This window comes from Dermochelys coriacea, chromosome 7, assembly GCF_009764565.3.
Source record: "Dermochelys coriacea isolate rDerCor1 chromosome 7, rDerCor1.pri.v4, whole genome shotgun sequence".
NCBI classification, from domain to species: Eukaryota; Metazoa; Chordata; order Testudines; family Dermochelyidae; genus Dermochelys; species Dermochelys coriacea.
This window is the reverse complement of record NC_050074.1, coordinates 24,882,604-25,004,499: the sequence shown is the minus strand read 5'-3', so window position 1 is coordinate 25,004,499 and position 121,896 is coordinate 24,882,604. Positions and strand designations below refer to the sequence as shown.

At 41.9% G+C, this 121,896-nt stretch overlaps 1 protein-coding gene across 6 annotated transcripts; it reads left to right on the top strand.

The window, feature by feature from the left end:
* The first annotated feature begins 1,546 nt into the window (after positions 1-1,546).
* On the top strand, positions 1,547-110,804 carry FLNB (filamin B). 6 transcript variants are annotated; one of them, XM_043519962.1, is made up of 48 exons: positions 1,853-1,869; positions 1,953-2,498; positions 43,938-44,186; positions 45,015-45,112; positions 46,643-46,790; positions 50,081-50,199; positions 51,531-51,608; positions 53,860-54,022; positions 56,096-56,293; positions 58,174-58,311; positions 59,720-59,846; positions 60,386-60,522; positions 60,864-61,057; positions 61,521-61,634; positions 62,174-62,317; positions 62,684-62,807; positions 63,120-63,280; positions 64,042-64,132; positions 64,433-64,602; positions 68,345-68,462; positions 70,357-70,619; positions 71,318-71,915; positions 72,156-72,329; positions 72,705-72,867; positions 73,304-73,464; positions 76,432-76,599; positions 77,280-77,342; positions 78,215-78,338; positions 78,884-79,040; positions 81,229-81,418; positions 83,413-83,660; positions 85,503-85,577; positions 86,310-86,412; positions 87,413-87,553; positions 88,135-88,263; positions 88,903-89,076; positions 89,899-90,057; positions 90,511-90,714; positions 91,753-91,905; positions 92,892-93,014; positions 95,047-95,313; positions 96,327-96,464; positions 96,560-96,675; positions 98,692-98,824; positions 100,288-100,464; positions 104,625-104,843; positions 106,317-106,520; positions 109,032-110,804. In XM_043519962.1, the coding sequence occupies exons 2-48, from the start codon at positions 2,063-2,065 to the stop codon at positions 109,217-109,219; spliced, it is 8,019 nt and encodes a 2,672-aa protein (XP_043375897.1). In that variant the 5' UTR covers positions 1,853-1,869; positions 1,953-2,062; the 3' UTR covers positions 109,220-110,804. The 6 variants fall into 6 exon arrangements, with proteins under 6 accessions (XP_043375900.1, XP_043375897.1, XP_038264516.1 ...); XM_038408588.2 differs by having other exon boundaries at positions 77,280-77,372; XM_043519965.1 differs by lacking the exons at positions 1,853-1,869; positions 77,280-77,342 and adding an exon at positions 1,547-1,686.
* The last annotated feature ends 11,092 nt before the right edge of the window (positions 110,805-121,896 follow it).

The following is a 121,896-nucleotide window of genomic DNA, read 5'->3' as shown; positions in this document are numbered from 1 at the left end:
CAGGAACTGAAAGTTAGTCTTTTGAGTCCCACCCTTGTGTATTATCACAAAACCATCTGCCCAGTCTGCCAGGCTTTTAATATGCCATTTAAAAATGTATGGTATTTACACATTTTTTTCTTTATGTGGATTAGATTTGGTTTTATCCAGTTTGAATATTTATATTAAGGTTCACAGTTTGTTTATTAGGGTTTGAAATTTGCCTATTGGGGAAGGAATTCATGATCTGATTCAGGATTAGTAATAAGGATTTCACAAATTAAGGTTTCAAGCATTATTTCTGAATGTACTGAGTATTACTGACACTGGAGATGTATTAATGATTCTTTTATTACAGTAGCTCTGGGAGGCGACAGCTGAGATCGGGACCCCACTGTGCTACATGGTGTAAAAACATAATAAAGGAGCCGGTCCCTGTCCCAAGTTAGAACTCTTGTTCTTTAAATAGCACCATTGGGGTACATAGCATTTTACAGACATATAAGAAAACAAATCCCAGCTCCAAAGAGTTTAAAGTCGGAGGCCTTGTCTGCATTGGGGATTTGCCTGTATGACAACCGCTGGCAGCCAATCCCAGTATGGCTGCAATGCTACAAAACACTATTGTGGACAGCTAAAGCCTCTATTTTGACCTGTGGAGCTTACCCAGGCTTGAAACTGGAGTAAACCGCATTATTGCAAATGATGGTTTGCAGCACTTAAACCTGTCTACACTAGGGGTTTTGCAAAGGCACAGCTATATGAGGGACAGCCACCAAAGGCTGAAATTGTGGCAAATCCTCAGTGTGCTTGATTTGGAATCCTCATCCTGCATCTTGTTCTGTGCAGCTCCACATGCATGGAGCTCATTGCAGGATCAGTTCTATAAGCTATTGTCGCTGATATGAGCACTGACACTCCCTTAAAAATAATGAAACAGCAATTGGGATGTACACAAAGGTATTGTATTCCTTACATTACATCTACTGGATTTTAATGGCAAGGTTCTTTTACCACGTTTTATAACAAAGAATGTCACTGTTTTTAAGAATATAAGACAAGTAATCAAAACTTGCACCTATACGCTACTTTGTTTTTATTTACTGCTTCTCATGCAAAGATCACCAAGCACTTTACAAACATCAAAGGCTCATCTACACACTGTGCTTGTACCAATTTAACAGTCTTTATTTGGTTTACACCAGTATAAGTGCATCCACACGATCAGACAGTTACACTGAAAAATGAAAAAATCTGGTACAATAACCACATGTAGACCAGTCCTAACAAATGAAGGCCAACAACACTCCTGTGATGTACGGCACTGTTATCCTCATTTAATGCATGGGGAAACTGAGGAATAGAATGAGTAAGTCCCCATGGGTTTTAACCACATGGGCCTCCACACCGATTTTGGCCCTGTATAACCGTAATCAAAGTGTTTGCAAGCTATCCCCGCTAGTTTAGCTACACACCCAACCTTTTCCCACGCCTCTTTAGATCACAAAATCCTGCACCACCCATGGAGGGGCTGAGTTTATAGAACAACGCAGGAAAGTAATAATGCAAAGCGAGGGCGTTTTCCTCCTCCCTAGTTAGGAGACTTGGCACTAGCAGGTCTCTCATCTCAGTGCTAGACGGTAACGAAGCAGCAGACGTTCTTCATGCAGCTGAAGGGGACCAAGATCCTGCTCCAGCTAGGGCGAGGTAGGAGGCGTTTCCCACCCCCGATTGCTACTGATATGCTAAGGGGCGGCAATCACAGCCTGGGTTCTCTGACCTCGGCACAGCTGTGCTCACCTCTGGCCGCCTGCTGCTCCTCCCTCCGGGGCCCAGTATTTAAAGCCCGGGGAGCAGGCAGGTGCCTAATCCAGCTCGGAGTACGTACAGGTGGGGCTCGGTACGGGGGGGGGGGGGTAAGGCTGGACTCTTCCTGGCGGAGATCGCTAACGCCGCTGCCCCTTTGCCCGCAGGTTTGTTGGCGTCCGCTCGGCACTGAGCTCGCAGCTGCTTGGAAGGAGGGAGCGCGCCCGGGCGGAGCCTGCTCGCTCATCCCCCGGGGAGGCGGGGCGGCCGCCCCAGCATGAGCAGCGCGCAGGCGCGGGGCCAAGGGGCTCGCAGCAGAGGCTGGAGCGGCGGCAGCCCGCGGAGCCAGAGCCTGCAGTTTCGGCGGCTCGAGCAGCAGCAGCAGCCCGCGGGCCGCAGCGAGGCGGAGCAGCAGGCAGACATGCCGGTGACCGAGAAGGACCTGGCGGAGGACGCGCCCTGGAAGCGCATCCAGCAGAACACGTTCACCCGCTGGTGCAACGAGCACCTCCGCTGCGTGAACAAGCGCATCGGCAACCTGCAGAGCGACCTGAGCGACGGGCTGCGGCTCATCGCGCTGCTGGAGGTGCTGAGCCAGAAGCGCATGTACCGCAAGTACCACCAGCGCCCCACTTTCCGCCAGATGCAGCTGGAGAACGTCTCGGTGGCGCTCGAGTTCCTGGAGCGGGAGAGCATCAAGCTGGTCTCCATCGGTGAGTCCGGCCGGGGCCGGGAGCCCTGCCCCGGGACGGGCGCGCCCCGGCGTGGCGGGGGAACAAGCCGGGCTACCGCGGGCGGGTCGGTCCAGGGGCTCGCCCGCCCCGGGCGGGGGGGTGGCGCTCGCCCTAGCCGGGCGGCCCGCGCCTCTGCGGCGGCTCTTGGGCCGCTCGCCAGCTCCTGCTGCGGGCTAGGGCCGTGGCGCTCAGGGCCAGCAGGGGCCAGGGCTGTGTCCGCCCCCCGGCCACGGACCCTAGACCTGGCTCCCGCTGCCCGCGGGCGCCTGCCCTGCTCCCCGGCGGGTGCTGGACGCGCCCTCCTTCCTGGGCTGCCCGGCGTTGGAGGTGACCCGGGGCAGGGGAAGGGCCCCCTCTGGGTCGGGAGCCTGTCCCCGAGGAGGAGCCCAGCTGACACTCCCAAGGCAGGTGTGCGTGGCTCGGCTGGTGGCTGCCAAACCAGCTCCTCTCTAACAAATCTGTGCTGTGGCTCTTGGTGTGGGGGAGTTCTGGCTAAATCCCAGGGTGCTCTGGCACAGTTGTGCTGCCTTATGACTCCATGAGACTTAAACCCCAGCTTTGCCCACCCTCAGGGCTCCGGCCTGGCCAGAGGTTGGCTAGGCCTATTCCTACCTGTAGGGAAAGTGAAGACTCTGCCTTCTTCAGGAAGACAGGATTTGCTGTGCTGCCTCTCTCCCAGCAGGTAGAGCCACTCTCTCAGCTGCTGTGCTTTGCAGGGGTTATGCTGTTAATGAAGGTCCTACTGCTGATTCCACTGAAAACGAGCTAAGGCCCTCACTGATCTTTCATTTGCTTGCTCTAGACAGTATTAACTGGAGAAACTACAGAGCAGACCGTTGGCCCTTTTGAAGTGAAGGCAAATGTGAGCAAAGGAACAGCGAGCTGTTCTTGGGTTGGGACGATAGCTTGGCTGGTATGCTCAGCTCTATACCAAAGGGTGCCTGGATAGGCAGTTTTGCTCAAGACTTGGGGTTGTGTGGCCTTAACACTAAGATGTTGTATTGAACAGCCTCAGAAATACTCCCCCCTCCTCTCAAGGGCTTGATGGATGCTCCAGATGCCAAAGTTCATTAGGCCTTAGCCTGTGGTCATTCTCCAGATGACATGGTTGTGGGCATGGAGTGCCTAATGGTTTCCTTGCACCTCAACACAAGAGTGGCCATATGGGGTCAGACCAGTGGTCCATCTAGCCCAGTGTGCTGTCTTCCAACAGTGGCCAGTATAGGGTGCTTCAGAGGGAATGGAGGGGGAAGCAATCAAGTGATCCGTCCCCTGTCATCCACTATCTGCTTCTGGCAATCTGAGGCTAGGGACTTCCAGAGCATGGGGTTGCATCCCTGACTGTATTGGCTAATAGCCACTGATGGACCTGTCCTTCATGGAATTATCTAATTTGTTTTGAACTGTTATAGTTTTGGCCTTCACAACATCCCCTGGCAATGAGTTCCAAAAGTTGACTATGTGGAGAGATACTTCCTTGGGTTTCTGCCTATTTATTTAATTGGGTGACTCCTGGTTCTTATGTGAAGGTGTAAATAACACTACCTTATTCATGTTCTCCACACCATTCATGGTTTTATAGACCTCTTTTTCCAAACTGAAGTCCAATTTTTTTAAATTTTTCCTGATATGGAATCTGTTCCATACCCTAAATCATTTTTATTGCCCTTCTCTGTACCTCTTCAAATTCCCATCTTTTTTTTGAGATGGGGTGACCATGTAGCATTCAAGATGTGAACATAAATGGGTTTATGGTGGCACTATTTTTTTTCTGTCCCTTTCCTAACATTGCTAGCTTTTTTTTTGACTGCACATGGAGCAAACATTTTCAGAGACCTATCTCTGGTCTCTGACTCAAGATCTTTTCTGGGTGGCAACAGGTAACTTGGATCCAAATCATTTTGTATGTTAGTTGGTATTTTTCAATATGCATTACTTTGCATTTATCAACATTGAATTTTATCTGCCCTCTTATTGTCCAGACACCCAGTTTTGAGATCCATTGTAACTTTGCAGTCTGCTTTGGACTTGCAAAATTACTCAGCTCATTGTTTATCCCTTTTTCCAAATCTCTTGTATATTCAACAGCACTGGTCCCAGTACAGATATCTGGGGAACCTTACTATTTACGTCTTCCCAGTCTGAAAAATGACCATTTATTCCTATCGTTGGTTTTGTGACTTTCAACCAGTTACTGATCCATGAGAGGACCTTCCCTCTTATCCTATGTCTGCTTACCTGGCTTAAGAGCCTTTGATGAAGGACCTTGATCGTAGACTTTCTGGAAGGCCTTTGACACTAGATCTACTGGACATGCTTGTCTGTATTGACTCTCGAAGAATTCTGATAGGCAAGGAATGATTTCGCTTTACAAAAGCTGTGATGCTTCCCTGATAATGGTGCTCAGCTGTGTCTGATTCTGTTCTTTATAGTTTCAGTTTGCCTGGTTCTGAAATTAATCTTACTTGCCTGTAACTGCCAGGATGACCTCTGGAGACTAGAGGGGTGGGAGTTCAAGCTTAATTCTGTGGCTAGTAGAATTGACTGACCAATGATCATAAGGTTAAGTTTTATGAACTGATCAGCTCTTGAAAGATAGAGGTCTGTTACCCTTGTGAACTATGGGTAGAGGTGGTTCTGTCTGGTGGTGGTGCTCTGCCTGAATGGGGGCAGGGAAGAGTTTGAAAAGGAGGGAAGGGTGGGGTGAGGGAAGAAACCTTATTTGTCTCTTTGAGCCTATCCTAAAGAGAAGCAATCTCCTCTCAGTGAAGCTTATTATGAAGGAAGAATAGGGGAAAGTTGCTGTGGTTGACCACTCCCCTCATTATAGATCTTAATCTTCTGTAATACTCAGGTTTCAGAGTAGCAGCTGTTAGTCTGTATTTGCAAAAAGAAAAGGAGTACTTGTGGCACCTTAGACTAACAAATTTATTTGAGCATAAGCTTTTGTGAGCTATAGCTCACTTAATCATACTCAGTAGTACTTTCTGGGGGCATAGCTGGAATCTTTCAAATGTGGCATAAAGCAAATTTTTCTTAAACCTCTTATGAGCTATACTTGGTGTTTCTCTGCTGTAGAGTTAGCCAGCAATGCTTGGGCAGGGTGATTCTTCACTAGGAACAAAGGTGACTTAAATGCAAGTTCTAATGAATTAAGATCCTAAAGAAAACAACTATTTGCTTTCAGATGAGTTAGTGGTTGAGTTAATGGCTTTGTCACATGAAAGCAACTGCCTTGTCTTTTCTCTAGGATTTTAACTGCACTTTTTTCCCTAGTGAAGACAAGGACTTGAGTCTGACAGGTCTCAAGCTCACTAAACTGACAATGTTGCCTCAAAAGTAATCAAACCAGATAATCTAAAATATCAGGCTGACACTTTATGATCAACGTAAATTCCTCAACTGAACAAACTTTGAAGTCTTAATTCACTATTGTCTGGTAGTGATCTTCATTTGCCACTTAAGATAGTGACTATTGGAAAATTTCACATTGCTAGCTATAGCATGGTAGATTAGACTTAACTTTTGGAACAATGTGCTATGTCGTTTAAAAAGCTTCATAGTTGTGCATGACTTCTATAGGAAACTTTCTTGTCAATAACTCCATGAGTGTAATGAACTCCATAACAAGGAACACAATGATAAGACAAAGGAAAGAACAAGATTAATTTCATGGGAGCTAGCATACACATTTGGTGACTGTGTGGTAAAAAAAAAAAATAAAAAAATTATACAGCTTGCTTTAATTAGCATCATACTTGAGTGACTACAGTATAAAGTGCCAGTTCAGTCTAATATGTAGATTATACTGATATCTGCATAGGATCTTGTTGTTGGCAGGCAACTAAAACATAACTCTTCAAGCAAGAGTGTAATACTCTTATGAAATGGGTAACTTCCAAATGGATAACAGTTCAGGCTTAGTCACAATACACTCACATCTGGAAACCAGTAGTTCATATGCCTATAATGATACTGCTGAAGATGAATTAATCTAAATATCCCCACCATGTTCTAGCTTCAGTGAAATAAAATGAATAAGGCATCTTGCACAAGATAAATAATGCTTCTATACCTTCTAACTTCAATATAGAAGAGACTTGACTTCTAAATATCACTCTCCTTGCACTTATGTAGTGTTTGGACTCAGTGCTGTTACTCACTGTTCTAACAGGAAAGTCCATAGAACTAAAATTGAGTGTTAAAACTGGGTTGTATAGTGCCCTTATAAACTACTAGATATTATAGAAAAATACTCAAGTCTAATGCCTGGTTGCGTTTTTAATTGGAAACGTAAGTATTTTTATTTGGCACCATAGCTTACTAGGTAGGGAAAATAATTAAAGAAGCCATTAATTATTCATTCATGACTTTCTGGTAACTGTGCAAACATAGCTGATACTTGAACTTCACTTGTTGACAGATCATCTTTCCATCCTACTTTCCAGTGGCTGAGGGTTAAACTTTACTGCAAACTGAGTTTATTTTGGCTATCAGCCTCTAAAATTAAGCAAGCTACTTCCCTTCTGTTTTGTAAATGTAGTCCCTGCCCTATCAATATTATACCTATATTGTTTTTGCCTATAGGAGCTCCCTTGAGAAATATGCTAGCTTGGAGCAGCAATGTTCCAGTGAATTGACTAGTTTGCTCAGGCTCAGTTTTCATGTCTCCTTACTGATGGAGCCCTGTGTTTCAGCAACACAATCCATACTGCAAAGTTCTACCATGTAGAGCATTGTATGCAGGATACATAAAGACCTTAAGTCCCCAGAGCTGTCAAACTGTTCTACAGCTTAATGTTGTTAATAGATGAGACAAGGCAGCATATGCCTAAAGTTCAGAAAATGAACCTGGGCTAGGGACCCTCAGTCCCTTTACCTGAACTTCATGGTCCATCCCCTTAAAGTAGTCTTCAAGCCAGACCTTGCTTGTATAGAAGTGCTGCTGAACATTCTACCCTAGCTGAAGTGAACAACTTTCTCGATATCTTCTCCTAAAGAGAAGAAAAGGAGTACTTGTGGCACCTTGGAGACTAACCAATTTATTTGAGCATAAGCTTTTATGAGCTACAGATCACTTCATCAGATGCATGCTGTAGCTCACGAAAGCTTATGCTCAAATAAATTGGTTAGTCTCTAAGGTGCCACAAGTACTCCTTTTATTTTGCCGATGCAGACTAACACACAGCTGCTACTCAATCCTAAAGAGAAGGACACTCCAAGCAAACATGGAGGTCTAAAGCAACTGAGCTGACAGAAGCATAATGTAGCTTTCAGAGTAGCAGCCGTGTTAGTCTGTATTCGCAAAAAGAAAAGGAGTACTTGTGGCACCTTAGAGGCTAACAAATTTATTTGAGCATAAGCTTTCGTGAGCTGCAGCTCACTTCATCGGATGAAGTGAGCTGTAGCTCACGAAAGCTTATACTCAAATTTTTAGTCTCTAAGAAGCATAATGTCTCAACAATTGGTAGCCAACAAACTAATAGCTACTAACTGAAGTCACTTTACCTCTAAGTGTCAAACCTCAGACACCCTACTAGTGGCACTGAAGTGAAAACTGCACTTGGGCAAATATTGACCTTAAATTGCAAGCACAGATCTACATAAATAGATTTCCTAAAGAACTCTAATGCTAGGATCTAAAGCACTGAGCTTGTAGAAATCAGATCAAGCTACTCAGGAAAACTACTGTGATATCTGCTACAAGCTGATCTCTGCCTGAAGATACTTTACTAAAGCTTTCTGACTAAACATTATCAGGAGGGTATCTGACATTTGTCTTCCAGACAACTCCAAGAACATGTCAGCAATTGTGTTGCTCAATATTCATTGGTTTCAGAGTAGCAGCCATGTTAATCTGTATTCACAAAAAGAAAAGTACTTGTGGCACCTGTAGCTCACAGAAGCTTATGCTCAAATTTTAGTCTCTAAGGTGCCACAAGCACTCCTTTTCAATATTCATTGTACCTCAGCAACACTAAGGCTGTTGCCCTCTCAAATGCATGAGGTCACTTGTTTTGCTTGGAGTGCAATTTTGAAGTTTGGGGTGCATTCTGGTACGTATTGGAGGTAGAAATGAAAGCCTGTTGGAGTAGCAGTTAAGGGTGTATTGACTGGTATGGATAATATGATTTGATTCTAAGGTTGCAGGAGGGTACAATCTGCCCAAAATATTAACTGCCACTAAATGTAGCGATTGTGTACTACGCAGATGTAAGCAATTGTGCTGGGTGCCAATTACAAAATGGTGCACAGCAGGGACAAGGAGTGAGGGATTTCATTCAAGGCTTGGTGAGAGGCCAATTAGATTTCATCTGTGGGACCCAGAACTGCATTCAAACAAAAGCTTGAGTGAAAGTGTCTTGTGGTCCAGTCTCCTGCAGCTGGGTTTGTCAGTAATGACTGTAAGAAGCCTTCACAGCACAGCAATAGATGCTGACAGATCAACTTTAGGAGAAGACTCCATAAGTGAATTCCACTAATCAAATTTAATTCCACTTAACAGGTTACACTAAAATTGACCAACTTGGTGTCAAGTTGCCAGGATTAGTGATGGTAACTGCACTCAACTGTCCGACAGACTGGAGTTTATATACCGCTGAAACTGAGGCTTTGCTTAATCCTTAACTCACTGCTTAAAAAGGAGCCTCTATCACAGATAAGGAACATGTATTCCCCAACCCAGTTCATAATCTTACTGGAGACTTAGCTGAGAGGCATAGCTGTCTCCTAGTGTAAACTACAAGGAGGTGGCCTCCAAGATTTTACAGTGACTCCTTTACTTAAGAGGGTTTTTTACAGTGAAAACACAGGCTTGGTGAAACAAAGCCAATACAACTTGGTTTTTAACACTGAAGTACTCTACAGCTACTGACATGCATTTTGTAGCTAAAGCTTCCCATATTGCCTTGTCACCAGACTTCAACCCTAACCTGAAGGGTCCTCAAGTTTAAGGTGGCTTACTCTAGGGATTATCCCCTTTTTAGGGCTCAGGAGCCATTCCCCCCAACATAGAATATACACACAAGAATCACCCTGTGTGCCATAGTGGTGGTTCCTGTCCCACAGGACTGGCTGGGATTAGCTCCCTGCTTCCCATGTTAAGCTGCATGGAGTCACAGTACCACTCACTCCAACTGGGCTTGGCTGGCTCCCCATCATGACAAAGGGCAGCTGGACCAAACACAAGCAGCACTGTGACCCTGTGCAGCACCTGGAGCAGGCAGCTGAGCCCAACCAGCCCCATGGGACCAGAACTGCAGGAGCTACTACTGCAGGATTAGTGAAGGGCAGGACCGTCAAACACTTCAGTGACCCAATTTTGAGTCACACCCCATGGGCTGAGAAACCCTGGCTTAGTCTGTCCATGTAATCCTCTCCCTTGGGCAACAACTTTCCTTCTGAAAGACAGGCTACTGTGCAATCCTTTTCCTTATAGAAAACTTTCCTCACTGTTAACTGACAGTTAATGGCAACCTCCATTTGCTCAGTCTTGTATGTCCACCTGGTCTGGATGCTCCTCCTCAGTTGTTCATTTCCAACTTGTATGTTTTAGGCTCTATTGCTTGTCTCTGAAAATCATTTTTCCCATCCAAAATGGACTTCACAAAGGTATACCATAGCTGGTTCCACACCCTATGGAAACTACTCTGAAGTGCACTGCTAGCCTGGGATCAAAGGAACTCCAACAGTGGTAGGGAGAATCTCTGCTACTTGGCCCACAAATAAACTAAGCAGACGCAGTGAACACTCACATTTGATTATTAGCTTGTGTATTTGTAGCATTATGGAGTCTTGTTTGTTACCCATAACTAAGTGGCCATGCACTTGTGTTGGAGGACATGTTTGTCCCATGCATGGAATGCTTCCCACTGTATGGTTACCCATGACTTCTCAGTTTGTGAGACGGTGGGTTTACAGAAATGCCTTCTATGCACTGACAACAGGGCCCTCAAATCTGAGTTGCTTTTAAGGTACTTGAACAATCAGTGGACTTGTATAATTGAACTCCAGACAGAAGAGACCAGATAACATGCATATGGATCAGTAGCTAGAGTTCAGTGCCAGTAGACAGAATAAATGTCAGTGACTATTGCATCTACAGGCTGAAACTTGCTGTACCCATGACTCCTGGTAGGATAACCAGAAAATGAAACAGATTTAAAGACCCCTCTTGGGCACAAGGAGAAGAGGAAGACTTTTCAGCTTGTCTCCTGAGTGGTGTCAATCCCATTTCCTAGGGATGGGCTACAACAAGGGCAGGAGGGAGGCAGAACTGGGACTGCAGACAAAACTGCTATGTTCCTTTTATGGTTTCAAGCATACCCATAGCTAGCCATGCAGTAGGTAAAAGTGGGGATGGGTCCCTGCTACTTACCCTCTTTCTATAAACACAACTGGTTAGACTTCTTCAGGACAGAATATCTGATGGTGCAAAGCCAAGTGTGGGGGATCTTGCATTATGCTACAAGACATTTCAAATCTTTTATGAGAGGGGAAAGCTGTCTAGCTGAGCTTCACTTACTGGATTGGAGGACTACAGTCTTCCAGTATAGAAGAAGCTGAGCTGCTTTCCCTCTGCTTGTGACCATGGGGTTCTGGAGTGCTTTCCTGGGAGCAATGTCCTCAGGCTGAAAGCTGTGACAAGACCACCTCTTCAAGGAGAGTTCACATTTAGGGCTCATTACTTTAAGCCTGCAAATCGGAAGTGAATCAAGACACTGAAAGTTTTCATGTACATAAAGTTTAAAGGAAACATCTTGCACCAATAGAAAATCTAGTAGCATTGAGTAGCTAGTTAAACACATGTTGTCACTAAGTGAACAAGGCTGTCAATTAAAAACACTGGCTATTTAGTCATAGAAATCGTGGTCTGGAAGGGACCTTGATAGATTTAGTCCAGTTCACTGCAGTGAAGCAGGACTGAATATTACCTAGATATCCTCTGACAGGCTTGTCTAACCTGTTCTTAAACATCCAATGACATTGCCCAACTTCCCTAAGTAATGTGTTTTCCTTAACTACTGAAGACGGGATACATAGTAATGGAGCAAGGGAGACTTAAGTTAGATGTTAGGAAACCCTTGCTAGCTGTAAGGGTAACGAAGCATAGGAACAACTTGTCACCCTTCTCATAACCTTTAATGTACTTGAAGACTTATGTCCCACCTTAGTCTCCTCTTCAGACTAAACAAATCCCATTCTTTTAATCTTCTCATAGGTCACGTTTTCTAGACCTTGATTTTTTGTTGCTTTCCAATATGTCCATCTTTACCAAAGTGTGGTGCCCAGAGCTGGACACAGTACTCCAGTTTTGGGGCTTGATAAATACAGTGGAAGAATTACCTGCATCTTGCTTACAATACTCCTGCTAATACATCCCAGAATGTTTGCTTTTTTGCAATGCCATTACATTCACACATTTAGTGTGATCAGCTCTATTCTCCAGAGCCTTTTCTGCTGTACCTTTTCTTTCTAGTTAGGCAGTCATTTCCCACTTTGAATTTGTGCAATTGATTGTTCCAAAATATAGTGCTTTGCATGTGGTCTTAGTGAATTTTCACTACAACCATCTTGTAACACAGTGCTTAGAGTAGATCAGCAGGCAAGTCTTGCTTCAGCTCAGTCTCAAGTGAAATCTAATGGCTGCCATCAACTAAGAACTTGTCTCATTTAAAACTGCAACTTTAGGATTAGTATTATGAATCAAGACTGACAGCTATGCTAGAATAAGTCTCCCAAGTCTTGCTTGTATTGCTAGGATTTCATGTGGGGACTTTTATAATGTCTAAACTTGGTGGTTTCACAAGCAAAAAATAGAGGACACTTCTCCATTCTTCCTGGCTTCTTACAAGCAAGAGCAGTTCCTCAAATCTATATACAAACCTCTTGGCATTAACCCTATGGCTTAGGATACTTGAATGGGATTTTTGCATCTGCCACATTGTCTGGAAGGATTTCTAGTGGCTGGCTGAGCAATGCTGTCATAGCCTAATGGCACTATAAATTTTGACACCAAGGTCAACTATTTAGATCTGGAGTTTCTCAACATCTCTCCTACCAAACATGTAGAAATCTCCTCTCTGTAGAAGAATTCTTGCACTGTAAGAGAATTGGTCTCTTCTGACCACTATTTCTGATTTGACCTCTGTTAGAGTAAGTGTACATGTACAGTATGTAATGAAGCCTAACATGCTAGTTACTTAAATGCATGAATTGTTCATCTTGGCAACTTGCACATTCCAGTATCGACTTCCAGTAGTCTCACATGCACAAGCACTTTTTCTAAATCTCCTAACTTGCTTTGGGAATGCAGATGTCTGCTTACCAGCAGACAAATTTTACTTGTTAAAATGTGTAGTACTAAACATTGAGCCTTGACCCCTTTTGAACAGCCCAGCAGGTGTAGACTAGTACAAAGCTGATGCAGAGACTTTCTTACCATAACACTACCTTTGGGGATCAAATGCTAACAATCCTATTGCAGAGCTCTCAGGTTTCCAGGTAAATGTAGCAGTTGAGGAAAGATTAAGATACAGTGCAGTCCCACTTCAGTGTTGTATCAAATCCACTTTTGAAGACACTGGGGGATTCAAGAATATTTAAATGGCAACCCTCTAGCCAATTCCCTATTCCTCCTCAGTCTTCTAGGGCTGGTAAAGGAAGCAAGATTTTCCTATACATGCAGGATCTGAATTTGCTATGGGCAGGCCTCCACTACAAACTTGCAGCTGCACTGCTGTTGTGCATCTGGTGAAGGCTCTTTAAGCTGATAGTTGTTCCATTGGCTTCTCTCCACTTTCACTACAGATTAGCTATGTCACTAGGAGAAGCTCTCCCACTGATATAATGCTGCCTACACAGGGGGTTAAGGTTGGTATAACTGCCACTCAGGGGTATGAAAAATCACATCAAGTGACCTAGTGTGGCCTAGACCAGGATGGCCAACCTCAGCCCAAGAAGGAGCCAGAATTTACCCATGTACACTGCCAAAGAGCCACAGTAATGTCCTCAGCCCCCCTCCCCAATCCCAGAACCTCCCACCCACCATCAGCCCTGCTGATCAGCACCTCCTAATTGGCTGTTTTGTGGTGTGCAGGAGGCTCAGGAGTGGGGGGGAGGGAGGAGCAAGTGCATGGCAGGCTTAGGGAAAGGGGTGGAGTGGGGGCAGGGCCTGGGGCAGGGTTTGAGCAGTGAGCACCCATAACATTGAAAAGTTAGCACCTATAGCTCTAGCTGTGGAGTTGGTGCCTATTCAAGGAGCTGCATATTAACTTAAGAGCCACATGTGGCTCTGGAGCCACAGGTTGGCGGCCACTGGTCTAGACCAGTGGCTCTCAAACTTTTTTACTGGTGAGCCCTTTCACATGCAAGCCACTGAGCACAGTCCTGCCCCCATAAATTAAAAACACCTTTTTATATATTGACATTATAAATGCTGGAGGCAAAGCAGGGTTTGGGGTGTAGGCTGACAGCTCACAACACCCCATGTTATAACCTTCCAACCTGCTAAGGGGTCCTGACCCCCAGTTTAAGAACCCCTGGTTTAGACCAAGCATAAGTATCCAACAGCTCCTAATGGTAAGGAATTTATCTCCGTATAGAGCACTAGATTAAAATTCAAACAGGGCTAGTGATCAGTAAATTCATGACTTGAAGTAATTGAACCATTTCTTACCTACCCAAGGAACTGCAAAGCTAAAACAACTTTTGCTGCATAACTTTATGGCTCAGTGGAGGTTGCAACAGGTTGGAGTGATTAAAGCAGGCAACTGACTTATACTCAGCCTCTTTAAGAAGATTTAACTTGGTTCTACTTCTTGTTAACTGGGGGTATACACCTGAGTTTGAAGTTCACCTTGCTACATTGCTCCAGAGGATATAATCTACATCCCTGAGAGCTAGTGAAGCTGGCCTAATGCCTGGTATACACATGGGTAGGTTGATGGAAGAATTCTTCTAAACTTACACTTACAGCTGCTATTAAGATGCCTGGGTTGGTGACTGTCATTGTTGCATTGCACAAACAGGGCTTAGTTATTTTAGCTTAAATATGCTGGCTTCTAAACTTGTGTAATGTCTTGCATTTAATGCTTTAAGTCTAAACTACCTAGTGATCAGAACTGTTTCTGGTCAGTGTCTTTCAAGACTTGAGAACCAGTAGTTCTTCTGACATCTAGTTTCTAATCCTAGATTGGCAGTGGAAAATTGGCTTCTCCATTCAAAGTAGAGAAGCCATTAAACTTGGATAATCAGAAATGACAAATCTATGCTAGGGCTGTCAAAGGCTGGCTTCATACTAAGACTTCAGACTGGTTCCACATGCTTAGCCAGTGAATTACACCAGCTCAGTAGTTGGACTTTGCTGCTGGGATTTTGTATATCCTGCTTGAGTGTTTGTTTAAATTAAAACAATTTTAATAGATTATAGTTCAGGGCTTAATACAGGTTGTCAATTCCAAACTTGCATTGTTACGGTATTTAAAATTATTTGTAAAATGTTTAACCACCCAGAATGGCAGTCCTTAAGGAACTCTTGACGACTGATATCCTGATGCACATAAGGGCTACCAAGGTCTCACTATAGTTATGGCACTCTCAGTGAACCATGGAGCTTCTGAGGGAAGCAGTGTAAATCGAGTTCTGTATTGAGAGCCTGTGTGACTGAAGGTAGGGGGCAAGCTGGCTATCCCAGGTAATTAGCTCTCCCTGTTTTGTCACTTTCCTTTAGAAGTAGAACTAGGAAGCAAAAGCAGCTGGCTCTTGGCCCTAGGCTTCTGGGGACTGTGGCTTGTTCGCTTGTAGCAGTCAGTTCTGATGTCTAACAGTGGTGGTTTTTGTTGCTCCAAGGATGTTCCCAACTACCTTTCAGCTGTACACTGATTAGACAAGTGCCATTTAGACTGTCTGTAGGAGCTAACCACTCTAGCGGTTTCTAGACCTCTGCTGCCTTCTCTTGTCTCCTGGAAAAAGACAAGTAGAGATCCTGTTGCCATGGGTGGATTACTTCTAAAAACCACTTCCTGTCATGCCCTTTTTTCACTGAATAAACTGACTCACTTGTGCCAAGAATGCACTGATAAACTGCATTCTCTCATACACCTCCTGTGAACAAATTCATCTAGGGCTGTAACTTTTGAGCTATATTGGGTAGCTGCTTCTAACTTGTAATAGTCACACCAGCTCAGTGGCATACTATCGTGGACTGCATGTGTATGGGGTGGGGTGTTTGTTTACCACAGACTATCAGAACAGCTTCCAGCTCTTGCATTGCAGTTTAAAAAAACACAAACCTCAAGCTGTTCTGTTGAACTTGGGTGGAGTGGGAACACTTGCTATTTAACTTTCGGGCTTTTTATATGCTAGTTCTATAGCTGACAATGAAGCCATCCTCTTTGCTAATTTGTGACATGTTTACACCCATTTTTTATATACATTGATTTAGGTAGATAAGGATTAAATTAATTACCCCAGTCTAATCAATGATTGATTGAGGTTCAAATATCAATCCATCTTTAGACCTTTTGTGCCATCTATGCATGGCACAAGCACTGACATTAGCAACTTCAATATGAAATATTTATCTTGACCAACTGGAAGCCTCAAAGTTAAGCTAAGGTAGAAGATGACATACTGCCAGTGAAGCTGGGACAGGATACACTGAGGGGTATGTCTACACTGCAGATAGACCCCTGCAGCTGGCCTCTGCCAATTCAGGCTAAGGGGCTATTTAATTGAGATGTAGACACCTGGGCTCAGGATAGACTGTATTATGGGACCCTCCCACCTCACAGGGCCCAGAGATCAGGCCAAACATTTATTATGCAAAAAGAAAAGGAGTACTTGTGGCACCTTAGTCTAAGGTGCTACAAGTACTCCTTTTCTTTTTGCAAATACAGACTAACACGGCTGCTACTCTGAAACCATTTATTATGCAGTTCAGGACTAGTGTTAGATTTTTCTCTATGAACTTGGAGAGCAGGAGTTGCTCTTCAGAAACATTATGGGGGTTCAGTGTTTCAGATATGCTCAGTTAATAGAGCAGAAAAAATTGTCTGTCAGCTCTGCAAACTGAATGTCTACTCAGAGTTGCAAGTCACATTCTCTTCTTGCATGTCTCAGATTCTTGGAGGATAGGATAAAGTATCCCCTTGGTGATACCTGGCAACCCTATTACCTTAGAGGCTGAACGGGGTAATTAGCCCTGGAAAGATAAGAATTTGGGATATAAGAGGCAATAAGAACCAGCTTGCTTTTGTCATTATAGGTCCCACAGTGAGTTTAAACTTGAAATTGGCAGACATGAATCAAGCAGCAGAACTGAGTTGGAAGCAGTGGTTTTTATTGTAATCTTGGCATTGCTTTCTGTCATCATTGATGGAGTAGCAGCCATGTTAGTCTCTATTCGCAAAAAGAAAAGGAGTACTTATGGCACCTTAGACTAACATTTATTTGAGCATGCTCACGAAAGCTTATGCTCAAATAAATTTTAGTCTCTAAGGTGCCACAAGTACTCCTTTTCTTTTAGTCTTCATTGAGATGCTCATACATGCACCTGTATGCTATTTATATCTGTCTCTCACTAAATAGTGTGGCATGAAATGTTAATTAGGCAAAGATTGTAATGGCTTTGTGTAACCTTGCGCTACCATAGTACTGGCAAGCTGGAGCTCAGCATCTTGAAATAAAGAATGCTTTCTGAGTTGTGGTGTATAAAGTTATAACTGATCCTGAATTAAACTATGAAAACATGTGTTAAATGTGTGTGGGGTGTAGGGAAACTAATTTAAACTTCCACAGTATTGGCTGAAAATACATTGCCTGGAGAGGAAGCTTAAATTTAATTTTAATTAAGCAGTTTATTACACAAATATAGGCTTTAACAAGCTATGGTACTTTTCATACTGGAGCTGTAGAGAAATCCTAAGCTTCTGAAACTTACAATTGGACAAAGAAAGTATTCAGACTGAAACATACACTTAAGGCTAAAACAGACCACCCTGCTCATCAGCTAGAGGATATTTGCACCATATGTAGCTAGTGTCTCCACCTAGCTAAATCTGCCTGGCATGTGCAGGCAACAATGGTGTTTTGTCTGAATGCTTTCAAAAGTGTAGTCTCAAATAAATTCTTTGTCAAAGTGGAGTAATCTCCACTTAACTGAGGTGAACTTTTAGTCTTTTCCAGCATGAGATGTACAGTCAAAGCTGGAACTTGCGTACTCCAAGGAAGTAGATTTGCCTGTGCAGACCATTAGCCTTGTTCATTCTTATGGGATTATGTAAAATTGCTTCTCCTGGGAGAAGCATTCAAACCCTTAAACCAAATCTGCATTGATGCTGTGGTTAAGTAACATGGATCCTTAGACAAATGCAAATTCCAGAGACTAGGTTTGAGTAAAACACAGCTGAATTAAATGCATTATAAATGCACATGACCATTCTTGAAATTCAGACTTAGTCTAGGAACACTCCTATGTGTGTACACTCAATCTTTGAAGTTCTGAACCACCTTCCTTCCCTTTCATGATGTAACTTGCTGATGCAGAGCTGGATCACAGGTCATGTTAGGACCTTGACTTTCCTGTAAGATAACATCTTAAAACTTGCAATAGTACGTCTATGCAACAAAGCATTGTACCAACTTGGCTAGCTTCCAAACTAAACAATGGCTCCTTGAGTTACTGTACTGTTGGTGATGAGTTCTCATCCTCCTTTGAATACAACAGCAAATGAAATCTACGAAACTGGCATACAGGCCAGTGGCTTTCAACCAGGGGTCCTGGGCCCCTGGGGGGCCTCCAAGCATGGTCAACATTCAACTTGCTGGGGCACAGGGCAGAAAGCTGAAGCCTCACCACCTGGGGCCCTGAGCCCAGTCACCCAGGGCTGAAGCTAAAGCCTGAGCAATGTAATTTCATGGGGCCCCCAGGCAATTTCCCTGCTTGTTACTCCCCTAACACTGGCCCTGGCTTTTATATGCCAAAAACCAGTTATTGTGGCACATGAAGGCTATGGAGCTTTTATAGCATGTTGGGGGGAGGGACCCTCAAAGGTTGAGAACCCCAGTATAGGCTACCTGCTCCTTATTTTAAGATGCCAAAATGAGCAGAGGAATAAATAATTATAAAATACATGCTTTGTGTAAAAGTAAACAGTGCTTGTCTGCAGCTGAGATCTAGTCTGACTGCAATGTCTAGTGAATTATTGGCTGTAATGAATTGCATTCTAATTTTAATAAATGCAGTAATACTAGCTCTTAGAGATTGGAGAAGGCAACTTGCTCAAATTCTAAGTACAGCACAAATGCAATAGTGCAGCCTCTAGTGCTGGAAGAATAGAGGGTGAAGGTGGCATTGCCTCTGGATTAATTCTAAATGTTTAGCTGTTGAATCTTGTTCCGCACTGGAGCAGGGCAACTCCCTGACCTCAAGAGGCTCTTCTGCCTTTTTACCACAAATTAAGTAATCAGCTGAATACAAACTGGCTGGCAGAGGAATGGCTTCTGATCACTATTCAAAATGCTCTGAAGGAAGAGTGAGTTTGGCTAGACTAATAAATGTAGAAAAACTTCTAATCAAAATAAGATGGGCTACCTACTTCATGACCAAAAATAAACCTAATGTAGCTGTCTAAAAACATTAACAAATGGAGTTGCTCACTGGCAGCTAGAGCTGGATGAAATGAATTTTATCAAGTTTCTGCAAAAGTAACCTTTGAACCAGTTCTCCCACCCAGTTTTTCAGAACTACTTTAAATTTCATCCTGTGCTTGAGAGATTTTTCTCTAGCAATAAAATTCTATATGTAATAGAAACTTGTGTCTAAACTAAAATATATTGTGGCCATTTACCCTGCACATAAGCATACACAGCAGTGGCTCATGTGCCCAGAGTTATAATAATCCCATATGGCCCTTAAGGTGCTAGAAGACCACCCATGCAGAATGTATTCTGTACAGATTCATCACAGCTATCCTTGTTTTTGGAAGCTTCTCAAAAGGGGATTCTGACAGTGGCCACCATGATCAGACAAGTTAACTGGGCTTTAGGCCAACATTCTTATTCCTTATGTTAGCAACTTCTAGTTGAAATTACATAAACATAAGTGTCATATGCAGTATGCTAAATATACAGATCTTAAATCTCAACTGTGCAATGGAGAATACCTGTCTTTAACTTGGTGGGCTGATGGAAGTACTGCTGCTTCCTCTGGTGGTCTGCTTGCCCTGGTTATAGTGTACAGAACTATGGTTAAAATGACTTCAAGTCTAGTGGTGGAGGGGGAATCTCTTTATACCTAAAGAGCTGGAGAATACTTGTGTTCTGCCTTGTAAAGGCTCAACCTTAAAGGATGTGATACTAGAAGCTATTTTCTCAGTGACAGTTGGGATTATCAGTGTTCTGGGGAAACGCTCTAAACTGAATACTAGTTGGCTCAAATGCAGGAAGTACCAAAAAGTCATAGTAGAAATACAAAACAGCTTTCCAAGGTTTGCACACTGTTTAAAGTGAGAAATAGAAAGGAAGACAAGACAAAGACTTGACTCACCAGCCATAGTCAGTAGTATGATGACTTGGATGCAGGCAAAATGCACACCTTTTATGTCTAAGATCAAACTTGCTTAGATGCTGTTGCAATTGCTTTGCAGCTGGTTTGAATCTTACTTGGAGGAGGGAATGTTTATGCAAATTGGGCATATCTCCATGACTGGAGTAGATTCAGCTGTGGTGTAACTGACTAGCTTCTACTTAAACTCTACTGCAGTACTATCTTCTAGACTATGCATTGCCTACCCAGATCAGAAACCCAGCATTATAGTAGATTACACTGCAATAGGGAGTTCAACTGCTATTACATGATCAACTAAACCAACACCACTATTAGCACTTGTTGGCTTTGCCTGACAAGAGCAACTCTAGTGGCAGTATGCATGCCCAAAGTTGACTTAGATGCTGCCATATCTAAAGGTTAGGGAGAATTCTCTACTCTGTTGCTCAAATGAGTAGCACTACAGAAATAAACTTCACAAAGCAACTACAATGTTTACCTGCAGTATAAAACGTACTGTCTGCTTGCCTCCTATCCCTCTGCCCAAGAAATCAGGATAGCTGAATTTCCATTCCATTTTTTAAAAAACTGTAGGATATTGATGTGACAACTTCACATTACATGAAACTTAAATGTGTGTATAGGATGTCTGTCAATTAAATCTTGCCACCTGGCATCATACTAACATACTGGACAACAATGCCACAAAACTATACAAATTGCAGTATAAATCTATGGAGACCACAGTAGAAATTTGCTTAAGAATCCATGCATATATCAAGATAAAATCTCAAGATCTTGGGTCTTTTCAGAATTCCTCAGATCGTTCACATGCACTTGAAGTCTTTAAAATAGCTAACTGGTAACATGAAGATTTGATCATGCCAGATTGAGATAAAAACTTCTGGTGTTCATAAACTCATCTTGCTTCAAAACCTACTTCAGTACATAGACCTTGGTTGAACTGTGCACTGCTGCATGAATGGAGATTTCTGCCTGCCTGTCCTGTTAGTACAGTGACTCCAAATTGAAAAACTGAATCAAAGTGAACATTGTAGCCAAGGATTTCCCCCAACAGTGATCACTGATTATTTCCAATGTGTTGGTTTTGGCTTCAAAAATTCCATCCACTCTGGCTTTAGTATTTGGCATCTGCTGCAGAGAAGACATCAGACTGAACCATATCTGAATAGGCTCATTTATCTCAGCAGTTGTCTACTCACTGCCTCAGAACTATCTTGACTTAAACATAGTGTGAGTAAACACTCCTTATTAACGAATGTAGAGATCACTCTGGCATCTGGGAACCTTTTTAGCTTATTTGTTGCCATTTGGCACTCCTAATTCTTAACTGAGGCATCATGCTGCAAGAGTGAAGTTCTCAGGGAAATGGGTCACTAAGTTGCCCTTGAACTTTAAAGTGGGAAAGCTGTAAAACAGGGATGTAACTTACTGTGTTCAGACTTTTCCAAGGAAGCCATGAAACAGTTATTTCCTGTGCTGGTCTATTGTAGCTCTGTAGGGAAGAGGCTACCCTGAAGTGCTGGGGACTGATTCAGTTATTAGCCCACTCAACTGAGGCCTCTTGTGTTCCCTGGGGGTACTTTAAAGCATCTTTGGCCCAAGGTATCTAGCTACCCCTCATGGGAGGGGGAAGAACACTTTCAGTCACTCCCCTTTAGTTAAGGGATACTAACTTTATTATTTCTACTTCAATTTTAGGGGGTCCTGTCTTTTGAAACTTAAGGCAAAGTTGCAATAAAACTAACATGCATCACACAACTTATTACTTATTCAACATCAGGTTCTACTTTTAGAAATTGGATTACCATTGCCTACCTAGTTGGAGGGCTCCCCAGTCATAAGCCAGAATCTTTAATCCTTTTACACTTTTACAGCACCAAAAAGGGGGTGGGAGGACAAGTAGCAACTTGCAATTCCACTCTGAGCTAATGTGGGAATAAAAAGAAAAGGAGTACTTGTGGCACCTTAGAGGCTAACAATTTATTAGAGCATAAGCTTTCGTGAGCTACAGCTCATTTCATCAGATGCATTTGGAGCTGTAGCTCATGAAAACTTATGCTCAAATAAATTTGTTAGTCTCTAACATGCCACAAGTCCTCCTTTTCTTTTTGCAAATACAGACTAACATGGCTGCTACTCTGAAATGAGGGAATAGACTCCTCTCCCTACTTGGACCCTTCAGTTAAAGGTGATCCCTTATCTAAAACTAGGGGAAGAAACAGTTTCTTAACACAGAGCTCCTAACATTCCACTGGAAATGGTGCCCTGCAATAAGAATCCTAATACCTGACAACTAGCACTAATCCTATGGGTGCCAACCCTTCAAGATTTACCTGGAGTTGCCAGGAATTAAAGCATATCTTTTTTTTAATTTAAAATTATGCCCTGTGATGATGCCTCCAGAAATACATCAAGCCAAAATTGACAACCCTAACTAATCTTGAAGTCTCTCTCCAGTTTTCTGGATCTTTACTATCTTCCTGTAAAGAGATTCTTAAACTCTTGTTGGCACATTAAGCATGCTCCATCCACTGTAAATTTGCATCTGTTACCTTTAAACCCCACACAAAGCAAAACCTGAGCATTGCTGAATATCTTGCTAATGAGGCTATCAGTAACTACCTCTAAATCAACAAAACATAAATTGTAAAGCAGCATACTCTTTAATTAAACTAGAATCACTTTTGCCTCAATTTCATCTGAGTTTCAGGCTTCTAGGACCACCAGTATCTCACTAAACTTTGTCCAATATACAGCTGTCCTTAAGCTAACCTTTTATTGTCTATTACTAAAAGGTTGCTGCAGGTAGGTGAACTATAGCAAAAAGTTGCTGACTCAGAATATTCCCAGCCCAATCTGCCAGCATCAAAATCTATACGATTTTTCCGCTAAGTCTGCCCTGCTACAGCAGGTCAGGGAGAGAGTATGCATTACCTCATGCACATATGCCAGAATTAGTGTTAGGGGACCCAGAGGAGTGGCACTCTGCCATAAATGCTTTCTGGGAGGCTTTCTTGCCACCCACTTTCTAGACATTTCACCACTGTTGCTCTGAGTTTGACTCTAAGAGCCTGGGCAGGAGGCTTTTAGTGGAAGCATAGGGTGGGGGGAGGGTGTCAATGACTGGTGGATGCTCCAGTTTTGCTTTAGCTGAACTTCCTTTTGGAGTCATTGCATAGCATCTCTATTGGAGAAATACTCCAGTGTAAACTTGAGTTACAAGGGTGAACTGATGTTTCAGCCAATAGGCAACTCAAGCAGATACAACATTTAGAGGGACAAGTTGGGTGCAGTAATAGCTTTTTATTGGACCAAGTTCTGTTGAGACAGCTTTCAAGATGTCCAGACATTGTGGTTCTTAAGGGACCTTTTTAAAGTCACTTTATACTAAAAAAAAAACCAAAAAAAAACAAAAACCCTCTGGTTTTGCATCCTCTTGATAAAAGCTTGTACTGACTTAAAAAGTGGAGCTCTACTGGAATTCCAATGTGAAAGCCTGCACCTTTAACAAGAAGTCTGTATCAAATGATCACTGGTCAACAAGGCCTTGTCACAAATCTAAGTTTTAGTCACCATCCTTTCTCCCATAATCCAGTTTACAGCTTTTCACATCATGCTTACCTCAATTTCACTAGTGTTCCAGGTTAGATAGGACCTCAATTTTAAATCTAGAAAAGCTTTTTTGGCAAAAGCTTTGCCTAGTAAACACAAAGGGCACAAGCCCAGTCCTGCCTCTGCAGATCACCTTATATTCAGACTCCAAGTAGGACTTAATGTCACAAGCAAGAAGCATTTTTTACCAAGTAGTACAGAAATTAGTCCATGTGAAAAATTGCTCTTCAAGCATCATGAGGAAATTGGATACAGAATGAATGGATGTTATGAAAGCTACCTTGTGTATTAGTGCATAGTGGTAAAGTTACCAAGCAAACCTTGCAGGAATAAGGCTTGCAGTGTCAATGTAGGAAGTGTATCTGAAGCACTGTTTCAGTCAGGGCCTGTCCCATGCAGGAAAAAATTGTGATCTCATCATCCACTTCTGGGGGCTCTTAACACAGGAGCAAAGGTGACTTCACTAACCAGGAATGTACTTTAAGTATGAGGGGCCTGTGCTCATGGGGCCTATTGTCAGAATAAGCAGTTTGTCAATGATGTCATTTACCAAAGCATGCTGCAGCAGGCCTCGGACACAAGGGGTCTGAAAGCTAGTTTCTTGATTAGTAATAAAGAAATGTAGAGTTTCACAGGTGGGGCGTGGAGGAATTTATTAGAACAGGAAGCATTACTGTGTGCCTCCTGTTTCAGGCACAACTGCCAGACTAGCTTACAGTTTAACAACTTGAAGTTTTTAGTTCAAAATGTAGTGGTGGCTAACTTATTCATATTGGCAGACTGCCCTGCAAAACTGGCAAGGGACAAAGTATCACTAACAAAGCAGCACTTATGAAAGCTTACTGGTGTATAAAGATTGAACATTCAAACTTCCTTTAAAGAAGGATCGTGGATATACATGTGACTAACCTAATTGGTGGCTGGGTATCTGCCTCCTAGCAGTACAGCTGCAAGAAGACTTGTTCACTGCCAGATGGATGATTCTTAAATGGTTAACTTGTATGGAGGCCATCAATTCAGGCTGTGCAACATTGCTGTTTTCTGTGACTGGTGAAACTGGATAAGCAGTATTAAACTGTCTGACCTTCTGAAAGATTCTTGATGTCCTCCTTGTACTTCTAGCACACTTAAATACCAAGGGTCATCTACATGGCTCTTTTAATCTAATCTTCAAGTGCTCTACCAAACTGATGGTGGGATATTATGCCATCATTTAAAGGTAGTGTTTTTTTTATTCTAGTACTTTTCCCTATGAGGTTGTATAGCCTTGTCTGTCAACTACCTAATTTTGCAATTATCTGGACCCCTGCTCTTGTTCACCCAGTCACCCTTATGGAAGCAATTTGTGGTTCACTGAGTTAGTTTTAACCCACTTCTGTAGTAAACCTTAGTTGAATTACCAGAAAGTGTGGTACTCAAACTTCCTCCCCTCAACATGTGGGGAGATGCTACTTCCTGCTGCCTGTCTTGCTCAGGTGAGTGTAGGGATTCCTGTCTTTGAGGTCCATGCCCTGTACCACAAGAACTTGGTGTATGGGTATGGTGGTGTCATTAAGCACTACTGAAATCTGAATCCATTCAGACTGACCTTTCAGTGTTTTTGTTTTTTGCTGAAAATACTCAGGGGCTCAAATCCTTTTTAGGACCCAGGGCAAAAATCAAACAGAGGGCCCATCCAGCCACCCCCAAAAAATTACCACGGAGGGGGACCTGGGAGCAGTGTTGGAGAGCAAACCTGTCCTCCACTCATCCTGTAGTAGTGGCTTCTGTCACATGGGGACTGGGCCCTGCTCCAGGTGTCACAACATGGCACACCAAGCTGCAGCCCTACTCAGGTTTGACCTTCATGATGGGGCTGCCAGGCCAAATCTGACTGGGCTGCAACCTAGTGTGCCAGATTTCAACTTCACTTGATTGGGGGGCCAGGGTGACAGTCCCTCTTGCTCCCCCTGGGTGGCCCCAAATCAAACCAGCAGGTTCTTACCAGACAGAGAATTATCACGAAAGCTGCAAAATGAGTTTGACTTCTCACACAGAAATCTCATCCTAAAGGTACCTTTCCTAGTGTGCACTGTATGAACAGCTAGGTGAAATCTTTTTTGGCCAAAACTTCTTGCCAAAAAAAGCAGATTGAGGATGACTGAACCATTTAGTGAATTCAGGTTGAATTTGCTGACTTGATTTTTTTGGGGGGGAATTTGAAACCATTTCATTTTAATATTTTTGAGACCACTTCAATTTTTGACTCAACATGCTGTTTTTTGTTGCAGACTTAAAGGTTAAACATAGAAAAGTCACTTGACCTGGATGTTTTGTTCAGCCAGTGAACAAAAAAGTAATGGGCACAGATAATGCCAAATGCACATCAGTACTCCAATAGAACAGCTTCTGTAGATTGGCAGGCCAAAAAAGCACAACTCCCTCATTCCTGGCAATACTCACTTGAATGCTCTCCCAGGTTTCTAGTCTGACAGCTTAGCCAGCCTCTCTTCAAATTGGCCACTCTTGCAAAAATCCACACCTTTGCAGTGAACAGCATGCATCAGAATACCTCAATTACCTCTCCTCAAAATATAGGTGAACCCCCTGCATTCATTTGTTTAAGCTACTAGCTATCTGTATAATGGTCACTCTCTTTTGTGTAACACTTTTTGACCCATAAAGAAATTTAAGCTAAATTAGACATTGGGGACCCATTGGTCACAAGACTGTTTCTGAACAAGCTAAATAGCACTGAAGCTGGGACAGACTAGTCTATCACAAACCTGTGGAGCTTGTTGGCATCCTATGCCTAGGAATACAAGATCAACTTTTGGGATCACTGTAGAAGTAGACAACAAGCGGTTTCTTCCAGGCCCAGAAAAGTTGCTTGGTAGGTCGAGACTGAAGAGCTATTGAAGGAAATAGTGGAAGTATGTTCTCAAGGCACACAGGAACCTGTCTAATTGATTTAGACACATTATCCCCATAGAGGATGTTGCTAATGGCTTTACCAGGCACAATAAGCTTATGGAATGAATGTATACAGTACACTTCAGCAAAGAATTTCCTTTCCCAATTCACTCAACTTAGTGAGTCTCATCTGCATGCTCACATGTGCAAAATTCTCATTTTATAAGACGTAAATCTGAGATTGACCAGCTGGGGACAGTTGGGGAAGTCTTGCTACCTTTCCTCATAGTATTGTACTTCAGTGGGCAAAAAATCCATATCCAGTGTTACAGCTATGGATGCAAAGAGAACCTTTTTTCTGAACACATGAGCCCTTCGGACACCACTCGTATCTAAATTCTTGGGATGTTACAGTGGGGTTGGCAAATGCATTTGTAGTTGGACTGACAAGTATAATAAACGGTTTCAGAGTAGCAGCCGTGTTAGTCTGTATTCGCAAAAAAGAAAAGGAGTACTTGTGGCACCTTAGAGACCAACACATTTATTTGAGCATAAGCTTTCGTGAGCTGATGCATCTGATGAAGTGAGCTATAGCTCATGAAACCTTATGCTCAAATAAATTTGTTAGTCTCTAAGGTGCCACAAGTACTCACTTTATTATACTTAAAAGAACAGCTATCTGGGCCCTGCCAGCATAGGGTTAAATACACAACATCCTGTATTGGTGAATAATGGGCAATACAAGTATGGCTGGGAGACAAGCATGAATATAGGTTTTGGAGTGGTAGCCATGTTAGTCTGTATCCTCAAAAATGAGTCCTTGTGGCACCTTAGACTAATTGATTTGGGCATAAGCTTTTGTGGGTTAGAACCCACGTAATCAGATGCATGGAGTGAAAATACAGGAGTAGGTATAAATGAAAGGATGGGGGTTGCTTTACCAAGTGTGAGGTCAGTCTAACAAGATAAATCAACTAACAGCAGGATACCAAGGGAGGGAATAAATCTCTTTTGAAGTGTAAGGGTGGCCCATTACACACTGACAAGGTGTGACTAACTGTAGGGAGAAATTAGTATTGGGGATATTAAGTTTGTTTTGTAATGACCCAACCATGAATGTAGCTGCTTTCTTCCTTCCTTCAGATTATGGTTTAGTGGCTGTCCTGACCAGAGGTGGATATACTTCAGTAGAGCTTTATAACACCTTCATACAGTGCTTTGGGAGGGAAAGTGTTTGATTACCTTTAATACAGCAGAGCAAAATACTTAGCTAAGTTAATAGCAACCAAGCTGCATGTCAATCCAACCTGTACATTAACATAGTTATTTGATGGCCTAGTCCAGTTTTCAACAAATGGAGGCCTTAGCATGAAGCTTATTTCTTACAGTTGGAATTAACAGGCAAATGGCTTGCCAATCTGTAGCACAAGATCTCTATGGTAGTAAGAGGCTCAGCTGATATCAGGAAATACATTAAGCTTCATCTTTGATTATTCTATGGATTAAGTTGAAACTTGCGCTCATCACACTTAAATGGATAACTAAAAGCTAATGTAGTATACAAAATGCCTGAGTGTTAAACTAGTTGTACTGAATCCTAAACATGAAAGATACCATTAATGACTTGAACTGCCAGGCACAAAGTCAACATCCCTGTAAATATTCAGGAAATACAAAGCAACATGGGGCAGTGTTGAGGGAATGGGGTGAATGGAGGAAAGAGGACTCCTCTGCTTGGTGTGGTCACAATGCAAAGCAGTGCTCTTTTTGCTATGATTACTTGATTTTCTTGATTACTTATGACAAGGAATCAAACTGCGAAGAACTTGCAGTACATAATTTGAGGTTTTTTTGCAAATTTAGGGTGACTGACACTAGTTTAAGATATGTTCATCCTTCAAGATCCACTTTCCTATAAGTGGAAGAACTGAAAATCCAACCATTGGCCTTAAAGTGTTGCATGCCCAAAGTAAATCTTGTCTAGTTTACAGCACTACCTCCCCCTTTGGAGTGGGGGTGCTAAACAAAGGGTAACTCTTAATGATCTCTGTAGAGGGCAGATTAAATCTTCATGGCAAGTTTCAGTTAGTTGACAGACTGAAAAGAGCAGATACTTCAATGTTTCTTTTTTTCCAAAAATGAATAATTAGCATTATTGGCCTCTCCAACTCAAAGGTGTAGACCACAACTGGTCTTTACAGGTTAGCTGGCCATAATGAAATGGAGTTAGTCAAAGCAGTATTACATCAAGAACTCTGTGGGTGAAGTGAAGCAATGCAAGCCACTGATTGCTATAAATGAACAATACAGTTTGTACTGGGAAGCAAACTTTTTGTAAAAACAGCTGAACACTGCAGTACAAGAGGAACTTGTGGGCTTCTTAATTGGAAGGAATGCTAGGCTCTTGTACATTGAGTTAGTGTAAAGAAAAAGAGTACTTGTGGCACCTTAGAGACTAACAAATTTATTAGAGCATAAGCTTTCGTGAGCTACAGCTCACTTCATCGGATGCATTTGGTGGAAAAAACAGAGGAGAGATTTATATACACACACACACAGAGAACATGAAACAATGGGTTTATCATACACACTGTAAGGAGAGTGATCACTTAAGATAAGCCATCTGATCACTCTCCTTACAGTGTGTATGATAAACCCATTGTTTCATGTTCTCTGTGTGTGTGTGTATATAAATCTCTCCTCTGTTTTTTCCACCAAATGCATCCGATGAAGTGAGCTGTAGCTCACGAAAGCTTATGCTCTAATAAATTTGTTAGTCTCTAAGGTGCCACAAGTACTCCTTTTCTTTTTGTGAATACAGACTAACACAGCTGCTACTCTGAAACCTGAGTTAGTGTAGTAACACTATTTAACTATCTAGTAGGACAGAATTGAAGGAGGGGGCTGAAGTAGAGTCTAAATCTGACCTTGGTTGTCTGAGGTGCTCCTAAGAACCTCGGTTGGAAACTCAGTTTGCACAAACCTTCTGGAGCCTCTAATGTGCATATGCTTCAAAAATCTTTTGTACTCATGATCTTGTCCCCCAGTCCTTCAATTGTTTCACAGGACCAAACAGTAAAATGTAAAGTTGTTGTGTTTAGCAATGAAGCTGACTCAAGGTCTGCTGCAATGTCTCATCCTGCTTCCACAAATTATCCAACAAAGACTTGCAGCTCTACTGCAGAGCAAAATTCAAGAGGTATTTGATGCAGTTTGTCTAACATTAGTTCTTTCTCTGTTTCTTCTCTATCTGAATAATTTTAAACTATCATGAACAAAATATGCTTGTAACTTAGTTTCTGTGAATGACATCCTTGGGTTTCTGTGGGATTCCTGTTCCACACCCTGCTAATCTTAAAACTTTTTGCTCTCTAGTCTTTTTTTAAAAAAGCTGCAGCCACAACTGCTATGCATGGAAACCAAAAGCCCAAGTGAACACAAGTTTAGCTGTTGCTATCTGGGTAGTACTTAATTCCTGTAAAATAATCCATTAGGAATGCCTTAAAACTCCAGCTTGTGGAGTCCTGTGACTATGAATGGGCTTTAATTGAAGGCTAGAAACTTTTGTGGCAGCAGGAAAGCCTGAAAACATGGCCAAACTCAGGGATTCTCAAACTCAGGGATTCTCAAACTCAGGGTTGTGACCCCTGAGGGGGCTGCAAGGTTACTTCTGGCAGGAGGTTGCAAGCCATCTGCCTCCACTGCCCCAGCCCCACTTTCCCCAACATTGAAATGTTTTCTAAATTTATAAGGGGGCTTGCACTCGGAGGCTTGCTGTGTGAAAGGGGTCACAGTGCAAAAGTTTGAGAACCCAAAGCTCAAAGGCAGAATTTGATGTGACTCTTATTTGAGTCTCTCATGATCCTTTGACCATGAGATAGCTAGCAAAGAGGGGCCAGACTGGCAATTGCACAAACCACTCCTCTAATATGACCTAAACTTATGGAGAGGTTAAGGCTCCAGGTTCAAAATCCATGGCCAGCTTTCAAAATTCTGGCATGTATCCCTTACCTTGACAGGCACAAATCTGAAACATTGAGCCCCGCATGACGATGTGAATGTAACTCGCCACCTACCTTGTTGCAGTATGGTGACAGACCTATTACAGCATGCAATAAATACTTGTTTTCCCCATCTTACTCTAAGGGCTTGTCTTCACTTACTGTATGATCGATGCATTGGCAGATTTAGGTCTAGTGAAGACTTGCTAAATCAATGCCAATCCATCTCCCATTGATTCCTGTACTTCACCTGATCAAGAGTAAGGGGAGTCAACAGGAGAGCATCTCCCATTGATATCATGTAGTGTGGACCCCACAGTAAGTAGATTTAAGCTAAGTCTATTTGAGTTATGCTATTAACTTTTCCCTTTAGATTGACTTTTCCCTTTAGAATACACTAGGCCTAAATCAAGCTAAAGACTCCAATGGGAGGCAAAACACTACTGTAATGTTACTGTAGACAAACATGGTTCCTGTTTGAGACTTTAAAATGGTGGTATATATTGCATGCTTTGACACCCCATAATCCATTCTTTTGGCAAGCTGCCACTTAAATAGGATAATAAGTACAAGAATTTCAGTCTAGGTTCTTAGAAGTATGGTGGAGGAAACTTGGACTGAGTTTAATGTTCCTCTTTATTGCTACCTCATAATCACTTAACGACTTAATATTTTAGTTCTGAAATGGAGTACTTGTACATCAGTAACAAATCAGCAGTGTCTCAAATCCAGGTCCCAACCCAAAAGCAGGTTGCGAGCCTAGTGTAGGGGATTCATTAGATTGCCACCCTTATTTCTGCACTGCCTTCAGAGCTCAGTGGACAGAGCATTGGTTCCTGGCTAGGTGCCCAGCTGTGAAGGCAGCGCTGCCACCAGCAGCAGCCCAAAGTAAGGGTGGCACAATGGGGGATGAAAGCATCACAGCCAGACATATTTTCAAAGGAAATCCTAGCCAAAAGTTAGAGAACCCCTGGTCTAATCACTGATTGGACTTTTGAATAGCCATTAATGCTATACCAACATGACTCTTGCTTGTAGAGACTACTCAATGGGTCTGCTCTCACTAGCTTATGTATAGGGCCTTGCCAAATGTATGGCCCTGAAAAATGCATCATGGACTGAAATCTGGTCTCCACTATGAAATCTGGTCTTGTGTGCTTTTACCCTATACTATATAGATTTCATGGGGAAGGCCAATATTCCTCAAATTGGGGGTCCTGACCCAAAAAGGTTCAGGGGTGAAGAGGGGTCAAGCTATTGTAGAGGGGTTGAGTATTGCCACCCTTACTTCTGTGCTGCTGCTGGCAGTGGCACTGGCTTCAGAGCTGGGTGCCTGGCCAGCAGCTGCCACTCTCCAGGCCCCCTACTCTGAAGGCAGCACAGAATTAAGAGTGGCAATAATACACCATGCCATCCTTCTGCACTACTGCTGGTGGCAGTGCTGCCTTAAGAGCTGGGCACCTGGCCAGAAGCCAACATCTGTCCACCCAGTTCTGAAGGCAGCAAAGAAGTAAGGGTGGCGATCATGAATTCCCTACAATTCTGCAAACCCCCTGAAGCTCCCTTTGGGTCAGGACCCCCACAGTTAAAATACAATGCAACTTCAGATTTAAAGATCTGAAATCATGACACTTACAATTTTTCAAATCCTAGGACTGAAATTGACCAAAAATGGACTGAATTTGGTAGGGCACCACTTACATAGGGTGGTACCACTAGGTTACCTACCACTACTTATATTGAAGCTGACTTGCATGTCAGTCTATATGTAACTGAGGTACAGACTAAACCATTATAGTTCAGGAGCAGATTGCTAATAGAAATCCTAAACTTCATGACTTATGCTTGCTTAAATTCCACTCCTTGCTGGTGTTGGATGTTCTCTCTAGCTGTGACTCCTACCACATTGGGCTATTGGTCAGTTGGTGTATTAGACCAGAGGGTCTCAACTGGGATACATGTACCCCTGGGGGCTCACAGAGGTCTTCTGGGGGTACATCAACTCATAAAACTAAACTATCTATAGAACAGGTTAAATAAAAAGTACTACTGGAAGTCCATGCAGTCTAAAACTTCATACAGGCAAAATGAGAATCAGTTTTTCAGTAATTGTGTTGTGGCACTTCTGTATTCTGATTTTTTTGTAAGCAAGTAGTTTGTCAAGTGAAACTTGGGGTACACAAGACAAATCAGACTCCTGAAAGGGGTTCAGTAGCCTGGAAAGATGGAGAACCATTGTATTAGACTGAGGTCCCCAAGGGGCCATAGGTACCTGACTAGTTGCATACAAATCCCACTGAAGTCCATTGGATATGCAACTGACAGGATGAGTAGGACCAGAAAAATTCTTAGTTAGAACCTAGCCTGCTGCTAGGGGCTTGTTTACATGGTCCTGCAGTTCAGGCTACAGGAATGTGATTCTGCAAGCACAGACTAAAAGGTACCTAATCTGGATTTACGTAGTCCACTAGGTAATTTCTAGTTCATGCTCATAAAGTCTAAATATAGCAGTTGCAGTGCAGCATGTAGATAGCAGTTCTTGGCTCCTTGTTGGGACATCCTGCATTCAGCTCTGGCAGCTTACCTCAATAACTGGCTAAGAGAAGGGCTGGTGGTAGAGCACTGATGCTCTGAGTGCCACATAGCACATTGACCAAGAGCTCTTGGGTCACTAATCTACTCCAATAAAATGCCCCTCCTGGAAGAATCAGTTGTGGCAATTTCCTAGTCATCTGCTTACCTACAAAGCTGACTCTTCCTGAGTAAGTGTTCACAATGGGTACAATTCTTGAGGTGATGGTATAGTGACATATTGCATTTTTCTACAATATCAACAAGAAACCTCATTGAATTAAGTTGAAGTATCTTGAGTCTGTATTTAAAAATGCAAATGTTAATACTGTGGGATTTTATCTAGTCAGATCCCCCCAGTGTTAATCTAAATCCAGGGAAGTGTCATGGATTTAAAAGGACTATTTGAACCAATATGCTAGACAAGAAGGAACTTCTGGGACAAACTAAATTGTGGGTTTCTCAAACTCTAGGGGAGGTGTATGCAAATGTCTTGCTTAACTGGAGAGGTATTTTGTAGCTATACGCTGAGGAGAGGGGACCTTCTGTCCATCAGTTACCTGGAGACAGATCAGAGGCCAAAACGGTATAAAGTAGCAACTTGTTGATGCATGTGCCTGTTTTGAGCTAATGGCTATTGTGGGGTGGGGGGTGGGGAACAGGAAAAAAACATTTGGGAAAGGACTCATCTGCCAGAGCCCTTGTTTCAGTTTGAGGTGATTCCTGGTAAACTGACTAGCATCAAGAAAAGGAGTACTTGTGGCACCTTGGAGACTAAAATTTATCTGAGCATAAGCTTTCGTGAGCTACAGCTCACTTCATCGGATGCATCAGATGAAGTGAGCTGTAGCTCACGAAAGCTTATGCTCAGATAAATTTTAGTCTCCAAGGTGCCACAAGTACTCATTTTCTTTTTGCAAATACAGACTAACATGGCTGCTACTCTGTTAGCTGTAGTAGTTTGAATTTAATGGGCTTGCAGAGAGTGCACTGTGGTGACTAATTGTGGGCAATTGCAATGCTTTCTCTCCAGAGGACTATAAATTAAGTAGGCTGGCTAGGGAATGGAACTTGTGGGGAACTCAAGATAGACAGGGAACTCTGCAGCCTGGAAATAATACCTTGATCAGGAGCAGGGGAAAGATGCTGGTTTCTCCCTAGCAGAAATGGCTGCTTTGGAGCTGGGAGCAGACACATAGTGCCCTTCCTGGACTACTGGAGAGCAGATAAACATGCAGTTGTCTTGAACTGTGAAGAGTAGATTTGAGCTGTGACTTGATAAATGAGCATCTCTTGGCACACCAGTGACACTTGGAGCTGCTAACTTTGTGCAGTGATTTAAATGTATGAGGGCACATGCTGACTTTAAAAATGAACAATACACAACTCCTGAGTTTCAATTATATGGAAAGTCACATTCAAGCTGCCTGGGCTAATAGGGCCAAAACAACAGTCAGTCACTTATCTCCTGACAAATCTTCTCTCAGCTTGCAAACATAAAGACAAATGTGTTAGACCTTGACCTGGGACTATGGAGCTTGCAAGCTGTCATGCAAGAGATGAATATACAGGGGTGGGGAAACGGCTAAGGGGATACAAACATATCTTCCAAGCTAGGGTGGACAGACATCAGGCTTGCTGCTAGAGTGCTGCTCCTCTGGGGGCTTCTCTCTATCTGTGGCCTGGGTTTGTAGAATGAACACTGCTCATTCCCTTCTGGCTTCTGTATTTTTTTTTATTCAAAGCTATCTTGTTTTAGCCTTTCCTGTGGCTTCCCTGCAACATTCCCTTCAGGCTCTTGCTGTATCTATGTTGCACCTATTGCAAGAGCCAAAAGTAAAGCTGACTATTCCTCTTGCATGCTGCCTATGGTAACATACTCATTTCCCACTGACAGTTATTTGAATAAGGATGCTGAAAGCTTGAAAGTACTTTTAACTAGGCGTCCATGTGTTGTATTTGGCCCGCTGGTTGAGTATGGTGAACTCTTTCAATTTGTCAGTTGCTAACAATGGATTAGACAGTCTGGGTCTCCAGCATTGAAACATAAAGGCAACATATAAAGCCTCATTGGGCATATTCATAATTACAAAGAAGCAGTTAATCCTTTCCAAAACTTGTCTTCTGTGCTGCTTCAACTTTTTGTGCAGAACTAAGTGAGCCACTTGTGTTGGCATATCCCAGAATAAGCAGTCAAGTTGAACTCAGTGTCATGTTGATTGCTAATAGAAATGCATGTTAAGCATTACAGTACAATTGCATGCCCAACTTGAAATAACATCTAAAGCAGGGTTGGGAAAACTTTTTTGCCAGAGGGCCACATTTGGAATATAAATTGTATGGCAGGCCATGAATGCATCCAAAATTGGGGTTGGGGTGCAGGAGGGGGTGAGGTCTCTGGTTGGGGATGTGGGCTCCAGGGTGGGGCCCAAAATGCAGAGTTGAGCATGCAGGAGGAGACTCCAGGCAGGAGAGTGGGTGCAGGAGGGTGAGGGCTCCAGCTGGGGTGCAGGCTCTAGGGTAGGGATGGGGATGAGTTTGGGGTGTAGGAAGGTGCTCCAAGCTGAGACTGAGGGGTTCAGAGGGAAAGAGGGGCTTTGGAGGGGAAGAGGGGGATCAGGGCTGGAGCAAGGGGTTAGGGTGTGGGGAGGCAATGGGATGTAGGCTCTGGGCAGAATTTACTTCAACCAGCTCTAAGAAGCAGCATGTCCCTTCTCTCCTCATATGCAGAGGCACAGCCAGGTGGTTCTGCATGCTGCCCTGTCTGCAGGCACCACCCCAGCAGCTCCCATTGGCTGCAGTTCCTGGCTAGTGGGAGCTGTGGGGGCAGCATTTGGGGCAGGTGCAGTGTGCAGAGCAGACCCCCTGGCTGCCCCTACATGTAGGAACCAGAGGGGGACCATGCAGCTACTTCCAGTAGCTGTGTGGAGCACACACCCCCAATCCTGCTCCCTGGCTGGAGTGCCAGACTGAGGTAAGCCCCAGACCCTGCTCCCTAGCAGGAGCTCAAGGGTTGGATTAAAATGGTTGGCAGGCCAGATGCAGCCTGTAGGCTGTAGTTTGCCCACCCCGATCTCAACCAACAACTGTATACAAATCTAAACTGACTCTAAGATCTAGAAAGACTTAGTTTGGAAGGTTTCATCAACACAATTCTGCTTATCCCTAAATATCAGACCACATGTCCTGGATAGTAGGTAAGGCAAAAGGAACGTGCCTATTCTTCCTAGATGGGAACTCTAATTGTGGCAAGCTCTGGTGCTTGCTTGGCTCTAGCTGTGGTAACACACTTTTCAGCATTTCCTCCCAAGCAAGAGGTGTTATAGCTAACAAGCATTTTGTCATCTCAGTTTAAGTCTGACTTGGGTTTTTGGGACATCTTAGCCTGGGAATAGCCTTAGGGGGCCTGGACATTCAAGTTTTGCTATTTGGATTATCATGGAGTGATACATAATCAGTGTCTGGTCATTATGCAAGTTTCAGAGTAGCAGCCGTGTTAGTCCTGTATTCGCAAAAAGAAAAGGAGTACTTGTGGCACCTTAGAGACTAACAAATTGATTAGAGCATAAGCTTTCGGAATGCATCCGATGAAGTGAGCTGTAGCTCACGAAAGCTTATGCTCTAATAAATTTTAGTCTCTAAGGTGCCACAAGTACTCCTTTTTCTTTTTGTGGTCATTATGCAGTGATTACAAGAGGATACTAGCTCATCTTGCTGGTATTTGTATTACAAGCAATTGAGACTGGAGAACTGGTCAAGGCAGCAAAATGCTAAACTGCTTCGTTAAAAGAACAGTAGTATAGTAAGTTTCAAAACTTGTGCTGGACACTTTCACTAGAGCTGGATGGAGAGTTTAAAAACTAATTTGCATGTCTTCTGGAACTTTCCTTTTGATCAGTTCTATTAAACTTTTTTCCTCATTCACCAACCAAAGACTGAGCTAATCAGTGTAGCAGTATGGTTTAATGTAAGCTGGATAAGTCTGTATATTTAAAGACTAATCAACTATGTTGAAACCAAAATGGAGATGATTGGAGATATTGGTCAATGTTCTTAAAGGGATAGAAACTAGTACAAAGGAGGAGGTTTATGGAACAAAACCTCTCACTGATGCCCTGTCAAGCTTTAACAGCCTTGTTTTTCTATTTTATTTCTCACCACTTCCTGTAAAAGACCCACAAATGGGGCCAACTTTCAAATGCACAAGTAAAATTGGAAATTGCAATCTCCAAAGTCACCTTGGTGCAACAGCTAAGGCTACAGTTCTTTCATGGAGGTTGCAGGAGTCACAGAATCCATGACTTCAGCACACTGTAGCAGGCCCCTTGTCACACCCAAGCTGCATAGCTGCTGGGGGCAGTGTGGGGACCCTGTAGCTGAACTCCCTATTTTGTCCCAAATATTTTTTGGAAAAGTAAGACAGGTCATGGGTTTGAGGTTTTTTCTTGCCAGTGACCAGTCTGACTTTTCCTAAAAATATTCATGACACAAATCTTGGTTTTAACCATACTTTAAAAGTAGATGTGACTGTCAAATTGACAGTTTCTAGTATTTGTGCCAAATATACCCGCACCTGCTAACTTGATGGAGTTTTAATGCTAGGTTTCAGAGTAGCAGCTGTGCTTGTCTGTATTCGCAAGAAGAAAAGGAGCTCTTGTGGCACCTTAGACCAACATGCATCTGATGAAGTGAGCTGTAGCTCATGAAAGCTCATGCTCAAATTTGTTAGTCTAAGGTGCCACAAGTACTCTAGTTTTAATGCTGTTCATAGTATCTGAATGTCCTGTGGTTTTGCTTGGGTTAGGGGACTCTATAGTAGACAGCTTTCAGCTATGACCAAATAAGTTACCACTGCCCAGTAGTGGTCAGTGAGCAAATTGAGCTGATAGAGGATCTCTTTAATCTGGTCCAAATTGCAAAGAGGGAGATTGGTCCTGTTCATATCAGACTTCCTTCCAGATCAGCATCTATCAAAGTCTCCTCAGTTGTCTTGTCTGTTATCTAGAAATGTCAGTTTGCCCCAAAACAAGACTTCAGAAACTGCATTCTTCTAAATTGCCGTTTTGTTTTTGTCAGGGACTGTTGCTGAGCCCCACCCAAGGAAATGGTGGGGATCAAGCACTACAGGAAGCTGATTCAGGCCACTAAACTGTGTTGCTGCTCGCTACAGTCAATTATCAGTCTTAAACTCTCTAGATTTGCAGTTGTCATAACTGCAAAATGTTTTTCATGATGTGCTTCAACTTGGTGAAGCCAGATTGTCATAACTGAGCAGTATTTCATACATACAGCAACTTGATTAGTGTGAATTGATCTGACTGGTTCACCTGCCTGGTAATGCTGGATGGGTATTTCTGACTCACTTAAATCATTGCTATTTTAAAAAAATATTAAAAACTAGTCCTAACTAGAACATAAGTCATTGCTTTGCCTGTTCACTGAATCAAGGGTAACACTAAAATACCAATGGCCAGTACAAATTCTGAAACCAAAGCACTGAGAAACTTCTGGTTTAGGGCATTGCTACACTGGAAACTTCAAAGCGCTGTTACAGGAGCACTCCCACAGCAGTGCTTTGAAGTGAGTGTAGTCACACACAAGTGCTGGGGGAGAGCTCTCCCTGTGCTCCTGGTAATCCACCTCCATGAGGGGATTAGCTCAGAGTGCTAGGAGCTGTGCTCCCAGCACTCAGCCTATTTACACTAGTGCTTTAAAGCATGCTGACTTGCTGTGCTCAGGGGGGTGATTTTTCACACCCCTGAGCCAGCTAGTTAGAGGGCTATAAAATAAAAGTGTAGCCAAGCCCTGAGTGATGTGTTATAGCTGGGTTCCCAATTATTACAACTTATTTCATACCATGAAATGGTAGGATCTTGGTCTGATGCATGAATGCACGTGCACACACTCTCTATGTAATAAAGCAGCAGTGCAAAATTCAAAATGAGGAAGCATGATAGAATAATTTACAAAATGAGGAAGCAGATAGTTATATTGCAAAGATACTCTGCCCATTTCCTAAACTCGTACATTCTCACTTCCAGTCTTCAATATAAGCTTCCTAGCCAGTGTTTCCTTGAAGCCATAAGTAAAACTCTTGATCATACAAATCTTACTTCAGGGCTGGGGTCCTCTGATAGGCTACAAGTTCTCCCTCATGAGTATTTCATACTTAAGTGAGACTAGGGTGAAGAACCTGGTTGAATACATGATCAGTATAAAGGACTGGCTGTTTAATTGTGTGCTAGAATACAAAACAACTCGCGTTGTGTGAACTTTCTCTTGGCAGTTCTTCTGTGGGAGCTTCAATAGCCTGCAGTCTGGTTTTATTAACAGTACTTCATGCCAAAGCAGACATATCTTCTGCATGTATTTAAACGGTCTCAACTCAGCTAGGAATTGCTGAACCTGGCTTCCAAAAACAGTCTGACCAAACTAGCCTCCCAGAATGAGTGATACACAAATTGGGATATTATTCAGTTCTGTACAGAACATACCATTGTCAAAATGTGTATTTACATACCTCTGCTGTACACTAACTTGCAGCTAACATTCTTGTATTGTAATTGCATATAGTGAGCTATAATCTTAAACTTGGCTGTCATTTTTAACTCTATTTTGATAATAGGCTAAAAGGAGCCACAATGAAAGCTCTTGACAGTGGTGTCGGGTTACTACTGCAGTGCAGAAATGTGTGTAAGGGGACTTGCCCCTTTACTAACCTTCATTGGGTGCATTTTGGTTGGCTAGCTCCCAGTACTAAGTGGGGAAGGGTCTATGGGAAACCCAGACCCTGAGACTGATAGTCCCCAGGAACAATAGGGAGAGGCCAATGCTCCAGGTCAGTCTGAATGACAGGGCAGGCAGGCTAATCAGGGAGTCAGGAGGCCAAGGAGGTCCCATCTTCTGAGAGATGGATTTGCATGGGTCAAAGTGGGGCTGAGCTAAGGAGAAAGCAGGGGCCCAAGCTGAGCTGGGGAGCAGAGCTGTGCCAGATCCAGAGGGACCAGAAAAGCAGCCTAGAGAGCAGACTTGCCCTGGGAGCAGATCTACAGCAACCAGAGCCAGAGGGGCCAGAGAAGCAGCCCATGAAGCAGGGCAGTGCTGGGAGCAGTCACAAGCAGCCTGCAGAGCAGATGTCCTGGGAGGAGAGCTGCAGCAACCAGAGCCAGAGGGGCCAAAGAAGCAGCCCAGGGAGCTGGAGGCAGAGCAGCAGCGCAGAGACAGAGTGGTGGGGCTGGAGCAGTCTGGAGCTGGGTGCAGTGAGCAGCTGGGGAGACCAAGGGGGATCCTGGGCAGCAGGCCCAGCATAGGGAGTTGCCTCAGCCAAGAAGCTCTGCAGGCCAGGCTTGGATCATAACCCCGACAGGGCAGGGGCAACACTGGGAAGAAGAGTTCTACCACTTAGAGCCTGAGTGTGGCCACCACCAGAGCAAGGGTCCAACCCACAGCATCCCAGCAGCAAAGCCAGGGCCTGAAGAAGGCCTGGGACTTGCAAGGAACAGACGGTGAACTGCCCTGACATTCCAGAGATGCTGTTTGTGGTGATCCCTGCCAGAGTGGGGTGGTGGTTCCTTTAACCTTTCCCATTTTTCCTTATTTTTTTTTAAATTAATTGTTGATTAAATAACTTGCATTTGCTTTACATTGTATGTAATGGTCAGTGGGTTAGAGTGCAGAGAGTACCCCAGAGTAGGGACACCCTAGCCCCTGTCCTAGGTGACCATAGCAGGGTTGGGGGTCAAGCCCCCAGGAATCCTGGGCCAGCCTTGTTGGGGTTACAAGGACTCTGCCAGAATGGAAGGGGAGCCCTCAAGGGCAGGGAGGCCATTGGGTAAAGTAAGTGGGAGCGAGGACTCAAATCCTTTCACTAGCCCACTTCACCAGGGTAGTGCAGAAGCCAGGAAAGTTCCCCAAAAAAGTGGGACTCTTCCCCAGCTTACATGTGCCTAGCAGTAACTGGGCATCATGAAGTGGGACTTTGAGGACTTTCAGTCCTCAATGTCCTGGTCTCTGAGCCAGCACTCACTTTAGAGGGCAGAACCACATGGGTCAACCTGCCAGCTAAAAGGTAGTTTCTCTAAGACCATTGTGTACAAAGGTGCCAGTAATAACAAAATTACTGGTTTCAGAGTAGCAGCCGTGTTAGTCTGTATTCGCAAAAAGAAAAGGAGTACTTGTGGCACCTTGGAGGCTAACAAATTTATTAGAGCATAAGCTTTCGTGAGCTACAGCTCACTTCATCGGATGCATTCCGATGTAGCTCATGAAAGCTTATGCTCTAATAAATTTGTTAGTCTCTAAGGTGCCACAAGTACTCCTTTTCTTTTTGCGAATACAGGACTAACATGGCTGCTACTCTGAAACTTGTTTATAGTGCAATCTGTACTATACACTGAAATGGAAGTACAATATTTATATTCTAATCAATTTGTTATAATTGTAAAAATGAGAAAGTAAGCAATTTCTCATAGCATGCTTTGACACTGTGTTAAGGCTGATTTCTGTAAGCAAGTTTTAAGTGAGGTGCAACTTGGGAATGCAAGACAAATTCAGACTCTTGGAAGGAGTACAGTAGCCTAGAAAGGTTGAGAACCATTGGACTAATTAACAAAACAGCAGTGGCCTCCATCTTTCTTTGCCCTCCTTTAACCCAGTGGATAGGTAACTAACCTAAGGTGTGGGTTCAGGTTCAGTTCCCTTTCAGCAGGTTGTGGAGAAGAGATTTGAATTCAGGTCTCATACATTGCAGAAGAGTGCCCTAGCTGCTGGCCTATGGAACATCCTGGTATGGTATTTCTCCTGTTAAAGCTGTTCCACTTAAGATCAATATTGAACAGTTATTGGAGCAGGGGATTGAACTGACAGTCTGCTAACCCCCATTGCTTGTTCTGGCTCATAACAGAGCCATTGGGCCAGGGAAAGAGTGAGGGTCCTGATTTGCCAAAAAGTTTGGTTCAACCAGTCTCCCTTTCCCTCCCCAGGATTCCCAATAAACAAAAATCCATTATTAGACTAGCTGTAGTCTTGCTCTCTGGCCTACCACATGAGGCCGACTCATTTGGCAAAGTCATTCACAGTACCACATGTCAGGATTTTAACATGCTGGCCTAAGACCTAGAGGAAAGGTAAGGGGGAGGATGAACTCTTTTTTTTTTTTTTTTTTTTAAAAGAACTTTAAAACATCTTATCAAGAAGTGGCCTCTGTTACCCAGGAGTCCATTTTCTCTACCAGTTCTTGTTAAGGCTAGTGTTGAGCATTTAACACCTGCAGAACTGGGTTCAAATTCTTAATTCAGTTGATGTTGGTGACAAAGTGTGACTTAGGTTCAAGACCACTAGACTGGGGTTTGGAAAACCTGCCTCCTATTTCTGGCTCTGACAGTCTTCCTGTATGACCTTGCAGTCACTTAAACTGTTACTGGTGAGAACTTTGTGCTGTGGGGATCAACCCCATGTTGGGAATGCTTGCTCACTACAGCTGTGGAAGTCCCTAACCTGTATAGAATTGGTCCTTGCAGGGAGTAGCTGCCCCTTCCCTATTTCCAATAAAGACAGAGCTCCAAGCCTTGTGTTCAGCAACCTGGTAGATTTGCAGGACTGACCTGATTACTCCAAGGAGCTGTTGGCCATTTGGCATCAGATGCCAGCTCTGCCATAGGCTCCTGTAGAAGTATTTCATGGCTGGGCCATGCAGAGTACAGAGGATCCACTGAGACTCTTTGGCAGTTTCCTGGATTTAAAATTGGTCATAGATGTAATTAGTAAATCACTTCCCATACTCTTCAGTTTCACTATTCTACTTGGTCAAGTGGCATATCCAGCCATCAGGCATGCAGTGTCTGAGCTTGCAGGGGGGGGCAGGGAGAAAGGCAGGCATGGTTTCATACTTCATATCAAACTTTTGCTTCAGTGTGCACTGGAATGTCCTACATTTGTTTCTCCTATACTTGCCTTCTGAAACCCAGTTTTGGGTGTGCATTGTCTCAAAAGACGCGTGTCTCTAAACATGGCTTCCATGCCAGTTCTTCTCTGAACTGAACCTAAATGAATCTTTAAACTGAGTTGCAGAGCTTGGGCTCTCGCATGAGCCCAGGTATCTATGTTGATACTTTATAGCCTCATGGCCTGAACCCCATGAGCCTAAGTAGGGCAACACAGCCCCACCAAGGGTGTCTTACTACAACAGTACAGACCCACCCTAAGGCTTTCAAATGCTTTCCTAGAGACAGGGAGTGTCTCCCCTATTGGAACTCTAGTCAACAGACTTGTCCTGCAAAGTAAGAAATTCCCTGCAGAACAAGTGGCATTCTAAAATGGCAGGGCCCTCAAATCAGCAGCTCCTTAAACAGCTGTAAAAAGGGACCTTAAACAACTTAGACAGCACACCTTAAATTAAGGAAAAGGAATACTCTGAAGCAATAAATATCATGTGGGACTTGCTGCCCAAAGAGAACTGAGGTAAAGAGCTTAGCCTGAGTCAAAAGGTTGTCCACTCTCGGGAATCATGAGAACATCTGTTCTTTTTAGATAATGTGCTCCAGGTCATAAACCCTTTTACTTATGGGGCTTCAGGAGTGCTGCTTGCTTCTCTGAAAAGAAATTCTTTGAAGTGCACTATGTACATTCTGAACCAATAGGTACTGGGCAGAGGATCAGATAGGGACACTGGACCACCGGAATCAGTCTGGTAATTCCTGTGCTTGATTAAAAGTGTGTGGTGAGCTTTCATTTACCAATTTAAGGCTTAACCAGATTTCTCTTGTCTTTCAGATAGCAAAGCAATTGTTGATGGGAACTTAAAACTGATCCTTGGCCTGGTATGGACCCTTATCCTCCATTATTCCATCTCAATGCCAGTATGGGAGGATGAAGGAGATGACGATGCCAAGAAACAGACCCCTAAGCAGAGACTGCTGGGATGGATTCAGAACAAAATTCCTTACTTGCCAATCACAAACTTCAATCAAAACTGGCAGGATGGCAAAGCACTGGGTGCCCTGGTTGATAGCTGTGCTCCAGGTAAGCATTCTCTTTGTAGATCAGTGTCTTTCCTCCCTCTTTTGTTCCTTGTGGCAGTGTTGAGGTAATAGTCTAATTTAGCAATAAGATTAGACATCTAATGCCCCTCTAGATGAGACAGCCTACAAAACAGTTGTGGAAGCGAGCTTTAAATGACTTGGCTAAAGGTCCAGGGCCTCTCTGGAAATATCAGCATAAAGATGAAAATATAGCTTGGTTTACTACAGCCCCCACTACAGTTGTCTGTTCTAACCTACTGGATCAACACAAGGTATGAAGGAGCAAACATTGGCTCCTGAGCTGAAGAGGTTCATGTTTGGCCCAAACATCTTCCTTTTTAAGATCATAGCAGGAGGTTCTGCATGAAGGCTTTTAAAACACTTATACTGGGAGCAGAATACTGGAGTTACAGGAAACTGCATCTCCAGAACTCTGAATCTTCACCTTTTATTTGTATATTTCTCTACTAGAGCAAGAATAACATGAAGGGGAAAGCAGCACAAGTACCATTTCTTGCTGTGAAATGGTGTTGTAAACATAATTACTTGAGCTAATCTAGTGCAATTCTGGCTGTGCACCATTAGGAGAAAGTATCTTCACAGTATAGATTGTCAGCTCTGCACAAGATTCCACAGAGCATCAGGACTCGGTGTCATTTTTAAATCTCTTTTGGACTTAAAGCAGTTGTATGCACAGATTTTGGAAAGTCATTACCCAGAATAAGCACTGTTGCATGTGACAAGTTTAAAAAAAAAAAACCCCAAAAAACCACACCTCTAGCAAACAGTCAATGTGAAAGTTCTGAATGCATAACTTGCTTATTCTTAGGTCTCTGCCCTGACTGGGAGACCTGGGATCCTAAGAAACCAGTTGACAATGCTCGTGAAGCCATGCAGCAAGCTGATGACTGGCTGGGTGTGCCTCAGGTAAGGCAGACAAAGCAAAAATGCCTGGAGCAGAGAGGACACTGAGTCAGTGCTGTTATCACTAACTTAATTCTGACAGCCAAGTCCTGTTAAATTTATGTGAGCTTCTCTTCAATAGTAGCCCTTCATAAGTCTTTAGGGTATGGAGCTAGAAATCTGCAGTCTGTCTTCAGTAACTTGAATCCCTGTTTTGACTATAAGGGCCTGTCTACACTTAAAGCAGTTGTAGTGCTTAGTGCAGAAGCTACCTATGCTGACCAGATTGCTTCTCTCATTGGCATATGTACTCCACTTTCCAGAAGCCCTCCTGTCAACATCATGCAGTGTACAATGGGGGTTCAGTTGATATAACTGCAGCAGGTGTGGGGGGTGTGTGTTTAAATGGGCATGAGGCTGTAGTGTGGACCAGGGGCTTGCATGCTAGTTCTATGGAGAGCACAGCTTTTATGGAGGAGATGAAACTAGTGTGCACCAACTAATGTTCAAGGGGAAATGCTTAAAGGCCAGGAAGACTTTCCTGTTCTAACCTTGACTTATTTTTACTTGTGGTTATTTGTCCACTTGCAGCTTCTTTCTGTTGGATGAGAGAACAGTTGAAGTGACTTTGGCCCTTAAAATTGCTCAAAGCAATCAATTGCTCTGACTTAATCAGAGGCAGTTTGATAAAGTCTTGAAGTAGATTTGACTTCAACAGCAGTGCACACCCAGAACTCTTCTATACAATCTTCTCCTTTCAAAATAAAACTAACATTTCTTCTAAAGATATGGCTGAGTATCGAAACACATCATTCTTTTGAATGGGGGGGAAGAGAACTTTCTTCATTACTAAGTGTACTTGCTTGAACAGGGTCCTTGGGGTTAACCTGTTCATTCAATTTGCCACCTCAAGTCTTAAGCACTTTTGTAAGAAAGTAGCTTCCTTTTGCTTTGATCTCACTTGAACAGGAGCCCATGGATCTTCAAACCAGATTTTCATGCTCATAGTATAAGTTGCAAAATATGTTAATCTGTAAAGCTCTCTGAGCAGTAACTATGCTCATGGCATTAGAACAAACTGAGATGGATGTGACAGCAACGCAGCTGTCAGTGTGCATTTCAATTTAGCTTTTGCTGCTGTTCATCTACCATCCTTCACTGAAGGAATATTCCCTGAGTTGCTTTCCCAGGAGGGTAACTCAAATGGTCTCTGGTTTGAAAGTAATGCACTTCTGTTGAATTCTTTAGTTATTGAACCTAACAGGTAGTGGTGGTCTCCATCTTTGTTTCCCTAAAACTACACAAGTAGACTATAGCTTTACAAACTTCCTAATGCAGACTTCTTTACTAACTCAACCAATGGTACAGCATTAAATACTTTCAAACTGAATTGCATATTGTAAATCCTTCCGTTAACTCTAGGAAACTATGTAAGGGGAGCTATTGGAATGTATAGAATTCCCATGTACCTGAATTGTACTGCTCTTGGAAGTTTAATGTTGATAGATGGTAGACTAAATACATGTGTCAAACACTAACCTGCATATGTTCCAGGTGATTACTCCGGAAGAAATTATTCACCCTAGTGTGGATGAACACTCGGTAATGACTTACCTATCACAGTTTCCCAAAGCCAAGCTTAAACCAGGAGCTCCTCTAAAACCCAAACTGAATCCAAAGAAGGCAAGAGCCTATGGCAGAGGTAAGGAAGAACACTTGCCAGTGCAGGGTATTTACTTGACTTAGGTTGACTTTTCAGAAAAACAAGTTGCTGCTTGATTGTTTTGTCCACAGTAGGCCTGGAGTCCAAGCTGGATTTGTGTACTCTTGTGTGGTGCTTTGGCTCAGAAATATGTGGAGACAGTCCAAAAACACTCCTATTTCTAAAATGCACCCCCTGAGCATGTTTGGCAAGCCTGCTGCCTTGCACATGTGTAACAACCCACCACTGGGGAGAAAGTGGGATGGCAGACAAGGAAACATTTTAACAAAATGTACAGGATCAATGTCAAACAATACTCAGACATAGTGTGCACCAACCTATTTGCATATTACCATATAGCATGCACTCTTCTAAAAAATCCCAGAAACCAAAGTGCAGCCAACAAGTAAGTAAAAGATTAATGCATGTATGCAGATATTCCTGCCCTAGAAGGCTAGCTGCCTCTGCAGGGGAGGGGGGAGCAGGTCCATACATGACACTAGAACAGTCCTAGTGAAACTTACTGAGATTCCAAGTTATTAATCTACAATAACATAGGCGCACAGTTGCTGCCCAGAATAGCCAAACTATTGATCAGGAATCAACAATGCAAGGTTTCCATTGCAGCCCATGCACTGTCTTGTTAGTTTACTTCAGTGCAAACATGGACAGTGCTTAGTAGTGAGAAGCCATGTGGGTTTACTGGCAGAGGAGACCCTCTATTGGATGAGTATAACTGGCTGGTAACAATCTTGGTCCAAATCTTAAACTTCATTTTGGGAGGTGGGGCTTCAAAAGAAGTCCAACAGGAGGTTGACCAGCAACCTAAAGTTGAATACTAGGAATCTTTTGCTACCAAGGCCCTTCATGGCATGTGTGTAAGTAAAACGATTTATCTTACTGTATTCCAAGCTAACAACCTTTCTTTACTGCAAGGACAACTGTTCTCAATTGAGAGGATGCAGTTACAGTTTGTGTATAGAACTGCACTAATCATTCCCTGAAGAGTGTTTGCAGTAATCTTTATCATAGGCAAAATAAGGCCCTTTAGGGGCAGCATGATCTGGAGGGCTAACAGGATTGAGAAATGGTAAGCTCTGACTTCAGCTCTGCCTTCAAGAAAGTAGCTTTCTCATTGTCTTGCTTTCCCTGCCCAAGGGAAGGGGAAACCACCTTCTGAGGTGCTGCCTCAATGCTGGTACAGTGCCTGAACATTGACAGTTTGTGCAAAACATGCATTTCACTCTAGATGACTTTGATGCATTTAACACCTAATGTGTGACTAGGAATGTCCTCATGTTACTGTTGCGTTTCTCTAGAGAAATCTGTTCAGAAATTCTGCTGTTCACAGCCACATTTTGGATAAGCAATCACACCACATTTTCTACTAACTGTACAAATAGCTGTGGAGAAACAGATTTAATAAAACTAGAGGCACTGGCTCATGAAGCAATTTTTTGGACATACGCTATATATGCTTGGACTAGCATAGAGCAAGCAACTTTGGGAAACTCCTCCACCCACTCAGTCAACAGCATGACAGGTGTAATAGCTCAAGGCTAAGTGTAAAAAAAATCAAGTAACTAAGTTGCAGTAAATGCATGGTGTGACAAGTCTTATGCTAAGGTAAGTACAGAGCCTTTTCATGGGGGGGGGGAGAGACTTAGTTAGGCTAAAAGTCCACTGAGTCTTGCAGGGCATAGACCTTCACTTAAGCCATGGCTGGTGTATATTAGCTGTGTAAGCTTAGTTTTTGGCAAGATCTTTTGAATGACTTGCATGGGAAAAATTAGGAAGCAATGTGGATGTTCACCAGCAGATAAACCACAACAGCGTCAGTTACCTGTAGTGAAAGTAGAATGCCTATGAAAACTACAAACTAAACTTTTGGCCACAATAACCAATACTGACTGACTGGTTAACTTACCTAATTGCTATTCAGAACTTCTCTACCACTTTAACATTGTGGCTTCTCTGTAATACTTTGAACATTCCCAGTTCTATGAACTTAGTAAGTAACACCAACATCATTCTTGTAACTAGAATGAAACAATCCTTGCTACCCTATGGAAGCTAGGTCATGGGACACTGCTTTTAACTTTTTTGGTGGCTCTTAACAGTCTTAACTCAGTCTTGGAGAATATGGCAGCCTATCATGAGACTTAAAGCCAAGTGGCATTCAGAATTCCTGACTTCATTCTGGAATCAGCCTGCTGTGACCTTGTGTTAACCATTAAAACGCCTAAATGTGCCTGTATTGTAGGAAGTGCAGGTTGTGACACTAATATCCTGAACAAAACTTTATTGAATTAAAGTTACCTTAATTCCAAAAGTTCAACATTAGTAACTCACAAACACTACCACAACTGCCTTTATAATACAATGTACCCAATAGGGATTGAATGTGCCTTTTCTAGTAGGGAGGGGGATGCTAATGGACTTCTGTCATCAACGTTTGAAGCCATCCTCAGGGCAGAAACTCGTAGACTAGTTCAAACTGGATTTTTCCAGAGACCAAGAGAAGATTTCTGGATAAAAGCCTGAGTTTTTTAAACTGACTCGAGGCCTTCTTCTGATCCAGCAAATGGACATGACCCTTGGTACATGTAGGTCCCAAATCCTTATAGCAGGATCAGAGGGATTTGGTCTACGGAGGTCCCATAAGATGGAGTGCTTGTTCTGAGCTGAAATTGTGGTAATCGGGTAACAACAGGAATCCCCCTTGGGTGGGGGGCCTTCAATGACTTATCCTGCTAGAATCCTTGTTAAGATTGGGTTTCCTGATGAGCTTATTGGCATGACATGTAGATTTTCATTACGTGTTTCTCTAATGCTTTGTACCTTTAAGAAGAATAGTCTTGCCTAGACCTGTGGTAACTACCTGACAATCACTATTAGCAGTCTCTGAAGAGACCCCAAGCAGGTCCTTTGGGCACCCTGTCTGTGCTGGCATAAAGGCTGGGAACTGTGCAGTCTGGGAATACCCCAGTTAGAAGGAGGAGAGATGCAGGTCTTCATCCCAGAGGCAACAGCTGAAGAGCTGGAAGCCTCAGTGGGTGCCTGTGCTGGAGCAATAAGGGGAAAGACAGGTGTAGCTACCCTGAGTTGTGATGCCAGTTGTCTAACACCACTGGTATTCTGGTAAACAAGCAGGCCTGAGAAACTGTTGGAACTTAATGTCTCGCTACTGGGGCCATATCAGAACTTGTATTCGGTGGCTTGTGTCATAAACCTCTTAGTCTTGAAACAACCACCTAAATGTGCCATTTTGTGTCCTATCCCCTTAACAGGAGTTGAGCCTCATGGAAACATGGTGAAGCAACCTGCCATCTTTACAGTAGATACTATCAGTGCTGGGCAGGGAGATGTAATGGTCTTCATAGAAGATCCAGAGGGGAACAGAGAAGAGGTCTGTATGCTAAACATACTTTGCATGAAAATAGCTAGGGAAGATCTAGCTTAAATGATTCCTAACTACTGTACCTCAGTGTAGTAAACTGTATTTAATGCACAATACTGAAATAGTTTCTCTGATCCTAAATAGAATATATGAATAAGTTAAAATTCCAAAAATAACTGACTACAGTTTGCTAAGAATTAGTATACATGGTTCTTAAGTAATAGAAAACTTTCAATTACAACTGATCAGGTGGGACATGAGCATGTTCTATATTTGTCAGGTTGTCCTATTAAGCAATTTTGCTTTCTAGCATGAATATCAAAAACTGTTGTCACACACTGGACTTGAATCTGAAGTGGTAGTCAAGGCCTTGACGTTGCCAGGGAGATAGTGTTCCTGAGAAGCTTTTCTAGGCTCTTACACAAGCCAGCTAGAAAAAAGGTGTTCCTTAGCTAGGATCCTGTGGCACAATTACTGTGTGCAATGTGACTGTGGAAGCAACTCTGAAATCTTTTCATAGCCGGTTTTCCCTAAGCAATATTTTAATAGTGAAGAAAACATTTTAAAATAGTCTCCTGATCATTGCACCTACCAGACTCAAAACCCTGTCTTCAAGCCCTCCTCCTGATTGTTCCCCACTTGGAAGAGCATGATTTATAATCAATTGACTTGACCAATTACAACCAACACACTTCAAATGTTTAATCACTAGAAGTAAATTCTTGCAGTGAACTGTACTTGACCAATCAAAGGAAAAAAATCAAATAGAACTAAATCATGATAGGCCTGCTCATTCTGCAGGAGCAATGGCTAAAGTTGTAGAATAACTGCTGCTAATTACTTAGTACTTGGTACATTAGAACAATCTTGGGAGTTTAACAAATGCTGGTTTGATCAGAGGAAATTCCATAATGTGATTAAAGTAACCAACCTTTATCACGTGAGTATTTGAATTAAGACATTCCAGACAAGTACAAGTATACACTGCACTTGATACTGATTAACCATGTTGGTCAGCCTCCAGTTTAGTTGTTGATACTAAAGGAACAGAATAGGCCACCTAGTTTATACTAAGTGGGTTCATGTGTTCCTAGAAATGTCAGTGGCTTTTGCATAAATATTGGGAACAGATAGCTAGCAAGTGTACTTGCTGCCATGGCAACTATATCTAAAGCATTGCTGTGGGTCCCAAAGAGATGATCGTTCGTTCTTGTTTTGACTAGTTTCAGCATCAGTCTACCAACTAAAGATTTAATCTCACTTGTGAAAAGTCCTAATTTAGCAGATAGTCAAGTGTAGACTCAATGTTTCTGGGACAAATGCTTTGCCTTCCTTTCTAGGCAAAAGTGACACCTGACAATGACAAGAACAAAACCTACTCTGTGCAGTATGTGCCAAAAGTTACTGGACCTCACAAGGTGAGAATTTTTTGGTGTTCAGGATGCTCAATGTGCTTAAGTTAATATTGCACTATTATGGGCTTGTTAATCTTGCATGTTTACTGGTGGATATAACTACCCAGAAACCCTGGTGTAAATAATCTGTTTCCATTTTTTGTTCAAGTCTCCACAGTCTGGGGCCAAGGGACTATTCTCTCCCCAAGAAAGGGTGGGTTCATCCCTTTCTCCAGGTTGAGAGAGAAGATGGTCTTGTGGTCAGTACTTCTATTTAATGTGATGTGCAAGGATAACATGACCTGTTGATCAAAAGGATAGTCTGCCCTCTCCAAAAGGGGTTGGGGGAAGTATCTGTGCCACTGGGCTCATCCTCTGTTTTCTCCACACTGGTGTCAGACTCCTTCAGGGCATAAGCAGAGCCTTTTGGTCTCTCCATGAGCTTTTAGTACCAGGTGTAAGGCCTGTGTCTCAGCCTGATTTGGGGGCCCACCAGGAGGGTAACTACAGTGGACCATCTACCACACTCAAGAAGAGGCTGGCAAGAATGAATTGGAGGGATGGGCTCCATTCACCTCCTCCTGCTGCCTCAGTGCTGCAGTTATCCAGTTTTATTCCCCTCTAAGCCACAGGGTTGAAAGAGCTTTCCTACAATACATCACGTTCTCCAGTACCCTCTACTTTCCAAGCTCAAGCATTAGAAAAACTAAGTCTTCTAGGGTTGTTCTAAAATGCTGGTCCTGGAATCCTTCTTTAGTGCATTTACTTCCCCCCTCTCCCCCCCAGTTTGCATAGAGTGGTCAGGCCAGTCCTTTGCACGGTCCCAGTTAGATCTGGTGGGGAAACTATGATGAAGCCAAACCCCTCGATCATTCTGTTAGTCTTCATACCTGGAGAACTTTCAAAACTTTCCCCTAGCTGTACAGCTGGGTACACTTTAGCCCCCTGTATTATAGATTGCTAGCTTAATGGTTCCACTAGGTAAGGTATGAAAGCTGAACCTTGCAGAGTGTCTCTGCATTTCTCTACAGTTGCTCCAGCTCTGCAGTCTGCCCCCTCAGCTGGCTCTCCTTCCAATCTTCAGCAGGTCCTCATCCTATGCCTGCAAGTTCTGCTGGAGGAACTAGACCTAGAATCTATCCAATAGCTCTAAACTTTTTTTGTTGTTGCAGACTCTAACCCTGTCCTGTTTCCAATCTTGTTCTCCTTGCCACCATTGTGACTGGCAACCAACTAGGGCCTATTCCAGAGCCAACAATAAGAGTTCAGTCCTCAGTGTCATTTTTCTCTGGATATACTGGGAGTGAAGCACATAGGAGGGGCAGTGAGAAGCAAACATCTGTACCGTAGCTGCCTTGAGTCAGTTGCTTCATTGTAACAGAGTATCCATGGCCAAAGCAGTCAGGGATTTTGTGTAACTTAGTGTGCCATATCTGCTTGATCTGTGTATTTTCGAGGCACGCTAGGTGAAGTGGCCCTTGGATTTTGTCTTTAGAGCTGTATTCAGCTCCATAGTCCAAGATGTGTACTTAATCCTCATAACTAATTATTGTCTTTGGTGGACAAACTGATTGCTAGTTTGAGTCCATTAATTCTGATCCAGGGAAGACCAAGATGTATTTCTGTAGTGCAAAACAAACTAGTAAAATGGTGGTGCAGGCTCACTGCTCAAATGAGTTCTCCAAAGGGTGCCACATTCTGGCCTAATGAGTCTAAATGTAAAAAACATGGAGCACAACTTCACAATGGACAGGCTATCAATTTAGCTGATCAAACCCCCTTCCCTCCAAATATTGAAAATAATGAGCTTGTTCACTCTTATACCCTTCCTTCCCCACACCCTCAGTCTTGTCTTTTTAAATTGTAAACTCTACAGGACTACAGCTGTCTGTACAGTGCTAAGTACAGTGGGGCCCCATCCTCTGTCCTTGTGCACTAGCATAATAAACAAGATTGTTGCAAGTAGCAGTTGGGCCTCCAGCAGTGGAATACTGTCATCTTCTGGAGACATTAAGATGTAAATCTAACTGAGGGCCAGTATTTCCCTTGTCTTTCTAAGTGTGGTAAACAGCTACAGTACCTCCAGTTGGCACAGAGAGGGAGTTAATGTTACTTTCTCCACAGGACCTCTTAACTTAGCCATGAATCTTAAGAGTTCAAGCACTTAATCTTGTGACTCATAGTAAGTTCTGCCAGGCCCCGAACATAATTGCAAGGTGGCCTCTTCAATTCTAATTTTTCTTCCACATTGCTAATGTCTGTGGATATTTTTTAGGTTACAGTTTTATTTGCTGGACAGCATATTTCCAAGAGTCCATTTGATGTAAATGTTGACAAAGCCCAGGGTGATGCTAGCAAAGTAACAGCAAAAGGACCAGGCTTGGAGGCAATTGGAAACATTGCCAATAAACCTACCTACTTTGAAATTTACACAGCAGGTAAGCATGCTTAAATGAGTGTTGTAGATCCCTAGTATAGTAGTTACACAATTATATACCCTACAGTAGCTCTTGCAGCTTGACTTGTGTTTGGGCAGTACTAACCTGTCTTACCTCCACTACTTGCTAAAATGGGGCATGATGCATCTGCCTCCTAGAGAAACTGAAGATTAACTGTAAATATAAACACTCCAAATGCTTAACATATTCTGTATCTAACTTCAGCAAAAGAATCCATCCAGTTATTGAGTTCTGTCTTAAGTGATGAACCAGAGTCAGTGAGACTAGTGAGCTTGTAAGTTACCATTTCTTAAACCATTTACTTCACAGCATTTTGTGTCCATGATACTTGCTATATTCCACAGGGATGTTGTGTTTAAGGTATTGCAAATGCTGATGCAGAGCTTCACTGTAAAACAAAATGGGGCAATTACTTAAAGTATTTAAGTGTTTAATGTATTAAACTGCTTTCTGCCTGAGGCTCCTAAAATCTTGGCTGCAGCTGTCTGATTTAGGCACTTGCAACACTACTATAGTAAAACATTGTTTCTAACTGGGAGATGTAGTAATCTGCTTCATGTAAAGACATGTCTGGACTAAGTCATAGATATAGAAAAAGCACCTTGATTGCTTGTTCAGCAATACAAGATGGTTGAATAACAGGTGTCTTCAGTGGTGGTGAAGAAAAAGGAACAAACTTAGACACCCTTGTCTAGAGTAGGATGTTGGCTTAGAATAGGGGTTCTCAAACTGGGGGTCAGGACCCCTGAGGGTCATGAAGTTGTTACATGGGGGGAAAAAGGGGGTCATGAGCTGCCAGCCTCCACCCCAAACCCCACTTTGCCTCCAGCATTTATAATGGTGTTAAATGGATAGTTTTTAACTTATAAAAGGGGTCACCCTCAGAGGCTTGCTATGTGAAAGGGGTCATCAGTACAAAAGTTTGAGAACCACTGGCGTAGAAGCTCAATCTTAAATTTAATTTTATTCTTTAGAACTAGTTTTCCCCTGAGTTGTTCCAGTTTATCATTTTGGAATCCAAGTCCTGGTTAATGTCCGGGATCTCCTTACTTTGTATTGGCAACTTGCTGTACTTGAAAGTTTGAGAGAATTGGATTATCTTCTGCTGGGGTCTGTGGAGTCCTATTTTGTGTGTGGGGGCAGAGCACAGGTTTGTCCTCTACCAGCTCCCTGAAAATTTGAGTGGCATGTCAACTTGTGTATCAGGTTGGAACACCTCACTTACTTATGTTTGGCCTACCTTCCCCTGCATGAAGGTGGGCCAAACTTGAATGTTGTAGCAACCCTGCAAGTCAGGTCACAATGACTCACTCAGATTTGACCCAGTTGTCCCTCTGTCACAAGATGATAGCATTGCAACCTAGCACATGGGGTTGTGGCCAACTCAAGCTTGGTATGGCCAAAAAGCAGTTGAGTTGGGTGCATCCCCCCTTGCCCCAAGCTCCATAGCCTATGGCTTCTGCAAGTGCATGCACAGACTGAATTGTGAAAGGGTTTTATGGGGAGGAAAAGCCAAATGGTATAGTTTGTCTAAAGAGCTGCCTATGTAGTGCTAAGAGTGGTGAATAATCTTTGTTTGGAAACCATTCTGGAGGCAGTGACAGATTCCCTGCAACTGCTGCTCCCTCACCTTCGCTTACTAGCAAACAGGATCTGGCCCTTTTTGCCATAAGACTGCAAACCAGGGAGCAGAAGGCAAGAAGGTAAAAGTAAACACTGAGGTAGGATTTAATTCTGCTACTCAGGTGTCTCCTGAACATAAGTGGTGTAAGGTCAAATAGGTCAAATGCTTTGAGTAGAGGCTGCTACCAGTATACCAGACCACCTTAATGTGTCACTTACACCCTTATAGCAGTGTGGCTGGGCCATAGCAAAACATTTCAAAGCTGGCTTCCTCAGGGCTGATCCCTTCACACTGTCTGCCAACCCAAAACAGTGCCTTAATCTTGGATTTTAGCAGAGTCAGACTTGGAAGGGTCTCGCTTCCAGCAAAGTGCAAACTTGCAATGTCTGAGTTCAAAGGCTGAACTAAACCTGTTTTCATGTGGGTAGGTGCTGGTGTGGGTGATGTTAATGTGGAAGTGGAGGATCCTCAAGGAAAGAATATAGTGGAGCTTATGATAGAAGACAAAGGGACCCAAGTCTACCGTTGCACCTACAAACCTACTCAAGCTGGTCCTCATACTGTCAGAGTAACATTTGCTGGAGAGACTATTCCAAAAAGTCCTTCCGTTGTTCCTGTTGGAGAAGGTATGTATTGGGATGATGGCTGCACCAAAGTAAATTTCTGTAAATATGGACTGCTTTCATCCATATTGGTGGATTTGATTACAGGATATGCACATCCTTACCATGTTGTATGACAATCTTTTTGCTTTGAACAATTCATTTGCTTTTAATAGATATGCAAGATCAATATTAGTAATATGGCTCTAGGTGCTAGTCTCCTATCAATGGGCTATAACTTGAGCTTGCCCTTTCTCTTGGAAGAGGCTGTCTTAAATTCCATTTCAGTGTCTAACTCTTTTCTCCAGCTCTGATTCAGTCTACTATATTTACTTTCTCAGTTTTTCCTCTTTAACTGATGCTTGGCTTTCTGTTCCATCCTCACCTGCCTCTACGCTCTCAACCTCTGCTCGCTTCTCCTGAGCTACCCTCCACTTGTGGAATTTTGGACTTCACTGCTAATGGCTTCCTAGTTGAGCAAGCTATGTCGGTAAGAAGTGCAGGGTGACACTTTCTTTATGGTTTGCTGTCTTTCAGCTTCTAGCCTGCAGGTTTTGACTATCAACAGCTTTTCCCCTTGCTTCCTTGGCAGAACAAAAGGTGCAAGCAGAATACAAAGCACTTACTAATTAGGGCATCAAGATTTGCATTGTGATAAGTCAAGTTGGTGTAACTACTTAATTTGTGGTTAACTGCCTAACTGACTTGCATAAGGGCATGTGGATGTTTCCTACTTGAACTTGGGTTTGCTGCGAGCTCTCCAAAGCTAGTAGGTAGCATGTGATTTAAAACTTTGATCTTGTTTATACAGCCTGAATTAGGAGTTGGATTTACTAGATGACAATTGAAACAACGATCTCCAAGCTATTGGTATGACAAGCAGAATGAATGGCTTGTCAGACTTTCCACAGGTGCCATACACTACACTTCTACTATAAACACCGCACATGCATAATATAAAAATGCATGCTGGGACTAAACTGGTAGCCTATAATCATGAGTGATCTACTCAGTCTCTAGAATGTTACTGGACTGAAGGCTACCTGATAGCTGGGATTACATTTATGTAAGGCCAGTTATTCATAATTACCCAATAGCTTATTTTGTAGAAACAGTTGTTTTCCCATCCCTGAGCAAAGTTTAAGTAATGCTTTGCTGTGGACAGCTACACTTATGCAAACTCAAGTTTAAGTATCTGCCATCTACTCTGCTTCTGTAGCCTATTACTCTGATCTGACTAAGTGTACAATGTGGCATTGCTCGGTCTCTGCATGTGTCAATGCTGAGCATATCTTGCATTATTCTATGAACCTGTCTCAAAGCAAGGGTTTCCATTTCCAGTCTTCCAAGGTACTGGTTGTCTGAAGCTAGTTATAAGTTTAGATATTACCACTGCTTCCCTACTTCTGAAGGAGTAGCCCAGTAGATTACTAAGGCGCACTCCTAAAGTGAAACTTTATACACTGCATGCAGTTTGGCTCAAATGTAAATGACCTTGAGAAAAGCCAAGTTATACTGGAAATGGTGGCCTTACTTTTATTATAGTAACATGTTCCAGTTAACATTTGGTATTAAAGTTCTACATAGAAATTGGTCTTCACGATGTAAATGTCAAAGGCTTTTTTGGTCTCTGTCTCTAAGAACAGCTGACATAAATGTACATGACTCAGAACATTGGGAAATAACTTAGTACTACAGTCTAAAAGCCTAAAGGCCATATGTAGAATGGCTAGATTCCATACTGATCCCCTTGACTAGTGTGATTCAGATTTTTCATTTTCAAAAGCTAAAATATTCTCCCCTGAGTCAACATGCTAAGTAAAAGATGGCTGTAAGCTGCCTTGGCTTGAGAATCTACTTGAGAATCAAAGGCTATACTGATGTCGTCTAAAATGCATTTGCAGCATGCAGTCCAAGTGCTTGTCGTGCAAGTGGTAGAGGCCTACAGCCTAAAGGAGTCCGGATCCGAGAAACTGCAGACTTCAAGGTTGACACTAAAGCAGCAGGGAGTGGGGATATCAATGTGTCCATAAAAGGACCAAGTAAGTGTTAATGCTTTTAAGTTGTCTGCAGTACTGTGTTGTGGGAAAAGAGAAGAAAAGCCTCAAATGTGGATCAGTGAAGAGATGTCTACAGTATGGGGCTTCAGTATTTTGATAGGGGGAGGAAAAATGATTAAGATGGCTCTTTTTCATATGTAAAATGAACATATATTCATGGGTGTAGTGATAAAGCCAGCCACTCTTCAGCTGCTTCATATCATGGCTTGGTGTCTTATTTTTAATAGCCTGTCCTCTGAAATGACTTCCACTGTGCTTCTACTGTAGTGGGCTGGGAAACTTCAACTCTAATCCACATCTGCTTTATAGCCAGGCGCTACAGTAGTTGTCTTAAGTGATGCACTGGATCATCATAGCTACTGAAGAATATTAGACAAGAATACTTTAATCATAGCTTTGGTTATTGAGCCTCCAGCACCAAGACTCCAGGGGTTTGATGCTTGGTGTCCACCATGAACTTCCATTGTCTATGAAACCATTGGTCTAGATGATAAAAGTTTCTGCAAGATTAACTTAAAATTGTGTGTACACACAACGTGCCACTTGAACACTGAATGCTAGAGGTGGGAGTCTTTTTCCCTCAATTTAATCAATTAAATTCAAAATTGGGAAGTCTTTCATGTCTAATCTCTACAGCTATGAAATTAGAAATGCTGTGATCCTACTCAAAGGAAGTAAACACTGTAGATTATCCTAGAGCTTAACTCCTTCATTCACATAGTTATATAACTTTTCAGCCTGAAATTCAAGTTTGCTTCTCCCATCACCCACTTCTAAACTCCACGTTCCTTTAATGTCAGTTTGTGTGAAGACTTGGATAAGCAACTAGCCTATTCAACCACACATGTGCTTTGGGAGCAGCTGGCTTATCTTCACCTGTCTTAATTTGGCAGGGCTGACCAGTGTTGCCTGCTCTTGTTTAACTGTTCCTAGTTTGAAGTAAACCCTCAAGGAAATATCCAAGTATCTGCACACCCTTAATGTTTCAGGAGAAAGTGGTATTCCAGCTGGCTGTGGCTTGATGTAGTATGGCAAGAGAGAAATGATAGTATACAGAAATAGACAATGAAAAGTCTAAGCTGTTCTTGAAACTTATCTTGCAGAAAACTAAAAGTAGGTATTCCTTAAATGTTAATCAGCAGAATGGTGCATGTCCTCTTAAAACAAAAAGGCTTAGGACAAAACCTAAGGGAACCTGTTCAGTCTGGTGACTTCAAACATTCTCTCATTTATGCCATCTGTCTTAGAGGGCAACTGGAACTATCTTGGTTTCCTAACCGCTTTCTGGTGGGGAAACTTTATTCTCAAGAAGCTAAGTAAAAGCTAGACAACATGAACTTCAGGTGTTGGCTGGAAGCTGTTGAGTAATACTGACTTGATCTTCCAACAGAGGGCTTGGATGAGCTTGTGAAACAAAAGGACTCTGTGGATGGCATATACGCATTTGAATACTACCCAGTTAGCCCAGGGAAATACATTGTCACTATTTCATGGGGTGGACACAATATCCCCAAGAGGTGAGTTGCCTTTTTAGTAGATGTGGGTAGGAACGAACGCTAACAGGAATCCACTGGGCTGAACTTGCCTTCTAAGATGCTCTGGCAAGAATTGTTAATTGCGATAACTTGTATATTCATTCCTGCTCCTGGGCCAGCATAGCTTGCCTTGGAAGGTTTGTAAAAGGAGGCTATTATAGGTCTCTTTCCAGTCTCTCCAATCTGCCTCTTGTGATCCACAGCTTGTATTAAACTGCATGGCTGTGGGGGAAGACTCTTTCATTGAGCTTTTAGTAGGGTCCATGAAAATCTCATTGTGGAGGACTCCAGCAGACTGTAAGCCTAGTTAATTGACTTATTCGTTGTTTCAGTGGCATGACTGATCTAGAACACTGGCTCCAGATGACATAACTCAGTGGGAAAGATTGCTCCATAGGCTGGTGGGCTGGGCTCTTCGATGCACATTGTATGTCAATTTATTAACGAAGCTACAGACATGAGTGGGTGCTATTTCTGCTGCTCCTAATACTGAATTTTGACCTATTTTCCCATTTTAATAGCCCCTTCGAAGTTCAAGTAGGTCCTGAAGCAGGTCCTCAGACAGTGAGGGCTTGGGGACCAGGACTTCATGAAGGGATTGCTGGTAAATCTGCTGACTTCATTGTAGAATCCATTGGCACAGAAGTTGGCTCTCTTGGTAAGTCAGTCTGGTTGTCCTGGTTAAGATTTTTCAGGTGCTTTAATGTTGAGCTGCTTGATGGCAATAGTCTTTCTGACAAGTAGTGATCCCATCAGACTCATCCAGTCACTAACTAAACATTAAGCTTTCATAAATCTGACTAGTCTTGCGTAGGAAATGATTTTCTAGCATGTGGGATATTGGGTCCGAGGGGGAGACACCATTGAGTACCTACTCCATAAGAAAGGTGTAGTAGAGCAGTGAACAAGGAAAAGGTCTGGCAACTGGGAGGCAGGCTTGAGCAAGTCTTTAAAACCCACCATGCCCACTTCGGGAGACGAGATGTTTGTTTCCTTTAGGCTTTGCCATTGAAGGCCCATCTCAAGCAAAAATAGAATGTGATGATCAGAATGATGGCTCATGTGATGTGAAGTATTGGCCCAAAGAACCTGGTGAATATGCTGTTCACATTATGTGTGATGATGAAGACATTAAAGATAGTCCATACATGGCTTTCATCCGACCAGCTTCTGGAGACTTTAACCCAGATAAGGTAAGATAGCTGAATTCTTCTTCTGTATATCAGTAGCCTTTGATATGGCTGTTTTAAAAGCTACATGTAAAACGCTTGTAATTTCTTTCAATTTCATGCATGTTCTACAATTTGTAGCCATGGATTGGTTGGCAACCATAATGCGGGTCCTTTCCTTAAATGCTCTAAATGAAGCTTTTTCTTGGCCCCTACTATATTGAGCATAAGAGCTGTTGCAAGAATGGGACTATAGTATCCTGCCATGTTACCTGAAAGGATACTACTCAAGAGACCCAAATTCTAAACTCAAGCCTCTTTAGGCTTGGCCTTCATGAAGTTTAACACATGATATCCTCAGTCCACAAACATGAAGGCCTGTGCTAGGGTTTTGGGTCACCTTTTAGAAATACTAGCTTTTAGCTATGAGCTTTGCTTTCTTTTGCTGTAGAATCCATGTAAAACTTGTGCACTTTACCTTTTTTAGGTAAAGACTTATGGTCCAGGGTTGGAGAAAACTGGCTGCATTGTAAACAACCCTGCTGAATTTATAGTTGAGACCAAGGAAGCTGGGAATGCACCTTTGAAGATATATGCACAGGTAAAAACCTACATGAACTATCAATAGTCACAGGTCTCTCCTTTGAAATGGGTACCTAGCATATTCTGGCTAATTAGTTAGCCACTCCTCTGATAAGTATATCCATGTAGATTCTGAGCATCTTGTTCTAAGTCTGTCTGCAGTTGTGAGACTTGATCTGCATCTTGGTCCTTTGCATTTCTGCATAGTAATCCTTTAATCTAAAAGAGGCTTGTATAATCCCAAACATAACTTCAGTACACATTTAAAACCCTTTTTATTAAGGCCTGTGATTAGTCCATGGTCTTGCACCTATTGAGACTTCTTGAAGTGGTCTCCCATAAATTGTCCTGTTAGTCTACTAGACTTCTACAGTTTGGTATGTGTGGCCAAGGAGGGTGTTAAAATTTCTTAATTCCAGGTAGCTCTGCTGTAGCTGCTGCTCTTGAGATCACATTAACTGTTTGATAGCACCGCATCTTAAAACTACTTGTACCTTTTCTCTGCACACCTTTGTATGTAGTCAGTCATCTAATTTTCAGTTAAACACTTGCTTTCAGGATGCAGAAGGAAGCCCTATTGATATCCAAGTGAAGAGCAATCCTGATGGAATCTGTGCCTGTTCTTATATGCCAGTTAAACCAATCAAACATACTATTGCTGTTGTCTGGGGAGGAGTTAATGTACCTAATAGTCCATATAGGGTAAGTACAAACACCTACAAAATTACTTGGCAGGGACTGGTGGTGCATCTTCTTCTTTTAGAAGAAAACATTAGGATAGTTTGTGTTGTCCTTGCTAATGCTAGTGAGTACAACTCAATAGAGCTACTCATGAGTAAACTCTTGCTGCATCAGTCTAGCTGAAAGTTGCCTGTTCCATTTCTGCAGGCTAGCATGTCAAACGGCTTTGAAACCAGTGAGCACAGCATAAACATAGGGAAGTGGGGAACTTTATTTTCTGTTCTTTAAGCAAGAACAATAGTTAAGAAGTCAGGGCATTTTGTCAGGTGCTAAAATTAATCAGTGACCCAAGTATGGGATAACTCAAACTCTTGTGAACCCATCTAGGTTCTAATAGGACAAGGCAGTCATCCACAGAAAGTGAAAGTGGTTGGACCTGGGGTGGAGAGAGCTGGTCTGAAAGCTAATGAGCCTACTCACTTCACAGTTGACTGCACAGAAGCAGGAGAAGGTAAAAGCAGATTGTAGATAATGTATTGCATCTTGTATCAAAACTAATTCTATAAACACTCCCTGTTTGAACAGGAATCTGACTGGCTCAATTCATAAACTCTTGATTCAAGCTTTTTGCTTCACAAGGGAAATCTGAAGCCAAAACCCTGTTACAAAGATTACGTGAAGTGATTCATACAAGTCCTTGATGGCAAACTATCATATCCAAGGACTTAAAAGCAAGATGTGACTTGTTTCGTTGCTCAGTACTATAGCTGCTTGGATGCTAAACAAATTCCTGATCTTGTGGCACACTGCTGTTTCCTCCTAGGTGATGTCAGTGTTGGCATTAAATGTGATGCTCATGTTATAAGTGAGGAAGAAGAAGACATAGCTTTTGACATCATACACAACGCTAATGATACATTTACAGTGAAGTATGCACCACCTGCTGCTGGGCGTTACACTATCAAAGTGCTTTTTGCAGGAGAGGTTTGTATCTCTTTTATTTGCGACTAGAAATCTTAGCAAAAAGGAGTACTTGTGGCACCTTAGACCAACAAATTTATTTGAGATACAGCTATGCTCAAATTTTAGTTTCCTTTTTGCGAATACAGACTAACACAGCTGCTACTCTGAAACCTGTCATTAGAAATGTTAGCTATGCAGAAGGCTTTGAATCCTAATGTAAATTCAATGTGCATTACTCAAAAGGGGTCATTGTCAAGTTTATAAAAGTTCTTCATAGCTTGGGCGAAACGCCAAAGAAATATTTCCATGATCTTAATTTCTTGAGTTTCACTCTCCATTGTACACCAAAAGTATCCATGCAGCAAATGTTATGCTGGTACTTGAGAAGGCAAATGCTAGGTGGCTTCACTTTGTCCAAGCTGCAAAATGTAAAGTTGTCAATACTGTTCTAGAACATTTCAGTTATCGGGAGGAGGGGGCTTTTAATGTGACTCTGCATTTTTGTAGTTTCAGTGGAATTCAGAGGGGGCAAAAATACATACAGAAGATTACTTCAGCTTTGCACAGGAACAGCTAGCAATCATATGGGATGCATTAGAACAGATTTATTTGGTAGGGTAAAACTTTCAGGAAAGCTGTGACTATCTTATCTGAGACAATGCCTTATTTCAAACTTAAACAGTAGTCCTCTCACTGGAAGGCAGATGCTAGCTCACGCTCGGCAGATAAAACTTACAACTGGTTATAACTGTCGTATTAAAGTAGCATGTTTTATGTTGAAGGAAATTCCTGCCAGCCCTTTCAGAGTTAAAGTGGACCCATCACATGATGCCACCAAGGTGAAAACTGAAGGACCTGGACTAAGCAAAACTGGTGAGATTCCTTTTGTTAAGTCGTATATTGACATGAGCATGGGGTAGTTCGAGGCATAAACTCATGATGGCAAACAACCATGTCCCAACTTTCTCACTAGGGATTTGGAATGGGATACCTCTATGCCAAACATCAAATCTGGGGGCATCAAGATTAAACTTACAGTATCTGTATTGTCTTTGAACTTACTTGACCAAGTTGAAATTGCTCAATTTTCATATGGACTATGAATTTAAACATACTGCATAGTTTGCACAAGAAACAAGCATATTCTAACTTTCAAATTTACGTTCTGTTAAGGTATAGAAAATGGCAAACCAACACACTTCACTGTGTTCACCAAGGGTGCTGGGAAAGCACCACTGGATGTGCAGTTCAGTGGACCTGTGCCAGGAGATGCTGTGAAAGACTTGGATGTTATTGACAACTGTGACTATTCCCACACGGTTAAATACACTCCAGTACAGCAGGTAGGTCTGATACGTCTGAAGAAATGGGAGTGTTATGCTCCTTGAAATAACAATTAACAGCAAAAATACAACTGAAAATATATGTATTGCAAGTAAATTAACACAAAGTCTTGTGTCTGACTGAACTTTTGTGATCAAAGGAAAACCATGGCAATAGAATACTTTCTTCCCAAGAGCTCCCCAAAAGCAGATGGTAAGGGGTCATGAATGTCTACAATCACTAGTGTAAACAAAGCTGTAGGCTACATGTTTGGAATGGCCTGTCCAGAGCAATTTAAACAAGGATGCATAGAAAATCTGACTGGAGAATGAGTGCAGATTTTGGTGGTGGCATGACTAGTCACTGAAACGGTAACAAACTGATCCTGCTGTACTCAGTGTAACTTTGTCAGTATTAACTGACAAAGGCAGGCAGAAGTAAGTGCACACTGCAGATGCCCAGAGGCCCCACCTTTGCACTGCCTCCCTCCCTTGCCAAGTTCCTGCTTGCTCCTCTCCTCCCCCCATTGCTCACCCTTAAGGTGGGTACAAAGTCAGAGGGCATAGCCTTCCTGCTTTTAAAAGTGATTGTGGTCATGTCCCCCGCCTTCCCCTCCCACCACCTTGTTCCAGCACCCCTCACTGGGTAACAAACTAGCAACAGATAGTTTACTAGCTAATCTGAATGGATCTGGTCCAGATGTTTAAGACTTCCAAATTACCCCAGATTTTTGCAAGCTGTAGTTTTCTATGACTGGGCTGTGGTAGTGAAACTTAATTGTCCTCAGTGGAATGAGCTCTAGTGTTAACAGGAATGTAGACTATAGCTAGAGCCCTGCGTGGATACAAAACTGGTATCTGCAGATTTGTAGTACTCAAACAATAGTGCACAACTCTGATTTCATGGTGAAATTCATTTCCAGACTAACTCTTCAGCTAGCTAGTTTGCCTTTAGGACTCAACACACAATTTATGCAGAATATAGAACAGTATTTTCAGTGGTGGTCAGTTTTTTTTGCACGATGGCTTGCTTAGGTGTTAACCTTTGCCTATAGGAGGAAGGAACCCAGATAGGGAACTCGCATGTTAATAGTGGATGCAGCTTTCCTAGTTTACAACAATGAAGAGCTGGAAGTGGTTACTTGCAGAGAAAGCATATTTTCCCTTTTGTCTGCACTTCTAAATGTGCATAATACCCCAGATTTCTGTTAATATATTGTCATGGCAAAGTAATGTCATAAGAGCTGCAGTAGTTTCTTGGATACCAAGTTGCCTAGACTATATAGAGTAACAAGACAAGAACAGTAATGGAAGGAGTAAAAGCAAGTGGTGGCTTTTTTAAGGTGACTTTCCCAGTAAGCTTGCTTATATTGCCATAGTCAGGAATGACCCCATTTTTAAGGATTTTAGTACTATCAAACTGAAATGGTCTGACAAACTTCAGTTATCACTGAAGATCTAACTGGTCTGACTCTCTGATCTACCATAAAATTGGCATGCACTCGGGACATGGCAAGTTCATGACCAAAGAACGTCAGTAGCTTCAACTAATATATTTGAAGTGGTATTGCTGATCTCTGAGCTTGGCTGCTTTGTATATCAATGGGACTGGATTTTAGTTCTGGCTCATCTGTTTCTTGGAGTGTCTTAAGCAGTAAGGAACACATCACATCTCTGATAGTTGCACATCCTCTTTCTAGCACTGTTAAAAGCATACCTCTAAGGTTCCTAATCTGGCTTTGCTGTTGCATGTAAAAGTGGCAGCAAAACCAACCAAAGATTACTGCCTCCAAATAGTGCAAACAGATTCTTGGCTTCTCCAAAAGACTGGATAACACCACATCTGCTTTCTTAACTGAGTCTGCCAGACTTAGGAAACCCCCCTTGCATAGGGTATACGCAGAATCACTGCTACTGCCAAACCCATAACCTTCCTGGCAGCCAGTGTTGTCATTAGGGTGGAGAAATTTACCTAATAAACGGGTTTTAGATTTTAATAACTATTAGAAGACCTGGCTAGTCTTCAAAGCTTTCCCAGGTATGTATAATAGGGTGGTTGCTAATGCTAGTGGGATGTCTAACACTGTTTGTTTATAGGCTATCAATGTACCTTGCCCTGAAGGCTTCCAGCTAGATAAAGGAAGCTGAATAATTCAGTATGGGTAAAGGAGATACACCACCCACTGTATTTTTGTCTGACAGCTGGCAGTGCTAACTTGTTTGACCAGTGCAGTATATGTTAGCCTGTGGAAAAACAGAGGAACATACAAAGACTAGGAGGGAAGGAAAAGGACAGTCTAAAAGCTTCACAGGAGAAAAATAAGCAAACATTGCAGAGAAATTGTGACAAATCTGTAAATACAGCAATGACTAATGCCACTTACAAACATTTCCCAACCCTGTAAAAATACAACTTCATTCTCAAACCTATTCAAAGGATTAAACCAACTGGATTCTCCCTAATCAGCTGAACCTCAAATATTTAGTGTCTTTAATTATGTGACTTGGAAAGTATCCAGTCCCATGCTATCCTTTTTACTGCTTCTGAGGTTTCTAGAAGCTCTGTAGAGAACACAAGAGGCTAGCAATATTAATCGTGTACCCATTCTTCAGTACTGTAGAGAACTGCATGATAGCTTCTGAGCAATAAACATTCAGGTCTTGGCACCTAAGTAAGCTGTTGTACAAAAGCCAGGAGAAATTATAGGTGTACAGACAGTGGTGATTGAGGTTTCAAGCTGCATCTGGGAGAATGACTTGGGGGCAGGGGCTGCTGTGAAGTAACAAGACCCACTCCGCAGGAGCAAAACAGTGTACATGTGGGAGGAGTGGAGGAAACTGCCAGCCTGGCGGAAAAGGAGAACATTGTGGCTATTGGGCATTGATATTTTTTTTTAAAGTGGTGTCCGTATTTTGGTCTACGTGCAGTAGCTTATCTCCATGCAGAGCTCACTGGAGTGTGTAGACCCTATAAAATCTTCACAGGGATGAGGGACCTCTTAGGCAGTTAAATTCCTAAGGGACAGCATATACCGAGATTTCTGTTCAATGCTGTTAACCAGATATAGATAAGGTTGAATAATTTTCAACTGAATAACCTACAGTTAGCCTTCCTGACTTCACCCAGTGCTGCTATAGCTGTTTGCTGGCTTATGTGAAACATTCATGGATATTTCACTTGGGAGCTGAGCCAGCCAAGAATGAAAAGTAAGCAAACAGTGATTATAGCTGAAATATGGACTGTGGTAGGAGAGCATAAAAGGAGCACACATCTTGGGCTGAATCTGGCCATGACTCTGGTATTCCAGCCAAAGCACACAGGAGCATTAATCTGTTTCTGATTTATACATGCTAACTTTGGTATTTTAAATGCTATTAAAAAATATAACCCCTTTGTGTGCCTGGACTTGGCATGCTGTCTGTATGGTGGAATAGGATACCTGGTCTCAAGTTGGGTCATTCATTCAGCTGTCATGCCTGAGCACTGGGAGGGTGGGAATCAACCTGGGGCCTGAATTTCTTCCAGGCAATCAAAATAGTACTGCAATGTTGGCAGGAGAGCAAGCTTTCTCTCTCTGTCCAAATAAAAAGGGTTCAAAGCTCAAAGGCTGGAGTGGGAAGTTGGGGCAGGGAGCTCACAACACTTGGAGCCTGGTCACTGTCTGCCATTATACCTTGAGTCATAAAGTAGTATATAGTGTCCAACTAAAGCACAAACAAGAAATGGCTGCAGACCTAACTTACAATATTAACCTTTTGGCAGGGTCCCATGAAGGTTTCTGTAACCTATGGTGGTGATCCTGTCCCCAAAAGCCCTTTCACTGTGGGGGTTGCTGCTCCATTGGATCTCAGCAAAATTAAAGTCAATGGACTTGAAAACAGTAAGTACACTTGCAAATGAGCTATGCAGTGCATAGTCTAGTTTACTATATTTTTTTTAAGGTCTTATCACTGAGTAACTTGGCTAGAATGTTGATGAGTGAAAACCAATACAAAAACTCCCTTTCTGCCGTTTTGGTTTTTTTACAATAACTTGGTATTCTAGCCCAAACAGTGTAATTTTGTAACAGTAACACCTCTTGAATATAAGCTACTACTCTTAGGAGTTTGTTTCTATCAGATAATTTAAGGCTGTGCAGCCATTTGAACATCTAGTACTACTACCAGCAGGATTATGGCATATGTGTAGCTTGTGAAGTATACTGAAGGATAACAAACTTTAAAATGAGTTTTCCTTAATTAAAATCTTATTCCTGGTCATAAATACAAGCAGTTTACATTCTCTGCTCCAGTTAGATTAGAAGTTGGTTCTGAATCCATAGTTTGCATTTAACTACAAGTTTACGATTTTTGTAGTAAATATTGTGGGGTCTCTACCTTTTTAAAGGCTTAACTTTTTATTGCTAGGAGGTAACACTTCATAGAAGTTGCACTGAAAGAATAGTTTTAAGACTAAATTGCACCACGAATACCTGGAAATGGACAGGAGTCTACCACTTCAGACTTCAGTGTCATTTGTCAGTGGACACTAATCTAGTGAGACCCAGTTAATTATTGAATCAATGCGCCCAGCTTTAAACCTGAGCTGGGTGCCCAACAGGTTTCCAATAACAAGGATTAACAAGGTTTGTCCTCTAAACCTCTGTGTTCTACTTAAATCCCATGGATTAGTCTCCTATATAGTTATGGCAATACAAGCTTCCCTCTACAGTCTGTTTCCTATTGTGCTCCCACAAGAACAAGATTGTAAAGTAGCTTGTTTTGTATGCTTATTCAGACCTTTGAGACTGCTCTCAGATAGAGCTATGGACACTATTTTTATTGGCTGACTTCTAGAAACTGGGTTATGCCAATGACTGGGCAGTGCCTGACTGAAATGAAACAAACCCAGGGCCAGACTTTTTTTATAGGCTGGTGGGCAATTCAAGGAGCAGGTAAGGTCTAACTCCCATTGAATACCTTTAAAACTCTGGCTCTGGAGTTAGAATCAAATTGCTAGAATAACCTGAACAGTAATGTCCAGCACACGACTGTTCCATGGAACATTCAAAATTTAAACTTTTTAGTATGCCTTGTTGCAGAGATGCTGGTGTGATGTGGATGGCTCTAGAAAACCCTTCATGTTAAAACTTCCTAGATGAAAGATCCAGACACTTTGTTAGCTCCAAATGCTGTACTTTGACACACATACCATAAACTAGCTCTCAAAAGATTTCTTTTCTATGAAGTGCCTTGCTGGACAACTGCTTCTTGTGAAAGTGAAGGATGGCAGCACTCCATCCCACTACTTCTGAGCTGCTGGCTCTTCACAAGGCTCAGCTGCAGTAACCTAGTGGAGTACTGTTCTGCAAGCCTCATTTACCAACAAAAACTTGAGCAAATATACAAAATTATTGAAAAGGGCTTAAATTGCACATTACCTTCTGCTACCTGTAAATTGGCAGGGAGGTGGGACATAGAAGGCTGCAACATAGTGGTAAACTCCTGGATGAGTATTATGTATTTCAGATGTGTTGAGAGGCTGTGTAAACAAGCCAAAAGCAATCTTGCTTGCCTTTGACCATTTGCAGTTTCCAATTAACCCATTGTCTTTGCTTCTGCTTGTCATGACAAGCTTCTGCAGCTAAAGAAATGTTTTTAGTTGATAAAAATCCTTGTAAAATGTTCTCTCAATGCTCTGTGGCTGATGTATTTCTGAGTATGTCAAACTATAGGATTTAAGAAATCTAACCAGACGGTTAATCCTGAAATACTAATATGGGTTTTCTCTTTAAGGAGTGGAAGTAGGGAAGGATCAGGAATTCATAATTGACACACAAGGAGCTGGTGGACAGGGTAAACTGGATGTTAGTATTTCCAGCCCTACAAGGAAAGCTGTGCCATGTGTGGTGGAGCCAGCTCTTGGCAAAGAGTGCAGCACTGCAAAGTATATCCCAAGAGAAGAAGGACTTTACATGGTTGATGTAAGTTACGATGGCAATCCAATTCCAGGAAGTCCTTATACAGTGGAAGCCACTCTACCTCCAGATCCTACCAAGGTAAATGCATAGGAAATGCTTCAGCTGTTGTAGAAGCTGTATCAGATTCTGGCTCTAAAGCTGAAGTCAAAGTTCACAAACTGAATTACTCTCACATAAGTGTAAACTTTCACATCTCGTTTGACCTGTTATGATTATGGAGCAAGTACATCAATTTAATTAAGAGCTACTTAAAGATTAAATTGTTTGCTTCACAATCATAACTAATGACTTTATTCTTCAAACAGCAGCTTTGCAAAGCTCAATACTGAAAACGAACTCTAGGTATTTTAAGCAATATGAAATGAAGTGGACTCCCTATTAATCTAATGAGACTCACTTGAGGTTTCACCCTCAAAGAATGTATGCTGTAATACAGTTGGCTAATAACTCCATATAAACACTGCTTAATGTTGCTACCTTTTTGGTTTAATGGGTGTACAAAGACAGCCAAGCTTAAGTCTGTAAGCATGGAAACTTTAGCAGACTTCATATTGTTTCTAATGTAACTTGACATGAAGATTTTCTTCCATCAAAGAAAAGAAGCCTATTCCTTGCTGTAATGTGTATGTAATTTGAGTTTTTAGCGGACTTTAACAAGACTTACCAAATGAATTAGTCTGAAATTCTTTGTGGAACTGCTTTATTTTACTTTGCCAGGCAACTGCCAGATAATTTGTGTAAATGTAATGGCATCTAACTGAATATTTTTATCCTAGGTAAAAGCGCATGGCCCAGGCCTTCAAGGAGGTCTTGTTGGAAGACCAGCAGAATTTACAATAGATACCAAAGGAGCAGGAACTGGAGGCTTAGGTTTGACAGTAGAGGGCCCATGTGAAGCTAAAATCGAATGCTCGGACAATGGTGATGGGACATGCTCGGTTTCTTACCTGCCTACTAAACCTGGAGAGTACTATGTAAATATTCTGTTTGAAGAGATTCACATTCCTGGTTCTCCATTTAAAGCAGATATTGAAATGCCATTTGATGTATCTAAAGTGATTGCTACAGGCCCGGGTCTTGAACATTGTAAAGTGGGTGAAGCAGGATTGCTCAATGTTGACTGTTCAGGAGCTGGACCTGGGGAACTGGGTGTAGAAGCTGTATCAGATTCTGGCTCTAAAGCTGAAGTCAAAGTTCACAATAACAAAGATGGAACTTATGCAGTTATGTATATGCCACTCGCTGCTGGAATGTATACACTTATGTTGAAATATGGAGGAGAGCAAGTGCCAAAATTTCCTGCCCATGTCAAAGTAGATCCAGCTGTGGACACAAGCAAAATTCAAGTGTTTGGACCAGGAATAGAAGGGAAAGGTAAGCAGACTTAAGCATATAAGTTGTGCTCAAACAGGCAGAGGCAGAATATTTTAAGGAGTGGAAAGGCTATAGTGGATATGTCTACATACAGTATTACAACTAGTGATTTTTGCAAGAGAATATCTTCTACACCTTTATCAATCATTCATAGTTGTCATAAATGTCTAAAAATCAAGGATTTTTGACTAAATATTAGGCCCATCTGAATAGAATGGCTTCTCAAATTGTGTTCTGCAGATGTCTTCCGTGAAGCTACAACAGATTTCACTGTAAATGCCCAGCCCCTAACAAAGACTGGAGGAGACCATATCCAAGCACAAATCACAAATCCCTCAGGAGCTTCCACAGACTGCTTCATCAAAGACAATGCTGATGGAACATATGCAGTAGAGTTTACACCATTTGAAAAAGGTAACCTGTTGTCTGACTACCCTGTGTAGAAAGGGGAAGACTAACTAAAAATACCCTGTTAATGGTCTTGTCAGTAGTAATGCTAGTATTTAAACATTGGCATCCAGGTACAAGATTTAGACTGAAGAGCTATTTCTATAGGAGATGAACATGTAGTACATATAATCCTATACTATTTATCTCTCTAAGTATAGCTTCAGCAGAACAGGCTATTTTAAAGAACCTAGAATTAAAGGGTAATTTTGAAGCCATGCTAAACATCAATTTTGAGTAATGAGCACTGCCTGTTGTAGTCAGTCTTTAGTATCTTGAATGAATGGCTCCTTGAAGGTGATGGTTAATCATTTAACCTAATGATGGGTTTTCACTTAACAGGTCCACACACAGTTGAAGTGACTTATGATGATGTACCTGTTCCAAACAGTCCTTTTAAAGTGGATGTCACTGAAGGCTGCCATCCATCACGTGTAAAAGCCCAAGGAGCTGGACTCAAGGAAGCATTCACCAATAAACCAAATGAATTTACTGTTGTCACAAGGTAACCAAGTCACATGATCTGTGGAAGACAACATAGCAAGTAATTCAGGACAACTTGACATAGGATGCTAAATCCAATAATACTGCAAGGGTTGAACTTCAGTAGTCTAATCTGTCTTGAGTCACATAGGTTGTTACTTCCATCAAATTCAGTGCACCTTTGGTAATGTTCCTCCAGAAGTTGCTGTCGCAATTCTTTGTGCAACTAAAAGTTTACGCCCAATCCATACCTGGCATTTCAAAGCATTTTCACTGTTCCTGAACTGTTAAATTCACAGCTGAAATGTAGCCACCTCTGGGGTAAAATGCATCAAAGCTACACTCTATCCATGCTAGCATTACTACACACGCTCTGAAATGCAAGTAGGACATCAGATGTTTGTTGTACATTATTCACAAAAAATATGAAGGCGTACTAATGTGCTTTTTTTGCACAGAGGGGCAGGAATTGGTGGACTTGGAATAACTGTTGAAGGACCTTCTGAATCAAAGATAAGCTGTAAAGATAACAAAGACGGTAGCTGCAGTGCTGAATATATCCCTTATGCTACAGGAGATTATGATGTCAACATCACATATGGGGGAGAGCACATACCTGGTAAGAATTCTTTCATTAGAAGATGCCATACAACTAACAATGGGTTGAAAGTAAGATTTTAAAATGAGTTTTGGTATCCAAGTAGCAGATCTTCAGATATTAATATTGTGTATTGTAGCTAAATAGTGGCTGAGGTGACAGTAAGAATGCAATCATCCTGGCTTAGAGATTTGTAGAGCTTCCTCAAAGAGCTGACGGACAATCTTGTAGACACTCTGCTGCTTGAGCTAATATTTGGGAGCATTGGGCAGGCTTTTGAAATTACTCAGTATTTTTAGAAATAAACTCGGTTTAAACATCAACTTGCAAAAACATCTGCAAAATAACCGAAGCCAGACAACTCTTAACTTTAGCTGCCATTGGAAGCTAGTATGGAGTGATGGATAGGTGCCCAATACAAACAAAAAATGTAAAGCCCTTTTTGTTCTCATCCTGGGTACTTCTGAGAATGGTTTTCAGTCTTTCCTGACTGATATCAAAGACATAGCAATCTGTCCTGGTGCATAGTCTGCTTTTGCATCATGAGGTGGTATTAGTATCTTATCTAAACCTAGCCCAATGGAATATTGGGACATAATAAACTAAGTAGACTGGTGGTGGGAACTTGCTTTCTAAAAGTGCAGTCTGCCAGTTTAGGAAACAAATTGCACAATGATGTTTGACAGGGCCAGGCTAAGACTGCTCTTCCAGGGTGTGAATGTTAAAACCATGGCTTGCAGTAAAATGATGCAATGATAATGTGGTCTTCTGGGATTATATCATGCACTGCAAACTTTTTTTATCACTTGAAAAAGCATTTTAGTGCTACCCTTTCCATGAAAATGAACACTGCCTGTTTATCTCAAAGGTGCACTGGATCTCCAGCTTATATAGTGTAATAACACATGAATAGTGTTCCAAGTGTTTGGCAGCAACTAACTTGCGTTTTAGCTATGGTGGTTTTGCATTGTACCAAAGATTAAATCATTTCTGCTGAAATAGTTCTGAGCATTTAGCCTTGACTTGTGTGTAGAATAATGCGCATTTTCTAAGACTTCATGGAACTGACTCTATCCCCACCAATCCCATTATCAATGTACTGTAACTTGGTAAATTGCCAAGGAACTGGATGCTTGCATGCACCTTCATTTGGGCTTCTGGCTTGTCCTCTGCCCGTACTCTGTTCCTTCCTCATTGTGACAAGCAAATGGCTCACAGCTAAACCTCCAGCTTACAGGAGCAGGGTGCTGGCAGGTCACTTTCAACAGTGAAACTTGTGTGGTTTTTTTAGCTAGCACTCTGGGTCCAGCCAGTTATGGCGCATAGTCCACATTTCCAGTTTTCTTCAGGCCATTCAAATGTTTCTTTGGTTCTTTATCCCCCCTCTTTTTTTTTTTTAAAGCAACAAGACTTTATTTCCTGCAGTTAAATCTACATAGAGTAGCCTTCTCTTGTTTTACTGCCTAATACATCTCTGCTTTTGGAACACACTACTTCTGCACAGCTAGATAGCATTTTGCTAACACATGGCCAAACTTGTGAAAACACAGCATGCAAATTCAAAGGGAATATTGACCTGGAATTTAACTTATTCTGTCTGGATACTGCATGTTTTATACTGCACAATAGGCATAGAAATGTAATAGCCTACAGAATTGGATCTGTGTGAAGCCTTTAATTTATGAGCAAATAAACAATTAAGCTGTCACTTTCAGCTGCCATAAATGAGCAGGATACTAGCAGGGTAAAATGAACAGTGATGCTAATTTTCTTGCCACATATGGAAAGCTAGGTAAGTAACTAGAACTATCCACCTAGTAGTGGAGTTTCAGTGGATATGCACAATGATTAGTTGATAGCTGGCTCTCACAGAAGTACAAAAGACTCAGTCCCCATGCTCACTAACTTCACTAGGCTTTTAAAAGTAACCCTCCCCTTAAAGATTGAGGAATAGTAAGGTAACATCAGGAAGCCTGTACTGTACCTGTGGTGTGAAAATAGAGCATATAGTTTTCAGCGTGACTAGAACACATGAAATGAGAAGGCTAAAACTTTCCTGTGGCTGTAACTAGAAGCTTTAGTGACTTCAAGTGCTTATTTATTCCTGTCCATAACGCCACATAATTTTGGACAGGTTGCTATCTGGTTGGGGTGGCAGCCACTAATGTAAAACATGTTGAATGCTGCAAAAGCACAAAGCAGATAGCCTAGTTTTAGATTTAGGACATCCACTGCTGTAGCTGGCAATGTTGGAGGACTCACTGCCTCTGCCTTGGGGAGTAGTAGAACTTGTTTCAAACACTTTCTTACTGATACAGACTTTGAAAGAAACCAAGGTACAAAAGTGAACTGGCTTCTATTGAAAACATGTTGCTAAGTTAGCCTTTCAAATATTAGACTTCTAATTCTCTTTTGAGGTGTTAAGCATCTTTAGCTTATACTAACTTTCTCAAGTGGAAACTGTACCCAATGGCCTTGGAAACAACTTCTCAATTATAGAGCCTTGAAACCTGACTTAAGTGCTCCAAAAAGTCTTTTAAAAGGTGATATAAATACTTTGCTTGATCAAAAGTGATCATAACTTCAAAATGCTCCACCCCAAATCTGATTATCCTTCAATTGAGAACTGGTTTCAAAGATAGCTCCCTTATCATAGTCACAGATGCCTAGAAATGTGAAAGGTCAGTTAGTCCAGCCCCTGTGCTTAGGCAGGACCACATAAACCTAGACCATCCTTGACAGATTTGTCCAATCTGTTCTTAACCTCCTAATTTTGGGGTTTCCACAGCAGCCCTTGGAAGCCTTTGGCAAACTGAAGTGCATATTGCTTTTTATTTTCGGGTGTAGCAAAAAACCTCTACCCTTAATGTTAGAAGGAAATACTGTAGGATACAGGGGGTGCAAAAGATGGTGGCAGGAGGCTACAATGAGCTTGCATTTACTACTTAAACCCTTAAACTGCCAATTGTCTACACTTCTGTTTTACAGGCAGTCCATTTAAAGTTCCTGTGAAAGATGTTGTTGACCCAAGCAAGGTAAAGGTTGCAGGTCCAGGTCTAGGAACAGCAATTAGAGCCAAAATCCCACAGTCCTTTACTGTGGACACTAGTAAGGCTGGAATAGCACCTCTTGAAGTTATGGTGGCAGGAACCAGAGGTAAGGACCTTAGAATTATCCTACTTTGATATGCCTACCTTTGTATCTTGCAGGCAGTGCTGAATTAAAGAATTGGGGGCCTTGTGCATTATGGGTGGGGGGGGGGGTGGGATGGGATGATGCCTGCACTCAAATTTGGCCTGGCTGCTGTTAGAGGGAGTCAGGCCAAACCTGAGCAGTGCTGTGACCTGCCCTAGCTCTGTTCCAGCTGCTGCTAGCCCTATGCAGCATAAATGGGAGCTACTCAGCCACCCTGTAGGACTACTCTTTTTTTGGTCAAAAAAAAAAATCAAGACAAGCATGCTGGGCATACCAAACTCCCCTTTTTAAAATAGAAGGTGGCTTTCAGTAGGAAGCTTCCTGAGAAGTCAGCAGAGTACATTTTGAAGGCCTGCACAACTTGACTAGGTACAACTACGACCCACATGTTAGTAATAGCATTTGTTTTTCAGTAACTCATAGAGCTTAAGTCAAATGTATCCATATACAGGATTCATGGTGCTAAGACAGGCAACAAAGTAAGTGCTAGAAGAATTTGACTGGGGGGGCGGATATTTTGTTGGACCTCTGGCCTGATCTCTGCTGACCACACAAGCCTCTAATCTCCTGTTTCATAAGGAAAGATGAGCCATAATTCTGTCAACATGAGTGCCCTACAAATAACCATTATCTAATTCTAGCTGATGAAACGGATTCCCAGTCATGGCACAGTCCACTGAAAGCAATTTCAGAGTTCTTTAAAGGTGACCCAAAGGGGGAAGCTAATGAGACAGGTTTGCATTTTTCACTAACTGCTGACAGCATATGTACACAAATTCATCTGCCAAGAGCAAAAATCAGTTGTAAATATAACTTGCTTCATAGGCCCTGCATGGCAACTAAACTTCCCTAATAGCTGCTGAATTATTAAATTTACATTAAAGCATTACTGCAATTATAAATAGAGCTTGTCTTGAAAGGTATGATTTGACCTGATTAACTGCATGCTAAGAAATTTGCTGTAACTGCAGTAGAACTCAAGATTTCCTGTAGCTTAAAAAGAAGCTGCTTCAGACCACCTGGTTTCCTTAAACATTTGTTTTACTGTAAATGATCTCTCTGTTGGGCAGTAAAACTTTTTCCAGATATGCTGAGGGAGCATGAGACTAAAATCACTGTCTTGTACTAACATGCTTTAGAGCTGAACTCTGCTTGCACTGTATTCCAGTGATGTGTAATCTTATCAATGACTGACAGTTGAGACAGCTATCACCTTTCCCTTTTTGTAAAGCTCTTCAGATACACTTCAGTAATGTGGTCTAATTGCCCTTAGCCTGCCTTTCAAGACCATTCTGGCTTTCTCTAGAAGGGTGCTGTTGCCAGTTGAGTCGGCAAAAAGCCTAAAGGGCTGGTGGTGATGGATGCTGCTTATCTCTGATCCATGGCTCAAACATAAGTGGAAACTATCTCCTAATACCTGCACAGTGCACTCATTCTCAGAGGCTTATATGCGAGATCTCTTTTAAGGCTTTAAATCAACAGCACTTGAAGTGACAAAACTGCTAATGCAATTCTGCTGTTTGAATAGGATGGGTTTGACTAGTGCTGTTGAACAAGTAGCCTGTTTCTGTTTTAGGAATGGTGGAGCCTGTTAATGTAATCAACAATGGAGATGGCACTCACACAGTAACATACACACCTATGCAGGAAGGCCCATGCGCAATCTCTGTCAAATATGGAGATGAAGAGATTCCTCGCAGGTAAACTAGCTAAGCATCCATTTTTCCCGAACAAGCTACCTACCTAAATACTTCACCTCAGAGTTCATGTTCTGAATAGTCACAGCCTTTGTAACTTTGACTGCTTTCAATGCCTAAGTCAGTGTAGTTTAAAAAGGGGGTTTTCTGGATGTTGATCCCAAGAGCCAGTCTGCATTTTAAACTTCAGTGTTGGACTTGAGAAGTGATGTCTACTTCCGAGACTATAATGCAGCAGTGTTCTGAGGTGGCCTCTGGTTCATCTTGTATAGTTGGATTCCTCTGTCTCCTAGTACTTGGGAGAAATGGAAAGGAAGAGATTATGCAGTGGCATGTGCATGCCAAGATAAAAGTGAACCCTTAGACTACAGCATCTCCATTTTAATGTTTGCCTTCAAACTAGTATTTCTATTAGTCTTGGTTCCCAATTCATGAAAGTACATTGGTTAGTGGGATTTAGGCACATGCTTAAGTGTTGTCCTGAATAGTGATAGTACCTACTTTAAGTCCTGACAAATGACTTAACACATTTGTTCCCCTGTAACAAGTCCTTTCAAGGTAAAAGTGCTTCCTACTTATGATGCCAGTAAAGTGACTGCAAGTGGACCAGGTCTCAGCTCATATGGAGTTCCAGCCAGTTTACCTGTGGCGTTTGCTGTTGATGCTAAAGATGCAGGAGAGGGGCTTCTGTCTGTACAGATAACGGTAAATCGTTGTTGTTCTTTTTATTTATCCAAACACTCTGTTCCTGAGTGGGAGTAAGTTTAAAATCTACTCAAATCTTATCAGTTGCCACACCCTAAAATACCTGGAGTCTTTGAAGGGTGTGCTCTCGCTAAAACACACACAAATTCAGATATTGCTCAGGAAAATATACTTCAGGGTGTTAATCCCTAAATGTCAAACAACAAACTTAAGGCGGGTCAAGCATTAAATGACCAGTTGTGTTGTAGTCAAAACTTCTAGTTTTTTCTGATCTTTCTCCAAAGATCAAACATGCTGATATTAAAAGGGAGGGTGGGGGGAATCAAGCTTCCTGTTGCAGACTATAATTTTTAAATTTAAAAAATACCTTCCTACTTATTTGATTCGGCAAGGCCACAGTCTTGTATTTCTGCTGTTGCAGTTATGTTGGATGATAAACTACTCAAATGATCCTCTCTCCAGGCTGCTAAATTTACAAGCTCTTTAAACTGTACAACTGGATCTTGCTATTGCTGTAAATACTTTGTTCCCCAAATATCTGATAAGGTAGGGGAGGGGTTGTGGCAAGACTACTGTGGCTTGGGCAAAATTGCCCTTTGTGCAGTGAACTAGTAAAGCTTACTGATCAGGACTCAAGTTAATGGTTTTAGACACAGGGTAGTTTTTCTCCCTTTTTGCATTCTCTATCGCTATCCCTATCCTCCATTTCATGGTTTTTGTGGCGTTCAGGTATCCAAAATTCATATTACATAATGAAGTTGCTTGGTTTGCAATTGTGCTTTTAACCGTATCAGTAACGTAGCAAATACGTAACCTCCTGATGGGCAGTAACTTGCCAGATAAAATTCTCTAGCCTATGCCATGTCAGTAACACTTAACTGTTAGTCTTATAGAAGGTGGTTGTGTACTCAGTTACTCTTCTCATAAACATCCTTTGAACACTCTCCAGTTATGACTTTTTTGGGGATTCTGTTTCCATTGTCTCTCCTGATATAGACTAAAGGAGCAAGGTGTAACTCCTTGTACCTGTAAGATGTCAGAGTGCATTAAAATATGAACCATTTAGGTCACAAACTCAGATGAGATCTGCAACTTTAGTAGGAAGGGGTCCAGGTGGGCTTTTTCAGAAGCTCACTTCCAGTTTTGGAACTGTTACAGAACAGCTGTTAGAAGCAATCTTGTGCAGTGTTGACCTTAGTTTTAGATGTGAAACTTAAGCATGCCTCAGCTTCAATACTATTCCGACCAGCAAGTCCAAGCAGCTTCTCAGTTCTTCTAACGCTTTTTGAATATCCATTGTAGTAATGGTAGTTGGACTAGACTAATGTAAACTTTTCGGTTTTCCCCTTGCCCAGCTCAAACCCATAAGATCAATCTCTTCAGATGAAAGCTTAAGTAGGGTCAATGCTTTTGCCTGACACTGCTAATCTTTCAGTAGGCAACTGGCAGCAAAACTTGTGTAACACTAAGTATGTGTAAATTATTTGAACCCTGCCAATCTTCAGACCTACAGAAATGGATATTGAGAAGTCGGACTACTTTAACCATTGTCTAAACAGATGCTGGAAATGAGATGCTTCCTGAAGTATCTGGTTGAATTACATTGCAATTTGCATTAATATATCCTTGTGCCTTGTAACCATAGGGTGATATGCTGAATGTATAAGCGTTTTGAAAATATGTTGCAGAACTGGTTTTCACAACATTTTAGTTGAACTTTTTTTTGTATGTAGGGGGTAATGTGCTAGGATTATTATGGTATGCTGAAAAATCTGTAAAGGAAAGGACCTGAAGGGGTATATTGGAAATTGCTTTGGGTGGGGCTGGATTAGGAGTTGGAAGGCTGGATGCTACTAACAGGTGTTTGCCAACACTTGTCTGCAAATAAAGACAAAGTTGTGCAGTGTAGCTTCTGATGCCTGTTTAATTTTTCACTTAAAATGGCATGTTTTAGTGCTAGTCCTGGTTTGATTTGTATACTAAATTTAGGTACTGAACTCTTCCAGAGTTTAAGAACATGCGATCCTATTTCTAAATGTAGCTGACAAGATTTACTATCCTGTTAGATGTGTGATCAGGCCACAAATTTTACAAGACTAAACACTTCTATCAATCTTCCTAAGAACATCACGTTAAATGTGTAACTAGTGAGAGGACACTTTCTTAATATTTCACTTGTGCCCCTCAGGACCAAGAAGGCAAACCAAAGAGAGCTGATGTTCAGGACAACAAGGATGGCACTTATGCAGTAACGTATGTCCCAGACAAGACTGGCCGTTATATGATTGGTGTTAAATATGGTGGGGATGACATCCCATCTTCCCCTTACCGAATCCGTGCATCGCCAGCAGGGGATGCAAGCAAGTGTTTGGCCACAGGTACGTGGCCAGTTTGCTGTGTTCTGAAATACTTGGTGTATTCCTACCCTTTTTTCACATGAGTATTTCTAGCTAAACTACAAAAGGCTTTCTGTGACCTTGCCTGAAAAGACTGCAAAAGTAAAAATGAAGTAACTGCCTTCATAGTAGTGCAGTTACCTGCAGGTCCCAAAATAGCTTCTCATGAACAGCATTCTAACAGAATTGACTTCCCTAAGATCATCTTTTCGGGATGATTCCTTTTTGTGGGTTAGGATGAAACTCTTCAACTGCAGCCCTTCTTTGACCATAGAAAAGTCAGTTGAAGTTTGAAACTTGCGTTGGCATAGATGAGTCTCACTGAACTTGAACTTAAACATCTATGCAGGGTAAGAGGGTGTGATTAAAACCTCACTTCTGCACATGCTAACTCAGCATGCAAGTTGTAGCAGAGCCAAATGTACAGAAACTAGCTTCAGTCAAAGTGAGAAGACAACTTTTACTACTAGGTAACAGCTGTGACATCATTCCTCCCCCCCATGGATTACAGTAACACCCAAAGCTCATTATGTTAGGTCCTGGACAGAGATGTAGTCCTTTCCCTCAATTCAGTCTGTAGAACTGAATGCAATGATTGGAGGCATCTACATGTCCAGTTTATAGGATTTAAATTCCTGTAGTGAGTGTGCACAGCAGAGCTCTACTCCAGGTTTTGATTATTTACAGGAAAAGCATAGAATCTTGAACTTGGATATTGGCTGGCAAGTAAAAACTGACTTCATCTCTGTATTAAATGTAAATCTAAACTACATCTACACACCCATAAGGACTTTTAGATAATGTTTTGACTTACACTGGCAGTAACTGAAAGTTTTTATGAAGTTTAACTGTCACTTTCTAAAGTTAGTATTTTTGACAGTTGAGACATTTTCAAGCTTCTAAAATAACTATGGATTCCAATCACAAATGAAGAAATAGCACTGCAGTGATCTTAAATCAACATTAGGGAGGGGGACATTTGGCTTAATGTCCTCATACTATTTTCTGATCCAGTGAAAATTATTCAGCATTACTGAGAGCAGCACTAACTGCTAAAGCCTTGAATTGAAAGCTTCTCAAGTTTCTTGTCCTTCTAAATCACTTTCCTTAACTCTTCCTTAAAATAAACTTGTTGCTTATCTATGGCATCCATAGAAACACTCAAATGCTGCTGATCTATATTAAATGACCAAAGCTGTGAGCATTTTGGTACTTAAATGTGAACAAATTGCTTTCTTCAGTGATGAATGCCATTGTTTTCATTCCATAGCAGATGTCCTAAATGTACTGTAAGTCTTACATGTCATATTTCTCATCAGATTTAAAAATCATGTCTTTAAAACTGGGTTGTACTTATTGCTGTGTATTCATGGGGGTTTCTCAAACAGATGCAACAAATACAGAAAGGGTTTCAATAGGATACCTTTTAAGAGGCACTTCTTGGCAGTCAGAAGGGGAAACATGGTCAATTGTCATGGCTAGAATATCTTGCCTTAGCCCATACCAAGGAACTGAGTCTAATTTCACTCAGGGCATCTAGTTAAGTGACTAGGTTAGGTAGTACAAGGAGGCAAAGTACAAGTTGGCTCCATATGTGAAGCAGCCTCCTGATAAAGGATTAAAAGTGATGAGTTGCTTTTTTAAATGCAAGTGTCCATCAGCTTTCTCCCTCAGAAGCTTTATTTTATCCTTGCCAGCCTACTTGACTGAGCTGCAGAAGAATAAGGTTAAAAACTGGCTCTTGCAGCTGAAAAATTCCTGCAACACATGAATATGTAAGCAAAAAATACTTGTACCAGAACCACAACTTGTACCACACCATAAAACTGGTCCTGTGACCATGTTACTGTTTCTCATATAGCCTTAATGTCTTCACAGGGGGCATGTCTGTTTAGTTATGATTAAAGCAAATCATCCTCTGGGGGGGGGAACACAGGTGAAACTGAACACTTTTTGTAACCAAAACTGCTTTCTAGGTCCTGGAATTGCATCCACTGTGAAGACTGGTGAGGAAGTTGGCTTTGTAGTAGATGCTAAATCTGCAGGGAAAGGTAAAGTGACATGCACAGTCCTGACACCAGATGGTACAGAAGCTGAGGCAGATGTTGTTGAAAATGAGGATGGGACTTATGACATCTTCTACACTGCTGCTAAACCAGGAACTTATGTGATTTATGTCCGCTTTGGTGGAGTGGATATTCCAAACAGCCCCTTCACTGTAATGGTAAGGTTTTTTGTTTTTTATAAAAACTTCCCTCTGCCATACTTCAGATTTTATGTGGTAGTTCTCTAATAGTCTGGCAGAAAAATTTGGACACTCATTACTTGTGTATATACCAACTATTGCCATTTTGCAGTACAATTGGGTGCATGATACCATGGTGATGGACATGGTACAAAGATGGTCTTTTGGACAATTATCTTCACTTGAAGAGCTTGCATCTCTACTTCAGATGTTAAGAATTCATATCAGTGGCCATTGCCTCTAGTTTAAAAGTCCCCATTACCTTAGCTGTACACTTTGCTACATGTGCATCATGTCTGACTGGTCAGTAATTTGTAACTTTGTCCCAAATCAGAAAGATCCTTTTAAATAACCTGTACTAGAACATACTGTGCTTACTCTTCCAAACGCTCTTTTTACAGAACTGCCTGCTAAATGACTTCTCTAATCTGAAGTCACTCTTTTCTGGCAATTACCCATTTATACATAGGCATGCTAGGCCTTACTTTGCCTCTTGTGTAAGGAGGTCCTACACCTTTGAGACAGGCCTTGAGTTGCAATTACCCAAAAGCCCTTGGCAGTAGATAGCTTAAAAAAACCCAACAAATGCTGAGTACAAAGCTTGGCTTGAAAAAACAGCGCTGCGTACCGCATGATCTTGTCTGCTTAACCAATCTAAAGACAAGGTGAGGTGAAAGAGGCTCTTGACTACACTAAAGTATCAGAGGGGCAGCTGTTAGTCTGTATCTACAAAAACAAGGAGTCCGGTGGCACCTTAAAGACTAACAGATACATTTGGGCATAAGTTTTCACGGTAAAAAACCCACTTCTTCAGATGCCTAAAACTATGCTGTTTTTCAGTGCCTAAATACTGGTGGTGTGGTGTTCCTATACTGTAGAGCAGAACATGTCTCAACACTTCCCAGTATTATGAAAAACAAGTCTTGTTACAGCAACATATGTTGCGTCAGACTCCCCTCATCACTAAACAACTCCATGGTATTGGGCTGAAAGGCTTAGAAAACTCAGTCAGTAGTGATTGTACCTATATAGCCAGCCATTTTTAACCCAGTTGCATCCCTGCTTGTCTTGACTTCACAGCATGGTTTACTGGTGTTGCCCTTCAAAGCCGTATACTTTGGTGATTTATACTAGCTAACTCTCAGCAGATAGTTACTGTAGCCCCTAAAGATACTTCCTTGAGAAGTGACTCCCTTCACAGCCACACAAAATTGCATCAGAAGCATCTCGAGGTCAATGAGCCTGTTCCAATGGCAGTCAGATTTGCTACTTCCTAATGTAGTGATGCATTTGTTGTGAGTTTGATCCGCGGGTTTTTCGTGCTCTCAATATGAAAGAGCAATGGCTCTCTCTAAATAGACCTTTTTGTTTCAGTGTAAATTCCCAGTGCGTTGCTTCACATAAGGGATCTGCAATGAAGTAAACTGGCAAAACAAGAGCAGTGGCATAACAGCAACTGAAGTGTTGTGGCCTAATGTCACTCTGGATTTCTGTTGCTTCAAGTAGGAATGACTTGAGTCTGCCAGTCATCCTTTCTGCATGTGTGGGACGGGAGACTTCTGTGGAAAAGAACCAGATTGGGTGTCATGAATGTGCATCAGGAGAATCCATTAACTAAGCAGCCATAATTAGTCAAGGATGCTCAGTCAGATCCTGCAGTTGAATGTGTCTGTCCTGGTGAAGTGCCACTAGAGAACTGGGAAGAAATTTTTAGGGTGGGAAATGCCTATAAAGTGAAACCCCTTAAGTGTTATGTACTCTCTAAAAGTATTAATTCCTCCACACTTGATATCCAATTAACCTGCGTTTGCCACTAACCAGGCTACGGATGCAGACGAAGTTGCAGTAATGTCGCAGGAGCCAGTAAGCGCATGTCCCCCTGGATTCCATCCCTGGGTACACAATTTTTTACTCTTCCTTCACATTCTGTTTCAGAAATGACAGCCTGCTGCTTGGGACTGCTTGGTCTTTCTGGTCACTTGTTCACCGCTTTCCAGCTGATCAAATGTATTTTGGGATTCAGACTTCATGTGCAAATCTGTGTTTTCTTTGCTGCTTAAAGGGACTTTACCAACTCTCAAACATGAAGAGGAACAGTGTCCATTTATTGCTTCTATTTCTGTAACTTAACAAAATCAACCTTGTAGTATAACTTTAAGCAACATTTTCCCTGTAAAAAGGCAAACAGTGTTGTCTAAAACTGCATTGTGAAACTTGTATTTCTTCAGGCAAAAATTTGCTGCTGCTTACATTGCAATCATTCTACCGTTCTAAAAAAAACTTTGTTTCAGGCCTTGAGCAACTAAAACTCTCTCAGATGGAACCATTTTGCATCTTGTGTGTGCTAAATTTTGTCTTTCTTCACTTGCATTCAGTTTTTCTTAAATGTGCTGAAAATCTTATTTTTGACTATTTGGCAGTTGGGTCAATATTAAGCTAATGGACATCAAAGGATGTTTAACTGGGCAGCTGTCTAGTTGGGCAAAATTCTGTAGTTGATCTCCACAGTACTTAGTGCAAACTTTGTGGACTGCATACAGATCAAATTCTCTTTTATACTCTAAGCAAACACCAGCTGTTCTATACTTGCTCTGTCCCCATAAAATGACAGCTCTTTGTCTTCTTTAGGTCACAGAAGAACCGTATGTTCCTGTTGGTGACATGAATGGTGTGGGATTTAAGCCCTTTGATCTAGTTATTCCTTGGGCTGTAAGAAAGGGAGAAATAACAGGTAACCACTTCATAGTATGACCATCTGCATGGAGCTGCCTTGCTTTTGACAGCACATTTAAGCATTATAACTAAATGTGGTGTGGAAAATGGTGTTGACTATCTTGACATATTAAGTACTATGTAATTTAAGCATTTTTACTTGCATACAGTAGGCATAAGTAACATAATAAAATAGGCACATTTGAAATGTGTTTAAATTCAAAAAGGCAACTCCTGGCACTGCCACCAATCCCCTTAGTCCTAAATGGAGATGTTACCTATCCCATTCAGGGGCTCAGGCACCTGTATATTGCTCCTGAAACTATAATGCAATTTATCAAGTGAACTCCTCCAGCATAGAGGCTGCAGATCATCATAGTCCATAGTTAATGACTCTTCTTCCAGACCTTATGTATAGCCTCAGTAGCTGACATCCTATTAGCTGCTAGAAGTGACACCAAGCCACATCCTCAAACCCATAATTTAAGGGGGCTGCCACAAACTAGAATTTTCTACTGGGATGGTGGCTAAAGTAATATGAAGTGCCCCATCTCACTGTTCCCCACCCCAAATGCACTGTAAGTCAGGTATCTGCATTTATTAGAATTGGGTTTTTTTCAATAACATGCCCACTTGTCCTTCAGCTCAGTATTTGGCTGTTGCCCAAGTGGGTTCCTTTAAGGTGCTCATAATCACTTTTAAAGGATTGGGGGGAGCCCCTTACAGAAGTGGGTGTAACTTAATCAATGATCATGCATCCTACTAAACTTTCATTTTGCCAGTATAATCTTGTGCTACATCACTAGGCTGTTCACCATATGTCTGCTATACACATGCAATTAGAAGCAAGAGTAGAAATATTCTTCTCATTAGTCTTGTGTTTGTACTTGTGGACAAGTAACTTAACCATCTGAAATGCTTGGGTTTAAAAATGTCTGACAGTTCAAAGGAGTGTGTGTGGGCAGGGGGGAGAGAATACATCCATTATTCCAGTTTAACTCTTAAATTGCCTTGTGTAGGCGAAGTTCATATGCCCTCAGGAAAAACTGCTACACCAGATATTGTGGATAACAAAGATGGTACAGTAACAGTTGGATATTCTCCTACTGAGGTTGGGCTGCATGAAATGCACATAAAATACATTGGAAACCATATTCCAGGTGAGTATCTAGCTAAGCCTTTTTTTGCATTGGGACACAAATTGTCGTTAAACTGGGGATGTTCTGTTTGCTCCCAAATACCTTTGGCAATTTAGTTGTAACTGGCAGGTTGTGTAACTCAGATTAAGGTGTATTCACTTCACTATCAGAGTAGAAATTCCCTGAAAGGCATTTACTATTCAAATAGCTTTACTTCTTTCAATAGACAAGGAAACAAGAGTGGAAGCAAGGGAGCTTCCAATGCAGTTCAGCAGCACAAGACCAACGTAATGGATTTGGTTTTTGGGAACCAGATTTTGTGACTTGCTAACAAGTCTCCCTTCTTGGCCCAGAATGAGCTGAGCAATATGTTTAGGAGCTGGAAAGACTGGCATGTTTGTTGCAATTCCTTGGTTTTTAGAAGAATTTCAAATATTTATGTAATGGTAAAAGGAAGGTTCCAAGGAATTATGTATGCCAAACATAACACTAGAAAGGCTAAGATCTTGTAAACCATTGAATAAACATCCAATGCTTCTCACCTCCCAATGTGATTTTTGTGCATATTTTCATTGTCTGGCTTAACTCTTAATCCTCCGTAGAGAGCCCACTACAGTTCTATGTAAACTATCCGAACAGTGGAAATGTGTCTGCCTATGGACCTGGTCTCATTTATGGTATAGCAAACAAACCAGCAACTTTTACCATTGTCACAGAAGATGCTGGAGAGGGTGAGTTCTTTTTAAGAGGGATGGTAAATATTGTATTAACCAAACTTTAATTCTATACAAACAAGCCTAAAGCAATTTCAGACTTCAGATGTAATCTATATGTATAGTTGAACTTAAGGAATCAACTAATAGTGATCTAACTTACTGGAAATAACCTTTGAATAACTTTTTTTCTTTAGTTTTCCCTTAGAATCCCAGCTAACAAGTTAGTTAAATGCTGACATGAGTACTGTCGGACTCCTTTTTCTGAATTTTAACTTAGGCACACACAGCAGAGTAAAAACTTAACATTTCCTGTACACAGTAGTATTTCAGACTGTTTCCTGGAATAATAAACTTGGCTTAATTGTGGGGCGGGGGAATTCATTAGTCAGTAAACTGACTCTGAAAAGTGTTCCATGAATCAAATGTAGTCAATTGAATCCTGCTCTCTTGGCACGCTTTTCTAGCTGGCTGAAGCAAATGGCGCTCCTGCTAAAAAAAAAAAAAAAAAAAAAAAAAATTCTGAAAGGATAAAACAGTAAACATCAAACTTGAATACTAGGTGATAAATCTATTAACTGATGCCTTCCTTACAGCTACTTTGCCTCTTTAAATTTTATTTAAGTGACTCAATTAAAATACTATGTTCTATAACAGGTGGACTGGACTTGGCTATTGAAGGACCTTCAAAAGCAGAAATTAGCTGCATTGATAACAAAGATGGCACTTGCACAGTCACTTACTTGCCAACCCTACCTGGAGATTACAGCATACTGGTGAAGTACAATGACAAACACATCCCAGGCAGCCCATTCACTGCCAAGATCACAGGTATGAAGACTGTTTTTTCACCCAATAATTAACTCTTCTGATCAACAGATGGTCAGATTACACTCTCTGGAATCTGACCAACTGCCTCTTCAGTGTATAACTGTAAAATTGGGAAGCTACTTCCTGGCCTGCAATCTGGGTGAGGCAACCAACTTTGTTTAGTCAGTGAAGTCTACACATTAGCCTTGTGAATTAACCTGTAAGGCCAGTAACTTAATCTCATACATTACTAAATATAGCAAAACTGCCATTCTTGTGCTAGCTCAACTGCTGTAATGGTAAGCACAAGGGATGAGAGGAGGGCCTGGAGGTCATCCATCTAGCCTCACACTGGCTCAGAATGCCTTTGGATGAGGTCTGCAGGTGTTCTAAGTGGAAACAGAGCTCTGTGCCTCCACACACAGCAAGCTTGTGACACTGACCAGCCCACTTAAGAGTTACCAAGCTGGACTGAAAGAATAATGCTCAAGTGTCTTCCTAACATAATCTTGTTCCATATTTATCCTTGCATAGGATAGAATTCCAGATGTTCTTATCAGAGACCACCATAGTAGGACATGATAGATCTACTAGAATGTAGGAGCCTATAGAACTGAAGCTCTTCTGGACCAGTTACTTCACTAGACCCATATAAATAGATAACACATAGCTGATTCCAAAAGGCACTGAAGTGCTTTATCAGTGGATAAAGCAAACAAGGCAGAGTTGGCTCAGACTGACCATCTGACAGAGCCAGGAACAGGATGTGTGGCTCCCAGCTTAGCCTGCATTATAAAACTAGTCATACATAATTCTAACTGGAATCTGCTCATATTTTTGTAGATGATGGCAGAAGAAGATCCCAAGTTAAGCTTGGTTCTGCTGCTGACTTCTTGCTGGACATTAACGAGTCTGATCTTAGCCTCTTAACAGCCAGTATTAGAGCCCCATCTGGTCGTGATGAGCCTTGTCTTCTGAAAAGATTACCCAATAACCACATTGGTAAGCTCAGCCTCTTCCCAAGAAAGGGAACTAAAATGCTGTCTTGCAGTTGTTAATAGCTGGTCATTCATTAGCTTGTGGAATGGGTTGATCTCTTTACAGTGTCCTCTAATCCTCACCTGGCAAGAGTGTTGGCCAGGAACAGAATGGGTATGGAGACTGAATGCTTGGCTTGCCCTTGATGTAATACTCCATGCTGGGGTTGAGGCACATGTCTAGTGCACTGGTGCTCCTACCCAGGATGAATCATCTTGGATTAACCATTTTCTAGAGCCTGGCATTCCCTACTGGCCCCTCAAATGAGTACTGCATCTACACAGCGGAATTAAAAGGCATAATTGCTTTCTCAGTGCAGTGCTTCATGATTCATGTGACAAGGGTTTTAATCGGGTCTGCATGTATGCAAACCTATAAGCCAGCCTGTCTTATTCCTTCTGATTGTCTGCCCTGTAGGTATCTCATTCATTCCAAGAGAAGTAGGCGAACACCTTGTCAGCATTAAGAAAAATGGAAGTCATGTGCCAAACAGTCCAGTATCTATCATGGTGGTCCAGTCAGAGATTGGAGATGCCAGCAGAGCAAAAGTTTCAGGCCGTGGCTTGATAGAAGGACGCACATTTGAGATGTGTGATTTCATTGTAGATACAAGAGATGCAGGTTAGTGCTTATGGGAAGGCTCCATTTTGCAACAGTGCTTCAGCACACTTTTTTTTCTGAAGGAGGCCTGAGTTATGGGCTCTTGAGGATGGTGCCTTTCTGACCTTTGGATTATGCTTTGAATAGTTTCAAATGGAGTGTAGCTGCTCCTTTCTTCCCCAGATCCATGTTATCTGACCTTCAGTCCTGAAACACAATCCCAAAGTTGTCTAGTGCAAAGTGTGAATTAGTTGCTGGCCCCAAACCTTCTTATATACTAAGTATTCATGCTACTACATTTTAATGCTATTAAAGTTGTAAACAAGTGTAAAGCCTTTCAGAGACTCTCTGCCTGTTAGCTTAGTCTTAGGTGTTACTTCTAACAGATTCAAGAAGCCTATTTGATGATTTGCATATAGTAGCTTTTCTGGGTTTTTTCCCATGTAGTAGGATAGCGTGTGTGTGTGTGTGTGTGTGTGTGTAAATCTTTTTTCTTTATATGCCTCTTTTTTGCAACAGGGGAAGGTGCACTTACAAAATCAGGAAAATGTGGGTGTAAAACTGCAAGTTTGAGAGGGGATCCAAGGATAGTACCTGAAACTCCTACCCCTGTCTGAAACTAATTGAGTACTGACAACATAACAATCTAAGTGTAAAAGGCTATACCTGACCATGTGAGTGGGTTTTTTAACAAAAAAAAAAAATCCAAAGAGCTGTGTAAGCTCATAGGCTTCTTACACCAACAGATGTTGGTCCAATAAAAGATATTACCTCACCTACCTTGTCTCTCAAGTTATACAATGGTAGCCAGAACACACACCGCAATAAAAATAGCATTAGACTATCTTTATTAAAGGCTTCATGTGACTAGTTCATCCATGGTCTCTTCTGACCTTGGTATCTATGAATCTATATGCTGAAATGACTGGCATACTTGCTTCAAAATCAATTGCCAAGCTTGGATTTGAACCATGTTTGACTTCAAATCATTGTTCATAACTTGATTTTTTTTTTTTCCCCACTGTATGTGGGGCTAAACTAACATGTTGCAACTTGCAGGCTATGGTGGGATCTCACTGGCGGTTGAAGGACCTAGCAAGGTAGATATTCAAACAGAAGACCTAGAAGATGGAACCTGTCTAGTATCATATTTTCCAACTGTACCTGGTGTGTACATAGTGTCCACTAAATTTGCAGATGAGCATGTTCCAGGTAAGAAGGAATGGCTTGCAGCTTGCTGTACCTGACTCTGAGTTAATACCTCCTAACTGCTGTACTGGATCACTAGTTTTATATTTGTTGCCTTGGCTGTGCCCTGTTTGATGCAGATGTTAGGATGTGCTTGTTTTGAAACAGCTGCTCTCTAAGGGAGCATTGAGGTAACCTCAAGGGAAGATGTGTACTGCATCTCTAATACCAGTCTATTAGCCAAATTAAGTGATGTTCAAAATATAAAATGGTAGTATGAATGCTGGGGGGTGAGAGGGTTAGTGGGTTACATGCTCTGGTTCACCTCTCCCAGAATAACTGCTTTAAGGAGGGGAAAGACCAAGAATATTGGCAGGACCATGCCTCAGATTGAGTAGGGGGAAAGGATACTAGAAGGCCCTACTTTCTGAACTAAGCCCCCTCTACTGCTGAATTCACACTGTATACCAATGCAGGAGGGGAAAGGAATCTAAAATCCTGACTAAGTGATACTTTCTGCAGGTGCACAGACACCAGGATTAGTCATCCTCTTCTGCAAGCATGTTCAGAGCAGGGGGAGCCCAGTACCATAACTTGGGTGTGGGAGGAGAGTGGATTTCTCCCTTCAGTGTCTGTGCACGCACACGTTCTCTGAAGAAATGTGCAGTAGTGGTGGCCTTTATTGGAGAGGCATCAAAAAGGTACTTGTTCAAATAGAGTAGCTGGTCCATTAATCTTGCTAGTTTTTCAGCTGCTGCATAGGATTAGTTAGCAAATGGTACCAAATCAGACTCTTGAACCTTTGGGTTTTTCACTAGGAGTAAGTGTCCAAAATTTCTTAGCTGTGCAGATTGTATTTATTTACTGTCTTTGGCTAGGTATTGACTAAGTATCTTTTATTTCTCATCACTAATTAGAAAAATCTAAAACTGTTTCAATCTTTAATGAAAAATCCTACACTGCACTAGCTTTCAAATTATTTGCAAGCTGAAGTGTTGTGCTACTTACAGGTAGTCCATTTACGGTGAAAATAAGCGGTGAAGGAAGAGTGAAGGAGAGTATCACACGTGCAAGAGGAGCTCCCTCTGTTGCAACAGTTGGAAGCATGTGTGACCTTAACTTGAAAATTCCAGGTAACGCTTCCTGACTGGCTATTGCACTGCACAAGGTTTAACTTCATGTTTTACATCCATGCCTCGCTTCCCACAGAAAACATAGTGGGAACATGGAACTTGCAAATGATTGCTTGTTTAGCATGCTGTTAGCTAAAATGCCAAGTGCCTTAATAAGACCTGAAACTTATTTAGAGTGCATTTATATTTTAATTCCAATGCATTAGTTAAGCTGTTAAGTAGGCTGTAACAATGTTTAACAAATGAAGGAATAACTTGCTGAATAAATCAAACCACATCTAGTGAAGTGGAAAGAGCTATACAACAGTTACTGTACTAACTTAACTTAGAGGCTACTTCTGTGGAACTCTTGTTTGTATTTCTACTTGGCAAACTTGAGGGAAAACATAGGCTTTTGAACAATATAATCTTTAAATCCACTATCACTTCCTTAGTGTGGAGTAAATATTTCAAAATGCTTATGAAATATTTTCAGTGAAGTTTTTTCATTCAGCAAATAGCATTTAAATATTTATAATACAAACTAGTTATCTATGTATCCTAAAGTGAAGTTGGGTAAACCACAGCTATAGTACCTGAGCCACTTATTTACCGTTTGTAGTGGAGGAATTTTATAGCTGTATTTTGACAATATTTCTCAACTTCTATTACGATGGCTCTCCCCAGCTATTCTTGCATCTTCCCTTCCCTTTATTTCATTTCCTTATTGCCTTCTCTTAGTGACTCTGTTCCAAATGGCTGTCTCTGTAGGAACTCCCTCATTTCTCTTGTCAGTTTAATCACTTTTGTCTGCTGACCTGAAGGACAATTGCCCGACTCAATTGAGAGAACCTGTCATATATTTTCATGCTGGATGAGCTACTGTCAGGAGCCAGACTTTCCAGTCAGTCTGCCTTTTGGGTCCACAGCAGTACAAAGTGCTCAGTGGAGGCTATGGAGGGTGCATTTTTAGCACCAGGCACATGGAGTCCAAGAGTGGCAGTGTGCTCACATTTAATTACCCAGCCTGACTTGCATAAAATCCCATTTTTACTGAGCATGATGTTAAAAAGTGAATATCCATGGGCAGAAATTTAGTGCATTAAGGGAGGGAATTTTAAATTAAATGAAATTCAAGAAGCAAGCAAATCTCCATATTAGCCCTCTTAAAAAAAAAAATCAGAAAAGTTACTTGTAGCTACTTCCATAATCTACTTTCTGGATTAGGTAAATTAGCTTATGGTGAAAAAATAGCTTATTTTCAAGAATACTGCTGAGTTAAACCACAATATTCTGAAATTATTTCCATGATATTGGTGACTGTTTTTATAAATGTCACCATCAGTATGCTCCTTTATATCTTGAATAATTGTGCAGGCATTTCATGCTTTAATGGCTGGCTGGCATTTCGCCTTTTTCCTAGGAAACTACCTGGATATTGCTGGCTAGGGTAAATGATTCCACTGTGAAGACAGTGGAAATCCATGCATACTAGCTCTTGACCATCTTCTATTAACCATGTCTATGGTGCTTTGCAAGCATGATCATAAATCCATACATTTTTGTCTCTTAGAACAAGAAACAATAGACCACCTAAACAAGCAATAGACCATACATGGGTCTTGCTCAGCCATGCCAGGCAGTACAGATATATGTTCTCAGGCTTAATGACTTCCATACTAGGAGGGTAGAACTACAGAAATGGTGTATTCTGCCCTTGTGGCAGGGCGCCCTGGATTGCCCTATTGGACTTGAAAGTAATTTTGATAGACTGTAAAACTCCCTGCCCAGAGACTGTTACCATGCCAGATAGTGTTTTGCGTCTGGGATAGCCTTAGCAGGACCAAGCATGGATGCACAGATTTATTTAAAAATTAAGTGAAAGCTAAATTATTGTTTAATCTAGCCCATAATAGATTTGCTTGCATCTGTTTTAGGTGGGATATTTTTACGAGTACCTAAGGGAGTTGGCCCTACAAAGCCCATTGACTCAAATCTCAACCTTAATCATTTTGTTCCATTAGTGACTGCTAACCTCTCACTTTCTGTCCAGAAATTGATAGTGGTGATATGACAGCCCAGGTAACTAGCCCCTCTGGAAGAACAGCAGATGCAGAAATAAATGAAGCTGGAAAAAACACATACTGTGTCCGCTTTGTGCCACAAGAAATGGGGGTCCATACTGTGGATGTCAAATACAGAGGACAGCATGTCCCAGGCAGTCCTTTCCAATTCACTGTGGGGCCACTTGGTGAAGGCGGAGCTAATAAAGTAAGAGCTGGAGGTCCAGGACTTGAGAGAGCAGAAGCTGGCATCCCAGGTGAGAATTCCATGACTTCATTACCAGACTCCTGTAGCTTGGAATACAATACAACAGACCCTTGCTAGAATGCAGGATTTGGGATCCATGCATGGTACTGCGTTAAAATGAATTGTAATTAAATCTGGGATCCACGGCTGTGACTGCATTATATGCAAATTCATGCTTTATAGATGCATGTTCTAGTGAGGTTCCGGTGTACTACATGTTTGGCAGCAAGTCAGATAGTACACTACAGTCGCCTGCTGTAAATAGGACTCTGTACAGCTTGGCTCAGCTAGAGCTTAGTTGTAATGGTGCATCATTTCAAGCTGTGTAGTGTGCAGTTGAAATACAGGCCAAGAAAAATAACATACAGCAGCATTGCATGGGTGGTGAAGGTCTTGTATAACAATCTTGAGCTTTTTAAATTCAAGTGTCCAATGACATGCTATATTGATAGGACCGTGGTAACCCTAGATTGTCTTGACATGTCGGTTCCTAGTCTACTTTTTAGCTAAACAGCACAAACCCCTAGTAGGCACTGCAAAACACTGATGCAACTTGCCTGGGTCTACCTTAGCCTAATGCCAGTGCAGCACATCTACACTAGGGATTTGCATCTGTGTTGTAAATCAATGCAAAAAGTGTAGATGGGGCCTAAAATATAACTTTTAATGTTTGCTCTAACTTAATAGATAACGCTCATCAGGTTGGGCATTAAGACTCAGACACCTGTAGTAAACCTGAATGATACAATGAATAGAGGCAGAATTATATGTTGAAGGTGCATGTACCTTCAGCCTGCCAGTGGCCAGTAACACTACCTGAGAATGAATTAACTGTTACTATTTTTTTTCTAAATCTAAATGGTAAAACTGTTAGTCTTTCTTGCTTACACATGGTAGGAGTCATCACCATGGTATCAGTATTCAAACCATTGCATAGGGAATATACTTCTTGATGAGAAGGATTCAAAATCTTCACTAGCAGTTGTCTCCAGTGAGAACTCTGCCTGTATGCTTTGTCAACAGCTGAATTCAGTATATGGACAAGAGAAGCTGGAGCTGGAGGGCTTTCTATTGCAGTAGAAGGCCCAAGTAAAGCAGAAATAGTCTTTGAAGACCATAAAGATGGCTCTTGTGGTGTATCCTACATTGCTCAAGAACCTGGTACGTAGTGAGACCAAATAATACTGAAATAACTACAGAAATTTCCAGTGCAGTCATTTTGGAGCTTCCTTATGAACTACTTCCTTGTCTTTCAGGTAACTATGAGGTGTCCATAAAGTTCAACGATGAGCATATTCCAGAAAGCCCCTACCTAGTTCCTGTCATCGAACCTTCAGATGATGCTCGTAGACTCACTGTTACTAGCCTTCAGGTGAGACATAAGGAAGCATCTTCATAATTTACCACATGCTGATTTTTTTTTTGTCCTTGTTCTCAGAGGCTATAATAATTCTAAGTTGATTAGGTGATCAGTTTTAAATAGATTCATATGTCCACATCCAAATGAAACTTGTAGCAAGGAAACTTTAAGCAACTGAAAGCCCTTTGGCAATCAAGGGAGATGTAACTAGTCTAGAGGAGATTCTTAAAAGGTCAACCTCTAAACAACCTGTATTTAAAACATTTGCCATGCTTCAGTTGCTAACACTAGGAGATTTGGGAATTCAGATAAGAGGGGGAACAGTGGTCTTGTAAAACTTGGGATTGCTCCAACTAGCTGGCAGTTGCCTATGAGTTGAATGAACCTATAGCTTCTAAATGTAGTCTAGAGCTCCTTATCCCTGAGACGTCTCTTGTAATGTGAACAGTCACTGTTTACTCAAGTAATGCCGAGTTGACTTGTAAGGGTACACTTTTTTAGCCACAGCTTTTAAACCCAAACAAAACAGTATACACTAATGTAATCAAGCATTTACTTTAGGCTTGTTCTGGGAATCCCATGTGGGCAAATAGATGAATACAAGGCAGTAATTCACTTATGTGCCAATGTCCTGAAACCACAGACTTGAACCCTTTGAGCTCACAAACAGCCAAAAATGTGAGTGAATTCCAGCTTTCCAATCCTTCTGGACTCATCTGTTACACTTAACCACAAAAAATCATGAGTTGCTTCTTGTATTTTAATATAAGTAGCATTAAAGGTGTGGCTTAAACCTAAAAACAAGTCACTTGAAAGTGAAACTGAGAACCCAGTGTAAATTAGTATGTTCCTAGATCTTGCTGCTCTTGAACTGTTCAAGTGGCTCTTGCTAGAGTTCTTGTTGGTTGGTGAGATCACTCTCCTTCGAGTTTAACAAACCTGATATAAACCAATATAGAATTTTTTAATTTTTTCATAGTTTTAAAATTAAAGTTGACATTTAACATGAGCTAGTAATTCTTTTGAGAGCCTAAACAAGGAGTTGCATGGACCTTAATTAGTCACTGTGGTATTGATGATTTTCTTGTTTCATTTAAAGACTTTTGACAGGATTGCTCTTAACTAACTTCTCTGCAGAGGGAGATAAAACTGAATATTCTGTATGACCTGTCCAAAAACCTGCACCATCAGTTAAATTTGTCATAGGTGCATTTTAATCAACTTCTACTCAGTTAAATTTATTTCCCTCTTCAGGATATAGGTGCAAATGGGATCAGGTAAAGTATGTTCCTGTTAAAAAGCATTATAGCATAACCAAATGCAACCATTCCTCCATGATAAGGACCCTATCAATTGCTTGAACAACTATGAAATACACTTGTTGGGACTGATTACTTGTTGAAGTCAAATGCAAAACGTTGATCTCTTTACATAGCATAGCAACATCTGGTTTCATGTTAGTTAATCTTTAGTTTGTCATTTGTCAGTTGTGATGACACTAAATATAGCCTGTTGCAGGAAATCTAAAATGCATTTCGTGTCTGACAGCTGCATTGATAGACTGGAATTCATTCTGAATTAATGTTGGAATGAATCAGCAGACTGGAAGTAGAACTATAGCTAATGTAACTAATCTCAAACATCTGCAAACTGACTCCCCCTGCACTGATAGTGGGTGACCAGTATTGAACATAATTGGTGATTGCATTGTGAGAGAGTAGGAGCATGAAACTATTGATGGAATGTCAAATTCCTAGCCATAAGTAAACAAGCCTTGTTGGGTAGCTGTAGAAAGTGTAATATTCCCAGTTAATCATTGACTGACAAATCCACTGTTAATGTCTACTGGACACAAGTCTGCCATTTTTTAAAACAGCAAACAATGAAGATAATGCAGAGAGCTTATGGTCAGGATAACTTAACTCTCAAATACTCAACTATGCCTTTTTCCTAGCACTGATTTTTTTGGTAACTAAACAGTGTCCTTGTAAATATTTTGTTAACAATCTAAATATATTGGTTTCTTAGGAATCTGGATTAAAAGTTAACCAGCCAGCATCTTTTGCTATAAGGCTTAATGGAGCTAAGGGCAAGATAGATGCTAAAGTTCATAGCCCCTCTGGAGCTGTAGAAGAATGTCATGTTTCTGAACTGGAGCCTGGTAAGAATTTGTATGAATGAAAGCCTACTGTATTTCAAACACAGCAGATTTCCATATATTAGATATAAATAGTTGATAACTTCATAAGTACAGTGGTCAAATATCATGTTCACGCTAGCTGACTGTTCTCTTTGCACCACCAATGTAGCTGGCAACTCAAATCATTCTGACTTATAACAAACCAGGAAAGTAAGCAACTAGTGTGGAAACCTGCCTTTTGGAACTCTTCCAACTAGAGTTGTCGAATCAGATTGTGATGCATTTTCATGCCCAGTCTCTCAAATCAACTCAGTGTAAACTTCTTCTAAAAATTAGAGGGAAAATGCTTGATCATCTTGAATAATACCTTACTTCAGGAGGCTAGAATTACTTCATTGCCTGTCTTGCTCAGTATAAATTCATGAGTTCCAAGTGCTCCCTGTTCACTGATTTGCACATAGGGCTGTTAATGAAACTTTTTTCTTTCTGGGTGCTGCAAAGTACTTGTTCTAGAACAGTCAGTACAGAACCTGATGTTTCCAAAAGGTCAGTTCGCTTTATTCAAAGCTACATTTTCAATTGGTGGTGGTTGGCTGACATGGATTTTTTAGATTGCTACAGAAATACAAACCATAAGTTGTGTTTAAATTTTCTTGTGTAAAGAATAGTCAATTTCCCATTTCAATTACTGTTTTCCTTTTACAGACTTTGGTACAGCAGTTCATGTCAAAGTCTAAATGACTATGGGAAAGACTTGCTTTTGGACTTCAAAAGCAGTTAGCACAGTTCTGCCATTAATGTTGGGTATGCCGTTTGCCTCTGGCACAGTGTTTCCGATGCCTGGAAACAGAGCTTAAGTGAAATTCAGACTCTGAGCAACTCCCACTGACATTTGTGGGAAAGTCCCATTGACTTCAAAGACTCAAATAGCCTTTTTCTTCGGGTTAATGTGTGAAGCCAAAAATGCTAAACAGTACTGTATGGTCAAGTGACTCTCAAATGTGGAACCCCAAGTGATGTAGCAATCATCCCAGAGTTGCATATTCCCCTTTCTATTTTGAGAGGGGATTTGGCTTGGCTTGATCCATATGCTGAATGGATAACAGGTTGTGCTTTAAGCTATAATAGTGACCCCAAGGACAGCAGAGCTTTCCTCTAAGTCTCTCAAATGTAGCTGGTGATCTTAACTGATGCATGAGGCAAATGGCTCTATTAGCAGATCTATCTAAAGGTATACTGTTTTTTCCGGTTAAGATCAGTTAAGATCTCTTGTTACTAAACAAGATGGGAAAGGGAAGAGTTTGACAAACTATTAACGGCACCATATTGACCGAAGTCCTTCAGATTGAAAGCAGGACAACTTGTGCAACCCAGCTTGCCTATTCTGGGTCCTCAAATTTTACTGGATGTTAAGGAGTTGGTCTGAGGTTTTTATGTCCTCACTGGCATTATTACTGAAATATTTCACTGTGCTTGTCTTACAGATAAGTATGCTGTTCGTTTCATCCCACATGAAAATGGTATTCACTCCATTGATGTGAAGTTTAATGGAAGCCATGTGGTAGGCAGCCCATTTAAAGTCAGAGTCGGGGAACTAGGGCAGGCAGGCAATCCAGCGCTTGTTACTGCATATGGACCTGGCCTAGAGAGTGGTATCACAGGTAACTTCCCTCTTAAAATTCTGACATCAGACTGAAAATACTGTTTAGCTCAGTGGAAATTTCCCCCTCATGCTTCCAAAGAGCTGTTTTTCAGACTGATTTTTATACAATGGTAAATGTTTACTTTCTCCTTGCCAAGGCAGCTAAACTAACAAGCGTTCTTCCGCCTTTATTTTCTTGTACACATTCTTATTCTGCCTTGTTATAAAGCTTACTAGGGTTGTAAAACCAGCAGCTTGCAGGATTAAAGACCAAATTCTGGTGGCTGAAGCAAAGATTTCACTTGTATTGGTGAAAAACTTGGCTAAGCAAATCAGTGTCAGTTAGCTCAACTCAACTTAGGTGGTCCCTTAGAGCTCAGGAAATAGTTTGGCTTTATTCCCACATGGGAAGCTCTAACACATGAGGTATGCAGAAGAAGATGGAGGTGCCTTTTCAAATAAAGGCATTTTAAACTTATTGTCAGAGAGCTTTGGATCAGAATTGGTAGTGCAGAATGAAAATTATTCGAGCCCAGATCCACAAAGGGACTTAAGTGTTGCAATGCTAAGCATCATGGAGGATTAACTTTTAGGTGCCTAGAATATCACACAAAATACTGTAGTCAACAAAGGCTGAGTGAGGTGCCCAAGCTCCTATACAATGAATGTGGGAGAGAAGTGCCTTGGAATGCAATCCAGAAAAGCCAGGACACTAGGCAGGGAGCTGCCTAAACTGGCCAATAGGAGATGCTGACAGGGAGGGATGGAGCCAAGGGATGCACCCCTCCTTGAGAGAGGTCACTGTCTCTGCTTTGTGATCCACAAACAGGAACCAGTCTCTTGGAGTCAGGCGGTTTAGGTGCGTAAGTATCTTGTGTGAGTTAGATGCCTGCCTTGCTCCACATAACCACTTTTAGCGCACTTGCCTGGTATGTGAGAGATGGAGGTTTGATTCCCCTGTGCAGCAGAAGGGTAGAGAGGTGGAAGATTCCTGTTCAAATACTCTTGGGAGTGCTCTGACCATTGAGCTATAGGGTATTCTGAGCCTCACTGACTCTCCATTGAAGCTGTTCTGCTGTGGCTAAATGAGGGTTTGGAGCAGGGGCACTGGAGTCTCGGTCTCACTTTGCAGGTGGGTGCCCTAACTAATGGACTAAGTAGGTTCCACTCTGGTCCAGTAACTTAATATTTATCCACAGTGGATAATCTTCAACAGATGGATAGAGCTCCACATCACAATCACATACCCAGTGCTTAGTGCACTTTGAGAGGTAGGAGACCCCTGTTCAATACTAGCTTCTCTCTGGCAATGGGGTGGAAATGGAACCTGGGTCTCCCACATCCCAGGTGAGCAATGCAACCTAGTGGTTAGAAGTTAAGGTCGGTGGCACCTTTGGCAAGGTGTTTTTTTTAAAGGACCTAATCTGGTAGGTGACCTCTGACCACACCTACTAGATAGACATTCGTCCACCTATCTTGCCCAGTTTGTGAATTGCTCTGGGCCTTGGGGTGGGAAATAAGTGTTTTGGTGCTTAGAGGGACAGCGCTGTGTGTGTACATAACCCTTCCCCCCAAGGCCAGAACTTAAGTGCCAAGTGAGTTTAGGCACCTACCTACACTACAGGTTCACCAGGAGTTCTGTGGATTGCAGTGGAGCTTAAACCTGGGACTTAAGCTCCTAAGCACCTTTGTGGATTGGGGTCTCCGCTAGCAAAGGTGCAGATCTTCTTCTCTACGTTTCCCAACTTAAATTATATTGCTATATAACACTTGAAAGCTGACGAGATGCTTGTTACTTCCTGTTAGCACTTAGCAATTTTAGAAGTTTAAGGGGGTCTTTAAATGGCAGCCAAAGCTTAAATTTAAAGAGAAATTGCATCTCTTGATTGTGTATTAGGAACTGTATAGAGAAAGCTGGTTTAAAATCTTGCTTAAATACTGCTCTTGTTGGCGGTCTGGAATCTCCATTATTTCAGCTCTCCTGCCTGCAAATAGTCTGCCAGTTTCTTTAAACATTCAAATGAAGATGTCTTAATTTTACCCTTTGTAATAAAATAGACTTTCTTGTACTCCATGGTTTCCCTGCTTCATTTCCTTTCTCCCTGCTGTGGACTCGTTGCAGTACTTCCATTCTTGAAAGGTAGAATGTAGATCCCTAGCAATCCCTGTGTAGAGCTGTTCCTGGCAGTGTAACCAGCGGGGTGCAGAAAAGCAGTGATGGATATAAAATATCCCACCCTTTTTTACCCAAGGGAAATGAAAATCCCCACTGTCAAATTTCCAATTAACATGTTTTATGGATTTAAAAAATTCACTCTAACTTTTGCACTGAAAGATGATTGTATTAACTCGCAGAATGTGGTCAATGTTCCCTTATGGAACTAAGAGTTCCTGTTAACCCTGGAACTGCTGGAGGCAACATGGCAGGACTCCTGAACAATAGACCAGTCTGAAGGACTAAGTTTTGGTAGCCAGGAACACTGGAAACCATTTATCCCTCGTAGTCCCTTAAATCTGCAGAAAAGGGCAGTTGATTGTAAACACTGGTGGAAGTCACTTCTACAGGAGGTCAAGTTGAACATTAACACACACAGAGGGCATGTCTACACATGGATAAACCACAGCTGACCATGGTCAGCTAGTTCAGGCTTGGGCTCCAGCTCTGGGGGCTGAAAAATTACTGTGTAGATGTTTGGGCAAAGGTTGGAGCGCAAGCTCTGGAATCCTGCGAGAGTGGAGAGTCCCAGAGCTCAGGCTGCGTTCAGAGCCTGAATGCAGCCTGAGCCAGCCAGGGATGTCCCACAGGTCTCTTGTCCCTGTGTAGTCATACCCATAGCTGCACAAGCAGAGAAAGGGAATAGATTCCTATGCTGCATGGTGTAAACTGATCACTTACAGAGGCAAGGAAAGAATGCTCTTCCAATAAACTGAGTTGGATTAAAAGAGAATCTCCTTCCCAAGGACACTGAGTACTGGCTAATGCTAGAGAAGATGCCATATTATGTGGACTCCTTAGTCTGATACAGGATTGCACATCTATATTCCTCCATTCCCCATGGTAGCAGGCATTCTACTAAACAGTTCCTACTTTCCACTGGTTAGAAAACAGGAATTAGCAACTTTTGTTGAATCTGATGCCACATTTAAAGACTTAAACTAGACTAGGAATAATAAACCTTGGAAAGGGAATGTTAAATTAAGCTTAATCGTAGTTTGGTCATCTGTGCGCAGCTGACCTGCTTTGAGATTGCAGTTTTTGAGGCTATAGATATCGGACAGACCGAGACTGAAAGCCTTGCTTAAAGCTTTCTTTGTGATGTTGATAGCATTGTGCTGTTACTGCTAACACAAATCGGTACTTACTGATTCTGTAACTGAAACAAAGCTTTGTTTCTACTCCAGCAGAATGCTTGGAGTGCTACCCAAAGTGATCTGATTAACTGTTTTACAAGAGTTGTAGTCAAAGATTTATCCTGACCAAGTGTTGCTGATGTGATCTATTGACAACTCTTAAGGGGGCCTTCAGTGATGGGTGGCTATAATCATGCAAGGAGATGGGGATCTTACCTGGGTTTAGGATTGGAGCAGACCTACATCAGTGTAGGCTGCAAAGGGGACTGAAAGGTTTATCTTAAGAGTTTTTTTAATTGCCTTTAAATTAGCCTCTCATGCATAAAAGATCCTCCCCAATTCCTGTTAAACTCCTGAAGGGCTTTTCTCCTCTTTCTGATGCCCAAGAAATGGGCAAAAGCATTTAATTAGGAATAGCCAATAATGGCTTCATATAGGTAAAACATGGAGTAGAACTTCTGAAAACATGCATATTAGAGGCAAAATTCTGCTTTTATACAAGTGTAAAGCTGAGGTAACCCCACTGAAATCACTAGTTTCATTGGCATGAGGCCAGAATAAGTGAGCAGAACTGGGTCAAAGAGCTTGACCTACTGTATTTATCTGTTTCAAAGCATCAACATCGCTTAAGCTACTCATGGCCGTCTTGCTGTTCCATACACTGTAAAGGTGACCAAGCTTTTAAGTACCATATTCTTGCCTTGCTTTACTAGCTGAATCACACACTGATCTTGTGTAACAATACATGCTGGTGATTGCATACATAGGTAAGCATTACCACTTTGCCTACACCCTTGGTTTTTATTCTTATGCTAAACCTTTTTCCAGGATTGCAATCGGACTTTCACATAAACACAACCAAAGCTGGTCCAGGAACGCTCTCTGTTACAATTGAAGGGCCCTCAAAGGTGAAAATGGACTGCCAGGAAACTCCTGAGGGTTATGATGTCATGTATACACCAATGGCTCCAGGAAACTATCTTATTGGAATTAAATATGGTGGACCTACCCATATAGTGGGCAGCCCTTTCAAGGCAAAAGTCACAGGTAAAAATACTAACCAGTGATGGCATAAACTAAAGACTACTAATTTAGTTCTGTAGCATTTCTCTGTGTAAGACCACAAAGGGATTTATTGGCAGCAATGTTGAAGACTATGAAGGGCAGAGCATTCCCCCACCTCCGATCTTCTAGATAACGAGATCCTATTTCAGAACTAGTTGAGACAAGCACCACTGAGGTGCTTGCTATTGAAAGCTTGTCCGTGGCTGAACTAAAACTTCCCTAGAACATACTGAATCCAGCAGTTCCAGCACACTGCATTAGGGGTGAAACAGCTCACTTTTCCCAGTGACAACTACAAAACTTGTCTCTTGCTGTGATATAAAAGGCAAATTTACTGGATGCAGTCTAGTCTTTGACTTTTCCTTAGAGGTTCCCTTCCTTTAAGGACAAGGACATGCATATCTACAGATAATGGTACCTTCTGAACAGCTTCCTTAAGAAAATAAGGCAAACTCAGTGGATTTTCATTGTCTAATACTGTGCTCAAAGCATGGAATGGAGTTCAGTTTCTAAAACTGCCAGTGGCCTTGATGTGCTAAAGATCACACTGCACAATTTATCTTAGTTGTCACATCTGTAAAATGCCACCACACTTGTGCAAAGTCCTGGGCAGACTGTTTGTAGAGTTTTCTACAAAGTTGCACCCACTCTGTTCTGGCAACTCAAGTGTATAAAGTCTCGCTGGCCTTTAGCAACTCGAGCACAATTCTCCTTTCTCTCAGCCAGTTTGTTTCACTTCATGAAATCTGAAGTCCCTGTTGGCTTTCAAGCAGTGCAGCTGTCTTGGTGTTGGCTTAAAAGCACTAGGGTGCTATTGCTTCCAGAAATAATAGTGCATGTTCATTCAAATCATCTATCATAATAGGAGCCAATCTACAAAAGCATAATGAACAAATCCATCTTTAAATATTGCCCAGTATTAATCATGGTTCATGTACTACTCTTAAACTGTTTGCAAGCATAACTAGCACCTGATTTGTAAATCAGAATGTTCAAGAAACAGAAAAATCTTGATTACTTGCTGTGTGAAGTCGGCAGTGTGCATATTACCATGCTAGATGCAAACTGAATACTTTGTATTAGCCTCTGTACTGCTGAAGCAAAAATCAGGCTTGAGTGGAAGAGTGCTAATGCTGTTCTCTAACCTCTTTATACCTATCAGTCCTGAGTGCATTTCTTCCTGATTAGAAATCCAGGTTCACCACCAACTTAGAGTGGGCAGTGAACAGAAGAGAACTGAATTAAAAGGTCTGTTTTCTAGAACATGGATGTGCCATGTTTGTGTAGTGTCAGTAGTCTATCCTTGTTCCTGACAGAACCTCCAGGTGCTACTGCAGCGAAGTGATTAAGATCAAAATATTAGTCCAGCCTATTGGCATAACTTTCTGACTTACTAGAATTCCTTCTAAATGTACTGAGAACCCTGCCAATTGCAAATCTGTCTTCCTTTTCTAGGCCAGCGACTGGTTAGTCCAGGCAGTGCAAATGAAACTAGCTCAATCATGGTGGAATCGGTGACACGGTCATCAACAGAAACTTGCTACAGTGCCATTCCCAAGTCTACATCTGATGCCAGCAGAGTGACCTCCAGAGGTGCAGGACTCTCAAAGGCTTTTGTGGGTCAAAAAAGCAGCTTTACTGTAGACTGCAGCAAAGCAGGTATGGGTTTAAGGATTTGATCTCAAAGCAATACATATCTGCAACTGTTTAATTTATGGCCTTAAGGGTCCAGTGGGAGACTGGGATGAAAAATCTAAGCTCTTGGGATCCCAGGGAGGTAAACTGCCAGCTAACTGAATTCCTCTCTAGAGTATAGGAATGTGACTGACTGCTTTGAACTGCCTATTGTTACCCATTAATCAGAACTGAATGAGTGGCATTTGACTGATGCATCAGGCATAAACTAGCATAATGACAGGAAGAAGGGGAATAATCAGTTGTGTTGAAATCCATGCTGTGGGAGGAGAGGTTTGTTTTGCAACTCTTACATTTGCTCTAATGAAAGATTGTGCATAGCACCATGCATGTGAGGCCCAATAAACTAGTGATTGAGTAGATAACAGACACTGCCTGAACTCTGAGCCAGGGACTCTACAAAGTAAATCTAAGGGCTGGTCTTCACTGTGCGCTGGATTGGCAGGTAGTGATCGATCTATCACGTCTTGTCTAAATGCAATAAATCCCTGAATGCACTTCCCCATCAATGCGGCAGCAGCAGTGGTCGACTCACTGCTGTCCTCATGGCCAGGTAAGTCGGCTTCAGATACGCTGACTTCAGCTATGCTATTCATGTAGCTGAAGTTGTGTATCTTAGGTTGACTCCTTCTGTCCCCCAGTGTGGAGCAGAGTTAACAGATGCAAGTGAAGTATTCAGGGTAGTCAGCACAGTCACTAGTCTTTTAATGACACACTGTAAATACCAACAATTAATGAGCCAACTTTCGTAGGTATCGAAAGGATTTTTTTATAGTGGAAAAGATAGCACAGCCGTACTCCAAATTGTACTTTCTTGCAGTACTTGGCCCTCTTTCTTGTGTTGTAAATTCTGGTTCTGGCTGCCCTTAGTCCTTATTTTCAATTTATGGTTAACATTGATAACACAATTTAAAAAATGAATTCTGTAAAACCATTGACACCTTGAGGGTTAACTAACAAAGTTAAGAGTGCCAGATGATAGCTACGGCCTAAAGAGTAAGTCAGCTTTGCAACCTCGAATTCAAATTTGAGTGGATGGAATTTTTTAAAAGCCAATTTATTTTACACATTCTACTTTTTAAGAGGTATTTTTTAAATTTTTTGCAGCCCCTTGCAAGTTGTAAACAGTATTATGAAAGACCAAATAAATACTTTAAGCTTGCTTGGCATAGGTAAACCCCTTTGAACTTTTTTCCTAAAATGGCTTTACACTCTGGAAGTTGCTTTTGTAAACTGCAAGTTACAAGCAGATGACGCATTTAAGTTGCTTTTTTACTATTTTAATTTGCCTTTTAGGACTTTTTACAGTCCTCCCTCAAGGTGGCAATTTTTGTTAGTGTTAGCTATCAAGTAATCTTTGTGAAACTGCTCTTTGATTTGGGTTTTCTTTGTCTTAAGGATAACTAGATATTGTCTTTTTCCATTGCTGCCAAGGGGTTCTATTGTTTGAAAATTTCAGTGGCATTTAACAGACCTTCACTGTGCTTTGCCAAGCATTTTTCTCCAATACCTTGCTCTGGAGTTTCTTTTGCACCCAGTCCCACTTTCCCTCTAATTCTCTGGGGAATTAATTGGGTCCACCCTTCTATTTGACACACTTCTCCAATGTGGTATTGACTGCCTCAGATTTAAGCCCTTACAAAGGCTTGTGATCCTTGACCATAAAGCTACAAGTGTAATAAGCTATACTGTTACCTGCTTCAGATGAATGGAATGAGTCATGGCACCACTATGTTGGGGGGGTCCCCAAAAACCCATTCAACTCCAGTCTTATTCCTCAGGTTCCTTTTTATTTGACATACATCAAAGCTGTGCTAGTTGATCAGATGGAAGCGTAGGGTGGATATAGGGTATACCACACATCCAAAATTACACTGCAAACTTGTACATTGCATTTATTATACATTGCATCATGTGTTTTGGGATTGTCTTGGTCCCTTTATAGGAAAGTCCCTGTATAGCATGCATTGTCCATGCATGACTTATTCTTTCTCTCACATAATCCAGGGTTATCTTGTCCTCTGTAAAATGGCTCCCTGGGTATTCCTCCTCATTTTAGCTAGTATAGACATTGTTTCCAGCCTGCTGATCCATTTACTTCCCTAATCCTGTCTCCTAAAACATAAGGCCCCACCCATGTCCAATTACTCATGTCAACCCAGGCCAATGATGGTAGCAACATCTTGTATGCAGGTCAGACATCATACATGCAGACTAAATGTTAGCTTAATGAGGAGGGTGCTTCCAAAGATGTAAATACAAAATCCTTCTAGGTTCTAAAATGGCTTAACCAAGCCTCAGACTATTGCTAGATAAACAAATCACTATACCAATGGCCCAAAACACACAACAAGATGGTAAGCGCTTTGGGTTGGAAGACCATTTTTGGGGTGGTACAGCAACAAAGATGGTTGGTAAGTCACCTGTTACCTAGTCATAATTATAAAAGCTAATGGTCTCTCATTTGTACCATAGGTTCAAATATGCTGTTAGTTGGTGTCCATGGACCTACAACACCATGCGAAGAAGTTTCTGTGAAACACTTGGGAAACCACCAATACAATGTAACTTATGTGGTCAAAGAGAAGGGTGACTATGTTCTGGCAGTGAAGTGGGGCGAAGCACACATTCCTGGAAGTCCATTCCATGTCACTGTTCCTTAAGTTTTCTACGATCTATAATCTCTGCATCTGCAATTCAGTTTTAAAAACTGTTTGCAATTGTTGTGAAATACAGTAACTAGATACATGCAGCTCACATTTCAATACATCCAAAAGTAAATTCTATAACTGTTTTTAGAAGTGTTCCAACTTTTTTACCTGAATAGAATACTATGTAATGTAAATCTATTTAATATCCTTTTTAAAATTGTAACTTTACTGTCAGTGGGTAACTTTCAACATTAAGAATCGTGGATAACTAAGACACTAATTTCTTTTGTGGATGTTAGACTTAAGGTATTAATTGAAAACTGGAATTTGTCTTTTGTAATTGGGTATCTTAAACTACTGATTTGAATTTTTTTTGACTGGAGATTTTACATTAAGTTGTGGAATATGACTTGGGCTGTCCCCAGTTCAAATTCTTTTTCTGTAAAGAAGTGAGGTAAAACTGGTACTAAATACGTGCCTTTGTATACTTGACCAATTTTAATACTTAACATTATGAAAAGCTATTCAAATGGCACTACCACTCAGCAAGAGAATATTTTACAAAATGCTTTGCTAATTGTTTACACTTAAGAAAAGAGTGCTTAATTTTGCTATAGCAAACCTTAAGCTACCAGGAAGTAACTTTCAGTCTGCTTTCAGTCCTTCTGCATTTAATGCCTTGTAAAACTATATTAAGCTTTTTTCCATGACACTTGTAATGGTGGCTTTAATTAGCTTGGGCTTCTAGTGAAACTTACTGTAGATTGCCAGTGTGTGATCAATCGTTACTTCCCAAAGTCTTTGCTTCTAAGCACAAACTCCAGTCAGTTGGTTTAAATCCTTTAAATCAAGTTATCCGAGCCAGGTGTGACTCCATACAGCTCATAAAAGGAAAAGATGAAAAGGTTAGCTTCACATTTGGGGTAGTCACCTGCTCCAAACTTTAACTTTGAAAACTAGCTCTGCACAGTATCATGTCTAAAATGATCAATGAATAATAGTGCTCTGAATCCACAAAGTAATGGTGGTAGGCACAAGCTACTTGATCACATCCTAATCCTTTTATGAGAACTGCAGTCCAAAGACTTCAGTAAAGCACCATCTCCTGAAATCACTTTCATGCTGCAAACTTTCTAAAATGCGCAAGGGCTCATCCATCCTTATGAGTAAGGAATGAACATTTAGTTCTAACTTTCATGATTGTGACATTTTCCTCCATAACAAATACATTCCAAATGCTGAACTGAAGCTTACTGCCAACTGCTGTTTGAGCACAAGTTTTGGCTAAATAGCTTTAACTTTGTATGATTAGGAAGGATTTGTTGGAAATATATTGATGCTTACCTCCTATCCCTAGTGAGAGGTTCCCACATACAGCTATTCTGTAGGAGTTGTATGTCAATGCACTACTTTTTGAGCACAGTTGCTTGGGGAAATTGACTTTTTTTACTGTGCTTTGTGCCTTAATGTGAAATGCTTACTACATTGTAAACTAGGACGTAAAAACAAATAAAACTGGAATAAAATGCAGGATTGTAAAATTGTATCTTAACTTATTAAAAGGTTGGCTTCATTAAAATATGCATGTTAAAAACCACCTCAGATTGTCTTCTATTTGAAGAAACTGTAATTTTAGCTTGATGAATATAATATCACGCTTAATGTCCAAGTTCCAACCACATGTAGTTAGTGTGTAAATCTACTGTCCCTAAAACTAGTCGCCACCACCAACCCTTAAAACAGTCATGTTTGACCCTACTTTAGACTTGACTAGTGTTCTCATAATGAAACTATTTGGCCATGTCTAAAACTTCCTTGACTGTCTTGCTGCTAAAATGACTAGGAAGTACATGATATTAAATCTAGGCAAAACCATCATACTGCACTGAGACACTTCACAGTTCACATGATTCAGAGTGAACTAGCAGCGCTATGTGGTCTGCCCTTTGATACAATTAAGACAAATAGTGACTGACAGATACACAGTAGAAATGAATAAGGCATATAGACTATACTGTCTCCACTCCTCAATTACTGTCTTCCTTACCACTGGTATTGCTAACTTTCAGTTCATACTCAACCACACCTGCTTCGCTTAAATTAGTTGTTTATAAGCTGCAGTTTTGTGGATGATGTGTAGTAAATATCTGACTGTGCTTGGCTCAAAAGATAAGGCACTTATTGATAAATGGTTGGTTCACCAACTCCCAAGGCAGTAGGTGGACTGAACAGCTTGCAGATGGGTAAAAATATGGAGGCTGTGGGTACCATCCATGTTGGGTCTCTAGTAATGAACATTTGGATGCTCTGAGGTTTTTTGTTTAAAGGAGTTGAAGGCTTCAGTCCAGTTCCCAGTAGAGTAGTGTCCTGTCCAGTCCTGACCCAGCACCTTGCTGGTGGTCTCAGCCAAGGACTGCATGTGGCAACTGAAGTGTTCACCCTTCCGAGTGAAGCACAGTCTTTAAAAGCTGCTGCTGTTCCTGCTGGATCTGTTGTATGTCAGTCTGGATGGCAAATGCATCAGCACTTATTTGGTCAGTCATTAAATTCATTAGTTTTGATGGTCTAAAACTCGCTTCTAGGCTAGGGGCTTTCCTTTGATAACTGAAAGGCAGAATCTGCATTTGCTAAATCAGAAAAGGTGGGTGGCTTCCACCTGCTTATTACACCCTTATCGCCTTATGTTTAACTCAGCAATATGTTGCCATAGAAACAAGCAGATGTTTCTCTAAACAAGCACTCCCACTCCAAATAATAGCTGGGAAACCAGAAACTGTTTACAGGCTACTGCTGCCAAGGTGGTTCCTGGATTGCATTTATCTGTCTTTACTAGTTACAATTGACCTAGCACAAAGCTAATGAAGCCAGGGAAAGGCTGACCTCTTCATTAATGTGAAACTATCCCACCCATTGCAGCAAGAAGGAGTTGAGGAAATGGGTGTACCTTGAGTGCTAACTTGCACTACCAAAGGTTTGCATGCTGTGCTCTGGCAGAAGTTTTTTTGCCTGCTACCATTTAATACTTCTCTGCCTTATCCTGTAGCTGACCCTAAGAATTGTCTTCACAGCCCTTCATCCAGATTGCCTTTATGCAAGACTCTGAACGCTGATTCTGTGCCACATTGCTATTTATGCTAGCGTGTAGGCCATTCTACGGGTGTATACAATATACAAGGCCTGGTGTGACTTTGTATAAAAATCCAAGTGACTTACCCACAAAATGGAACTACCTAAACATATTGCTACAAATGCTCGGTTTAGTGTAAATAACCCTCAAGTTTCATGTAACCTTTATCACTCTGGCTGTTTGTCTCAGCTCTGGGAGCAAAGTTTGCCCTATTGGAATCAAAACTTCAGCAATACAACCATAAAGCTTGAATTTTAGACATGTTAGAATTTAACTCTGGGTTCCCTTCTCTGCTACACAAACCCATTACCTACTGTAGTTCCACTAACAGTAGTGGGATTGCACACAAGGCTCTTTTAATGGGTCTCAATCCATATCTTGAAATATGGCCACCACTAGAATTTTACAAATAAAGATTATGCATAACCTTGGCTAATTTCCCAAAAATCCTTTGTGGATAGTGCCTCGTTTATTTCTGAACTGGGGGAAGGGTGAGGATGAAGGAGCTGAGACCATTCAGTTTTGAAATACCAGCTTTTTGAAAGCCACCCCACGAAAGCTAGCTGTCCCTTTGAAGCTTGCATCAACTGGGACCCATGTCCTTTCAAACTTCTGTGAAAACAGGTCAAAAGACTACTTTTATAATCTTGCATATGCCTTACCTTTTTTACTCTTCCAGCCACTTGGAGTAAGGAACAGAAGCAGCTGAATGAGTACTAACTTGCTCACTAGTGGTCATCTGAGCCAGACAGAAGGTGGCTGACTGGCTTCACTTGCAGATGACCACTTGCAATACTGCTGACTTGGGGAGACAAAATTGTGTACATGTGTGTTAGGAGGGAGAGGCGGAATGTTTTGGGAGGGCAATTTATGTTGATCTGAGCAGTTCCTGGAGGAAGCAAGGAATGATCTCAAATAGTACTCAGAACTTGGGAGTGGGGGGAATTGAACTCTTTTGGCTCTGAGGGTAAGTCTCTTATCTTTATTTTATGGTGAGCACCTAGAACATTGGGCAGGTGCTGTGCTTTGGTATAAATTCAAAACAATGGCTTCATCCCAGTGACTTCCTCAAAATGCACCCACAAAAACATGAACTACCCATTGATATAAGACAACTAGGTGTGGTTCTTAATCATATGAGAGCAGGTGAGTACAAACATACTGAAAGCCAACCCAACCTCATTCTAGGCCCTTGCACGCTCACTATGGAAACAAGCATTCCAAGGTGGGGAATCTATTGAAGAAAAATGTTCTAATTGGAGTTCCATTTAGTTCACTGGCTTTTAGTGCTGTGTTTGGGGGCATGCACCCCAAACATGGCCAGCCAAGATCTAATCAATCAATGGTCCACACACAGAAAAGTCAAGTATTCTGTGATGTTGCACTCCATATGATTTTATGAAAATATGCTAATGAGTGTGAATATTTAATTGGAATACGCTTCATGCAAAAGGCCTCCTGTAAGATGTTACAAATCTTATCTATTGAGTGTGGTTATCCCATTTGTTTAAATGTCATTCTTGTTTCTGAAACTAGAAATATGAAATGTAACAGGTCCTACTGTAATTATGCAAAGTGTGGGCCATTAATGGTGGTTTGGAATCTTCATGGCTCCCATTAACCAGGACAATTGACTATACATGGCCCTGTTTACTTGCAAGCCTTCCTGTGAGTCAGGCTGGGAAGAATGAAGGCTTGGGGTCTCGCAGGACATGTGACCATGTCACCTGGTACTGAAATCAATCTTAAACCTGGGACATTTCCATTTATGAGGAGGGGTGGGGTCCCAAAGAAACAAGATTCCTATCTTGTGCCAAAGGTATATAAGGGGGTAGAACAGAATAAAGGGGGCTACAGTCAAGAGAAATCCCCTAGCTACCACCTGAACTGGAACAAGGACTGTACTAGGAGTCTAGTCTGTGAAAGAAGCTTATTGGAATATCTGACGGTGAGGTTTACCTGCATTTAGTTTCCTACTGTATTAGTCTTAAACTTGAGTGTGTTTGGTTTATTTTGCTTGGTAATTTACTTTGTTCTCAGAGTAGCAGCTGTGTTAGTCTGTATTCGCAAAAAGAAAAGGAGTACTTGTGGCACCTTAGAGACTAACAAATTTATTTGAGCATAAGCTTTTGTGAGCTACAGCTCACTTCATCGGATGCATTTGGTGGAAAATACAGTGGGGAGATTTATATATACACACAGAACATGAAACAATGGGTTTTATCATACACACTGTAAGGAGAGTGATCACTTAAGATGAGCCATCACCAGCAGCACGGTGACGGGGGGGAGAAGGAAAACCTTTCATGGTGACAAGCAAGGTAGGCCATTTTCAGCAGTTAACGAACATCTGAGAAACAGTGGGGGGTGGGGTGGGGGGAGAAGGTTTTACTTTGTGTAATGACTCATCCATTCCCAGTCTCTAATCAAGCCTAAGTTAATTGTATCCAGTTTGCAAATTAATTCCATTTCAGCAGTCTCTCCTTGGAGTCTGTTTTTGAAGCTTTTTTGTTGAAGGATAGCTACCCTCAGATCTGTAATCGAGGGACCAGAGAGATTGTAGTGTTCTCCGACTGGTTTTTGAATGTTATAATTCTGGATGTCTGATTTGTGTCCATTTATTCTTTTACATAGACTGTCCAGTTTGACCAATGTACATGGCAGAGGGGCATTGCTGGCACATGATGGCATATATCACATTGGTAGATGCGCAAGTGAATGAGCCTCTGATAGTGTGGCTAATGTGATTAGGCCCTATGATGGTGTCCCCTGAATAGACACGTGGACAGAGTTGGCAACGGGCTTTGTTGCAAGGATAGGTTCCTGGGATGGTGGTTCTGTTGAGTGGTGTGTGGTTGCTGGTGAGTATTTGCTTCAGGTTGGGGGGTTGTCTGTAAGCAAGGACTGGCCTGTCTCCCAAGATCCGTGAGAGTGATGGGTTGTCCTGCAGGATAGGTTGTAGATCCTTGATGATGCGTTGGAGAGGTTTTAGTTGGGGGCTGAAGGTGATGGCTAGTGGCGTTCTGTTGTTTTCTTTGTTGGGCCTGTCCTGTAGTAGGTGACTTCTGGGTACTCTTCTGGCTCTGTCAATCTGTTTCTTCACTTCAGCAGGTGGGTATTGTAGTTATAAGAATGCTTGATAGAGATCTTGTAGGTGTTTGTCTCTGTCTGAGGGGTTGGAGCAAATGTGGTTGTATCGTAGAGCTTGGCTGTAGACAATGGATCGTGTGGTATGATCTGGATGAAAGCTAGAGGCATGTAGATAGGAATAGCGGTCAGTAGGCTTCCGATATAGGGTGGTGTTTATGTGACCATCGCATATTAGCACCGTAGTGTCCAGGAAGTGGATCTCTTGTGTGGACTGGTCCAGGCTGAGGTTGATGGTGGGATGGAAATTTGAAATCATGGTGGAATTCCTCAAGGGCGGCTTTTCCATGTTTCCAGATGAAGATGTCATTAATGTAGCACAAGTAGAGTAGGGGCATTAGGGGACGAGAGCTGAGGAAGCGTTGTTCTAAGTCAGCCATAAAAATGTTGGCATACTGTGGGGCTATGCGGGTACCCATTGCAGTGCCGCTGATTTGAAGGTATACATTGTCCCCAAATGTGAAATAGTTATGGGTGAGGACAAAGTCACAAAGTTCAGCCACCAGGTTAGCCGTGACATTATCGGGGATACTGTTCCTGACTGCTTGTATTCCATCTTTGTGTGGAATGTTGGTGTAGAGGGCTTCTACATCCATAGTGGCTAGGATGGTCTTTTTAAAAAGATCATCAATGGATTGTAGTTTCCTCAGGAAGTCAGTGGTGTCTCGAAGATAGCTGGGAGTGCTGGTAACGTAGGGCCTGAGGAGGGAGTCTACATAGCCAGACAATCCTGCTGTCAGGGTGCCAATGCCTGAGATGATGGGGCATCCAGGATGTCCAGGTTTATGGATCTTGGGTAGCAGAATACCCCAGGTCGGGGTTCTAGGGGTGTGTCTGTGCAGATTTGTTCTTGTGCTTTTTCAGGGAGTTTCTTGAGCAAATGCTGTAGTTTCTTTTGGTAACCCTCAGTGGGATCAGAGGGTAATGGCTTGTAGGAAGTGGTGTTGGAGAGCTGCCTAGTAGCCTCTTGTTCATATTCTGACCTATTCATGATGACAGCACCTCCTTTGTCAGCCTTTTTGATTATGATGTCAGAGTTGTTTCTGAGGCTGTGGATGGTATTGTGTTCTGCACGGCTGAGGTTATGGGGTAAGTGATGCTGCTTTTCCACAATTTCAGCCCGTGCCCGTCGGCGGAAGCATTCTATGTAGATGTCCAGTCTGCTGTTTCGACCTTCAGGAGGAGTCCACCCAGAATCCTTCTTTTTGTAGTGTTGGTAGGAAGGTCTTTTGGGTTAATATGTTGGTCAGCGGTGTGTTGGAAATATTCCTTGAGTCTGAGATGTCGAAAATAGGATTCTAGGTCACCACAGAACTGTATCATGTTCGTGGGGGTGGAGGGGCAAAAGGAGAGGCCCCAAGATAGGACAGATTCTTCTGCTCTGTTAAGAGTATAGTTGGATAGATTAACAATATTGCTGGGTGGGTTATGGGAACCACTTGGAATCACTTAAATCCTATTTTTTATATTTAACTTTTTGCTTATTAATTAACCCAGAACAAGTATTAATACCTAGGGGAGCAAACAGCTGTGCATATCTCTCTATCCATGTTATAGAGGGTGAAAAATTTGAGGTTTACCCTGTATAAGCTTTATACAGAGTAAAACAGGTTTATTTGGGATTTGGGCCCCATTGGGAACTGGGTGCTGGATACAGGAGCACTTATGTTGTTTTCGGTTAATCCTGTAGCTTTTTGGTTCTGTTTGCAGCAGGCTACAATGTCTGGCTCAACAAAAAGTGGGAGTGTGCTAATAAAGTTTGCAGATGATACAAAGCTAGGAGGTATTGCCAATTCAGAGAAGGATCGGGATATTATACAGGAGGATCTGGATGACCTTGTAAACTGGAGTAATAGTAATAGGACGAAATTTAATAGTGAGAAGTGTAAGGTCATGCATTTAGGGATTAATAACAAGAATTTTAGTTATAAGTTGGGGACGCATCAATTAGAAGTAACGGAAGAGGAGAAGGACCTTGGAGTATTGGTTGATCATAGGATGACTGAACTGCCAATGTGATATGGCTGTGAAAAAAGCTAATGCTGTTTTGGGATGCATCAGGAGAGACATTTCCAGTAGGGATAAGGAGGTTTTAGTACCATTATACAAGGCACTGGTGAGACCTCACCTAGAATACTGTGTGCAGTTCTGGTCTCCCATGTTTAAAAAGGATGAATTCAAACTGGAGCAGGTACAGAGAAGGGCTACTAGGATGATCCGAGGAATGGAAAACTTGTCTTATGAAAGGAGACTTAAGGAGCTTGGCTTGTTTAGCCTAACTAAAAGAAGGTTGAGGGGAGATATGATTGCTCTCTATAAATATATCAGAGGGATAAATACAGGAGAGGGAGAGGAATTATTTAAGCTCAGCACCAATGTGGACACAAGAACAAATGGGTATAAACTGGCCACCAGGAAGTTTAGACTTGAAATCAGACGAAGGTTTTTAACCATCAGAGGAGTGAAGTTTTGGAATAGCCTTCCAAGGGAAGCAGTGGGGGCAAAAGATCTATCTAGTTTTAAGATTCTACTCAATAAGTTTATAGAGGAGATGGTATAATGGGATTTTGCTAAGTAATCTTCAAATATTCAGGGTAAATAGGACTAATTCCCTGAGATGGGATATTAGATGGATGGGATCTGAGTTACCCAGGAAAGAATTTTCTGTAGTATCTGGCTGGTGAATCTTGCCCATATGCTCAGGCTTTAGCTGATTGCCATATTTGGGGTCGGGAAGGAATTTTCCTCCAGGGCAGATTGGAGAGGCCCTGGAGGTTTTTCGCCTTCCTCAGTAGCATGGGTGACTCGAGGTAGGCTTCTCTGCTCCTTGAAATCTTTAAACCACGATTTGAGGACTTCAATAGCTCAGACATAGGTGAGGTTTTTCGTAGGAGAGGGTGGGTGAGATTCTGTGGCCTGCGCTGTGCAGGAGGTCGGACTAGATCAGAATGGTCCCTTCTGACCTTAGTATCTATGAATCTATAAGACAGGGTAATGAAGTCCCAAGCTGCCAGGGAAAATTGGCTCAGAGGTACTCTCGGCACATCAGGTGGCAGTCCCAAGGGGGTTTCTGTGACCTAACTCGTCACATATCCTGTCTAGGATAGTAGCAAGTACCAGCTTCTTCAGAAGGAACAAGAAACCAAAGAGGGCAATGATGGTGCTTGCAGCAGAAATCTACTTTCTGTTTTGGGGTTGCCTTATGATTGAGGCTTGAGTGTTTATATGACTTCCAAAAGCGGAGTAACTAGAGGTAAAATCTTCTCCTTGGCAATGAAAATAACATACTGGGCAGAGAAGAACTTGCTACCTTTGAAGTCAGTTCAGCTCTCCCCTTTCTGTATTATTTAAGTGAAGTCTTCCTCCTAGTCCTCCACTTGCCTAGAAGATGCTTTGGGCTTGTTTGACAGTGAAGGAAACCACATTACACGTGCAGAAAAGATTAAACCTTGAATCATGGACCTGGAACAGCTACAGTTAACAGCCTGGGCTGTAGAACGAGGTGTAGCTCAGCAGGGATTCTCCATTAGCCTCTGAGACATTTTGGTGTCCAGACAGCATGTAACCAGGAAACTCCATTCATTGATCTGATCAAATTAAGGTTCTGGTGCAAGGGGAAATATCTCTGGGGCCAGTACTGCCTCTTTGTGCAGTACCCAGTCCAGTGGGTCCCTAACTTCCAGATGCAACCGCAATCCAAATACAATAATCACACTATTCTGGTGATCTCACCTACGTTAGCTTCTTCAAGATTGTTGATTGCTTCCTACAGCTCCAGGAAATCTTGAATCAGAGCAGAAAAACATCTACCAGATGGATGTACTCATCTAATGGATGAGATTCTCAATATGGGTGGCCCAACAGTCTGGACCCAGTCCAAACCTCAGTATTGAAATCCTTGATTACTTACATCATGACAGACCTTAGAGATGCTTAAAATGGGCCAGACTTTTGTTCACCTCTGCAGTCTGTCATGGTTACCAGGCAAACTGCCTCTTAGACCCCTTTGAGTCCCTCTCAAGTGTCCCCCTTAGGGGACAGGCCAGGCTATCTGTACCTCACTTTGGGTGGAACTACACAGTCCAACTACTCTTAGACTAGATCTTTGGGCTGCATCCTCCACCCCCCCCCCGGCGTGTTCCTAAATGTATTAATGACACAGGTCCAGCTCTGCTTGGGCACTTGCACACACTTCCTGTTGGGAGCCTGTAACAGCATACATTTGCAGTGACACAGAACCAACAATTCAAAGCATTATTTATGCCTTTCCTAAAGCTATAAAGCATTTAGAGCAAATAGTAGCAACACACGCTTGAATACAACATCTGGGATCCCCTTGAGCTGGAGAAAGCAGTCTGCCTCTGCTCTGTGCGTGCGCCTGCCTGTCAGCTTTTTGCTGACACACTGGGCAGTCTTTCCCAGCTCATTCAATGCTCCTCCCTTTTCCTAGGGTCTCTGAGGTTTAGATTTCTTTAGATCCCATGCTTTGCCTTGAAGAGTAACCCAGTCTAGCTTGGTGGAACCTCTATTACCTCTTGCAGGAGCGCAATTCCCATGTGCTGCCCCCAAAGACAATGCTATTCAAAAATCTGGTCGTGTGTGAATGGGGTGCATGCTCACCTAAAGTGACCACACCATCTCAAAGCACCACAGTCACTGCAGGGTAAGTAATAATTTCAAGGTAAACCTCTTTCCACAATTCCTGGGAAACAGTTCTATTTTGTTCTATAATGGCATGAATGGATATTTTTAGGTTCTGAAGATGTATCTCAAATACATGGAATACACACACCAATTGTATCGTGTTCATCTCATTCCATCTAAAATGCCAAGGACTTAAGGTCACAACCTACTTCTTGCAGGTATGCTATTAAAATCCTGCACTGGTTGGCATGCAAGACATCTGGGAAACTATTTGCAGAAAGTCCATAGGAGCATGTGGGGGGAGGGAAGTATGTGAGTCTCATCTTACTAAGATCTGTGAAATTAATTTCTATTCTTCCACAGAGGCATCCTTTGGCAGGAAGCTGCTACCAGGTTGGTTCCTGCATAGTTCCTTAGGGTATAGTTACACTTGCAGAATTTTTGTGCTTTCAGTTTCACCGGTGATAGGGAACCGCGCACTGGTTTGTGCTCACTTACTTGCACAGGCGTCAGAGCGGTTTACATTTGCAGCCCTTCCATCGCTGATAAGAGCAGTGCTTTAGAGCAGCTATTCCACAGTGCAGCTCTCCATTTTGATGATAGGTCTTGTGGGAAGGGTGAGGGGTGAGCACAAGGCATTCTGGGTCCCTGCTCAGTGCCCTGGGGTGCACTGCTTCATGTCCCAGCAGCCCCATTATTTCCTTGATTCTTTCATGGCATTTTTTTTTAACACATCTTGCTGTCTGGCTACTTTCTCTACCACATCTACAAGCCAGAATGGATCCTGCACTGCTGTCCACTATTCTGATAGTGTCACTTGCACATTGCATGTGGCCATGCAACTGTTCTTAAACTTGCAAAGAGAACTGCGCTCAGATGCCTGATGATCTCCCTGAAATGGAAATAAGTAACATTTGATTGCTTTTGGCATTAACTGAGGAGCTGAGCACTGTGGAATGGCATTTCTGGGCTAGGGAAACTAGCTCAGAATGGTGGGATCGTATCGTGCGTGTCTGTGATGATGCACAGAAACACTGGCCTGCACAGAAAGCTGCAAGTGGGCACTTTCTTTCCAGACCAGCAGATCACCGTTGGGGAAGTGGAAATGCCCATTGTGATCCTGAGAGACCCACTGTACCTATTGATGCCATGGTTCATGAAGCCTTATGGTGGAAACCTAGATGTCAGTAAAGAGCATTTCAACAACAGATTGCAGAATGGCTGTCGAATGTGCATTTGGCAGTTTGAAAGCGCGCTGGAAATGTTTGTACAGTAGACTGGAAATGAGTGAGGAAAACATTCCCATGGTTATTGCGGCTTCCTGTACTTAACATTTGTATGGGGAAGGGCGAAAGGTTTACTCATGTGGAGTGTGGAAGCCGAACGCTCAGCAGCCAGATACTAGGGCTATTAGAGGGGCACAACGTGTGGCAGTTAGGATCCAGGATGCCTTGAGGGAAGCGTTTGAAAATGAAAATCATTAAACTTTGCTGCTGTGCTTGAGAAAGGAAGTATTAACCACCTGTGTTGTGCTACATGGCAGTTCTGTCTGTAATTTCAGTGACGATGAAGTGCTAGTTGACTTGTAGCTGTGATGACATGTACAGAAAGGTGTGAACACAAATTAAGCTTGCTGCTTTTTGAAAAATGTATGCTTTTTTTCTTTAAAAAAGAGAACACACCACGTGTGTGTGTGTGTGTGTATATATAGCCATGTAACCATGCCTTAGTGGGTCATAACTGAGAGTGCCAAATTCAGGACGAACTGCTG

What these genes read in the sequence shown, in the direction of transcription:
- FLNB (XM_038408588.2), top strand. Translation starts at nt 2,063, where the DNA reads ATGAGCAGCGCGCAGGCGCGGGGCCAAGGGGCTCGCAGCAGAGGCTGG. An exon ending in CTTTGAAATTTACACAGCAG is followed by an intron (nt 54,023 to 56,095) that starts GTAAGCATGCTT and finishes TCATGTGGGTAG; the next exon opens with GTGCTGGTGTGGGTGATGTT. An exon ending in AAGAAAGGGAGAAATAACAG is followed by an intron (nt 86,413 to 87,412) that starts GTAACCACTTCA and finishes TGCCTTGTGTAG; the next exon opens with GCGAAGTTCATATGCCCTCA.